This window comes from Struthio camelus, chromosome 2, assembly GCF_040807025.1.
Source record: "Struthio camelus isolate bStrCam1 chromosome 2, bStrCam1.hap1, whole genome shotgun sequence".
NCBI lineage: Eukaryota > Metazoa > Chordata > Aves > Struthioniformes > Struthionidae > Struthio > Struthio camelus.
This window is the reverse complement of record NC_090943.1, coordinates 159,261,505-159,405,683: the sequence shown is the minus strand read 5'-3', so window position 1 is coordinate 159,405,683 and position 144,179 is coordinate 159,261,505. Positions and strand designations below refer to the sequence as shown.

General features: G+C 41.0%; 1 long non-coding RNA gene across 2 annotated transcripts; it reads left to right on the top strand.

Annotated features, from left to right (window-relative positions):
- The first annotated feature begins 61,738 nt into the window (after positions 1-61,738).
- Positions 61,739-141,498, top strand: LOC104149266 (uncharacterized). Of its 2 annotated transcripts, XR_011139310.1 has the most exons (6): positions 61,739-61,980; positions 62,494-62,714; positions 64,809-64,864; positions 127,406-127,546; positions 136,822-136,922; positions 137,940-141,498. It is a non-coding gene; the product is annotated as an uncharacterized lncRNA (long non-coding RNA). The 2 variants fall into 2 exon arrangements; XR_011139309.1 differs by lacking the exons at positions 127,406-127,546; positions 136,822-136,922; positions 137,940-141,498 and adding an exon at positions 65,569-66,199.
- Positions 141,499-144,179: the final 2,681 nt, after the last annotated feature.

Here is a 144,179-nt window from a genome sequence, read left to right as displayed (position 1 = left end):
TGCCTTCCTTTACTCACTTTTTTTTTTTTTTTTAGTATCAATCTTCCCACTTACATCTCTGCCACTGCCTTAAGGAATTAAGAGTTTATCAAATGATTATTCTTCTTTACAAGACTCGGTTATATGAAAATTTTTCAAAGATGAAATGCATTGAAAACAAATAATGATCTTCATTATTTCAAAATTAATTGTATTTTTCATATATTTTGTCCTAGAAAAAATGGCTTATTTTCAAACTGCATAAGAAAAATCTCAAATGTTAAATTTTTTATAGTCTCACCCGCTAAACCACTTATATCCTGTCCTGGCTGCAAACTTGCACACTTTTAACACAGTAACACATTCAAAAGACCATTCACAATGTGTGATTTAGGGCTGGTAAAGGCTGTGGACTACAGATTTAGAGCAAAAGTATTTATTTGCCCTGGTATATTTTACTAAGGAATATGCAAATGAAGAAACTCACTTGGATTGTTATATTTAGGCTGTAGTCATAATAAGTCTGTGTAGTCCAGGTGACTCTACAGTCCAGTCAATCCACCACAGCCATAAAATAATTCCCCTGGAAAAGAAAGGAGAATTAAATGGCATCACCAGTGTCCTGGGTAAGTTTAGTTACAATGAGTAGAAGTTCCTTAGATTTGGACTACCAGTACATGAAAGCACAATAACCCCATCTGCCATCTTGGCCTGGGATGAAGTTCCTTCTAGCCCCAGTTTAGTGGTGGGCTTTACTCTGACCATGTGAAGTAGGCCAAAACATGAGACACTTGAAAGATTTTGGAATACCGTTAGGAACAATCTATCTATTAAGTGCACCTGGACTAATGCACCAATTTTAAACATCTTTCCATCAACAAATGCAGAAAAGCATTAAATACAAGATATTAGAAGCTGTATTCTTAGTTTGCATAAATCAGCCTTCAGTCTTGCTCTGTAGATTCATTCTGATATACACCAATTAAACACATACTTTACAGTGCTGCATGTATTATGGCTTATCTATCTTAGCCACAAAATGTAGGTGCACAGCTCAAAACACAGATTACTGAGTTTTGGATTGCATTCTACACAACATTCAAATCAATTTAAAAGCCTTATAATATTTTTAACATACTTTTTTTTCCCAGTGCACGAAAATGGGCTTGAAACCTGCTTTTTTATTATTATTATTCTAAATGTCTCAATTTTGAGAGTGTTCCCTTCTTTTTGTAGTGTTACTGATGGCAGCAAGTGATTGCAGCTGATGGTATCTGCTAGCCAGAGGATATGAATGTGCTAATCTTACCTCCGTTAGAAACAACAGTTGGGGAAACTTTTTGCAATGTAAATGGTTTGCTGGGTGCATTTTATGACAGAGCTTATGCCTTCACAAGCACTAGTCATTGTTTGCTTTTCTTTAAAATCACGTCAAAGTTCTTCACAACCCTGTTCGGCACCGAAATAAATGAAGTCCTTTTATGTATGGTCTAGGTGCATGTGTGCACGTACATGTGTGCCCTAGCTTAGTTTTTAAAGGGGATGCAGTTTTCAGGAATTCAAAAAACAGCAATTGCATGCCAGGACATATGGGGTTCCGTTAAAATTGAAGAGATTTAAGAATAAAGAACAAATATGGAAGGCCAACAGTTTGCTCTCCAGTTTCTGAGACACAGGCTGACATCATGTTTCTGGGCTTTTTGTTACTCCTCCTTGCTTACTTTTAGCTTCAAAGATGAACTTTTGTTTTCAGGTGAATTTGAGAATGTCAAGCAGCACAAAACAAACCCAAAACATCTCAAGTCAGAAACCTTGGATCTGATTCCTTTTTTTCCCTTTGTTTCTCCATCGTAATTTAAGAAGACATAAAAAACGGCCATTAACTAAAGCGAACTTCATGTTTCCAGTCATTGAACTCATTTACAGATGAAAGGCTCCTCCTGGCCGTTACTCAGCACTTTCCCTTCATGCAAGCCCGTCGCACCACACAGGTTATTAACTTTTACAAGCGCCATTCATATCCTCCCTTTGATGGATGGTACTAACCTTGAATTTAGATTATGGGATTTCCCAGCAAGGCTGTTTTGTTATGGGAGGGGGGAGCAAAGTGTAACACAAGGTGGTTTTTCCTGTCAACCACCCTGTTTTCCTCATAAAAATCTGCATGGGGAACCTTCAAGGAGTTTTGCACCGTATCACCCCGAGGCCTCAGTGCTAGGTCATGAGTGCCCTAAATGCAGGGTGTAGCTCTAGGTTTTGGAGTATGCCTTCACTATCTTTCAAGTACGACTGCAAGCTGAAGGGGGGCCGCCCTCCGACAACATTCAGCCTCCTCCTTCCGGCACCATGAGAAACCAGGTGATGTCCCACGGGAGGGCCATGGGTGAGCAGAGAGGGTAGGAGGAAGCTGGAGGAGACAGAAAGCATCCTCTTCCCTCTCCAAAACCCTCACCCTCTTTTGAACTGGGTAAAAACATAAATAAATAAGAGGGTGGAGAGGAGGGGCTGGAGGGTAAGAAATTTCCCTGCCACATCATTACTCTCCGCTCTGCTCTGCTCTCTGCTTGCTGTAGACTGCCAGTTCCTAACCAGCCCTGCTCCCTCCCTTCTCTCCCCTCTTTACACCTAAATGTCTCATAACTTTCTTCCCAGCTGAAAATGTAAATTAGGACATTTAGGCCAAAAAAAAAAAAAAAAAAGAGTAAGAACATCCCATTCTCATTTATGGATTACGTAGGAATGAAAGGTTTTGGTCTTCACTGTTGCTAACTTCTGTGATTTTTAACTGAATGCTCATGACTCATGAACCCACTTTTCTGGCTAGAAAACTTACTAGCTTAATTTTTTTGCAGTGGAAAAAAGCTGACACCAGATGTTTCTTTAGACCCTTCCCTGTTCTGAGTGAGTAAACACAAGACACAAACAGGCTGTTCTGTCATCTTACTGGAATCCAGAATGCCAAGAGTTTTATCACTTAGTTAAGAAAAAATGAGTTAAAAGTGCTGAAAACCATGATTCCAGTTAAAGATGCATAAGTTCTTGCTCTTAAAATTAAGTAAAAGTGAGGACACATGAATAACACGAATATTTTTGAGTACTGTGGTGTGATGCATTGATACAATAAAGCTCTTGTGCTGCCTGAGCCCTCGGCTTCTAATGAGTGTGTCTCCTGGCCCATGAAGGTTACAGCCCTTTCTAACAGCCGTCTGTCAGTATTTTTAAACCTTCTCTCCTAAAATAACATGTAAATGTTTGCTTATCTGAACTTACAGGAAGGCTGAATGAAAATTTGTGGACACACCACTGTAAACGGATTTTGTCATGGGTTTTATGATGTCATGAAGAACATGAGAATATTTATCATTTCTTGCTGAGAAAGCAAGTGAAAACTGCACTTCTTTTTACAGCTCCCTCTCCTTTAAAATGATTTTTGGAGTCTTTAACACCTCTGAAAGTGGGAGACTGAAATTTTGGAGAGCATACTACTCCTCCTGAAGTGAAAGTGAGTTTGTTCTGCCACAGTCAGCATTCAAGCTTGCAGCGTTTCTTACAAATATATCCTGAAGTGAACCATAAACAAAACGCCACACAGGCAATTTTAATTCCTTCTCTGTCAGTAATGCTGTGAAGCTAGCTGACATTTTACCTTGTACTGCTGGTGAAGATTTAGTCATTTTGTAATAAGACGTTTAAGAGAGATTAGAAAAAGGTACACATCTCTCAGCTCTCAGGACATTTTGTACTGAGACCACTACATCAGCAAGTTACATGTCTTTCAAGCCTCTTTGAATTATGCGCACATAAAATGTTAGATCATTGCATAATTGGTTAGTTAACATTATTACAATATTACCTTTCATGTAGAAAAATGTTGATTCCTTCCATCTTGGTCTCAGTGAACAAACCCTGGGGGTATCAGTTTTCTCATCTTACCTTCATGGTTTAAAATTAGGGCTCCCTCTAGCCTCTTTCTAAAATCGGAGGACAGAATTATAGACCAAATTATATTCTGAGAGCTACTCATCCCATCCAAAAATAGGTGCCTAATGTTACATCAACACTGAAAAGCAGGTATCTTCCATTTCAGCGGGACCCTGGAGTGCCCCAGAGCAACAAATTATCGTGTAGGTGAGTGTTTTTCAGTGTGTGCTGCGAGACATACCGATGCATACATGCCCTTTTCATTATAAAGGGCACACAGTATTTTGCCTCACGATTTCCAGAGCAATGTCTTCATAGCATGACTCCAAGGGTTTGGGTTGCTGGTGCAGGTGCTTGGAGCATGCATGTGTTTGTTTGTAGAGGGGGAAAGAGATTTAAGGGTGCAAATCCTGCTGATATAGGTCTGGGGGACATATGGGAAGGGAAAGGGGTGCTGCTGCATTTATATTGTCAGTAGCTAACAGGCCCTAGAGTGAAGTATCTGCAAAGCTGTAGCTGGGTATGTCTTGGAGAAAATTAGTGAGTTCATTTGGAAAGAGATCCCGCATGTGAACTAATGAGCACGTGCTCCAGATGACGGGGGGACCAGGGCCCAGGAGGGAGCAAGGAACTAAAATAATTGGAAAGTCAGTCTGGAACCTGGATCCTTCTCTGATTAGGTGGTGCCTCGATCATTAACTTGATCTTAAATCTGATTTTTCCTTTGTCCCCACTAGCCTATGCTTTGCAGTTCCATCTCATGGAAACCATGTACCTAAGTATGTTTCCTAGATACCATGTGTTTAAATAACTTTCAGACCTAAGGGGCAGGCATGGGGAGAAGGGGAGCTTCTTGGACAAAGAGATATTTGCAAAACACTGAGATAGAACATGATAGTCTTCAGCGTTGCAGCAGGGCTGGGTCTTCATGGCGGGGTGTCAAAAGCTGTTCCTGGTATTGTTTTGGCTTCCTTCTGAGTGTGCAGAGTCGCTCCACTTCCTTCAGTCCCGCAAGCTATCCAGATGGATCTTGGTGATAAGTGGTGAGAAATTACTTTGCAATTTAGCCACATATGGAAAACATGCTTTGGAAAATGTGTTCATCTTTATTCTTAAAGGTGAATGTAGAGATTTTCTGGTCTGAGGCATATTTGTAAGATTAGCTCAATTGCCCAGTATAGATCTATGGCTTAATTCCTTTAAAGTTAAATTTAAGAATATTTTTGTTTAACAGTTTGGAAGAAGATGCTTTATCCTCACCTGCTTCACATTTCTGAACCATCGATTCCCAGTAGGTATGGTAAGAAGGTGACTTTTTTTTGTCCTCTTTCAATCAGGACAACTGCAGACTGAGAAGTGAAAACTATTTCCCGCTCATTTAGGCAGGATGAGCCGTATCTGTGCCTTAACAGACACATCCAGACAACCTTACTGGAGGCAACACATGTTGAATTAACTATTTCTCTTGCTTTACTGTTGAAGAATCCAGGTTCTAATAGACTGGGACAGTACATGTTCTGAATTACCTTTTTATTTTTGAAGTACTGCAGCATTTAAGTGGATGATCTGTGGCCTAGGGCTCTGATTTTATCATTAGTCCCTATATAAAAAAGTCATTAAACAAAAATTTAACTTCAAATAGAGACATAAGTTCTTTTAACATTGATTTCCTAAAATGAAGACTTAGAAAGAGCATGTTATCATAATCTAATGTTACAATACTGCAAGGAGTGGCAGCATAGTCCATAGCCAAAATGAATAATCATACTCTAAACTAGACCCAAACTTATAAAGCTTTAACCTGCTAAGCCCGCATTTCCAAGGGTGAAATGGCCCTCTCATACAAAGATGCAAATATCTAGTCACAGCTCTAACCAGTGAATACTAAGTTGTCATGGATTTTTATCAGTCTGCTTGTCCTTCTTTACAGCCTGGCAGTACATCTGTTATTAATTTTGTTGCCTAAGCTGTCTGTTATGACATGAAATATTGCTGTCAGATCTGCCAACCTGCAGTCCTCATAGGCCACATCTCCCCAGAAAGCCACTGCAAGGCTTCTTTCACTGCTGTGCATCACTCCATTTTAAATGTTATTGAAAGACACTTCCTCCAAGACTCAGGTCCTCTCCAGTCCTATACAGCACTAGTGTAGAGGGGAGGCTGATGCTATGAACCAAGTCACCAGCTACACCCTCTAAAGCATTGAGAGTCACCACCCACCGTGTCCAGCAAAATGCCCATGCAATGAATAATTTCACAGAATGTGAGCAACCTTCTGCTGCTTTATTCAACTATCATCTAAGAAAAAAAAAACATATTTGTTGGGAAGAAAAGTCAGTCTCTTTATCAGCCCAAACTCTGAGGCTCTGCAGTATCTTTTTCAGGGATGCATTTCAGGATGCTGGAGGAGTATTGGTGCTCTTCAGCTGGTGAGGAAATAGTGAGGATGGAAGTGCTGTCCAAGCATAATCCCCCTGGAAACTCATGCTGTTGCTTCTTCCTTTGTCATTTCAGGACATAATCGTTCTTACGAAGTGGAGAGAGGGAATTTTCTTATTGTTGAAAACTGAGCAGCTAAATGGCAGGTCGCACATTAAGACACAGCATAGTGCTGCACAAAAATAATATACACAATGTCTAGAGCCCTTACTAAATGAAGGGATGAGTTTATCTGGCCATGGGCTGTAGGATCCTTATACCCCCTGTTCTATAGATATGAACCTTCCAGTCTGAGGATAGTCCAAGGCATTTTGTGGGTTCTTTCACAGTGAAATAAAGGATAGTTCATGTGTCTCCCCCAGGAAATGAATACACTGAAGAACTTTCTGAGCAAGTTTACTAGTCCTCAGCATTACCAGTCTTAATGCTGGTAGTTTCTAGAACTGATTTAGTTTAAATGTGCACAATGAAAGACTATAAATTGACTTTGTGACATTTGTATATTTTTCTTGTGAGGCTGATAAAGTCTGTTCATTTCTTTCCTCATCTCTTCCTCTCTCTGTTATCCTTAGTTTTCCAGATGCAGTCTAAACCCTGGTTAATGGCAGTACTTTAGATTCCTGCCAGGAAGGCGCTGCCTCAGAGAGCTTGTAATAGCAGAGTTGACCGTATTTATCTAATTGCAAAGTTTAGGATCTGGGGGGTTATTTGAATTGCAGTCCATACATGCAACGTTTTCCCTCAAGATGTCTTAGGTTACATTCATTTATTAAGCATCTAGGATAAGAAGCATTAATCATTTGTCTCTGCATATCACTGGGATTATTCCAAAACCTCCTTCATTTGCTCTATCAGTATAACTAAAATAAAGAGAGAAAATGAAAGTTTAACGTACGGTCAGAAATGGAGAACACGTCCTTCTCTTCAGCTGCATACTGTCTTCAGAGAATTGCAGAGACAGGACGGCTTGATCAGCAATGCTCTTAGGCCTGTATAGAGTCAAGAATGCGAGTCAGTCACAGGCAAGGTGACTTTAAACCTCTGTAAATGAATTTTAAAGATTATACAATAAGTTTATACTTTATCTGATCTATTCCCCCATCCTATTTTCTGCTATTATATATCCCCTTTGTAGAAATTCCTTTTGCCCCGGTCTCCAGGAAGTGAGGAAGTTGTAGATACAAAAATTCCAAAATCTCCATTCTTGAGCAGAGTCCGGTGACCAAATCCAAAAAGTCCTACCAGGAACCAGGTTGCAACTGAGTGTCTTGTCAAATCAGTCTCCCGAGGCCTCATATTAATGGTGTTGGTGTTATAATGGAATCGGTAACATCACGATGTCCTTGGGGTGCATTGCCTATTCATGTCAGACAGATGAAATTTTCCAGAAGAAATACAGCAAGCCAAAGATGAGATTGGCAGTTCCTAGAAAGCTCGAGCTGAATGCCAGCTCTATGGAGCACTTTTTTGTCTGAAACAAACAGAGTAACATTCTAGTCTCAGCTAGGTCAGAGAAGCCCAGGTTACCGCAGCTAAATCAATAGAGTTGCTCCAGTATGTTACTGGTAGATGTACTTGATTTCCAGGAAAGTGATGGAAGCCTTCCTCTTATCTCAGTCTCATTTCTTCTCTTGATATTCTCAATTTCCAGCAAATTCTTAGTTTACCCTATCAGACCATAGGCAGTAATTCCTACTTAGTCTCAGTTTTTCCATGCTTTAGAGAGTTTACAATACTATCAGATCGTCTTTCTTTCTAATCTAAATGCCACCATCAGCACCAGTTCACTTTGTATTGTGCTGTTCTGAAAAGCTAAGTTATCCGGAAATTATCTTGGTCTCTAGGTCAGAGGTCAAAGTTAGCCATGGGCCAGAAAGATCAGACGTTGTAAGGCCACAGTGAAGATCTGCAATATGCGTAAGCTGTGATAAGTCAGCTCTATAGCTTCCTTCTAGCAAGCAGAATTCATATCAAGTTTTACTATCAGGAATGTGTGGAAAGGAGAATAACAGAGAGGAGATGGGGACAAAAGATCCTCTCAGACTTTCTATGGGACTCTAAGGACTTAGAAGACTAAATATCTCATAATTAATATGAGCAACTGGCTTTGAAGGAGCAGAGAGTCCTATGATCAAAAGGCTGTGTCATACCCAGAGCTGAAGAGCTTTTTTGTTCACACTCTTTTTAAGTTAAGCCATTCAGATTTGCTTTTGTAAATGATGTCCTATGGCCCTGAAGCAGAAAATCAGGCGAGTGAAGACTAACTGTCAGAAATTTTTGCACCCCTGTAGAACTGCGGCACCCATTCCACTAGCAAGAAAGTCAACTGCTGCTCACGCCTGTTAAACAATCATCGGGTCACTTTCCTGATTTCAGCAGTCTGAGATATCCAGTTTACTTTCCCAAGCGGAAAAGAGGGTGATTTTGTTAGTCAAGACCCCAAATCCACGCTGAAGTGATGGCATATCAAACCCTAGGCAGATGCTAACGAATGTATACATAATTTCAGTATTGCTTCAGAAGAATATCATGTAGCTCATTACCTATCTTTCCCCAAAAAGAAACTACATTGAAAAGCAGAAAGCAAAAACATTGTTTTACACGGAGCTACTAATGTTTATGTTACTTATAAATAAAAAAAAGACCCATGATGGCAACAACATGGATTTTTCTTCAGTTGGTTCACAAATCTTTATGAGAAGGAAAGTGTTTATCACCTCCAACAAGAAATATTGAGTGTTCAGCATAAAACAAATCTCTCTTAAATCTTTTCTGCCTAGAGAATTCTTTTCAGGACGAAATACAGAGAAAGGAGAAATTTTAGTTAGCATTGCTTTGGAAAAAAATCCTAATTTTTAGTAAATCATTTTGGAGACGACCTCAGCTTTGCAGAAATCCCTGTCCTGCCTCATCCTATTGTACGGAGTTCCCTTTTTGTGCAGATCCTGGTAGAGTTCAGCTTTTCAATTCCCAGTGACAAGAGTTAGGCAGATAATATGTTTTATGGAATTGCTAAAACACCTGATTCCATGGATTGTACAAGAATATGTTTATTAACCATAAACCATAATTAACCATAACCATATTAACATATGTTAATATGTTTATTAATGTACTTAACCGAAAGACGTGCTTAGAAAATTCCTCAGGTACAACCTATGCATTCAGTCAGTTTTTGGAGGAGAGCAGTCCATTTTGTCTCACTTTCAGGAAGCTCCATGTAAAGGCAGTGCCTAGATGCATGCCTATATACATGCCTAAGTCTCATAGGCCATGTCAACAGACAGAGGTGCTTTAAGGGGGAACAAGGCAGAACTGAGATGCCTACATCTACAAGTACAATCCACAAAACCGTCACCTAGCCCTGTAAGAGTTACAAGAGGCCACAGTTACGGATTTTTTTCCAGTAAAGTTCACTAGTTGCTTCCAGTGCAGACAGCCTGGACAGTGTCACCCCTCCTGTACTGAGTATTTTAGTGCCTCTCTCACACCTGCAGCCCTTTGGGACTTACAGACTGGATGTTTCTCCACTCATGTCCCCTATGGGGTCCAATCTGGTAGATGTATTCTGAAAAGCTAAATATGTGCTGGCAGCACTGATTTCTACATGAAGCACAGTAGGCCCTCAAGTAAAGCCCTGTGACTTGAGGGGAAGCAGTACTGTCACCTTTTATATAATAGCTTAGAGGTTTAAAGCATTTACCCAAAAATCGGGAGTTCAAGGCTTACACCCTCCTCAGCATGAGGCAATTTCAACTCAGATCTGCAACCTCCCATAACAGCACCAGGCAAGACAAGCATGAGGAAGGGATACCCTCCTCTCACTGCATCAAAGTTAGCATGGCCAAGAAAGCGTGGGTTAAGGGAGCTCAAACAGAGTAACCCAGAAGAAGTGTCATATTGTCCTTGTGCCTGGAAAACACAGGTTTCAGCCCCCCTCCTCTGTACTTGCATGCTAAAGATCTCAAAGAATTTTAATATTTCCAAACGAAACCCTAGAACCCCAGTGAGATAGGTAAGCAACAGCATCTGTCTGCTGTCTGCTGTCTGTCTATCTTTTCAACTACTAATCAACGCTATTCATTTCAGATAGAAGGCTCAAGATGAACATTCTACCATTTGCAGTAGTTTTTCTAGAATTTGCGTAAACAGATTAACAACAAATACCTGGAAAGAATTCACTTTTTCATGAGCTCTAGGAAAGAAAAGAAAATTAATGGGGTACATCTTCAGGTCTTTGAACTCAGATATCTATCAATTCTTTTCTTACTTGTTAAAGTAAGGGATGCACTTAAGCATCTTAAAGAGTGAAGTGACTGAAGTCCATCCTTCCAAAATACAGAAATGAATTCTTTTATGTGTAAAAATACAACAGATCTCTATAAACGAAAGCAAAAATGTGCCTCCATAAATTGTTTTTCATCCTAAGTGCTTTAATTTATGGCTCCTACATAACTAATTGTACTTGCAGATCAGGAACACAGACATAGAAGTGACAAATTTACTCCCATTACACAGAGAGAGCAGTTATGAAAATTTGGCTTGTATTAAAAAAAAAAACCTCCAAGGCATTTTCTCAAGTAAATTGAATATACTTTTGATGTTAGACGTAGAGATGGAAGATTGTTCTCAACCTACTCGTTTCTCCAATAGACTGGGAAAGACAAAAGATCGTCAGTATCAGTCACAATGGTAAGGAAGTAGTGACAGAGAGTAGTGAATATTCTGTCAAAAATCAGTTTTCTGATCCACATCTCTCTCTAATCAAGGCAGAATTATGTAACAAACAATCAGACTTTAAAAATGAATCTGAGCCCACCTGTCTGGGGTAGGTAGCATTTCTGGCAACACATCTCAGTTTGAAAGCTAACTGCATGTTGATCTCTTTGCAGTTTTGGAAATGTTTTTCTATTTTCCACATCTACTATTTCAGTTAAATAGTTAACTTGACTAGAAGAAATAAGAGGAAAAGTAGCTCTTTCTATCAAATCTCGTTCTGCAGCCAGAAGCTGTACGAGTTGTGGTTTTCTCATACAAAGATATTTTTACTTCACAGGAAAATGGGCTTGTGCTAATGACCTATATGAGGAAAAGGAATGACTCCAAAATCCCAAAGGACTTGCATTAATTTCTTTTTTTAAATGAGGAAGTTCATAAATCATTCTTCTATATCATATAAATACAGCTATATATGTGGATTTAATCTGCTACTATTTAAAAATTATTTTGAAAAATGAATACTTAGCAAATGGACAATTTGAATTTTCATCTTTGAAGTATTATGTATAAATGGAAATTACAGGTGATCTATGGGGAAAAAAAATGCAATATTCAGAAACTTAGTAAAGTCATAGCAGATCCGATTAAATCAAACTCTTCCTCCAAACTGGAAGATCTGAACTAAGTATTTGATAAAAACTTAAGTCATGTTCTCCAGAAAAGAAAACAGAGGAAAAAGAAGCGTATGGAGGTCAGTCTGGGTGTGATAACCACTACCACATTGATATAAGGCCCATTAGTCATTTGCACAGATATATTTTTTGCGCTTATATTGCTACTTCAAGAGGAGAGGAGAGGAGAGGGAGAGGGAATCGGAAAGACATAAGGACAAAAGTACATCCAGGAACTAAAGAATACTGGCATGTTTATATTGCCTGTCAAATGATATCAGGACTGGGAAACAGGGTCATGAGTGATAGGGCTCCAACTCATCTCAAAACTAGATTATCTTGGCTGCATAAGAACACATTTTGTCTGGGAAGATGGCAGCCTAAAAGAGCAAAATTAATGCAAGGTGGAGGAATAGGTTGCAGCATGCAAACAAACCACTCACAGTTCGTGGGCCCTTAAAGATCCAGGTCCTAACTGGGCAGGTTTGTTGTTACCTTTATGATTGCTCTCAGGGATACCGAGCATACAAAGCACCATTTGGCTATCCTTTCAAATTTATATTTTTATCCTTCCTATTGTGATAACCAAGTGATGCCCTTCCTTTCCTCCCAGCTCTTTCCCATACTCCCCATAGAAATGAACAGCCTGTTCCCAAGCTAGGCAGAAAAAAGGATGACTTCACTGGAAGGGTCTTTAAGTGTCAACAAAGAGAAGGTAACCACCTTGCAGGACAGGTTAAGGAAATTGTTCAAGGGATAAGAACAACAGTGATATGGCACTGGGGGTGCAGTCACTGGAACAGGTGACATTTTGGGGAAGAGGGAACCCATCATAATCATCAGCAATGGTATACAAACTGGAGGGAAAAGAAGCACTTCCAGACAGAAGAGGAGCTTGGGGGAGCCCCAGGAAGCAAGTCCTGCAGTTCCTACTGCTGGGATCACATACCCTAACAGAAGGATAGCAGCCTTGGGCACGTCATACTGGTATAAGCCATCCCAAGAACAACTGGGGCCTCCCTGGGCTCCCCACTTCAGTTTCAAAGGGTAGAGTGCATTCAGTAAATGAAGATCGATCACACTGTTGATCTGAAACAACTCTTTTGGCTTTGACCTTCCACTCTCCTCCATTCACTTCACCATACTGCAGTGTTTCATCATTAAACAGCAAGAGCTCTTTGCATGGGAACATTTTCTTCTTCCTGCATGCTTGTGCAATGTTCAAAAGTTGCAATATTAATGATAATTAATACTGCTATATGGGAAGGGGTTAACAGCTGCCAGCAAGTGACTCTCTGCTTCCAGGACAGCCACATTCTTTAGATCTGGAGGCAGACTGAGCACGTTCTCAGTTTTAATGAAAGAGGCAATTAAGCAGCTTCTGTAGAGAGGAGACTTGGAAACAATGGCCAGTGCTCAAGGCAACCCGGCCAATGTGGCAAGGCTGGAGCAAAACTGGAATAAAATTGGGATTCTCCATAGAAAAACACCAAGACTGAGAGCATAGGTTGGCAGGAATATGCATCATAGAGTCATGAGAAGCAGCCATGCACAGGACCCTGGCGAAACGGATAGGCAAAACTTCCTGATGCTTGTTGGTAACCCCAGGGAAAAGAGGGCCTTGTGCCCCTGTGTTGGAGGTGAGCAAGACGAGTGCAAAGATGGTACCTGGCTCATGGTACCAATGTTTCCTCCTGATGAAAATAGGTCTTGAAGGGTTCTGAATATCAGCCAGCTCTTCATAACATGAGGGAAGAGGGAGAAAAGACTGTGAGGGTGGCTGTAAGGGTTAAATGATCATTTGTAAATGCTTTGAGATCCTGCTGTAATGCTCTGGGGGAACTGCAGAACGCTTGCTCTATGTGTATTTGCAACTCCCTAAATAAAGACCATAGTGCCAGGGCTTGGATTTCACACGTAAATCCACAGGGACCGTCAAGCCAGCCACATGGCTCTGAGGCAGCAAGGAAAATAGTTCATTTCTGTTTTTCAAATCTATTTGATTAACTGGATTTCTACCATATGAGCAACCTTACGACGCAGGAACAGTCACTTTTTTGGAAAGCAGCAACAAACACAGCTTGGATAAAGTATTTCAGAAAAAAAGACACTGCCTTTCTGCTAACACCAAGTGGACCAAATCCATGCTGATTTTGATCCTCTTTCCCACAGTGGAAGAGTGGGAAAGTTATCTTTCCTTGCTCTTGGGATAGAAATGATATTAGATGAATCAGCCTCTTACAAGAGCTTTTTGGATGAAATGCAGGAAAATCTTCATATGATTTAAATTTTTAACTCACAAGTGTTATTATTTTATGTTGTTGGCAAACTTAGCATCATTAATAATAGGATCTGCCAAATGTTGCTACTTTATGGGACTTAGGACAGTTGAATCTATGCATCGATAGCTTACAGTCTCACACCTGTTAGCAGGATTAATTCAGCCAGGCAGCAAGGACCTTGTGCGTGGGTGCAGAGTATCATCAACTTCCATTCAAATCGAGCTAGACCTAGAGAACTCAGCACTTTTCAGGATTGGCTCTCATATTTCTATCCCTTCCAGCAGAACCCTGAGGCAGTAGAAAGAGCCAATAAACAAAACAAAACAAAATAAGCCAACAAGACAGAAAGCCCAGTACTTGCAGAAAATGCTGAGCAACGTCTGCACTAATTCTGTTGATCTGCCTCTGACATTTCCTGCTTGTCCTGTCATGCTCATTTCCTGCTTGTCCTGTCATGCTAATGCCAGAAGACAATGGCCCTATTTCCCAAAATATTGGGGAATATTTTCTTTGGTTTTACCCTGTACGCGTCTGCAGTTATCATTCCCTGCGTTTCAGAGTAAGGTTTGAAAAGGACCTGCCTAGGGCACTTTTAGTGCCCTATGATGTAGTGGCTTCAATTTCAGCTCATGAACTGAAATCATAACATCTTTTCAGGCGCAGCTGAATGCTGCTGGATTCAGTAAGCTGAGCTGTAAAGAGGTCTTCCCAACTGCAGGCCCTCTCCGCACCAGTGTCGTTGGATTAGACGTGTAGACCCTATTCACAGGACATAACACATGTGAAAAGCCTTCCCACTGAGTCCTATCATGTCTTGCCAGCAATTGAGGCCAACTTTCATTGATATTTTGACTCCAGGTGGATTTTAATTTCCTTAGCTGCAGTTCAAATTCAAGGTTTAGCACCAGAAACCTCAGCATCAGAAATCCTCTCTCTTGCTTGCTGCAGGCTTTGTGAAGCAAGGGCTGCTTTTTCATTTTGCATCTGAATAGCTTTTGACACTATGGGGACCTGCTCCCTTTGTGAAGCTCTGAGGTGTTCTGGTAATTAAAACAATTAATAAATGAGTAAGTGGGAAAAGAAACATTATTATTATTATTATTATGTTACATCACTTCTTAAAACACACTAATATTAAAATTTGGTCTCCAAAGAGGAGGCTCAGCAAACACAAAGTTGTTGCAGCAGTTAAGCAGCAAAATCAACCCTTCATCATGCCTTTATATGCTATACAAGCTACTGCTGTCATGAATCTCATTTCATATTTGTCCGTCTTGGCTATCACCAAAAGAACAGAGGTGAGTGCGATACACAGAGCAGAAGAAACTCTGTAACTGCAAGCTCTGGGCAAAGCTGCTTCAGTATGCATTAAAAAACATAAGAAGTGCTGTAGCCAGTCAAATCAAAGGACTGTCTAGCCAAGCATCCTGTCTCTGACAGTGATTATTAGCAGATACTGAAACAAAAGAATGAGAAATAGGGCATATAGAGAGTTCTTTTACTGCTTTCCAGCCTCCAAAAATCAACAGCTCAGAGACTTCCTGAGATGGAAATTACATCCAGAACATAGTATTAAATAGTCACTGTGCACCCATCCTCCATGAAAGTGTTAGTTCCTTTTGGAATTTATTTAATTTATGTGGCCACTGTGTAATTGCAGGCTATATGAAAAAGGTTTTCCTTTTTGTCTATCTGAAACTGTGATTCCTGACAATTTTGTTCAGCTTCCCCTAAGATTTTATGTTCTGAAAGATTGTGAATCGTCATTCCATGTTCACTTTCCCTGCGCCATCCTGATTTTATAGAATTGTGTTATATTCTGCCTTCATTATCTTTTTTCCATGTTGAGAAGTCCTATGCTTTAATCAGCCAAATGCATGGAGACTTTTTAAGACAGAGACACTAAAGAGGTATAAAGATTTGCAGTAGGACCAGTAATGGAAGAAGGAGGAGTCAGGCCTTGCTCCTGACTTCTTCCCACTCCCTCTATTTATCCGCTGAGTCCAACAACAAATACGGCATCCTGGCAGCAAGTGAACATCAAATTCTGGTACCAGAGGAAGAATTATCATGTACCACCCTCAATGTGGGCTTCTGACATTGCTCCCCAGGGCAAACAAAAGTTGGAGGTGGATGACAACTATCTCCTAAGGGTGACAGGAGAACCTGTCTTCCACATGGCTTTGAAAGGCAGATAGATAGAAGAAAAAAGAAGGCGGCACTGTCTTCTCCGATGTAAACATTTGCCCAGAGTTGAGAGTGTGAAGGAAGTCGGGCCAGCTGGGTAGCTGGGAATAAGGGGAAAGAACGTAGGTAATTTCATGGTGGAAGTCTTCATCAGACTAGGAAGATACTTTTTACGATGAAATCAGACAATCATCTTAAGCATAGTATTTGATGCCAATGGGGGATTTTAACTGCTGGGAAGAAAAGGAAGCAGAACACAGGCTGTGTGCAAGTTCTCAGAAGAAGCTATTCTGGGGGGTTTCTTTGAGGCAGAACGCTGAAGAAAGTTAATGGGAGTAAAGTTTTATCTTGGTTTCATTGTAAGGAACAGAGAGAAGCTGAATGAAAATGTGAAGATGGAAGACGAATCTGGTCATGGAAACCATGAAACGACTGAGTTCCAAATCCTTAAAAAAACAAGGATTGAGAAGATCAGATAGATAGAAAATAAGTTTCAAGAAGGAAGACCAATAAACTGTGAATTGGCAGCTGAAAATCTGTGGGATAGCAGGCAGAGGGAAAAGGAGATGAGGAAAAGGAGTAAAGTAGAAACTATCTGCCTGTAAGTTGGCAGTTCCTGCCTGGATGACAGTAACAGCATGAGCACAAAGTGTCCCAAAATAGAGAAAGGATAGGAAAGGCAGCAAGAGATCAGCTTTACTGACCTTTTGCTTTACTGACCTTAGTAGATTTTATCAGTGGTGCAATAGAATTACGACTTTCTATGGAAACCTCCTTATCCCCTCTCAACTCAGGTTAAGAGAAATTCAACTGAGTTTCTCTCAGCTAAGGTCTCGTTCGGAGTCAGTCCCTTTTCCTGAATAGCCGTGCTGAAATATAGAGCTTTGTGGTCATTAAATCCATGTTTAATGGGAGGAGCCACAGATTAAAGGGAGGGGGGCAGAAACAGCGAGAAGCACATTCCCAAAGATATAAGTCTACGGAAGTTCATATAATATTATCATACTTTTCCAAAAAGGAAGGTACAGAACACAAAATGAAAAGGAATAAAAATGTAATGGCTTAAAAACTTTCCTGCAAGATAGAGAAACGGAAATACTCTTTCTCACGTAAGGATAGGACCAACTATACATGTCTGCATGAGAAACCCAAGGAAACTGCTGAGCTGTGTTTTAAGGCAGCCAGTGCCTTAAAAGGTACCCCTGCTGTCTCTTCTCAGAGCTGCACCCGCTGCCAGCAGAGGCAGGGCTGTAGAGCCCCGTTCTGCTGGCTGGGAACAGCCTGTTCTGCTGTTACACTAAAAATAAGGTACAATAAGATAATAGATCACTGCTAATTTTGCAAATTGTATGTGGAAGTGGCTCCCTAGCTCACATATTCAAATAAAAATCATCAGTGTGATCTGGCAGCCAAAACACATGTTTTCGTTAATTAAGATGTTAGTCCTGTAACCACCAAGACCATTGACAGTTAAATAAATCAAGAAACATACTCAGGCCACCCAGGTATAATAAGCTTTACATTATGTAAGACTACTCTTTCCACATTTCTTTGTCAGGTGCTATATATCTAATGTGGCTTCACCAGCAACTGCCTCCCTATGACAGCTTGCATCATTGTTTATTTTTCTTACACAGAAGATATTGGCTTTGCCTAAATTGCCGTTTGCCTTAACTTCGGGATATTGCCTGCTAAGGATCAAGTCCTTACTTTGACAAGCAGGAACAGACGAACCCCCAGCCTGGAAAAGGCAATATATAAAGGAACTTTTCAGCCTCATGATCTCTAACCCTAAGTCTTCTAGGTTTGGGACTTATGTCTCAACAACTAAAGAGGAGTGAGGCCCTTTTCTCACACATAAGTTTTCTCATCAGTTCCCCACCCAGGTCTGTGCCTGTGAGCTCATCTGCATGAACAAAACAATCTGCTTTTGTTCAATGTCATTCTTTGAGTTGAAATAGGAACAGTTTAACTAAAAGTTCAGTCCGGGAAATTCTGTTTCCAAAGCTGTTTCAGGTTCTCCTGCCACGAAGAATCTACCATGAAGAATTAAGAACTGTAAAGAAATGCTAAAAGTTTTGGGGCATACTCTGTAAATAAATAAGGTTAGTGAAATATCTCTTCTCCCGATAAATTTAACTGGTGATCCTTCTTTTTGATTTTATGGAATATGTTTTCCAGCATGTACTTTGCTTTAAGCACATGGTGTCCAAGACCACTGGAGGCTGTGAAACTGTTAGGCATTATTTGCCCAAATTATGGCCCTGTTCCTGTAGACATTTTCTGTGTTAATGTATCAAAATTGCCATCCCTACAATTTCTAAAACAAAATATGTCAAAATGTTTGACTCCACCTTGTTGTAGTAAAGAGAAAGTAGGAGGCCTTGTCTCTATCCATTGCTGCCATCCACTCTTGCCTACAGCTGCTCAGCAAACATCTCCTCTTGGCAGACAAGGCTTTGTCCTGCTCTGCTGCCTCTTTGGGCTGGGCAAGCTTCCTAGGGAGAAGGAAGCAAAAGTTGGATGAGGTCTGCCTGAGCAAATGTAGACTCTGTGCTAGACTCTGGTCCCTATCTTTATTACAGTAACATCTCTAGCCAAGATATCGAAAAGCTTAAAGTATTATACTTGGTGGAAGGACATGATGGCTTGTTTGATTTTAAAATTCTTTAAAGAATCGTTTTCTTTCTATGTTAGAAAGAAATTGAGAGCTGAAAAGCATGAGAACTCAGACAAGATCCCCCAAATAGCTAACAGTGCTGTTGGAAGAGCATTAATCTGTGACTCCTCAGCCCGGATAAGTGATCTAACTCCTTCCTTAAGCAGAAGTCTCCTTCTCACCTAGTACAAGTATTTACAAAGAAGTGGAGCAAATATTCCTGTGGAAAGATGGATGCTGTGGCTCACCTGCTGCAGCCTGCCTAGCCAGAGAGAAACCGAAGTTGAGGCCTGCTTTAGAGAACTTTATATCCTCCATGTGTCCACTGGGCTACTTGTGAGATCACTGCTTGTTCTCCTTTCTCTCATTCATTTTTGCTCACTTTCTCACTCAGCCACAAACATGAACACTTCCTGCAGTTTCCACAAATTCTCATTTCTCAGTTAAGAAATATTCCACCAATGAATCCCGACCAGCACAGTATTATGTTTTCATTTATACGAACTTCTGCAGTCCTGTATGAGAGAACACTATGGAATTTCTTGATTTATGGTAGAAATACACAAACCTGCTCAGATAAAACAAGACTCGCTCAGTGAGGTCTGTGCTATTTTAAGTACAAGGCCTAAATTCACTGCCAGTCTAATACTGCTGGAGTCGATAGAATTGTCTCTAATGAATGAGACCAAAACATCCCAAATCCAATCCCTTTAATCACCAACGAGCAGTCAAGCACATCTTAATTTGCTATGCAACATCATTCCTCTAAGGTTTCCATGAGTTCTCCACAGATCTTCAAAATCAAAGACCGTCTTAGTAGGCTGTCTAACCTAAATTTCACTACTTTTCTGTTCTAAAATGAAGTACTTAAGGGTGAGAGGCAGAAGAACTGGGGCAGCGTATATCGTGACATAGCTTTCCAGAGCAGGACAGACAACTCAATTCTGCCGTGTGTTTACCTGGTGGAGGTGCGCAGTGATTCATGAGCTGCATGGCTCTGGCATCATGGGGTTATGAAGATGGGAGAGGACCGGAAGGATGCTGACGACTCCTGGAGCCGAGGACGGCAGCACCCACTCCAATCATGCTGTGCTGCTGACTTGACCTGACATCCCCAGAGCAGAGCAACAACACCGAGTCATGCCAGTGCAACACTCATCAGCATCCAGAAGGCTTTGTTGACTCCCAGGCTTGGAAATGAGTTAAAAATGAAGTTTAGACAGATTCCTGATTTAAGTTGTTGAGAATTAAATAACGATGGAGTAGTTTCCTGGACTAATCACATTTTTTTTGCCTGCCTTTTTTTTTTCTTCCTCTCCTTGCAGCAAAAAGAGAAGAATAACTAACCTTTTTTATTTGACACATGTTCCTTCTATCTTTCAGTTCCCTGGCTACTAGTAGTGGTCGAGCAATTGTAAAACAAGAAATGGACTGAGCAGGAGATTGTACTTTGTAGTCAATGGGAAATGGGAAACGAATTGATCAGTTTGGACAAGCTAGCACAGTATCCAGTGAAGCACTCAAGCATTTTTCCTCTGTCTGATTTCTCGTGCCCGCTTGTTCGTGAAGATGTTGATTTCTGACTGTAGGCAATGTCTCTCATGAAAGGCAGAATCAAACAAGAAAAACAGACATCATCGCAAGCTATTACCAGAACAAGCTGCAATTTACTCGTGTTCCTTTATCAAATAGTCTCCTTGTTTATTACAGAAGTGTCCGGAGGGGAAAAAAAGATCAGAGACAAACTTTTTCAAAAGTTGAATTAAACGGGTCTTAATAAATGAATGGGACATAAATACTGGGGCCTGCTTGTCCTCTCACTAGGTGTAAGACTATTTTGAAGCATTTAATTAACTGTTAAAAACACATTTAGCAAGCTTCAGTCTCTGTCATTGCTCATACCCTTCAGCTTTTAAATCCTGACTTGACACTGTACAAAAATCCCACTGCAGAAGAGCCAAGACACTTCATCTCACTCAGCCAAGGGAATCTTTGCTTTAACACGCATCTGTAGAGGCAAGCTTTCCTCAGCATAGGGCTAACCCTGCAGAGTTTCCCTCCCGAACCCTAATGCATCTGTCCTCTAAGTTCACTCATCTCACTCCTCTACTAATAATATGATAAGAACAATAAATAGTAAAGTTCAAAAGGCACCTCAGTTTGCTGAGTGTACGCTTTATCATTTAAATTAAAAGCTTAACTTATAGTCACAAATGGCTTAAATATTTAGCTAAAGTAATACTTCAAAAATTACTTCTTTCTTAAACCTATGAGGTAATTCATAAAATATTGTCATTTGGGAACCAGAATAAATATTATGGAAGGCAAAAGATTTCAAATCTTGTAGGCAATGGAATAACCTAAAATTAATTCCAGTAATGAATTTTGATAGAATGATTTCTAACATGTCTCTTTGGAGTGATAAGCAACTTGACTTCAAAATCGACTCAAAATCCAATATTCTATACATTTACGGGTAGCCACAGTAAATGACATTCAGTTTATTTCCGTTCTGGAGCCTGCCTGAGCGTAGCTGTTTGTGGTAAACTTTTCAGTTCTTTCTTAGCTGGATTGCTGGAAAATTGCCAGTTACAGCAATCTCTGGCAGTTGTGAACTGCAGCTGCGGCTATCTGCTTAGGTTTCTATAAAATTAATTTGCATCAGGCAGTCTCCAGCTTACACTGAATGAAACGCACACAGGTACACGTTTTAAAAGTGCAATGGTGAGCTGATCGCAATACTGCTTTCCTGCACCATATTCATCATTTTCAGTCGTATTTTTATTGCCGTGGCAAATACTGCAAACGCAGTAATTGTGCTTTTTAACTGTTTCAGGATGTGCTCTTCTTGACTACAAACTGCGTAACAAAACAGAGAAACAAAGAAAATGACACTGAGCGATTTCATTTTGTGCAGAGTTAAAGTCTGTAAGTCAAAATGGATAACGGGCACGTATCAGCTCTTTTAGTGGTCTGAATCTAACTTTTACCAAATTCACAAATGCAACAATAACCTGTAAAGAAAAAAATCCTTTTCTATGTTAAAAAAATGATGAATGTAGTGCAGTCATTGGGGACTGCAAAAACGTCAGCAACAGAAAAACGTTCTCTTTTTGTCAACTTCCAAATCTTCTGCCAATCTTTAGCTCACAGCGTAAGCACGAAAGTTGTCTATGGAGGAAATTGGCTAGTTTCACCTGTATGTTTACAGTGGCTGATTCTAGTGTCATTTTAAATGTTTCTCTCCGTATTTGACCAGGTCTACACTTTTACCAGCATAGGAAATTGAAAGCTGAACTTTCTTTTATGTCATGCCTATACCAGCAAAAGCACTGATGTAAGCACAGCTATATTAGTGTAAAAGTGTCTTTGCCAGTACCGTCGGCTCCCCACTTTCCAGGTTGATGGGAGGATGGAAAATCAGCCACTGAAATAGCACATTTTAACTATTGGGTGCTAAACTACATGCGTGTACCGATCCTGCATAGGGTCAGCGCCGGCCTGGAAGCAGCATAAGGGTGTTCATGTGGCATTGAAGCTGCGTCAGCAAATCCCTCCAGACTCGAGCGCCCTATGTGCAGGGCTGCTCAGGTGTTTTTGCATCCACGACATGGATCAGACTGGATAATCAGAAATTTTAATTACAAGGAGTTGGTTTATGTTCCCAGGGAACTGTTATAACTTTGTAGCTACACTAGTCAGAGCAGCAGAGAGAAATCAATAGATCATTTAAACTACTGAGTCAGGCCTTTGTTTGTTTTGCCTGTATACGTGCCACTGATGTGATTTTGCCTACACAGTGTTTGATCCATCTTCTCTTCATTTGGTATGACTTTGATTTAATCTATACTGCTTGCTTTGCCTCCAGTCCCTTTATACAAAGTTCCAAAGTGTTTATCATGAGCATACGCTGCTGAACTACAGTTATTAGCAGGAAAGAACAGGCAATGTGAAATGCTTAGGACTTCGCTTTGGCTGCTCCTCTTGCTGCTAGTCATTTGGTCTTTCTGTCCATCTCAGCTATCTCCAGCTATAAATATAGAGCTGTTACTTTATTCCGCAACGATTTTTTCGGGCTTGGTAGATTAACTTAATTCATAACATGTGCCTTATATATAAAGTTGCTCAAAGGAAGAGGAGAGAAGAACATTGGTGCAGGAGAGTTTGCTGAGGTAGTGTTTCTAGCAAGACGTGCTTTACAAATATGACTATTTTATGTTCTAAGGAAATATTTTGATGACCTGTGGCATCACGGAGGGAGCTCAGGGAAACTATTAAAATATTTTTTGAAAAGACAGCAACTTTAAAGGACTTGGATCTGTCCAAACATACATTTTAGTCTATAGAGATGCATTAACATACACTAACACGAACGAACAGAACCTGGAAGTCCCCAGTGAGATACAAGTCCCCTGTGCTTGTTATCCTCTATCAGGGATAACACATGAGCAAAGTGCAAAGTTGGACTCCCTAGGATGTAAGATAACCAGCTCTCCTGCTGTCTTACGCACGTACTCGCTTTATGTTGGTAGGAGCTGAATTCAATTGCCAAGATGCAATTGTCTAATGTAATTTTAGGTGCCACTGGGTATTTTTCCTCGCCTGAAGCTGCTTCTCCAGGAATAAGACGACCTCTGTATGCCTGTGTTGAGTCTGCCATCTTTATTTAGATAACTTGGACACAATAGGACATCTCACATTTCACTAATTACCTAAGTTTAAGTGTATGAATTCATCCTTAGATATTAACCTAGATTCTATAGAAACCCCGAAGTTTAGCATTGAAATGACCAGTCCCTGAGGGCAAAATGAGATTTAAGGATTGCAATACTGAGCATGGCAAAACCCAAAATTTAGGAGAATCTCTGTGAAGATTTGTCCCCCACAACTTCGGGAATGTAACCGAACCGCCTAGGTTAGAAGGCTACTTAGCCCAAGCTCTCCCTGTAATTACTGGAGAGAGGCAAGATACCGACAGAGCATGACTCAGCTCTTACCCGTGCTGAAGTTGTCCGCCTATCCCCATTGAATTGTACAGGCTTTAGTTTCTTAAAGTAAATGCCACTGTTAAAGAACAAAAAATTAGGTGGGCTAGATCTAGGCCCTGGTCATGCACTATAATCCACCACCGTGAACTAGGGATACCAGGTCCCTGCGTGGTTCAGAGGGGAAGATAACCTGAAAAAGCCCGCAAGTGAGTGGAAATCTTTCCGACAAGGCAAGAGGAAGGCAGAGAGTGTTCGTACACTGTTCACAGATCCAGCATTCACAGCCACCTACCCTTCCCCGGAGTGAGGCGTTTGCCTAAAACGTGGGCTTGGTCAAAGGATGTTTCAGCTGTAATTGTCACCTCTCATCTGGCTGCTCTAAACAGCTGGTTATATGCTGAAGTTTGTCACGGCCTTATAGATGAAGCCCTGACTAAGCCAGAAAAAGTTAGTGATTATCCCTGCATAGTCTAGTGGGTCAGCTAAGGATAAGGAGAGAGACACAGCTCCCAGGCCTTGCTTGATCAGAGTAAAATTATTCTGATTTCTTCTGTTAAGACAGGAAAAATTAAGCCCTGTGATATCAAAAAATATAAGCTATTATTTAATTCTGAAACATCCCAAGGAGTCACCCTTAAAAAAAGAAAAGGCATCTCATACCTTTCAAGCGCATGTCAATAGCTTTTCCTTTCAGTGAAAAGCTCACTGGCACTGAAAAGGCTGAAGTATTTTCAACTGAGAAAAATGGACAGGGAGAAAACGTAACTTATTGGCGACACTCGCCACCACTGTGTTAGGTTATCAGTGGCGTACTGAAAGGTCTTCCTCCCCCACCAGCCTGCCACTGCCTTCAGCTGTGAGGACAGGGACAATTACTTGTAGGGGTGTCATCTAACACCTTTCCTGTTCTTAGACCAAGCTCTGTGAATTCAGTAGGTCAGAGAATTTCAGACAACAGCTGTATGCCCTTCTTGCAAATCTGTGTGAAAACCGTGGACCAAGCAGTCTTTTCCAGACCAAAATATTGTTTAATCTAACCACAGGAATAAAACATGTAGAGAAAAAAGGATTTTAAAGAAACCAACATGCATTCTACATGCCTTAATGGTTGTCCCAGTTCTCTCAGACACGCAACTGTATCACCAGAGCGTTGTTCCCATAAACAATTTTACAGCTGCTCTTGCGGGAGGTTCTCTTTTTAAACTACTGCAGTTCTTTTGATCTCTGGTGGGTGTACACTTTCTCCCATATTGGCACTGTCTTTTAACATCCTCGAGCATTCTGCAGAAACACTGTCTGACTTCACTTATTCTGTTTGTCCCCTACATTTTCCCTTGTAGCTGTTATGAGACTAGACAACAAATGAACCTTGAAAGTCCTTCATTAGCCAGGAAGGCCGCCAGCATTCATCTATTATTGTGAAGAAACATTTCCTCTGCCTTTTTAAAGCTAATATGCAAGACCCTTCCCCACAGAATGCCTCTATTTTAGATATTGTATTATCATTGCGGATTTCTGAGTAAGTACGATCGGATGAGACCGTAACCTCACCCTCCACAGGGCACCATCTGACTGTCTTCTGAGAGAGAGGGACAACAGTGGAAGACAAAGAAGGGCACAATGAATAAACACAGCACACGCTGTAGCACTGTAGATAATTGCATTTCAGCACATGATAAAGCGCTAACAAGTGAGCTACTTCATGCTCTTTAAATGAGCATTTCCTTTCCGTTTGGGTTTGAGCCTGTGTGTGTTCTACTCAGGAACATCTAAGCTTCCCAGCCCATTCCAGAGTGAATTAAGATAAATATTATTACTTTTAATTAGCAAAGCGTGGGCATTTAATTTAAACAATCTTAAATTCAGCTACCAGAGAAGAGCTGCTAAAAGAGCTATTGTAAAGATGGTAACACTTACAGCTGAATTCATCTTATTTATGGACTAGTTTTTAGGTATTTATATATTTCTCTCTATTAAATGGGGGGTTCCAGTGAGACAGGTCTGCCCCAATTATATTCGCATTTATTCTCCAAAATTATTCTAATCCTAGTGTATCAGCAAATTCTGAACTCTATGACCACAGTGGTATCAATTACCTACAGGCAGTAAATCATCATTTAGCCCCGATTCATTCAGTTAACAAATAGTATGAACTTATTGCTCCCTCCCTATTAAGGTATGCAAACTGCCTTTGTTTTTTTTTGCTTTTTGGGGTTTTTTTTTGTACACAACATCCCACATAATGTATAAGAAATTAATAGAATATGGATAATACCATATATTTACACAAATCAGAAATCAGTAACAGGTTAGTGTTATGACAACCAACTCCTAACCGTGTGGAGAATATATGCGTGTGCTGATTTTTGCACACAACACTGATAAATCTTTGTTAGATTTTCCTCATGTAATGTTAGTAATACTGCCTTGTAATACTGTGTAAGAAAACAATCCTTCCTTTAACGTTTTTAATAAATTACAATTGCTTTTAGGAATTTAAATTTAAATGAGGTATTTTTGTGGCCTATCTTCACCTCAGATCTTAGGTAACAATTGGCAAATTCTTGTTAGTGGGACAGTCATACCAAAGGTCTGTAGTTGCATTCTTGAAGCCATTTTTGTCACATTTTCATAGGGAAGCACAATGTAGACAATTTTGCCATGCATATGCGGCTTTTTGGGTGTTTGACTGTGATGATTACCTGAGTAATCTTCATAGTATATTTTCCACTTGTCAGCCAATTCAATCGCTTTTGACAACAGTGTAGAGGACTCAAAATTTTTGAGTCCTGACGGATTTCGAACAACAGGTATCTACATATAGGAGAGAGACTATTAATTAGTTTGATACCAGGAAATTTACATAGAAGAGTTGTTACAAATGTCCAGCACCTAGGACATTAGATAGCAGACAAAAAGCAACCACAAGGCACAGATCCAGAGGATATCAAGCTTCGTTAGTTTTACTGATCATGGAACAAGTTGTTGCGTCACCAAGAGGGCACTCGGTTAATTCTGTGAGTTCATCATGCCACATCCCACTGTAGAGGTTGGAACATCCTGATCTTAAAGAATTTTTCCATTTCTCTGATTTCTCTGACTTTAATTGTTCCTGCCAATGCGATTATCTGTGAATGAGTCAGAGTTACCTCTAGAAAAGAGTCTCTGCCGCACCGATCTAGCTGAATTTAATAACGCCACTTTGGATTATTCTACTTTCCCAATAAACCAGACAGGAGAGAAGCAACAATCCATTCTGTATAGTAAAGAAATGTCAAAGCAGGATTTGTCTGCAAATGTCAGATCTTATGAAGGCTGTCTCTGCACCTAAAATAATGAAACTTGTTCATTAACACACAAAATCTATCAGAGATTAATTCCAGTCTACAGACATCTGATTGAGGTCTTGCCATCCTGCCAGCCAGGGGGAATTTTATTTGGATTCAGACTGCGAGACGGAGCTGGACATTCAGATGCTTAATCTGACTGCATTTGACTTGCTTCCAAGTGTATCCCCCTTCCTGGCTCCTACATGCAACTTTTATATTATGCCATAAATATTGTCATCAAACTAATCATGCTCTGCTGCATATAGGTCAGCTGGAAAAAGAAGATCATCACTGTGCATGACATAATGTTCTATGAAGAACTGGAGCAAAGAACGCTCAGTAGGAAATATGGCTGACCATTTACTCAGTAGAATATTCACTTTTTTTAAATCAGGCTCTCGTGAGAAAGAACTTCAACATCAAAGACAAATAAACGGATTTCAGCAGGAATTGGGCAACAACTAGTTTAGCATCCCCGAAGGCACTCAGACTTTCGATAACCAACAAGGCATGACAAAGAGCCACGAACATCCCTTCCATGGACTTGTCTTTTTGTGCCTATGTACTCTCCCCAAGAGAACCCCAATTAGCCTGAGTCCAAATTCAGTCCTTTTTTAATGAGTACCTGAGATCTGGGCAAAGCTCTCAATAGGAGCAGTTCTGCTCAGCAAGACAAAGGTGCCTGAATTGATGTAATCTGCCTGGCAGGGAGAACAATGGCCATGAAAACGTAGCACCCTGAGTGTTATCATATGCTAATAACAGGGTACAAATGCTTTAGAAACACTGGCAATACACTTTACTTAATCGCTTCTTCTAAGGCTTATATGGCGTCATCTTTACTGCTATTGCAGCCTCAGCTTGCGAGCACGGGGACGCCAGACCCTGATAAAATCAAAGCCCGATTTTGCTGTGCAGGCAGACCCTTTGTAATGCATTGCCTGAGAAGAGCTGGGGGTGATGCTCACCCCCAGAAGGAACGTGAATGTACTGTACCATTTGAGTCCCATCTAAACCCTAAAAAGAGCCACCTCTTGTCCCAGAGGTAATTTCATACCCTGTGCTGTTTAACTTACTTCTTCTTCCCATGAAGGGCTGTAAATGGGCCCTTTATTCCACCTACAGACCTTACAAAACTTTTTTATAAGGATACCTCTGACGAAGACACAGTGTTCTTATTGTGGTAAGCACTGAACAGACCATTCTTACAGTGACACTACTATTTCAGAGCCCTAGGCTACCCCCTGGAAGGGGTAGCAGGAATCCCCTAATTTCGTATGTATCCGTATTTTGTTTGTTTGTTTGTTTTGCCAATAGGCTGTGAAGATGCCCTCTCTATGAAGCTGTGGAGATTTGTAGGCAGCAGTCTAGTCCACATAGATTTTACAATGACAGTCATTGTATTCATATATTTCAAAGAGATACTCTGGGACCACTACTGAGCTGAGAATTGCAGAGTATGGGAAAAGCAATTCCCTGGGCTTGCAAGTTCCTTGTTCAGCGTCAGAAAGCCTGAAAGCCGTAATGCCCTGAAGCTAGAGACTGAGGTCCCATATAGTGGTACTAATCCAACCCCACATTTTAAGGAAGTCCAGTCTGTAGATAAGGCTGCACTGGAGCCCCGAACCCTGACAATAAGGCAAGTAAACTATCAAAAAAACAAATAATTTTTTGGTCAGCAGCTGATTTCCTGGCAGGAAGGGTTCCCTCAGAACTCTACACGAATTTTGTCAGTTTTCCAAAACCCGTCTATTTCACAAAATATTTTGATGTCAACAAATCAGTGGTTTTCATAAAAAAATGTTTAAAGACAAAGTTCTCAACTAATTCAAGTGATTTCACTCAGTTTTCCCAAAGCTATAAATCCGACCAATTGTTCTGCTTCAAAACAGGAGTCCTCAGGTGTGTTCGACAGTTTGGAATGGCCTTACATACTGAATCTTGAGATGGCTGGCACTGGATTGTGCAAATGTCCTGATCGAGTATAGCAATATGCCTGGATACAGCCTCCCACTTTCTTATGAAGATCCTCTTATAGTCTCCAGTACAATGTCAACAAACCTGTTTCCCACGAAGATGAGTGGGTACAGCATCACACTTACCACAAAGTCCTTCATTCAAAATAAAAACTGTACTCTCTGGAGCACAGAATCTGTTTGCTGCCTTCCTTTGTCCTGCCATCTCAGAGTGTTAGTTTGAACAGAACAGGTAACAAGCGGTGAAGATATCCAAGCAGGGACTCTGGCAGTCACTAACAACCAGAACGCAGTGTCCCTGTAGGGACACTCATCCAGCGACTCACTTGGGCTACGTCAGTGTCACAGGGACTTCTTTAGACAACAATTCTTATTTAAATCACCAGAAGAGTCACTCACCATAGAGGATTTTTAACCACCTTTGCACAGAATACCTTTTCAGTGATTCCTCCCATTTATTTTCAAATTCAGCTTCTTGGGTTCAGTATGCCTGTTGGATGACTGGCCTTACGCAGCCTAAATGAGACTGCCGCTTTACAAGATATATGCCACAAATAATCATTTAAATCCAGATCTCCAAAAACATTTATTTGGCTATGAGTTAGAGACCGCAGGAATCGCTGTGCAAGATTTATGTCTAAGTGACATTCTCCAGTTGTAATTGCTTTGTGCTAACTGGCATGCTCTACCACCATCCAAATAAACGGTTGCCTTTTTGTTCACTGTGATTTTCCCACTACCGTGTGGTAGGGTTTTCCAGCAAGTGTGAGTTCACCTGGGTGGCTGGCCATCCTCTCCCCTTTTCCATGCATCATGGGATTGTTCCCATAGTGCTCGGGAAGGTATAGAGTAGAAAAGAGCTGAAAGCCACTGCATTTTTGCTTTGAATAGTCATATCAGAGCATCTCTACCAGAACAGCAGAGTAACCTGCTCTTTTGCCTTGTTCCACGATATTCAAAGCTTCGGAAAGCAGGATGGCAGGAAAGGTAGCACATGCCAGCACCTCAGTCATGTCATTTCCAGGACAGACGTGAAAGCCCTGCACGGTGGGAGGAAGGGATGGGCGATGGAGAGGTTTGGGGACTCCATTGGGTGCTGCTACTTTATGTGACCAGACCTGGTGTTCACAGTCAGCAGCTTCCCACTTCCCACTTTTCTACCATCCCAAACATCTCACTGATGTACCTCGGCTGCTAGGCACAGAGGCCCTCCCCAGCTGATGAGGCCTGTGGATCTGGGGAGTGTGGAGCACAGACAAGGGACATCTTGCTGGGCGTCGCTGTTTAAACAGGGAGTAACACACTTAACTAAAGTATCAAATTGGGGAAGGGCACGAAAGCAGGAGAAAGGCAGCCAGGGGACCACTAAAATGCTTAGAAATGAAGATCTGACCTTGTAAATAGTACTGCAGTATAACTCTAAGGCAATTCACTAGTCACATCAAAGTTAGGAGTTGGGCGGACAGGCAACATTTTGTATCAAAATAGCAATGTTGATACAGTTGTAAACTGCCCATCTAGACAGGCATTTAATGTTTCAATGAGAAAAACAGGGATTGCAGTCTCCTAGACTAAGCTAGAGCCTCATATATCAGCAACATGCTTCTATTGCTGCTGGAAGTCTCAAACTTCCTCCAAGCAACAGAATTAGACTTATAATTTCTGCAGAATTCCGGATACTGGGGCTGGTAAAAGTCTAGGGCTTTTATTTGGTACAATTTGACAAGACACTGTAAGGAGACTGGGGAAATCTAGCAGCACTACCTTAGCGTTAACAAATACAGTACATCCCAGATAACCACCCTGAAGCCACAAAGCTGCTTTTTAAGATGACTATTTCTAGTAATGACCAAGTTCCTTGGTTCACATCTTCTCATTCTGTCACAATCAGCGTGGCACTCAGGCTGTGCAAGGCACTGGGACTGTAAACAGGCAGGCTTCACTTTGCATGGCATGAACATGGACCTCTGCAATGAGAAATACCACTAGGTAGCAAAACTGTGAAACAGCAGAGGTAATCTGTCAGCTGATTTAAATACAAACTTCTCACTGTTTTACTAGCCTGCTTTCAGAGCCTGGAAGAACGTGGGGCTGTTTTTTACAGGCAGATTCAGCTTTTCTATAGCCAATGGAACTGCAACTCCAGCTCAGCTGGCAAAACACTCTCGTCCAGAGCCAAAGTGGTCAATATCCCACTCTCAACAGTGAGTCCGTCCCTTAATTCAGTTTGTTAGTTACATGTGTGTGGTCGTTTAAAAAATGTTACATAGGCATCAGCAGAAAAAGTGTATCACATGGGAAAGGTACAGATGCAGGGAGAAGATGAGAGAACTGAAGGCTGAGTACGCACCCAAAGGGTAGCGAGCTTGGCATGGTAGAAATATCTCCTTTGGACGAGTCACCTGAGGAGGACCCAGACATCAGCCCAAGTCCTGAGCATCTGTGCCCTCTAGTGGCTAATAAAAGAGTGGTGACAGAGGAAATCACTCCAGTCCCCACCTTCTTCAGTAGGTATAGTCATGCCCATTGTCTGCAGAAGAGGAAGCACGTGGGTTTGCAACAGATTAACATGGCCAGACAGGCAAGGCAGGGAAAATGCTCTGACTCCTTTTCACGAAAGTGGTGCTATATTGCAGTGCTTTCTCCAATTAACGCATGTTATCATGAGTGCTGCTGAGGCAGGAAAAAAAATCCATGCTTGGAAGACTTGGAGGCCCCTTCTCCACAGTCCTTTCTCTCACTAAAAACATAACACTGAGCTAATGGTGCTGAAACTTTGTTTTGATTTCCTGAGCAGTCTTGAGTTACCTAGTATCTGGCTGGCTTCCCTCAATGACTTTCCAGAAAAGTTATTCTCAAGATCATTCTCAAATAGTTTCTATTAGATGCCAAGTACTAACTATCATGAAAATTCCCATGAAATCTTTGTCAATAAAGGCCTTGATACTGATTTTGCCTTTTTCTTTCTTTTTTTCTTTCTTTTTTTTTTCTTTCTAGCTACACTGATATCTTCTTTAACTTACTTGGACAGGAGATTCACACACACATACATGCATACATCATATATATATGTATATATATGTATGTGCATATACATATAGCATGTGTGTGTATGTCTGTGTGTGTATGCGTGTGCATGTGTGTGCACGTGTGTGTGCATACGCATATACATATAGCCTAGTCTTGTAAAGATAAATCCCTGTCATATTGCTAAATGATCTTTGCTTTCATTCTTTATCTTACTGGTTCTTTATTTAATTGTGTTCTTTATCTTGTTAGTGTTTAAGAATTGTAAGCTGATGAGAAGACTCATACCAAGCAGTTTGCACCTCAAACAATATACAATATACTCATCATTGCACAGTGAGGTGGATTGAGAGCTGGCTGGATGGCCGAGCTCAGAGGGTTGTGGTGAATGGTGCAGAGTCAAATTGGAGGCCTGTAGCTAGCGGTGTCCCCCAGGGGTCAGTCCTGGCTCCAGTCTTGTTCCATGGATTCATCAATGACCTGGAGGAAGGCACAGAGTGCACCCTCAGCAAGTTTGCTGATGATACTAAACTGGGGGGAGCGGCTGACACACCAGAAGGCTGTGCTGCCATTCAGAGGGACCTGGACAGGCTGGAGAGCTGGGCGGAGAGGAACCTCCTGAAGTTCAACAAAGGCAAGTGCAAGGTCCTGCCCCTAGGGAGGAATAATCCCATGCACCAAGACGGGCTGGGGGTTGACGTGCTGGAAAGCAGCTCTGCGGAGAAGGACCTGGGAGTGCTGGTGGACAACAAGTTAAGCATGAGCCAGCAATGTGTCCTTGTGGCCAAGAAGGCCAATAGTATCCTGGGCTGCATTGGGAAGAGTGTTGCCAGCAGGTGGAGGGAGGTGATCCTGCCCCTCTGCTCAGCCCTGGGGAGGCCTCACCTGGAGTCCTGTGTCCAGTTCTGGGCTCCCCAGTACAAGAGAGACATGGCGCTACTGGAGAGAGTCCAGCGGAGGGCCACAAAGATGCTGAGGGGACTGGAGCATGTCTCCTCTGAAGAAAGGCTGCGAGAGCTGGGCCTGTTCAGCCTGGAGAAGAGACGACTGAGAGGCCATCTCATCAATGTGTAGAAGTATCTGAAGGGGGAGTGTCGCGAGGATGAGGCCAGACTCTTCTCCGTGGTGCCCAGCGACAGGACAAGAGGCAACGGGCACAAACTGAAACACAGGTGGTTCCATCTGAACCTGAGGAGAAACTTCTTTGCTGTGAGGGTGACAGAGCATTGGAAGAGGTTGCCCAGAGAGGTAGTGGAGTCTCCTTCGCTGGAGATATTCAAAACCCATCTGGATGCGATCCTGTGCAGTGTGCTCTAGATGACCTTGCTTGAGGAGGGAGGTTGGACTAGATGATCTCCAGAGGTCCCTTCCAACCTCAACCATTCTGTGATTCTGTGATTCTGTGATTCTGTGATTAATTATGCCGTGCCCTACTAACTATGATCCAGCAACAAGCTTGCATTTCTGTTAGGACAAGTGATTAAAAGGAAAACCCTCTGATGTAGTTATTCAGATTGAGATATGAAACTTGAAGAGAAAACATAGTCGTAGGGGCAGTGGCTGTGAGATACTCACAACTCAAAGGTCAACTCTCTGGCACCTATCAGGCAGCAAAGAAAATTCAGATAGAGTTTATAGCTGTGAAAGAAACATGAAGTACCACAAACCACTGCGTCAGTCCTTCTTCCCCTGGATTCCTCCTTAACCTCCTGAAATGGCTGTGGGTATACTCAAGAACCTACGAGACCTTCCATAATTCTGACTTCTATGACAGTGTAAGAGCTCTTGAATGGTTAGTTCACCATCTGACTGCTAGGACTGATTTTTATGGGTCGGACACAGCAGCTCCTAGAGCCCTTCGACAGGCAGAGGAAACAAGAGCAATTCATGCTTAGGCTTGTGTTGTGCCCACTTCACTGTGCATCCAGCCAGTACAAAGACTGAGAGCACTAAGGTAGGAGGTATATCTATAACTTACCATGCCCCCTTGTCCTTTAAATGATTTGCCTCTCCCGGGTACCTAAGAGGGAGGATGCTTGTGCTTAAACATAAAGAGCCAGGGACAACCTCACATTTAATTTTCCTATATTTTGTTGTGCTGACCATACGCATCTTGATAATTATGCACATTATACATTTCAGCATATATCCCTCCAAGTTAGGACTCTCTGCTCACAAGATACCACTTCAGGGTCTTTTCAGCCTGTGCCATGGCCACTGAATTTATTTCAGAAGTCATCAGTAACTTCAGTGATTGCTCTTTCCCTGAAGACCTTGGAGCATCAGCACTATGGGACAGCACAGTTATCAAAAGTACCGCATGTTTCAGTCAAATATAAAACGTGCATTTATGATTCAGATGTGGAGTGAGACACTTCCAGCATACCCAAATTTGTATGAGAGAAGACCGTGTTAGTCAAAGTTTACATGCTCCTTGCAGTCATTGTCCTGCTTCCTCTTTATTTTGGGAGATAATTTTTGTCTGACAAACATAACCAGCATCGTTTCATAAAAACATGTTCTAGATTAGCCATGAGGAAGAAATCCATCTCAAGGCTGCTTTGGTAGCTCATTTTTAGCCTTTATTTGAATGGAGTTTAAAAATCAGCATAGAATTTGGGGGTTTTTTTAGGGAATGTAAGTTTTTCTGTGTATGTGAAAAGGAAACAGGCCATTAATGAAACCTTTGCCTAGCAACACATCTCAAGAGTTTTATCTTTGCAGACTTTTAAAAAATAATTATCTGCTATTCATTTTTCTAGAATAAAGACATGTAAATCACATAGGGGCCTACCTTTAAAGAATCTATTTATGTTGCAAATATGATTAAATCAGGGGATTATATTTTAAACAGTGATGCTCAGATTATAGAATAAACTATTTTGATCTTGTTATTGTAGTGTATTAAAGCCATATTATGTATTTCTATTAGGAGTTCATCTCTGTGTACACAGTGTTGCAACAGTCTCTTAGCGGAAATGTATACTGAGATTTTAATGCAGTAAGAAAAGTTTCATAGCAGTTTTGTTATGATTTAAAGGCATTTGGTTAACTCATGAGCATGGGATAGCTGGAGCACATATAACATATATTTATGAATCTTATACATTTTCATAAATTTTAACATGAATAAGCACTTACTCAAACATTTGTATCACAAAATATTTTGCTGTTTGTTTACTTTCTCTCTTTTCTTCCGCATTCAGAAACCTGCAAGAAGTGGCAGTAGAGCTGCTGTCTGCAGAAGCAATGAGCTTGGTCTGTGGCAGCATACAGCAGAATGCAGCCATAAATGAAATGGCTCTCCAAAAAGAGAGCATGGACAGAAAATGATCAGCTGCCTACGGAAACTGAAAATAATGCCACTTCAAGTCAAGCCATTTATCTAAGAGGCAGATAATACAGGATAAACATCTTTGTAGCAGGATTCATTTAATCTGTCAGGCAATGGAAGCCAGGGGAGTATAAATTCCTCAATATCAATCCATGTAAAGAAATCTTATGTTTTACTGGTGAAATTCTATCAGCAAAAAGACAAGATGTAGGTTTAGATGTAAGACTTCATCCCATACTTCTAAAACATTAGTGACTTAAACCTTTTTCACCCTGTGTTCAGACTAGCATTAACTCGGTGGCCTGCCAGCTTCATATTCAAATAGGACCTTATACTCGGGGCCTGAGGCGTGTCTTCAGGGGCATTTAGATAGCTGAAAATGCAGATAACTGCTGTCTGGGGCACCACCATTTAAAAGCCCTTTGAAAGCTGTTGGCTTTGGGACCTAATTGGTTTTGCTGCTTTGAAAATTCTTCTAGGTGTGTGTCTGAGTCTCCCCCTTGCTCATCTGTCCTTCTTCTGCTCCTGGATCACCAGCAGGGCTGGTCTGCCTGGGTGGCAGAGTGAGAACTGGCAATAATCGATAGCTAAAAGTATTCACATTTACTTCCAGGGGTTGAAGTAATCAAGGAATGAAAGCACTTTTTTTTTTATTTTTTGCATGTTGGGCTTGGTATTAAATTCAGATCTCAAGGCCTGATTTTTATTTCATGCCTTATAATTCAGAAGTAACGTGAGAGGACAAGCTCAGCCACTGAGCTTCAGATGAAAGGTATGTGTAACTGCTACAACTTGCAATTTTAAAAGAAAATATTTTAATTATGATGCAATTCAGTGGAAGTTAAAGAAGCTTACATTACTATTTATTTTACAAGGGGCCCAATCCTTTTTTTTTTTTTAAATTCCAAGGCAACTTTTCCATTGGCTTCATTATGAACACAGTATGATACATTTGAGTTAACATGGGAAAGCACAACAGGTCCATGTGGTGGATATTAAGATACAGCACTTTTTTACAAGGATAAAACCTAATTCTGAGCTCACACACAGAATAAAAGCAGGACTGCTTCCAGTTAGGTCAGGGATACGTCACTGATGCGGTCAGTATAACTCTATGTATTACTTTAAAATGGGCAATGAAAGGGAGTCAAGTAACTATATATTTCTGCACCGGCTAATTTATAAGGCTTGAAGCCTACATCTTAATCATAGTTGCAGGGCCCTGATTAGACTCACTGGCTGTAAAGCACAGACACGCATGCCTAACAGCACTGCTTCCATGCATGCCCTGAGCTGGCATGGCAAAGCCAACTGTGCTCCCAAAGCCTTTGGACATCTTATCTCAAAACAGCACCTGCACTAGCAAACCCTACCTTGCAGCCAACTTAATGCACAAAATCCTGTACTAGGACTTGTACATTTTGTATAAGGTCATGGGATTTCTACATGCTACAACTAGTTGTTCCCTGATGGCTACAATGCAGTTCTCCAGTATGCCCCACAGTGTGCTTACCAGAATCGAAGCCTGTGTTAATCTCACTAACCAGACAACAAAGGACCTGATGTGCTTGTCCGTACCACATTACAATTTTAAAGGCATTCTGCAAAGGAAGACTAACACACATGATAAATTTTTCAGTTAATATGAACATCTGTAAATCAAACACTCTGCAAGTCAGACTCCCTAGCAGATGAGATACAACTTTCAGCAGTGACTAAGTGATTTAGAAGCCAAAGAGCTATTTTCAAAGTGACAGGCACTTAACTCTCATTGAAAGACAATGGGAAATAAGTTCTTAAGTTTGATTTAAAAATAGAATTTTAGTGTCTGTGAAAATATTACTCACTCATCCTTGCAGAAGTATTTTACAGTCAATTTAATGAATCCACCTTCTGGAGTTGGGACTGGACAAATTCGCATATAAACAGAGAAGAAAAAATTATCTCTGTTGTGGGAATTACTGGCTAAAATATTATGTTTTGCAGTATGCAAGTATTCAGAACAGATAATGTAGTGTTTTGTCCTGGCCTGAGGCTATTAATTAGCTCATATGTATCAGGAGGGTTTCACTGACTTCAGTAGAGTGTCACCGATGCAGGGTAGATGAGGCTCTGGCCCTATCACTCTATTAGCATCCATAGAAAGGAAAGTCACATTCCTCCCTCAGACTTCAGTTTGGAGTTTGTGGAAGGAGAAGATTATGAGTTCTGATTGCGTTCCCCTGAAAATCAGAGTACCCGCTCCAGCAACCAAACCACAAAAACTTTCCAAAAAAAGAAAGCTTTGTTGCAGAGCTCTCCCTTTCAGTGGTCTGTGGTTTCTCAAAAAGAAGCGCGTGATGCAGATGGTGCTCGCTTACAGAGGCCGTGTCACTGCCTTTGCTGAATGAGAAGCATGGGGGAATGCCAGCCACGGCTCTGCTGGGTGGAATTAAAACCCTATTTGCTGCGTGTTTGGTCTCTGCTTCACCAGCTCCCACTAAACCCCGTGAAAAGCAGCCAGACATCCAGCTTCTGCTGGATGTGCTGCACAGGGAAGAAATGGAAGTAGGTCACTACCAGGAGGATGGTGCCACAGCAGGTGCCCTGGGAAACAAACGGAGAAGGGATTAAGGCAGCCCCTGTGGCTGTGTTTCTGTTCACTTCCTAGGAGGACAGCACTCTCCCTTAGGGAGGCACTGGGAGGGATGGACAACTCCTTAATTTATCATAGGAACACGATGAACAAAAAAAAAAAATCAGTAACTCCTTGAGCTGCAGAGCTAATGGTGCTTTGTTTCATCCAGATTTGGGTCTCGTTGGTGGATCTTGCAGTATTTAGCAAAGGGTGACCTACTACCTTTCCATTTCCCTCACTGCCACCTGTGCATGCCAGACTATTACTCTGAAGCTTGTCTGCATTTAATATCCTAGAAATCTCACCCTGCTGCCAAACTGAAACTGGCCAGTGGTTTCTAAAGTTTTTTAGTGAGAGGGAAGAGGGGCCTAATACATATACATAAACATAAAGGTTTGTATGAGCTTTACTCCCTCAGAAAAACAGGATAAAATAAGTCCCTAAAAAATAAATATTGAAAGTGTGCCATTTGTCAGAATTTGTATACATCACATATGGTTCAAACTACTTCCCAGATGCTGCAAAGCGAGGTGGCAGGGTGGCACAAATGAGACCTGTTTGGGCACGCTTGGCAGACAGTCTTGTGGGCACTGCGGCTGCTGCAGACATACATCGGCTACCATTAAGCTATCTGTCTTCAAGCATAGCAGTGCTGCCACCTCTGAGAAGGTGGGACCCGTGCAACATGCTCCAGCTGTTGGGTGGCTGAAACATGGAGCTTGTGCTAGCTGCCTTTCCTGCTGTCTGCTCAGCCCCTTGGGTTTTGCATCTCACGCTGTTTTGTGCTGTTACAGCTCTGCAGCTGTCAGCTTCAAGGCAGTCGGAGTAAATCTTAGGCCTTTTTTCTTATTCCTGACTCATAGCACTCATCTCACATACTCACCTCACTGTTGCCCATACGATGTTTGTACGACTAATGCTGCCCTCCAAAGCTACCAGCTACCACCTCCTACTGATAATCGTCATCATCCTTCCTACCTTTTTTAATAAATTGTGAAAGGAATTGCAGTTGTAGTCCAAAGTGGCCAAATAGAGAGGGACAGGGAGAACAGTTGTAAGGCCTGTGCTGCAGACCTCATGACTCATGGCCACCTCAGGGTTTCATGTCCCATTGGAAGAAAGATGTTCTGTTTGGACCATCCCTTGTCCTGACTAGGTAGACAGTTTGGCTGCACCACAAGTCCTACTGGCCTTCTAATTGCGTGCTTTCAAAAAAAAAAAGATGCCTATGTGACTTATTCTCTATGTCTGTACTCTAGAGTTGCGCATTTGCGTGGTTGATGAGCAGTCTTGCTGATGTGGCTGAATTTTACTGGGTGAAAAACATATAATCTAATCCATCCCTGGTCCAGGAAGCTGCACAGAGAGTTAGAGTGGCTGAACCATTGACCATGATCTTGTGCTTCTTCCAGTGCTTGTCCAAAGCCATGGTAGGCTGGTTAGGGATTTAAGAACGCTTATGTTGGGTTATAGCAGTGCTGGGCTGTGGCTACTCACTTGGAGTAATGAAGAATACCTTGCAGACATCACTGAGAGTCACCACAGTAAGTCTCGTTTCATGAGAAAAGGCTACGTGTCAAACATGAGAGGCTGTCCCGCTCTTTGTCCCCTAGCTAGTCAGGCCTTATGTACTAGTTAGTTACCAGTTAGTGGATAGCCTGCTTTTCTTCTCCGGTGATGTGACATCAAGTCCTGTTGAAATATCATTTTGGAACTGCCCAACCACTGCGCCTTCCACTACTGAGATATTTCTTGATGCAGTTGTTGCTGCTATGCAACCAGCTCCATCAAGGTCTAAGGCACCATTTGCATCAATATTCAAAGTTTAAGCAGCCCTGTCCGTCTAGGTCCATCTGTCTTTCTTTGCAATGGCCCTTGTCCAGGGCTGAGGACTCTGCACTACAGGCCATGTACTGCCAAGGACAGGGAATGGCATTGTTCCAGCCACTTTCACTCCTAGAGGTTCTGTGTACGGGCAGCCTTTCCTCAGAAGCCTTTCCTACTTTTCATCTCACTGGGAGGAAACAGTTCCTGTCTTCAGCCCTTATGTTTTTGTTTGGATAGCCCATTGGGGGTCATTCTTCCATTCACATCTAAGCCTCTGCAGAACCCAGGACCCCAAAGAGTTGCCCATTTTCCAAATTTGGGAGTTATCCTCCCTCCATTAAAAAAGATAGTGGAAGTGATGTGACTCTTCATCCGTGTATCTGACGGCCTTCCTTTCTTGGCCTGAAGCTGAGTGCGGCCTTTATCCCTGCCTATTTAGGCAATTTAAGTTTGTTCTAATTATATGTTTACTGCATTCATTTCTGTAACCTGACAACATCAGCATCTGACTGTGGGATTTGGGGAGATTGCTTCAGATGAGTTAATAGTCTTGTAATGCTTGGCATAAAAAATTAAAAACACAAAAATTATTATATTTACTTTTGTTTACATCCTACCTTCACTTGGGCAATAATTTGCCCGACATCAGAAGAAAATTTTGCATTTTTTCCCTTCACTAATAGTAGCCCTAGCCCTTGAAAAGGCATCTGAATTCTCACCACCACTTCAGAATCCAGCGATCCAAATTTCAATGCTTCAGTACCCTGATAACTTGCTCTCAGGCTTCCATCAGCATCTTCATTCAGCCTTTCTTGTGGATGTCAGTCCCTCAAGTTCTTCACACCCTGCTGTCATGTAGCAATGTGATTGACATTCCTGGGATGATCTGCCCACTCCTCCTAAATGCAGTCATGAACTGTCATAGTATAAACATGCAGAAAGGAGGAACACAGACCCTTGAAGAGTGTCAGATGGCCATCTGCCAGCCAAGGCACAATATGGTGGCTCCTGCCAAGCCAGCTGGGTCCTTGCTCTTCCAGCTGGTACAAAAGTTGCCAGGCGGCCGCTATTCCAAGAATTTTCAAACATTTGGGCCTATAAACTATGCCATGTGCTTCTAGGTTTTTACTACACAGTGGAAAATAATTCATTAAGATATGCTAAACTGCATCTTTTATGTTCAACAAACAGTTCACTGTAAAACTAAGTTTTCGCATTAATTAGAAAATGCACTACTTTGCTCCTTGTACATATGATTAAAATGCTCCTGCTTCATTTAGGCTAAATATTGTGACTCATTTGTCTTCTTCTATCACAATCAGCATTAAGCTGCACAGCTCTGTTGCTGTCTACCAGTTAAATGATTATTGCTTAAGCATTTTAGAAATAATTTTTGGATAATTAATTTTTTTCTAGATGGCATCTACACACTATTTTTCTGAAAGAATCTTCCACATTCTTTTGTTTTTGGCCCATATTGAGACGTTGCATCATGCTGATCATTGTCTTTCTAAACAAGGAGGGCTGAAGAGACTTTCTTCCAAGCAACTCATTACCATGCTTTCAGTTCTTGAAAGAGTTGAAAATGGCCCCTTCTTCACAAGTGAGACATTGTCAGCAAAGAAAAATTGGGAATGAGGCCCAGCACATTTAGTCTGAGATCCAAAGATCTTTCCTACTTGAGCTAACTGAGAGTTTTCTATTGCAAGCAATGATATGGGACTTTTAAACTTTCTTTAGTCTGCAGGCAGTCATAGGATGATAACTAGGTAGGCCCATACATATTTTTATTTCTAAGCCTTTCTCTGGAGAACAATACTTATTTCAGTTTGCAAGGATTTTAAAATATATCTTCATAATTTCATTTATCTTCATCATTTCCATTTTTATTTGCTTCTGCATCTTTAAGTTTTACTTTACTTTCCTGTGCCTTTTTAATGTAAACTCAAAAATCAAATATAAATGAGCAAGTGTAGTTGTATTTTCTGTTGTGCACTCCTTTCCAAGGAGTCCTTTACTCCAGTATGTCTACCATATGGTCTACCACCTAAGAATATGCCCTATTTATTTCTGGAAAAGAATGCAATCTTTTTTTTTTGTCCTTTTCCACCATATATGTCACAGAGCAAGTCTGCAGCCATTCCACAACAGAAACAATTCTCTATAATGTTCCCACACTTAACAAATGGACAGCTGTAAGTAAACAGAAAAGCTATTCAATCCTTCTCTACACCCAAGTGGAACATGATTCCCAAACTCTTTTGAGCTAGAAGAAAATCTTTTTATTTTTCCTCTAATTTTATTTTATTTGAAGCTTATCATATTTTTTCAAATGCTTCACTCTTTTTTCATTAGCGGGGATAATTCCAAGCAATGTGTGAAATGTTTCCTTTGAACTGCAAAAGCCTGGAAGCACACTTGTTGTGAATTCATCCTACATTTTCAAATTATCAGTGAATCATTAAACTTTCCATATCTACTGAGTTGTCTAAAGCTTTGTGTTTGTTGTAACTTGGTAGGTATTATGTGGCTATTGTTCTCGGGGCTTTTGTTCTCAGGACATTTCAAGTTAAGATAGTTTGTCACTTAGAGTCACTTGTCCTCTTTTGTGGCTTTCAGATACCTGCCCCTTGTGCTGGAACAGAAATTTCATGCAAATCTTTGTGATTTCACATGAACTTTGACGGTGAAACATTTCCTTATAGATGAAACTGTAAAACTGAGATGGGTGCAATTGCACCTCACAATTGCAAAGCTCCTTCAAAGAGAAAGCAATTTTTGAAACCAGGTTAAAGCTAAGACGACATACCAAACTGTGACCTGAAAAGTGGAGGTACAAGCATACATTTTCCACTGTGAGTAATAGCCCCCAGCAGAGGAACCAGACGGGCAACTGGGAACCATAACATCTTAAACCATCACAGCAAGGCTCACCAGCAAATATTTGCAAAAGAGCTTGCTCCTGCAGTGAGGCTGCAGCAAATCTCAGAAATGGGCAATATGAAAGCTAACTGTGTCTGTGGATGATATCAGATATATCTGTATAGAAGAATACTTGATATTTCTTAGAAAGGCCTGTCAGCCTTCTTTGCAGTGGCAGTCACCATCCTGCAGTAATAACTGGTCTGTCTACTGCGGAAGCTGCTACTCTACAACCTGTAGGGTTCAAGGAATCAGCCTCAGGAGTCCCTGTCACTTTTAGTACCTGTGAATTGCTAGAATTAATCAACCATCCTAGCATTACAACATAGTAAAAAAAAATTCTATTATCACTGTAATGGTTATTATGTTTTACCTTTAAAGCTCTTAACACAGCTGTCTAAACATCTTAGAGATTTGACAAATGGGATCTAGAAAATCTTGCTGTGGAATTTGAAAGTGATACTGCCGTCAGAGTAGGAGTCAGCGCCGGCAATGTCTGGATTGCTAAATCAAAGTGCCTAAGTTCCCATTACTGTCAACAGAGCCTTAGGGCTTGATTCAGTTGCTCACATGCAGGCACCAGGTGCCATCTGAGATACCCTAAGTGTTCCCACCTCACCTGCCACTGCTATACCCAAAGAGCGTGGGTTTGTCATAGGTCCTGCCTTGTATCTGCCAGTTTCTGTGTTATATTTAGATCCATGCTGCTGTCTCAGATATCCTGGGCATCTGAAATGACCCTTGATGCCTCCAGGTGGGCCACTGAATCAGTCCCTGGTCAATACTGCCAGAAGAGCCTGGAAAGCAGTTCAGAAGAAGTAACTGGATTTATCAGCAAGAGCTATGCAGCTAGGCCGTAAACAGGAGACGGGACATATCTCAGCAATCCCCAGCAAGTCTTCTGTCCAGAGCATGAGTCAAATCAGGGAGCTTCATCCCCTTTCTCCACCTCTCCCCCCCTAGTAAATCCAGGAGTGTTATACTTGAGTCAATGCTTCTTAAGTTAGCTTAGCTGGAGCCAGAGAAGCCACAGCTGTGAAATGGCGCTGTAAATAGTGAATGGATTAGCAGCATCCAGCAACCCTACTAACTTGAGCTGTAGCTTACACCTCCCAGTGGGCCTGTTAACTTGCGTGCAAGGATATTTCCACATTCAATGGAAGAGCTTTGCCTGTGAATGAAAATTCAAATTAAGAGCAATACATCGGTTATTTCTGCAGCAAAGACAAGTCATTAATATGTAAGAGTGGTTTCATTTTTAAACTAGGCTTAAAAATGCCTCAGTGAAACTCCTTTCATTAATTCTCCATTTAGACAGAATAATGTAACTAATTTAGTTATCATTCAGTATTCACTTACTCTCCTGAATAGCAGACTCATAGCTGGTCTGATTCAATCAGATTCAATCAGATGTTTAAATAAAACAATCTCAAGCCATTGCAAATGGCCACAGATCAGAAATATCTGAAATATATTTGCTTTAAATGTACTTGTATTTTGCTTTCGCACTGTGCTGTAGCTGAATGCTTGTTCTGGAACTGCTTTACTTCAACATTTGTGCTAGTGCCCTACTGTTAATCAAGGACTTTCCTCAACACAGAGGTATCAAGAAAGTCAGACTGCAATATTACCTCTTGGCTCTGAAGACCTCTTCCCTGTGTAGGTGAGGAGTGCTGGTGAGCATAAAGGTATGCAGTATGTTGCCAAAGTCATTCTTGTACTTTATAGTGAAATCATGGTCCTGATCTGACATTCATGCAGGAAGCTGGAGCATCTGTCCTAACAATCCAGTGATCTGGACTAAGATCTGTTCTAGCAAAACTTACAGAGGTGGTTTTTCTTGAGTCCATTACCCACGAAGACAAGAGAACTACTTTCAGGTTTTACTTTAAGCGTACCTGCAAGTTTCTGCTGCATCAAGGTTGCAGTGATAAAGTGGTCATGCTGTGATTTTTATTAAATGCTAAGATGTGACATTTTAGTTATAGCTCTGTGACCCAATAAAAGAGCCACGAAAACACTAGGCTCCTTGATATACACAGAAGTTGCAGTGCATTTGAGCTGTACAGTTATTAAAAGCATTTCTCTAGACATTCCCATTCCTCTTGAATTGTTCTTGGCATTTCTTGAATATTTATGAATATTTATGAAGGCACTTACTTGTATATTAAATGAATTCTGTGAATAAGTCATCAATTTCCCTAGAAATAGCTTTTTGTGAAAATTTCGTTAGCTATTCAACATAAGCACCCCAGAGGGACTCGTAAGTTTGAGAACAGCGCTGTAGAGTACATCCTATAGAATGCGCATAAGCCTTTAATCGGCGCAACAACTAGAAGGCAGCAGATCGAATAATGGTCCCAAGAAATGCATGGAGCAGAGTGTTTTAGGCTGCTCAGAAAGACTGGTTTTGTAACAGCTTTGCAGACACATCGTCCTCTACCATCCTTATGCTAAATCAGTTGCTGAACAGATTTATATGTCGTTGACTCTTTTCTTGACTGACTGATGGGTTTTTATAAATTCAAGGCTAATCAGAAGAAGTACACTGATTTATTGGTGTAATCCAGCTCACCCTGAAAGCAAAAGGATTTCCACATTTGACTTCAAAGGAAGCAAAACTGGGCCCTAAAGCTATAAACAGTATCATAAATGCTGATAAAATATAATACTTACAAAAGCATCATGAATCCTGCTCCTGAAAAGTATATAGCATTCCCTCCCACATTTAGTTGCTTTTGCACTATTTGTGCAACTTAATACTAATGAAAATGGAATATGTGTGGGCAGTCTGAGGTCACATCTGAATAGCATCAACCAACCAACCAAGAGAAATAATACTGTGAAATACATTTTCATTAGCCATGTATAGAATTAACTTGCATACGAAAAAATAGTAAAACTGTTATATCTCTGCTTATTTACAAATAAAAGAAAAGCAAAATTCACCAGCATGCTTCTCAAGAAAATGGAAAAGTGCACGCGCAATTGTAAGTTTTTAATATTGGTGCACACTGCAAAGCCATCCATAAATTTACAGATAGTGTAAAATTACCATTAACATCAATGGAAGCCAAAAGAGGCCGCGGCTGAAAAATCTGATTTTATGTGTTGCTGCACCGAGTACTTAATAAAGTGCCTATTAACAATAGCTCACTTAGCTCCTCTAAGTAGTTTTATCATACAAAATCGTTTTTCTATTTTTGCCCTAGTATTCTTTATTGTTCATGACTGGTACAGCATCGATCAGTGGGAGTCTGTCACAGTGAAGACTAAATTAAGCGTAAGTTGAAGGTGTCCTGATTTAGCTCTATTGGGGACAAATCACTTTCCTCTTTTTAAGATCATCGGGGGCAGATGTCGCATGTTGGCAAAGCAGTTTTCCAGTGAAGTCTGGGGTATCAACACCACTCTTTTACTGGCTACAAGAAAATTGAGCAAAGGAAAATGATTTTCATTTTCAGCCTCCAGCCAGCTGTACTATCAGACAATGAAGCATGATGCTAAGTGCAGAACAGCAACTTGTCTGATAGACAGCAAGCAATTAACTAGCTTTGGTCCAGAAAAGGTTTTGTATTGTCCTCGGGCTCTAGACAATAAAAATTCTTTCCCTAAGCTGTCTTCTGAGTTCAAAAAAACAAAACAAAACAAAACAAAATTCACCCTATTTGTATTTACTTTGAAAAGATGAGGTTATCACAGTTCAATAGAACAGGGAGCCTACAGGTATAGACCAGATAATGGATATTTCATTTCATTTCCATCTTTTGTGCCTTCATGAACAGAAAGGCAGACATTGCCTTTAGCCATGCTGCTACGGGATGTTGACCGTGAGAGTATACCTCAAATTAGACAAATGTATTTTTCCTGAGTAGTGTTTGAACATAAATAAGGGGGACAAACTTTAGTTTCCGTTCCTTATCAGTAAGATAAAACTGCTCCACCTCAGCAGATTCACAACAAAGATCTTTACAACAAAGATCTTTCTTTACTGAAATAAGTTCTTGAAAATGTAACAATTATTTCTTTCATTGCCATTGTATTATGTGACAATGACAGTAAAGCAAATAACATATAGAAGAGAACACAGCATTTGTGGAAGAATTTGTAGACATAAAAGATATTTCATCTACATGAAGTCAGGGACTAATAAAAAACTCTTTAGGATAAGAACTTCCTGATATTATAGGCTGAATAAATTGAATTGAAACATCTTTATGACTTTCTAATGCATAGTCACTTGAGATACTTGCACAGTCCTATCCCTAGAGAATGTATGTTTTTATCCCTAGAGAAAGGCATTGCTTTTCATGGTTTCCTCATTTTACAGATCCAGAAATGAAGGTCCAGCGTGACCTTCCCAGGTTGCTCTGAAAGTCTAGGACAGTATAAAAAAAAGAACACACATTTCTTAATACCTAAACTCATACTCTAGTCAAAAATTAATCCTGTCTCTAGTCTTCACAGTTGAAAATAGAGTATGAAGGAAAGGTTTATAAGTTATCATTCATGATATTGTACCGGCATGGAAGGAAAAGAAAGCCTCAAGGCTAGAATACTGGTTGAGAGAATATGGAAAGTATTCATGATGGAAAAAACGTGATGGAATGCTAAATTACTCCGCAGGCTTTCATGTGGCATGGCTGTGCTTCTACTCATCATGGATGAAAACAAAATTCAAGCTATGGTCACAGTAAAAAAGATCAAATGTTCGTTCTACTACAATTTGACCAAGAGGTGCAATTAAAACAGTTGAAACATTGCATTCACTGGAACTCAAATGTTGGAACAATTCAGATTATAAATTGTCTTCTTTTGTGTCTTCCACTGCTTTTATATAACGAACATGCTGTTCTCCGGGTAATCCTACAAACGATGTACAATGAATCCTCCCTTACCAGAAAAACCATTATTTGAATCAGGGTCATGTTCAGCTTTAAGTGAGGATTGAATAACAGAGCCATCTGGTTTCCCCACGGCCACACAGCTCAGCGGGACTAAGGTGATTGGGACATATTGGTTTGCCAGGAGTGATTTATTCTTATTTTGGCCAGCTGAACTGCCTGGCCTTGCACAATCTCCAGGAATTTTGATCCTGTTCAAGTCAGTGGCTGTACCATATTTTCAGCTTAATAGCTTCAGAACCGGAGTATGTTACACATAGCTATTGTTATTTATATCTCTATATACTTATGAATATTTATTTACATAGCACCTTATGATCAAAACCGCATCTTAAATGTATATAGCATTGGTTAAGTATAGACAACATTTGATAATCTTAGAGTGAAAGGTTGTTCTCTGCTTCAGTCATGTTATCTTGAACAATATCATAAACCAAAGAAGCAGTTCGTGAGCAGGCTGGATAAAGGCAGAAGGGAGAGAAAGAAGCCACGACTTTTTTTTTTTTTTTAAGCACTGAGTTTTGAGGAGGAATCTGAAAAAGAAAGCAGGAAATGCCTAGGAAGCAGGTACAGAAAACTCTTCTCAGTAGCTGAGAAGCATAACTTAGGTCAAAGGAAAGAAGCAGCAAAACAGAGTAAGAGTTAGCAAGCAGGATAGCAGAAAAAGATATGGGTAACTTCTGTTGGTAAAGAGAAAAGATGATCAAATTGAATACTCATGGAGGAACAATCTACAGGATAGAAATTCAAACATATATGAACACTTTCATTTTCAAAATAACGATATTTTTAACCATTTTTTTATTTAGATTTCACACATACTTAGCCCTGGGAGAGATCTAAGAAATCCTGGAGAAGATCAAGGAGTGAACTGAAGGAAAGGAAGAGCTGAAGATGGAAGTAGATAACATATTCATTACAGGCAATAGCAATAAAGGAGGCAAGGTAGATAGAAACAACTGGTGGGATGTGTGAAGAGAGAGAAATGAGAAATAAAGAAAACTCGGTGAAAATCAGAAGAGAAAAAACTACGTTAGGCTGCAGTAGAGCCCATATTTAACAAAGAGAAAAAGGAGAGAGCTTTTAAAGAGTACAAAGTTAAACATTAAGGAAGTGTTGAATACAGTGATATGTAGGTAAATTACATTTTCCTTTGATCATCATTCATTTCCTGATTAGGAGAGTAAATCAGCTGGAGGAGAGAGACCATACCACTTTGTTCGTATGTCTGATGCTTTTACTATCCAAGCATTTAAACCCAAGGATGAGTAATACCAAGAAATAAAGATGAATCAAGAAATAAACACAAGTACAGTCACAGAGATAGCCAAGATTAAAGAGGTAGTCATAGCTGTGTGAGGGGTCAACAAATGAATCAGAGCAAAGCAAAGGGAAGATGCTATGGATGACTGGGGAGCAGCCAGCGTGAAGGATTGAGGGCTGGGTGGGAAGGGAAGGAGTGAGTGTGGATGGGGAAGGGAGAGGAGCAGTGCAGAGGGCCAAAGAGATAGATTTCAGGTTCAGATCAGGAGAGGAGCACTGTTCAGTGAAAACAAGGTTAAGGGCATGAGTGAGAAGTCATTCCACAGCTGATCAAAAAGGAAGTCAATGAAAATAAGTGAACAGTAGGGAACTGGATTAATCAACGATGTGGAGACTGAGGTGGTAGAAAAGAGAAAAAAGGCAGGTGAAGTCTGGTTCACGGCAAATGAAGAAGTTAAGATGATGCAGACAGGCGACATGGGGAGCCAAATGCTATTACAGACAAGTTTGATCTTGGATACACGTATGAAGACAGCAGCAGACACTAGCTGGACTGTGAAGACTGGAAGCTCTTGCATACATGAAGGAGGCAGAACAAGTCAAGAGCTCATAACCAGCATAAGCTAAATTCCTCTGAGAAAGGTCAAGAAAGTACTAGGGAACTTCAGTTTGGAAAAAGGAATAAGTGAAGGAAACAAACCACAAGTCAGGAATAGAACTCACTCATCTAAAGAGTGTAAGTGTAATCAGAAGAAATGACCACAGACAGTAAAGTCTGCTAAATGATTCTTCCTTTCTTTTTGTTATCTGAATTGCCGATTATCTAAGGATTTTTAGTCTCCCAGAGTTTGGAATCATCAGGACTGTTCTTCACTTACCGTCGCAGTGAAACTTGTTGAATGAAGACTTGAACGTATGAAATGCTTGTTCAGAGTGAGTCATTAATATCACCAAATAAATAAGTGGATAACATTGCTAATTTGATTCAAAGCCTTTGAATATACTTCATCCATAAACTCTGACTTCAGCTAGTATAAACAGCTCTGAGTGAGTGTCCCCAAAGGGCTGATGTTAATTCACAGTCAAAACCAGCTATAAGTCATACATTTGGTAACTGAACGTTTTTCTTCTTCATCCTGACTGTTTATGTGCTAAAACTCAAATGTTAATCCATGAATTATCCATGTCTAAAATGAAAAATATTCTCTCTAAAATTTTAAGTTGCATAAACACCAGCTTCACATTTCTTTTTGTTTATTTCACAATGCCACCCTAGCTAATGGATTTACTCGTGAGAAACATCAAGAAATACAGTGAGCATTAGAAGAATAGTCAAAGTATTCACAAAAGACCAATTTTGATGTTTAAATTGCAAACCTCAGCCAAGAAAACTCAACTACGCCTTATCATCAATGAGCAATATCCCACATAACCTCTATATCCATCCAAAAGACTCGCTGCTTTACACAATATCTGTAGTACTCGGCAATAGTTTTAAAAAACTTTGCTAAATCAGAGACTTAAATTCATCTTGACAAACTGCACTGGAATGTCTCCATGCATTAATATATTTCCTTTATTTATCTTGTCAGGTACCTTTCTACTCAGGTGGACAGTACAGACAGCATATCGGGAGGGGAGATGTGAAAATAGTAGCATGATAGCAGGGAATTGCTTGGGAAAAATGAGAGTGAAAAAGGTAAGGACGGAGAAGGGGGTTTATGGTTTCTCACAGCAAAATGACAGCTGATATGGCATGAGTCTCTACTCGTCCTGACCGCTTTGTGTGCTTTTTCCCCCACCCCACATCTGTTTTTGTATGCTGTATGCTTTCCGGGCAAATCAGTACCTTTCCCTGTGCCTGGAAAGAAATATAACATCTTTTTGGCACAGGAGCAAGCTCCATAATGACAAATGTGATTATAACTAATGAAGGATATGGATTCATCTTTCAGCTTTCCAAATTATTTACTATGATTCAGAGTTAAGGATTGCTTTGGGCATAGTCTTTCTCTCTGAAGCTGCTGCAAGAGTTACCATATATTGTTAATATGACTGAAATTCAGAGTTGAGGAGGAAAATGGGGCCAAGAGTTTGAAGTGCTGAGCAGCTGCCCTACAACCAAACCCTTCAAAATATTACAGGCTGGGCATCTAAAACTGGAGATTTGTCAGTTTTTAGTGTTATTTAACTTTTCTTAATGATAATGACAATAAATGTTGCAATAGTATCTAATATCCATATAATGCTTATCATCTTAAATTTTGTCCAAATGTTATTTCCCAAGTGGGTAATCAGAGTAAGAAAGATTTATGAAGCTGTTAAGTGAGGAACTTCTCAAAAGCAGTTACATTACTTGTAACACTTCAGATGATGGTTCCTATTTGTTTGAGTGTTCTAGCAACTACAGTTGTATCTGCTGATGTTCGTTACTCATAAATGCAAAAATAATGCTACTTTAATATTAAATTAAATAAGCTACAGTAGAATCATAAGGTTAATATGTTTGTAATATTCTGTCTCCTAAACTATGATGGTAAAAACCCCTAATAGCCAATAAAGCATCCAGCCGCAGACCGTATCTTATCCTCAACTTCCCTGAGTCCCCGATGTTTGAAGCCAAAGCTCTCAAGAACAAAGACAGCTATCGTGTCTCAGTAGTGTGCAATACAAGGAGGCACACGACCCAGTGACATCACTGTGGGGTACCTCTTAGTAGTTTCTCCTTCCCTGGAAGTTTCCTATTACTATTGGTGATCCTGTGCAGTTGATATCCTTAACCTTTTTCAGATGCTTGACAGGAGGCAGAGGTTATTAATTCACTGTATTCTATTCAATTCATACCCAAAGCTACTCTTCTATGAGACAGACTCAGGAGTTCATCCTGTATGTGCTGTATGTGCAAACTAGCACAAAAGTACTTGCAGAAACCAGTCCGCTATGTAAGGTGAAAGAAAATACCTATACAGATAGTCTATCTCAGGGTCTGTGAACTGGTAAAATAAAGTTTCCTATTTATTTCATTAAAAAGTAGACTTTATCATTAGACTCTATAGCACAGAAAGTATTTTATTGTCAGGATTTTTCTTGCAGTCTTTAAAGAAATGTTGAAAGATCGCAGTTACAAGGTGCCTGACAATTGTCATCAGAAAACCTATTTTCTCCCCTTATCTTGAAGGTACTGAAAAAAACGTGGCTCCCAAGTGAAATTGAAAAGATAATTTTCTTTTATGCTGTAACAGTTCCAGATGATTGGAATCTAAACTGACTTCCTTCGCCTGAGCATAACAGCCAAGGATTTACACAACACCATGTAAACTGCTGTTGTGACTCCAAGTTTGCCTATATGATTTTGCAAGTCGCACAGAATGGGAACAATGGATTTCTGCTGGAATGAGCTTACCAGCATACAGAAAAGCCTTTCGTATGCTCCTGATTCGGAGTCTCATTCGCATTTTTGCTGTCTTATTCTAGCAGGCTCCCAATCAGTGCCTTGCAGCTTTTCCGTCAGGAAGCACTGAAAGCGATGATAACTGTTATATCCAAAAGTGTGCTCAACAATAGCAAATTTCAATTTCTGGCTAGAAAAAAAACTTCTGTCAATGCAAGCTGTATGTATCTACGCCAACTGTGTTGAAGATTTTCACATAAATAAGATGTACATGGTAAGGTTTGAAGTAAACACCAGATCCCTACAGAATAAAAGGGGACATGTCAGAACATAAATTAATCACTGCTATGCATTATCCAAAAGGGAAGATGAGTCATAGAGGAGGGACCAAGATCAATCAGACAACTAATAAACGATGATTATTCTACCCTCGGACCAACTGTTTCACATTTAGAACTAGAAAAAATTGTTGCTATAGAATATGCTCTTCCTCACTTGAAAACGTTTCTAAAGCGTTTGCTATATAAACTGCAATTTTCAAAGAAGTCTGACAAAGTCTTACACCCTCTTCCCTTTCATACGTGAGCAATATTTCACTTGTGTTACCCTTCACAAGAAGAGAATAAAAGCAGTTGTGAAAAGTAGTGAAAACTCTGGTGGATTTTATTCAACTGCATCTTCATCAAGCATGGGTCTTTCTTTAATATTGTCATCGCAGTAGGTTTGAACTAAGTGCTGACTGATTTATCTGCTCTTCACTTTGTGAGCTGGGTGATGTTAATACCAGTGGAATGTATCATGTGCTACAATAATGTCTGTATATCATTGCCTGTATTATGACCTTTTATTTTTCTTGGTTACGTAAACTGAATTGCAAAAACTACAAATGCATTCAAGTAAAACCATGGATATGCGCCCACCCCCCACACACTCCAGAATTTATCAGATACAAGATTAAAACATTGATTTATCCCCTCCCAGTAAAATATTAGGAGCCCGAAAATAACAGTAAGACGTTAGATGGAAAATAAATTGGGAGATTGTCAGGTTTGTGGCAAGGGCAGATAGACACTCAAGAGAATAGAAAATGTGTACCATGGAGAGGGTAGAGGTGCTGCAATGAGACCCTTCCTTCGTTCCCTACCACCTAATAATTTCCGCTGCCCTAATTCCTCACCACAGTTTTGAAGAAAATGGTTGTCAATACCTTTCCAAAAAAGCTCAAACCTGGCAATAGGCATTACCTGGAGGACTGCAGAAAGGCTGCAGTAGCCAGGACAGCTCTGCCAGGACCCAGTTATTGTGAGGGTTCATTGGAAACATGGATAAACTAAGAAACGCCTCCACCTTTGTATCATCAGCTTTTCTTCTGTCCTGCAGTTATTCCTGCCTTCTCAAGCCATCTGCATTCATCAGCTCATACTTAACGTTTACTTGTGGAGCCCCTTCACTCCGCAGATGAACACTTGTACAGAAGGGACAGAGGGATGCTCTCCACGGAGAGGAGCCCATTTCTCCATTTGCACTGTTCTGTGGGACATGTCACCACCAATAACATTTGTGAAGCTGCCCAGTTTGCTACATAACGTACCAGAAACAGCACAAGGAAGGCTAATAATCCCTTTGATCTATGTCATGGCAACGATCCTGTTTTCTTGGAAGCCGTGAGCCAGCACAATTACAAGTTCATCCCTGATTGAGTGTACCAGGCAGCAAGATGTCAGGGATTTCTGAGGGAGCTTTCCTGTGGAGACCTATTAATCTCAGAGTTGGAGTGGCCACACAGGGGTGGGGTGCGAGCTAGCCTCGGTGGCATGCGTCAGCCCCTCCAGAGCCAAAGCGAGCTCCCACCCCCTGGCTTCGCAAAGCTCTTATTGCTCACTAAGGGCCAAACCTCACTTTCATTACAGTCAGTGGAGCTCTGCCATTGCCTTACTCGAAATAAGGTTTGACACTGGCAGAGCAAACAATGGGACAACGGCAGCCAAACCCTGGGCTGCGGAGCTGATGGCAAATTTCCCATGGACTTCGATGGCACTCAGGGTCAGTATTCTAAAAGAAGAGCTTTCACTGTGCCTGCTCTTCATATACAACGTGCTGCTTCTACACACTGAATTTTATGTGTATATATAATATACACACACACACACACACATACACATATGTGTATATATATATATATCCGCACATATGTATCTTTTTTACTCTTTGCAGCCTACTGCCTAGCTAAAATAAAAATCTATGTGTTAGCTGTGCTAACAGTGCGTTCCATTTTTGTGAAATCTGATGTTTATCCCAAATGTCAATACTTTGATTTAGTGTTTGAAAAGACAAAAAAAAGTTGAAAAAAGAGGAGATAATAAGACAAAAAAGACTAAAAGTGTACAGCTTCCCCAAGTGTTCCCCTAATCTGAGATCTCAGAGTTTTTAAAGGTTTTAAAATAGCTATAATCCACAAGATTTATATAAAACAAACTAAACTAAATTTTCCTGTAAAATAACAATAGCCAGAAAACTGTTCTACAATTCTTGTTACATGTGCTAATCTTCTACTAGGTTTCACAATGTGTTCAATGCAATTGACACAGAGTGTGTATAGACTACATATACATATATATGCATTATCAAAAAATAAAGCTAACTTGCAGTGAAATTAAGACCTTATGGTTCAATTTTGGATTAACACAGGAACTAGAATCACTGAGCACAGTAGAATCACACTTTTAATAATAAGCAATAGGCTAACAGGACTTTGTAGAGAGGACAAAACTGCTAGAGATATTCTTTTATAATGACCTTTTTTTTTTTTTAAAGAAAACTAGCTGAGAAATTTGCTGGAAGCTAGTTCACACTTTGACTAGGAATTCAAATTGAGCTTAGGGAATTATGCACCTACATCTAAAGGTTTTCAACATCATGTTTTGAGCAGTGCCCAAGGCAGGCCTCGCTGTACATTGTGAGCAGAACTCCAGGACGATCCAGCATTACTCTTTGGAGCACCTACAACTCCACGGGCCGGAGTGATACGGCAGCGCAGCATAACGCTAGGTGCTCCTGGGTGAGTAACATGCCAGCTGTCCTTGTTGGCACCACTGTGGAAGCACAGTGAGCAGGCTGTGGGGCCCGCCACCACCCCAGCTGGTCTCCTGCCCCCTGCCACGGTCAGCACAACCAGTGACGTCCGGAGAGCGGGGCAACGTTATTAACTGACTTAAGGTAAATCTGCTTTGCAAATTCTTTACACCTCGGCTGTTTCTGAAAATATGGCTTTACCATTATGAATGTAATGGGAGCCCCCACACCTCTACTCTCTTTGTATATAGTTCTGACAACTTGCTGGCATTACTTCATCCCTTACCCTTTTTGCCTGTATAATTTTATCTATTTATTTAGCAAGCTCTAGCACCTCATTGTTTGCTAGAGCATTTATTATAATTTCATGTCAGGTCTGTGACCGTGCCAGACTTCTTTGCAACAGAGCTGCAGGCTTTGGACCAGAGGTCCCTGAGCTATTTGCACTTCCAACAATTGGTTGCATCAAGCTGTGTTGCAACACTGAAACATGTTATAGCATTTTGTTTCATTCTGCCTTCAATATCTCTCTTCAGTCCTTCTCTACCTCTCCGAAAGAGTAGCAAGTTGTTAGCAAGATTTGAAACGAGCTTTCAGTCTTTAGCTTTCATAATTTACCAAGAAATCCTTCTTTGACACAGAGTCATTTGCAAGAAGGTTATAGCTACTGTGATCCTGAGGTTTGTCTCGGGACTCATCAGTTGATACTCAGCCCTCCTGACCTTACAAGTACAATCTCGTGCTAGGTAACAAAAGGTTTGACCCTCTTTTGTGGGCAGAACAATTGCAGAAGTAACTCATATGCCTTTGGATCCCAAATTTCATCTTTAATTTAGCTGTGCTTATTACCCCTTAGTTCTTCAGTTATTCCAATAAAATTCTAGGAATACAGGCTGATTAAAGGAAGTGAAGAAGAAAGCACAGAATAATAAAAGGAACAGTGAAGGCCTGTTTGCTGTTCTACAGGGTGTTTTCCAGTAGTAATATTTGAGAAGATGGTACTTCTGGGGCATGACATTTCAGTGACGGAAAAGAGAAAGCAAATTCTCCAGAGCTGAATCATCGTACTTGGAAACGCAACATCCAGTTTACATGAACTGCATTCATAAATCTGAATTGCACACTGTATAAAGGGACACTCATCCAGTAGACGCTGGTAGAAATGGATAAATGGAGCAAGGAAGGGATCCAAATGGAAAGCTGCAACCTAGAGGAAAAGAAATGGTGCATTTATTGTTTCTGAGTAGTTTCATTTTTCATTACAGAAATGAACACAAGCCCATTATCTGAAGATGACTAGGTTAGAGAGTACACTGCCTGAGGGGTCGGCTGATCACACAGACCTCTCCCATGCAGAGTTCCCACGGGATACGGTTGCTGTGTTGGATGAAATTCACGCTTTGCTTGCACAAGACACTGTACGTCTCAGGTGATTTTAAATGCATACGTGACTAAAGGTATTTTACTTGTGGAGCACTTAATACAAGCCAGGAGAAGTCAAACTGCTGGGGAGGGCAGGTGTCTTCTCCTATTCCTTTTACAGGCCTCTTACAGGAAATGCAATCATGAATCTAGTCTTTTTGTTTGTTTGTTTTCATCTGCATAAAGCCATAAATCACACATATCCCATTTTTCTATATTGCAGAGTACCATATTGTATATCAATGAACATGACAGGAGATCCATACAGATTTCCTAGCACTTACATGGGTCTCCTTGCTATGGTAATATCTCCCTGGGCTCCTCTCCCAGGAATGTGACAATTTACTACACAAAGAGCAAAGCTGTCCTGAATCGGCGTCCATACCTATCATCAGGGAACAAGAAGTGTACTCCGTAATCCCCCCTAGCCTCCATTTACTAAGCCCTTTTTTTTTAAACCCCTCTAAAATTTCTCAGTACCGATATCAACTCCTGTAGCAAAAGGAGTTGCAAAGAAAGATGGCCTCCACAGGGAGATCACGATAGCTAGTTCTTTATTAATGCTCTGCCATTTAGTTATGCTCAGAGATTATGGTTTGACCCTGCAAGCTAGAACCGCATCAGCACACTGATGGTTTAATTTCTGTGAAGGTTCTTATCATAACCACATCTAACCACGTATTTTGCTTTTCATGAAAGCACTGAGATGTTAAAAGCATGAACAGGAGCTGGAAACCTAAATACTCCACTACAGCACTGAGTAGCATGACTAATATCTGTCCTCAGCAGAAGGCAAGACAGCATACCGCACTTTTCTGAATGGTGGCCTAAAATAGTAGTAGCTCTCTGAGTTTTGTCTACACTGTATTTCCATTGGCAACAACAAGAGGGAAGATCAAAGTCACCAAAGAGCTTCCCAATGCTAAACAGCTATATAGATAAGGATTCCTTAATCTTGGGAAAAAATGACTAAAAAGGGGCATGTCAGAAAACAATAAAATCATAATTAGAATAGAAAAGAGAAATAGGGAATGACTGTTTGTTGCTTCTCCTAGCACAAGATTAAGCAGGGTAAATGATGCTGATAGGTTGTAAGTATGAAATGAACACGAGATACTTTTTTCACACAGTATGTTGCTAAACTGTGGAACCACTCGCCACAGGGCGTGGTGGCTGTCCATAGGTGTGTATACAAGATCAAAACAAATGCCGAGGAGGAATCGCTATCTGCTTTCTCCATCCGGATACTCTTCCGAAAGCATCCACTGTTGACCCTGTTGGAGACAGAGGATTGAGCTAGAGGGACTTTTTTGATGTTTAATGAAGTTTGGCCATTTTTCTGCTGTAACATTATGCACCTCTGAAAATCACGAGAAAAATCAAAGGAAGTTCCCTAACATCAGCATAAGAATAAATTTGGCCTATTGTTTGTCTATCTGTTGTCCATTTTTCTGCTCCTTAAAAGATCTGATAAGCTTTCTTTCAAAACTGTCACCATCATTTATTTCTCCGGCAGGCTTGAGCAGTTTTTCAGTGTTTTAATATCTCTTTGTGGAAAGCATCTGCCCTTTTCTTTATGAATAGGTCATTAATGTTTACAAAAAGTTGGAAAAGGCTGCTTTTCAAGAGCCAAATCTGCCTACTTTTTCATTTCTGAGGTGCAAAGCTATGAGTGGTCTGTTGTGAAAAACAGCTTACAAAAGCTTTGCAAATGCAAATGAAAGAAAATAAATATGTCCCTTATTTGTTAATAGGGAGCGAGGAACAGCACAAATTTGTGATTTTAAAAATTAAAAAGGGGTGTGTAAAATTTGTTATGGCCAGGGCAGTTTCCAGTGGGAAATAGGAGCCAAAGAGGAATTTTCAAACATAATATAACTAAATCAAGGAAACAAAAAAGTTCCTTTTCACTTACACAGAAGCCTTGTTGAAAGAGAAATACTTGTGGGACATGAGGAATGAAAAATGTCAGCATGCAACTGCCTAAGCTTGCCCGATTTGTAGCTCCCACCTCATGGCAATTGCTAAGGGTGTTGTAAAAGAGCCTCTTTGTCTCTGGAGAAAGTATTGCTTTCAAAGACAAGAAAAATCCACAAGCAACCTCTCACTTTGACACACAGGTCATGACATTAAAAGAATAATGTGAAGAATCACAAACCACCGGTTTCAGTTAGGAAAGCAAATGGCTTAGTAGGAGGGGGGGAGTGTTATTTAAGTTATGATCTGCTAACACTCTGTTTACATATATCTAGTTCCTTCCTTAAAAAAAAAGACACCTTTTAAAGTCCTGTAGGACGACCTGAAGAAGACAAAACTCTTCAGCTGAGTCAACAGTTTGCAAAGGTGGGACAACATAATTTTTTAAAAGAGATATTTTTTGTTATCCCCGCTAAGGTTTGTAAAAGCAACGTTTCATTCCAGACGGGAGATGCCAGCATCATAAGTCAGTGCAAAGTGATCCAGACGCTGGAATGAGCACATTTCTTGGCGTGCGCTTTGGTAAGCTGGAGCTTGTGCGGCAAGGCTGCCAAAAGGACTGGGGGGGAGCGGGGAGATTGCACCGTGCCAGCAGGGCTGGCACACAATCCCACCTCTGACGTGGGAAGAGTTGACAGCTTTATAAATTTCGTCATTTTGCCAGACTCAACCTTGGGAACCGTTTTTGTTCGAACCGCTCAGAAAATCCTGGTTCTCGCAAAACAGGACAGTGAGGTATTTCCTCGCTCGGAGATAGAGGTGGCAAAGCCTGGCACTACCCTGACAGGCACGTTTGTGAACAAAATGCTTTGAGCTACATCCTTTCCCTCCACTGACGCCGGAGATGTCCGTGATAACACCAGGAGTGGGCCCTTGGCGCCCAGTTTGCTACACTGCAATTAGAGAAAAGTACTGGAAAGCGATTGAGGTAATTTTTTTCTAAAAGAAGCTGGAGGAAAAAGAGCAAGAGAGGCCCTCAATTCGGCAATGCTCTCTGGGCAAAACAGAAGTGAATTTTTAGGAAAGAGGGAATGTGGGTTTTTTAAGGTGCTTGGAAGTCTGAGCTTCTCAGCTGAACTGGATCTGAGACTTGTACTCATGAGTAAATGCCCAGATGTGGGTCCACAGTTACATATGAGAAATACACCCCCAATTACATTTCTAACTGGGATTCCCCTTTCGGCTCTGCAGTGGCTTTGGTAGCTCCGGCTGCTTCCCTGAGTGACTATAATGTAAAAAGACAAGAAGATATCTTCTGAGTGCTGAACAGCCGGGTATTTCCAGAGCAGAAACCCCACATGCAGCTAGCCTACAAAGTTAAACTCTCAAGTTCTGACAAGAGAAGCAGAACAGATGACGTGGTCTGAAGAACAGCCAAAGGGAACAGCTGAAATGCAGCTCTTCGGAGATATTTTTGGAGCAGCAGTAGCATCCGACATTGACAAAATTAAAGCTGCTACTATTTATTATTTATTATTTATTATTTATTATTTATTAGTTATTAGTTATTAGTTATTAGTTATTAGTTATTAGTTATTAGTTATTATTGTTGTTGTTACTATTACAATTTGTAAGAAAGAAATTCACTTCCTGGAAGGTGGTTTGTAAAAGGTCATGACACCACTTAATGTTGATTTTGAGCCCCTAAGTAATTCCTCTGAATTGTCTCTCTTCGAGAGGCACAGTCAGAGGACTCCAGTCTGCGACCCAGACTCACCATATGCAGCTGGAGCTCCCATAATTAGTTTCAACCCAAGGATATTTCTCGGTTTGAGCAAGTGCTGGGGAATTGAACCACAGGGAAAAGGGAGGTGCCATTGTTCTTGGCACCCACAATAAAATTAAATTAAGAAGCTTATAGTGATAGATGCCTGTTCCAGGCAGCCAATACAAGGTCTTTGGACGCTTCAGATCTCAAGTGACAGGAGATTATTCGATTAATCACTGATTAATTCAGTCCCTAGGTAGTATGGCTATTTTGACTGGAAATTAGATTCTCTGAATCAGATACAGGATACATTTGCAGGTTTGGTTAAGTAGATATAGTTGAATATTTCAGCTCATGGAATCCACATTTAATGCCAAAATAGGTATCTATGCTTTCTTGGAAATATTATAAGAAAGGAACTAAGGAGGAGTCAGGAAGCCACAGATTAGTGAATCTGATCTCTGTGGTAGGCAAGATCTTTCCGAAGTTAATAAGGGATGAGATCACAAAACATCTGGAGAATATGAGAGGTTTTCTGCTTTACTTTGTTTGTATGTGTTTTTTTTTTTTTTAAAGAAGAAGAAGGGGAAAAGAAAAAGGAACTTAGTCACCATGGCTTCAGAAATGGTAATGTTTGAAAAATCTGGCTGGAATTTTTGAGGAAATTACAAAAAAAGGACTTGAAACTGAAACAGTAAAATTTACTAGGCTTCCTAAAAATAATACAAACTTCACAGCACAGAAATCTGGGAGTTTCAGAAGAAAGGTCAGAGTGTATGCAATGACCGCAACAGTGTACTAGTATATGATAAAAAGCATCAGCTTTCTGAGAACAGAAGGGGGTTTCCAACTTTGAATCAGTGAGACCAAACCTCACTCAGGGAAGCTGGTCTCTGTGGAGTATCTCCTCAGCCACTAGACGGGGTCTCCTATGCACAACTTAGGTGTTATGGAAAACACATAACATTAAAATATAAAATACTGCCATAAATTTCCCCTGAGTAAAGCAAAAGAAGAAGCAGTCGCAGTTTTCTTACTAAATCTTCGGTAAACTCAGTTTCTGTCTTACAGTGCCACATTTCTAAGGAAATCCAGATGGTTGTATGCAGTAGATTCCCACCCCTTCTTCATTGTAAATTCTTAAATAGAAGGACAAAGATGATTGCAAAGAATTAAAGAGAGTTCCGGCTGGAAAAGGGCAGTTCTCTTTTAAATGCATCCAGCTAAGAGGTTTTTTTCATTTTTTGTTGTTTTTTTTTTTTTTTTTTTTTAACAAATGGAGCTAGACAGCAGTATGGCCCCGTCAGAGCATCAAGACCTGAGTCCTCATCTGTGACCTGGTCACTGCTCATCTTTATGTCTCCAGGTAATTAACTTCATCTCAACGTTTCCGGTTTTCCACATGCCATTCACTGTTGCTTGTTTCCTTTGTAAAATAGTCTAAAAATTGCTGGTAAAAAACAGTGGTCAAAAGTTAGGGTAGTATAATTATATTGACACTTCTGATTGGCTTAATCAGGCATCCTGAGTAAGGAATACGTTTTTTAAACTTTGGCTTTTATATCCTCCTTTTTGCATGTAATGTAAATCCTATGACTTAAAATGACCTGTTAGACAAAGTAGGATACTACTTCTTGGCATATGCTTCAGCATTGCCGAAGCTGGCAGGAAGGCAGGGCTGATTAATTTAAACCCATAATATGAGATTAGACTGAGGACTGCAAAAGCTCAGTTTATTTCCGTCTGTACTGAGCAGATCCAGATAGGTGCCCTGCAAGAGCTCGACTCTGCCAGAGCAACTTGCTGTGAATAAAGCTCTTGTTCTGCAAAGAGCCCCAGCATTTGAGAGAACTCTGTTATCACCAGGATTTATTTTCAGCTGGAAGGAAGGGAGAATAAAATCACCATCTTGGCCCTGCACAACTTTCCTGAGGAAGGGAGACACAAGAGCAAGGAGGCTCTACCAGCCTGCGTTTCCGAGGCAGCGTAGGGCACATGAAGAAGACAAAAAGGAGTTTTGAGGCGCGTCCAGCGGGTTTCCTCTCCCCCAGCGGTGACTGGAGGCAGGGAATCTTACACACTGGACCCAGCATCTTTCATGTGAGTTTTTCAGATTTATTCCGTTTATAATGATCATTGGAAACTGCAAGCAGCATCCTGCAGAAAAGGCCTTAACGGATACTTTGTTTATTTTTTATTCCTCTTCTTGTGTCAGGAAAGATTCCAGTTTCGTTTTGTTACTGTGGAAGTTCATGTACCTCATCCAATTGTCTCCAGTCTCACTGCTTCTTATTTATTGTTACCTACTGGGAATGTGCCTTGAAGTTAGGGTTGTAGGTGCTTTCAAGGCAAATCTCCCAATTATTCCCATTTTCTGTGCTTTGGTTCATACTGTGGAGTGGTCTGGACGAACTGGACTCCTTCTGGATGAGACTATTCATCCTTTAAATGGGATGCAACTGAACCCTATAAATCAGTGCAAAAGAAAAAAATGCAAGTAGGGGGTTAACACAGCAGGCTGTGAAGGGCAGCAGCTGAGGTGAAGCACACGTTGAACTGCTGCTGCCCTGGCCGAAGGCGCAAAGTGATGGGGCAGTGATTGTGGCTGCTAACATCCAAAGTCACCCCAGCACAATTCCCAGAATTTTCTTGTCAGCACTCTTAATTCCCTTGTTCTTGTAAATCCAAATAAATGATCAACGTCAAAAATAAACAGAATACTGGAATCTTTTAGCTGGCCAAAAAGATTGATCTTTGCTGGGGAGGGGGGGAGGGATTAGCATTATTTATTTCTACTCTTAATATGTTCTTTTTAGAGTTGTTCCGCTATAGTTTTTAGTTTTTTGTGCCACAAAGTCTATTTTCTGAAAACAGAAAACAATGAGAAGAGACTTGCAAGAACACCACCAACTTCCATCTGCAAATGATTTGATACTTGCTTTCGGCAAATTTCTAAGCATTCCAGTTTTAAATAGACTTCACCCCGGTATTCTCACCAGCAATGCTGCAGTGTTGAAATAGTGACAGAATTGGGTAAAAAACATGACAAACATACTTATGCTGATAAGTATTTTTTTACATTTGAATGATTATGCTCATGTTCCTTCTTTCACTCTCCTCCTGCTTTTAAGAACATGGTTGGAAGCATGCCATTGTGTCAAATGAATCAGAAAAAAAAAAGGAAGATGTATTGCTCTGCGTTGGACAGTTGTTAGAAAAACCTTCTCCATGCCATCTTAAGCTATAGGAGGACACATCAGTTGTCCCTAACTGTACCGTGACCGTCTCCAGTGGGTCTGGGTTTGGTCTATCATGATAGAAATAAAAAAAAGGTACTGACTTAATCTGCTGTGTGCTTTCTAATATGCAGTTTAGTAATAATTTTGTATATGACATAAAGGTCTTCTTAATAGGTCAGAGAGGCTAGCGTGCATCATTTTGCTGATTTCAAAGCTTTGTATTTCTTTCTTTCCAACAGCAAAAAAGCACACAATTCCTCCACAACTTTTAATGAAAATCAAAGGTGGTTAGCTACTCTAAATGAACAATATTAGATTACTGGAGGTTAGATAAATGTGTTAGAAACAGCATGCCTTTTGGGCCCTGCACTTCATGTATGCCAAGTTTAAAGGTGTCGATTTCTCTCTCTCTTGTTTCACAGAAAAAAAAAGTTAATTCCAGCATCCAAATAATGAACTATTTCCAGTGTAGATAAGGATCTCATCCGAAGGAAATATAATCAAACAGTAGAACAGTGAAGCAGTAAGTGCTTAAACCAGCTAACAAGACTGTCCCGAGCTACAGCCTGTGCCTGCTACGGTAACTGTCAGAGAAATAGTCTTGCTCCTTTGCAAGAAAAGGAGCGGCCTGGTGTTCACTTTAGTCCCTCACCATCCAAATATATTTAAAGAGCAACATGATTAGGACAAGGATACACGGCAGTATGGGTTAGAAAAGTGCTAAGGCTCCGGAAGCATGCACCGTAAATCAGACATTTAATGGTTTAAATCAAGAACTTAAAGCAGCTGCCTCTGGGAAACATCAGGAGAACAGACCGTGCAAGGAAGCCTGATGAAAATTAATTCTGTGGGCAAACACTGTTATCTCAGGGACTTTATGAGAATCATAAAAATGAGGTGCTGAACTTTATAATGCAGTGTTCTAGCGTTCTTATGCTACGAATGCTTTCTACAGGCTTCCCTGCTGTCATTGGATGAGTGGAGTACAAGCCTTGTTACCTCAGGCAAAAGGTAATCTGGGATACTCTTCTAACTTGAGTTATTAAGGCCTTTCAACCTCTGTTTTGATATCCGTGTAAAAGATACTGACATTTGGAGGTACTATGCATGTTTACAACACCCAGGGTTATTCTGCAGAAATTCAAGCTGGTTTTGGAAGGGAACGCTGCTCTGTCTGGGAAACGGTCTTCTTAAAATGCTCCTCTGACACCACAAAAGCGAGCCAGTGTAAATCTATGCAAGCTGGCACTGCAACGCAGACGGTTATCCCTCTGTTATTGCGCGTCCCAGTGATGCACGTCCGTGTCACAGCACAAACATTGATTAGGCCGCAGTGAAAAGAGATCAGAGGAATGAACCCAGTTGCAAACTCATTTTTTATTTGCCAGTTTGATGTTAACCTAGGTCGGCTCCTTGTAGGGATGGTGCAGGAACAGGAGTGAGACGATGGGGATTAGTAGATAGTTCAGCAGCGTGCCTGAGTTATGTTGACCTAAAATGTTCGTGATACTACAGCCCTGGTCTTCAAAGTGACTTAACAGAAGTATTTAAAACTGATTTTTCAGTTCTATGCATCCACAGCAGTATTATGCGCATGTTACTTCCCCCCCCACACACACACAAACAGTAAGAACTGGAAAAGAATGAGTAAGCATATATTTTCCCACCAAAATCTCAGCAATTTACTGGTAGCGCTGCTTCTCTCATCTCTCCAGGGCATAATTACAAGTCAGTAAGCTCCTGCTGCATGAAGATGCAGAGCTGTTACAAAATACAAGAAGAATTCACTGCAGACGGGTTCATACAGAGCAATGATCTCTTCTACAAGGAGTGGTAGCACGGGATTCAGGCACCAGTTAAACCTCCTTAAATCCCTCTTAAACCCTGCCATACTGAGTAAAAAATAATACATAGGAAAGCAGGTATGTTACGAGTTTCTGTATTTGTCACACATTGGATATTTGAGTTAACCACAAAAGTTTTACTAGGACAGAATTATCTGATAATCCACTTTATTTTACTTGGAGAACTGGGATTTATAAGTAGGTTAATTTAATCCCTAAAAAATAAAACATGATGTTACTATTCCCAGTAGTTTGTGGTTTAACAGCAAGTAAGTTCAGCTTTAGCCTATTTCCAGTGAGTTTGCTTATAATGTAGGTATTCTCCAGCTCACGTTCATCTTTGTGTTCAAAATAGATTCTACTTTAACTCCATTAAAAACAAAGGAGAGGATAATAAAAAGGAGTGTTTGGTTTAAAAGGATACGATTATGCTCATCTGTAACAGCCTGTCTGGAATCTGGAGGGGGGAAAGAGGTTTCGAGAAGGAATAGTTCAACGAGGATGCCGACGAGCTGGTCTGCATGCGTCTGGCTGCAACATAGCTATTTGTATACTGCCTCTATAAAGAAGTTCCTAAATAAAGAGCCTTTGTTGCTTTAGAAATGCACAGGGATGTTTTTACTTTGCACCTGGTGTGTACCCTGCCTACGGTCCCAGATGCAGACAGTAAAGCCTGGGCTCATCCAGCCATGAGCACACGGTGATACTGGGCTGCACTGGTGTCCTCTGGGAGAGGAGACACGAGCCCTACCTGTATGCAGAGCTCAGAGCTGCTTCAACAAATGCTCAGTTCCATGTTAAGAGAAGAAAGAGGCACTGCAGGCACTGTATGAAATTGGATTTAGAAAACTCCCACCTCGACTGAAAGTATTGGGCGTCACTAAACACAAATCTCTTAAGTACAATAAGTAAAAAAGAGGAGGGAGAGGCAACACTTATCTACCTCACAAGATGTCATATGTTACATAGAATAATAGTTCCAAAGTTTTTTTTTAATCCTGCAATGACTATGTTCTCTATAAATGCAAATATACAGATCATGTATGTTCCTTATTAATGGTTCATTTTAAGACTGTTTGAGTCTCAAAGGCATTTGTTCTAAAAGATAAAAGTTTAGCAGTTTCAACCAGATTAACTTGGTACTACCATTAAAATAATGGTGCAGTAGCTCTCCTTGCGGTAAGGTTGTCGTTCATGCCTTTCTTCTATCAACAGTGCATATTAGATATTTTTTTCTCAACTCTAGCACGCACCTGGTTGCAGCGTTTAATATTACTGTCTTCTGTGCTAAGAGGAGTCTTCAGGAATGAAGTGGAAGTGGTAAAAGTTTCAAAGGCAACAGAAAACTAAATCTACAACTTATAAAGTCTTGTTCCAGAGGAGACCTTTTTTCCTCCAGAGCTCTATGGGAAGAATAAAAGTAGTAAAATTCTCATTTAAATCAGTAAAACTGTTACATCTTGCATACTGCTATAGAACAATAACATAAGCTAATTTATGTCAAGCCAAAAACGAATCGTAGAAGTTAAATTACAGTCAGTAAAGGTTCCCTAAATGTCTGCAATGCCAGTAGAAAATATTTTACTGAAGCATGAATCACAAAAGCACGTAGACTACATTTGTATGAGTCGGTGTAATGCTATCAGAGACTCGAGGCCAAGCTAGTAAGAAAAAGTCACAGTCTCTATTTTCTTGTTCATCTAATATCAAATACTTCAAAAATATTTAAAGAAAAAGCAGGAGAGGAAGGGAACTATTCGAGTTCAGAAGAGAGTAGTATACATGTGTTTGCATGGGTGCACACACACATATAGCTACCATATATCAAGCTGAAGTAATACCACTTTGTTAACACTGCCTTGCAGAATCCTGCCTTTTGGTTATCGCCTTGCCAAACTTAAACCATTTTTAACTCAGTTTTCTGTCACAGGGATGAGGCGAAGCCTACATTAGACGGTTTCGTGAAAATTTCAGTCAAAAATTCTGGGCTGTGTCTGAGCTAGAAGCTAAGGAAATAAGTATACAAACAACTGTCTGCAGAGCGGCAGGCTGCTGTGCATCAGCTGCACCTTGGTGGCTGGCTGAAGTTAACGTATTTCACTTCTCTGCTGGGTGGGTTAAGTACGCACACACAGTTAAGTAAAGTACCACGCCTCAGCAGAGGAATGGTAACCCAGTAAATTGTGCTAATTCAGTCAGATCTCTTCCAGAAAAAGAGAAGTCTGCAGGAGCTGCGATACTTTCAAATGCACAAAGATATCTCTGAAAAGGAAGGGATTCTTTCTTCTCCGTGCCCGCTGGCGACAGATGCAAAGTCATGGACTTAAATCAAGTAATAGAAGTTTGGGTTAGACACTAGAAAAATATTTTTAATACTAGTGATAGTAAGATGTGGAATAGGTTCTCCTGGGAAGTTGTGGAATCTCATTTACTGGAGATTTCTGTGAAGAGGTTACACAAACATTCCCCATGAATGATTTAGGACTAGCTGAATCTGCCTGGAGGAGGGTTATGAACTGGAGCATCTCCCAGGGTCCTTTACAGACCTACTTTCTACTGTTCCGAATTAATCTTGGTAGAGGTTTCCACTGAACTCGGTAAAGGTGCCTCTCTCTCCGCTGTGACTGCCTCTGGCCTCATTGTTTCCTTCAGCTGATTTGTGCTCTCTGACACCAGTAGAATATAATGAAATAGATATTATGCATCCTTCTCCCCTGTTGGTTATATTTCAATTATACAAGTTTCTTAAACCTTGAACAGTGAACTCCTGACACAGCTTAAGGGGAAAAAATACTGACCCATAATAATCTTATTAGGAAAGTCATTTAAACCAACCACGTATTTAGCTGTAAGTCAGAAAACTGTTTCACCTGAAAGAGTATGATGTTCCTCAAACATCTTACATCTTCAATTTTCCTTACGGTGATATATTTCCAAGTACTCAGTTTACCAGTACGTTAATTTGGTTCTCCACATGCCGGGTACATTGCTGTTGACTATAGCACTGTGCCTCACAGTGGCATGTCTCAGCTCTGTTTTGCAAACTGATCCAAGGATATAGTTTTTAATCATTTTTCTCAAGAAAGTTAGAATAGGACTGAGAGGATATTGAAGTATGCGCTCTGGCCTCTGAATTTGTTTGATAAGAATTCTTGATTCAAAGGGCAGAACAAGAAGCATCATATTCTCCATAGATATTCTGCTACAAGCATTGAGACAATTGCCTTTTATAGGAAAAAATGAGATTTCGTAAGAGTCGCAGGTCCCAGCCAGCAAGTCTGAGCAACTTATGCACTGGGAACCCGCTCAGGAAAATCAGCTCTAGAGGTAAAATAATACTCCAGATCTTAGGGACTAAGTCTTGTTCACATTACACCCAGCTTACATCAAACCTTTTGCAAAATTTAGGACATTTCAAGAGCTACACAAAGTTTCATAAAAGTTAAAGTATCATCCAATTCCTTGGTCTGCACCTTCCAAGCAGGTAAGGAATTCGGATTCCTTTCATCTCCAAGAATCTCCAAGAATGCAGCTGAAAAGAATGAAAGAATTCACTGTATCATTTCCTCTCTAAGTATCAATATTCTCATTTTCATGTCAGAGACCTAGGAAACAGAAAGACTAGGAGATCATAGTCATAGTTCACACAGTAAATCCATGGGGCACATCAAAGAACAGATTTAGATTGGTGTCAAAATGATGAGATTTTTCTAGGACAAATTTACTTTCTAAACGAGTCTCTCCTCTTTAAACACACAATTCTCCTTGAAATACTACATGTTTCATCTTCAGTTACAACTATTGAATATGATGGCTGGGTGGTTATTAGCAACAGTATTAACATTAGCAGTATTCACTGTCTGAATTTTAGGGGCACCTGAAGGTACAAAGTGAGAGCAGAACCTCATTGTGCGAGACACAGTACATATATGCATATAGGAAGACCTAGTTCCAGCCATAGGAAATTTACTGTCTAATTACACAGAAGATGATAAAGCACAAAAGGATTAAATATCTTATCTACAGGGTCCCACAGTCAGTCTGTGTCAAGGTAAGGCATCCAGTCTGTGCCTGCCCAGTGCTCTCCTCACCAGCCCGTGCGTCATCTCCTGTATACCCCGTACTCAACACGTCTAAGGAAAGGATCACTAAGAATATCAACAATTTTATTTATCTATATTTAGAAACTAGGCACTGCCTGATACTTAACACACCCTTTGCTTGATGTTACAGAGGGCCAGCTTGTTTGGCTCAATCAGCTGCCTACAAAGTCCATACGGCCACCCTAATTTGCTTGCATAGCTCAAAGGCAAATCTACCTCAGTAAAGAGTAACAGCACAGTCATTTATCATCCTCTTTTTTTTAAAAAGGCTATGCTATCAAAGAAGATGAAGGTTGGAGGAAGACATTGCATTTGCTGCGTAGTCTGAAAGCTCCTCTAAAGGCTATGCAAGGTAATGAAAGGAATAAAACCAAGCTGACACACTGAACGCAACAGCCCTGAAGCACAGGATAGGAAAAGTGTTCTGTTTTTTTTTAATGTCACAATACAGATGTCAGCAATACATCATACAGATGTGCTATGTGGATGGATTAAAATAACCTGAGTGAATAACTCTCATAAAATAGTAGGTCACAGAAGACGAAGAGAAAGTGGTAGGCAGGCAAAGGGAAGCAAAGGAAAAGTAACTACAGCCAGAGTGGCGATGACTCATGTTACTACAAGAGCTGTGACTGAGAGCCAAGTTTTTCTTATCCTGCAGATTGTCTATAAGACTTTGGTCCTGCAGCTGCTAAAGACATGAGTTTCCAGTTCTTGAGACCTGGAGTGTATGGCTTATCCTTTAAGAAATCTGGAAAAGAGGAAAGTCAGTGAAACTGCCTTCCCAGATCAAACCAATGCACAACCAAACAGACAACATTCTGCAGAGATTTCTCTGTAGAAAGTGGCAACTGGGTAAGCTATGTCTGTAAAATGTAGAGATTGGAGCTGCTTCTGTTTTCAGCGCTCCCATGCAATCTTTACGAAAGGAGAAAGGAAAAAATATCTCGAGATTTAGTTCCAAAGCTATGGTCATCTCTACTTCAGTCCTTCTTTCCTTTCATTTCTTGGCCTAGATACATTAGTACAGATGTGCTGTGATCCAAGCAGAAATGTTACATTTCTTGAAATATTTAGTGCAGGGCTTTTTTCAATATTTTTATTTAAAAAAATTAAAAATTCACCTTTTTTAAGTTAAACGCAGAATCAAAATTATCCTAAACGCTTTATACAGAAAAGAGATAAGGACTGTAGATCTTTAAAACTCATAATGCTGCCCTTTGCTCCATCACTTCAGAAGAATGCAGTAGTAAGAAGTCAAACTCTGCTCTCGCAGCCCACAGCTCCAGGAAGGGAGCAAGCAACCTCCCCTTAGGGCTCAATCTGACCTGGCGCAGTCAATGCGGGTGCAGCTGCCACTGCTGTGAGCAAGAAGGAAGTCCATACTTCTTGGCTGAGCTGGTTCTTCCAGTGAGGATCTTATTCTCCCTGCTTTCCTGTGCAACCCTTAAAATAATACCGAGAGACATCCAGCTTTATCCAGCCTTTATTCACCATGCGCTATCCATAAAGAAATGATCCAAGCTCCAATTTATGCCAGTTCCCTGGAAATGTCTTTGGCTACAGCTTCACAAGAATTTAGGATGGCTTGACTAACCTTTCTTTTTTTGCCTGCTCCTATCTAGCCTAGCTGCTCACTCTCCTTCCTATTACTCCCTTAGTAAAGCCAGACCAACTGTTTTTCGGTCGCTCAGTGAACCAGGTCAGGGAACTGAGCAGGGTTAAAAAACAAAAAAGCTAAAACCTACTGGCTTGATTTTTGCCCAGATCAATTCCCCAGTTAGTTGACAGTGCAGCACACAAACTTAAGAATACGAGAACATCTGTACTGGATCAGACCACAGGTCCATTTAGTCTAATGTCCTGCCTCCAGCAGCAGAGCACACACAACAGATGTTATCCAAGGAAGGATATGAGGACAGGGCAAGCATGCAGTAATGCTTCCCAAAAATGCTCTCCTGGCCTTCTGTGACTTGTGACTCAGGAATATCTTGAGTCAAAGTTAATGACTTTTTTATTTATGGCAGTCCTCAATGGATTTTTCCTTCAAGAGTTTGCCCTGCTATTTTCTTAAACTCATGGAAATTTTTGCAACCCTAACATCCTATGGGCCATAGCTTAACAATGCGCTATGCAGTCAATGACGTAGTACTTCTAATTTGCTTTGAACTTAGTGCTCACTTGTTTAATTTGATGTGCTTTGGTTTTTCATATTGGAAGAGACAGAGAGTAGTCACTCACCTGATTCAGCTTTTCTGTTTCACCACCCATTTTATACAACGTTGTTGTATCTCTCTCACTCATCTCTTTCCCATCCTGGAGGGGTCTTAAAAGTACCCCTGCGGAAGCTGCTCCACCACAGAGGTACAACAGAGATGGCAGTGAAGGTACATACGTGAGGAGCTGGGAATAATGGTTGCTTGTTTTAGCCCTGCTGAGGAAAGAAACGCTCATGAAATTAAGCCTTTAATTACAGAGAAATTAAACTGTTCGGTCTTGTCTGCTGAACCTGACTTAGACCTTTAATTCTCCATCCTCCCTCCTGTTCCGTATGCCACTGCTTGCCAATGTCAACCAATGTCTTAAGCAGCTCTCCAGTTCTGCAAGTAAAAAAAGAGGTAAAAGGAATGATTTAATATATCTCCTTTCCTTCTCCCATTGCTCAACCCTCAACTGTCTTCTCTTTTCCTTTTTTATATGTGAACTTATTTTCTCTTTCCCCCTTGGTCCAGTGCAAATATTTTTTGAAGATTCTGTTACAGCTCGTTGAAACATTCACTAAAATTCAATGTTCTGGATTTATTTTTTGCTACTCTAAATGCAGCATCTTTTCTACCTTCCTTTGACTTGTTTTTAGTAGGTATCCCAGTGCCCCTCGTTATTCAATTGTTTATATTTCGTAAAAGCCTCAAAGCTACTTTTTACATCACTATCTAACTGGCTTGCCCTTTGTCACTCTTTTCCTCTGCTTACAATAGGATTTAGCCTACAGGCTCCTGCCGGATATGCTCTTTAGAAATATTTCGCCGTTTCCCATCTTAGGAAATCTCAATCAAAATGATGTTACTCATCACATGTTATCTTAAATTCATCTCCCTTAATGTTGAAATGTTTGTGCTTTGTCCAGACCTTCCCCAGTCAAACTCCAAGGATGAAAGGATGGCTGGATGAAGTCGAATTTCTCCTGCATTTCTGGGGATGGAAAAGCCATGCTGTCACCCAGGGAATACACTTCCAGTGGGACTTTTCTGCCTGCACAGCCCCCTTAGAAGGATCAGGACTGACCTGTATAAATTTGAAACTGCTTTACAGGAGGTATTTCCTCCAAAAGACCCTTCTTTCATGCACTCTTTAAGGGATCCTTGTCTTCAGTCTCAAGTTGGAGAATGGAGGATGCAAAGCTCCCCTGTAAATATTTTCTGAACCAATTTATTTCTGTTTTGTGCCATTATATTAGGTTTAAGTAGTACAGACTACTCATGGATCTGCATAGAAATAACATTTAGCCTCATCCAGCCATCCTTTCTCTTAATAGAGCAAAGCAGAGGAGTACAGAGAGAAAAATTTGTAATGGTCAAAAAAAGGAAAATATTTTTACATTAATATATTTTGAAAAATATTCTCCCCCCTGCAAGCTCCATTTCCATTTCTGCAAAGGGGGGGCCTCGATGGGCTGCTGACTCCCAGCGCCACCCTCCTCTCCCCCTGCCCAGCCTGGCAGCTCCTACCTTCTTCCTTTGATGCACTATGAAAAAGAGGACCAGTGCCCTGCTTCTGCATGGAAATAGTGGGATCTAGATGTGTTTTTCCACATGTGCAGAGCTACTTCAAGTAGTGGGGACTCTCATGTCGAATATGCCTTGCCCTGCTTCCTCTGAGGGTCTATGAAAACAGCTCCCGGCCACCTGAGCTGCCCCATACTCCCTTTGCTGCCCTTAACTTCCATTAAACGGCCTTTACTGTGGCAGCCAAAATATTTACACTATTCCTTTCTGCAGACTCATTTGCTACCCTTCCCCTGGCTTTATTGTGTCTGTCCCCATGAACTCGGCGTCCTGGCACGTTAGCGCTCCCGCAAGCCCGCTGCTTGCGCTATTGTGGCTGCAGCAAACCGAGCTTTAAAAGCGGGTGATGCAGATTAGCAAAAGGACAAAATAGGCTCCTGTTGGCTCCTTTAAAAGATGTTTCTCTTTTGTCTAAGAGCTTCCCTCACTTTTCTTCCTTCCCTGTCTTTAAAAGCAAGAATGACAGAAAAGATTAACTTGCTTCTGGCTGCGTTGGATCGCAGTAGATTAACACAGCTGGATTCGGCCCTGGGGAGCCCAGCCTGGAAATGTATGTTAGCACAACCCTGGCAATGTATAAGCAGGAACCGCTTGTGTTGATCTTTTTCAGGATGATGAGCTTGTGATTAACTCTTTTGTGCGGAGCCTCAACCATGTTGGAAGCTACTACGTGCCGGTATTAGGATAGAAAAGCTCCTTCAGAGGCAGCCCTCTTCCTCCTCCTCCTCCTCCTCCTCCTCCTCCTCCTCCTCCTCGTCCCTCTGCTGGGCCGTACACCTGGCCTCGCTCCTCTGAACCAGCAACTCAGGCTCTCCTTGGGGATTTTAATTTCCTCTCTGACTCCTTTGAGACTTTTTTGTTTCTACCTATAACACTCCGCACAAAAGCAAAGCCCCCGGGGTCCCAAATAGAGGAGCTGGGGAAGAAAGAAGAGCTTTTGTACAGCCAAGGTGCCAAAAAATCAGCTTGGCTGAGTCTGGGAGCTAGGTAAAATCATGGGTGTTCACATCCGAGGCGCATGTATTTAATTAAACTCCACAGCAAATGCAAGAGAAACATTACTGAGTCATGGCAGGCTGGTTTCCTGCTTGATCATTTGTCTTCAGGGCTGGAGGTCTGTTTTTTCAGCACGAACTTATTAGTCTAAAACGACTGTGAGAAAAATGTTTCAAACACCTGATAACATACAAATCAGATAAAGTATCTGAAATGGGCAAAATATCAGGTAAAATTATCCATCCACTTTATCAGGGAGCTATAAATTACATTGTGCAAGAAGGCAGAAGTATAAGGCTCTCTAAGAGAGCCTAGAGACAATAAACTGTCATTAGCAAGCAGATTGCAACTTTTTTGTATTTTAATAAAGAAAAATGTAATGAGTGCACTCATTTTCCCTCTGCGGAGCTGGATGGAAGAACAGACAAAACATGGAGGAGGCAGCCAGGTGCCCAAAATCACCTGGAGGGAACCATAGCGAAGGGGTGCGGGCGGAGGAGCTGCTTGGCCAGGCAGGACGGGAGCCCCGGGGGGTTCATCCCATCTGCGTTTCACGCATGCGGTTGCTATTCACGTTTCTGCCGCAGATTTCCTGCTGCTCAGAGGACTGACCTTCTAATCTCTCTGGGCCTCCTCTCCGCCATTAGCTAACTTGAGATAACATTATTGCCGACCTCAAAGAAGTGTGAGGATAAAAGCAGGAGCCCTTGAGGAGGTTCAGCTCTGTACTGCTGAGAGCAGGAAAACGTTTCCTTAACAGTTAAAGTGGGGAAAGCCAGAGCAAGTCTTAGCTGGTTGAATATATCCGCTGGATGAGTTGGAATTAAAAATAACCCCGACATGGATATTGTGAGGTTCATATCTGAATTCCAACCAACACCTTATTAAGGTGGGGTTTTTGGTGAGTTTCTTTTTTCTTCTTTTTATATGGCAGCAGTCCAGGACATTTTTACACGTAACCGTTTTGAAATCTCACACACCCGTAGGCTGCGTGAAGTATTTCTATGCCATAAAATTCTTCAAAGACAGTATATCAGACCATCAGAGATGAGTATCTATAAATTTTAATGACTATGGGGTATCCCTGTCACCTCTACCTCCCTTGTCTAATGACATTTTTTCTCTGTTCCTAGCACATCTCCTTCTGTATCAAGATGAATGAATTAAACAAAACACTGATGACTTAATAAATGAGAAGGAAAGCTTTTAGCCTGGACTAGGGAAAAACATCATTCATTTTACAGGCTCAGTGCCAATAGCGCTACCTTGCAACTTCAGTTATCTGATATTTTAGGGACTACACTCAGATAAACAAGAATAATTGAGGGCATTTTCAACATTTTCACCAGGTAAGCCAAAGGCATGACCTTATCTTAGATAATATGTAAAAGTGATGCAAATAAGCATTATTTTTTAACAGGGAGTGTGATTAACTACTGGAGGAAATTGACAGGGGAAGCAGTAGCTATTCCAAGTCTTCAAGTTTTAAGGTGATATCTGGTGCCTGACTAGGAGACACTTCTTAGCTAAACCCAAATTAGGCGCTCTGTGCAGAAACAACTTGTCTGAATCTCTATGGCCTGCATAATGCATTTTAGGCTAAGTGATCCACTAGGTGATTCAGACCAGGACGCTCTAGAAGTGACAGATCTGTCTATAACTGATTTTGAATTTTGGCTGGCTGGAATATGTTCTGCTCAGTACATCAATGTGAAATAAATCCCCATAAAACCACTGGTAGCAGTGGTTAGCTAGAGCAGAAAAGACTGGTAGCATTGGGCTGTTTGCAGGGGAACTGATGGTGGCTGCCTGAACCTGGGGTGCCCCAGGGTGAACCTCCCACCCTATCATCGGCTGCGCTGGGACAGCCAGGACCTCCTGGAGGTGCCCTCATATCTTCCGATCCTGCCTAGAAGTCTTGGCAATAGGACATTCTCAACAGTCACGTTCCGGCAGCTTGATCGAGCCTTCAGAGTCTAGGAGGCACTCAGAAAAGCTTATGCCTTCCTGGGCCCACAAGACAAGCAGGAGCCTATCTGTGGTGTCCCATACCTGCAAACAGGAGAGTCTCATTTCTGTTCTGCATGGGCACAACGTAGAGATGACCCTTGTGCTACTCAAGTCTTTGGCTGTTGCCATAATAAAAGTACTTATGGAATAAGCTAGACTGAGTTTTAAACCTACCAGCTCTGCCAAACTAGCACCTTGCAGAGACAGCTTTATTTTGGCCATAGCTCACATAAGGAATAGTTATTCCTTTGGGGCTATTCCCGCTAAGTCCATATTGTAATAAAGATAGCCACTAGGATGTAGGACAGATCATAGTTTTTGCTGTGAGAATGCACTCAAGAATAATGAGCAGTCCACAAAAAATAAACTATTTATATTTGCGTTGCACGTTCCCATGCACGCAAAAAAGAATCTCTTTCAGACCTAGTTGATTTCTCTTAGCCTGCAACACCGGCTTGTTATTTTGAGTATGAAGCAGAGCTCATTAGTGGATAAAATAGAACAAATGAACATATATAAAGTATTTCAAAGAGTGCTTGTTAAGATATTTAACAGTTCATTCGCAAGCTTTTGCCCCTGAGATGTTGGTTTTGTTTTCTGGGGCTGGAGAAACAACCTATTAGCTGCTCACATCTGTCCTTTCTCACTTTAAATCAAACCTCCAGCATTTCACTGGCACCATTTGAAAACATTATTGTTTTGGTGGAAATGTCACATACCTAATGGTTCTTTGGGGAGGAGCAATAATTGCTTTAGCTGAAAAAAAAAAATGCATGCAATAAAATTACGAAGGAATAAATGAGGACTCCGAGCCCAAGGAATGCAAAGTTGGGCATATCGTGTTAGAACTGTCTGTGTGGGTAGGAGAGCTCGTCTGTTTATTTCTAGACAATTCACAAATCTGTTCCCACACATGGAAGCCTGCAGAGCCAGCTCAGCTCAGGAGAGTTGGTGGGTGTGCAGACCAGCCTAATGAAAAAGGAAAAAGGGCTAGAGAGGTGAATTTCCTCAACACACAGGGAAACGAAACCAAATGAAGTCATAGTTATCCCCTATGGCAGTTGTGCCATTGTTTATAGATCAAAGAGGATGTGTTCCTGTTGCTGTAACTCGATGACTCCTTTGCCTGGTCCTCGCAGCTTAGTCTTTCCTTCCTGCGGGCTGAAGCTGTTCAAACCAGTGAGTGGGAGATGGGCAGCGAGGAAACAACAGCATCCTTTTCTTGCCAGGTGGCCATAACCTCTTGGAGTGAGAACCACACGTCGCACCACCTTCCTTGACAGAAGGGGAGCTAAGGAATTACATCTAGGAAAATGCTGAAAGGAATAATATTAAAACACTTCAGGACACAGAGAGAGAAAAATCAGCACAGCCTGAACATGTGCAGAAAATACGTGTGAGAGCCGGGCTTTTCTTCTAGGCCTCACTGCAATGCCTGGAGCCCGATTTCCAGCTCTGAGATATTGCATATATTGCTGACGTTTGTGTATATGTATATATTTATATATATATATATATATATATTGCTGATATAACCTAGCATGACAGCCTGCTTTATTTTCTTTTTAGATCCAGATTCACAAATGTCTATTGCAGTAAGCCAGGAGCAGTTCAGGAGTTACTCCCCACTTGCTTTGGTGTGGTCTATACGAGAATCTGGCTCTTAAAACCCCTCATCACTTGGAGCTTACAGTAAAAAAACTATGGTTTACAGCTTTTAAGTGTCAGCCAGCTGTGGCAGCTTTTACATTTCTGCTCATTTCAGTTTATCAACACCTTTCCCACCTCTTCCCTCTGTATCAAGCTGGAGGAGCCGAAACTTGTCATTTTGGACTTGTCCCTGTCACAGCCCTCATTTAAACCTTCTCAAGTTTAGTTGCAGCTGAAGTTGTTTCAGAAAAACAACACAGGCAGTGTAACTGAGAGAAACACTCAGTTTGCAGGCCCCTCCAGACTTTCTTTCTCTGAAACCTCAGGAGGATTCCCTGATTTACCTAATCTAACCTCCCCCTATGGATTCCCCCAAAGAGAACATCACAGATACTCTTTGGCCCAAGTTTCCACATAGATATCAATCTGTAAACCAGCAAGGACAGAGACAAAGATATTTTTCATGGCCAACATACAGTAGCATTCTCACAGAAAGCTAAATTTGTTCATTTTTAGAGCCCTCCTTTTATTAACCACATTTATTTAGAAGCCTGTATTTACTGAGAAGCTTTGAGACCTTATTTAATTTATAGATCTTGCGTAGAACAATAGCAGCTGCCTAGCCTGTGAAATGCCACTTTGTTGCTTTTCCCCACTGCTGCCCAGAATGTGAATGCTTATGATGGTGTCTCTTTGGCTTGAATATGTCAGATGCGGACCAGGCAGGATGCTGAAGAAAGGAGCTGGTGTCCTTCACTGGCAAGGGTTGGCTCATTAAGCAGTCTGTGATGAATTTGCTCTGTTTATAAATTTAGCAGCTCCCGCTTACAGCCATACCTGACTTGAACTTAAGGAGCTGTGAGCAGAGCGCTAAGGACGCTTCCAAGCAGTTGATTTTTTCCATAAAAAAGTAACGCACAGAAAGCTTAGAAACTCGGATTGTGCCTAGTCAGTAAATGGCTCAAGTGCAAACAGCAACCTGCTTGTTAAGCGCTTTTATGCCCTGGAGCCAGCCAAATGAGCTGAAATGTCAGACTAAGGCGGCCACGAAGGAGGATCAGGGGCCAGGCTGCTCAACCAGAACTACAGATCCCTGCACAAGGTAGCGCATTAGCCCAACGCATGGCGGTCTGCAGCTGCTACGATTTGCAGCAGCACACACATGCTGCATGGACCACAGCACAGGTATGCACTTGCTGCTGCAAGAGCAGGTCAAGGCAGAGTAAAACCTCACCTGCTGTCAATGGGATATAGATCCATGCCATAAAGAAAGAGAAGCAGAGATATTCACAGGTAAAACTGGAAATACTTTTGGCAGTATTTTTGGCTTAACACAGGCTGGCACTGAGCCAGGTAGCAGGGTGATGGCTCTGGCAGGCACATTGCAGAAAGAAATGAGAGTCCTCAGAGCTAAAGGCCAGCACGCTATTGCTTGAGCTAGAGATAAGGCATAAGATATTTACATTCATGATATGGGGATTAAGAAAAGAGAGAGACCTAGAAGTCTGGCATCTGGAACAGCCCTGTGCCCTGTGCCCCTAGGCAGCTGGCTGGTCCATGTTCAACCCGAGTGCAACTGGAAAGCCACTTTCATTGTGAAGGTGCTGGGCTAGAGGGAACTTTTGACTTCTTCCCCCATCACAGCCACAGGAAGCACATGTCCTTTGAAAGCCCTGAGGAGACATAACAAGCATTGCTTAGGAAATGTTGGCTGCCGCTCTTTTGTTCCTCATTTCTTCATCAATTGAAAAACTTTAGTTAAATCCTTAGGGCTAGGCAAGCTGTGCTCCTCACCTTTGAACTTCTGGGTCTTAAGCCTGTGGGCCTAGATTCACCTTTAATTAAATAGCGTTATTTCCCTTACCTCATGGTCATGCTTCTGGTATTAGGTTGCAAGGGGAAACGAGCTCCAACTGCATCCTCCCTGCCCCCTGATACTTACTTGCTATGAGGGAAAGGTAGGAATACTTTGAATCATGAGTGCAGGCTCTCTTCCAGCCTTAAATTCCTCATGCAAAGGAATTCCCAGCTTTTTTATGAGGTCAGGTCCTGCAGATCCTGCTGGATCTCCTAAATTAACAAGCATGTTCTCCACTTCTGCTACCTTTCGGCACTTACACCACTCACAGTCGCTTTGCAGAGCTTGGCTAGATAGCATCACGCAGACTAATCTTCAAAAGAATTACTACTTCTACAAAAGAAAGAGTACTTTGGGAGTCCCACAGTTAGAGAATAAAGGATGGGCTGGTCAAGGCTGAAAAGGCAGCCAGACCCTGCCCACTATGTGGATTTCCTCAGGACCCAGGTAGAAGCCAAAAGCAGTTATCACATGCCACATATATTCAGACAGCAGCAGGCCTCCCCTCTGGTGGTCCCTGGTTTTCTGACGTTACAGAGCTCAGCTGAATTCAGTCGTGCTTCCCTTCCACAGAGATGTGTTACACACCACCCATATACATTTGATTTCCCTCCCTTGAACCTCACGAATGAAATGCTTTGCTTGGAGCCGGCTTTGAGGACGTTCTTCTATGTGAATACACATGGAACACCTTGCTTCGCCCTGGGCATAGTGGTGAAATGCAGTTTATATTGTTATATGTTACTTTTCTAGGAATCTTTCAAACAAAAAGTTTAAATAAAATAAATAAAGTAGGCTAGATCTGGGGTCAACCAATTTGCTCCGCTTTTGCTGTGGTATAGCTGAGATTTAGCTGAGATATAGCTGAGACCCTGCTTGAGCAGGGAGGTTGGACTAGATGATCTCCAGAGGTCCCTTCCAACCTCAACCATTCTGTGATTCTGTGACTTTGTGATTCTGTGATTTGAGGCAGCATTTATTATTTCTACAGACATTTAGTGTTGTGTATACTTAACTTGTTACTTAATTGTTTGGCACTAAAGGATATTTTTCCATTGCTTTGTACCATCCTGCAAAAATAGTTTTTTCTAAATACTGCTGACTTGCTGCCTCTAGTCTCTCATACACTGAAGTTGTGATTTGAGTCTACAGTTCACAGATTTCCACAGAATAGTTCATTCACTCCTGAGGACACACATTGCTATCGACTTGTCTGTTTTCCAGCTTGGAGTACAATACAGGTAACGCTGTTTCTGCTACCATTAGTGCTTCAGAGTTCACTCCGCCTCTTGACCTTCGGTTAAAGTGATCCAGTTTTCTGATGTTATGAGCCAGATATCGGTCTCAGGACATATATTCCGATGTGCTGGACCTGCCTAAAAATGTAAGTGTAGGATAAAGACGGCCTGCCCCAGTCCCTGCAGGAATTTCATCCACCGAGGCAACCTGCATGTCACTTTTAGGACTGGAGTCCCTTAGTCTATAATCCTCTCATAATTGCTGCTGGTATGAGGGATAGCTGAACAGCAAGACGTCATGCCATTGCCTTTTTCTTTGCTACCACAGCAGCTTTGCTTCACTGTATTTCACTGTTCCTGCTGAAAACCAGGCGACTGGGGAAACATACTCGCAGTTTCCAGGGAGGCGGTGTCAGTCCATGGGCCAGATTTGCCCCATAGACTGCTAGCGGACAGCGCTTCGGTGATTACAAGGGAGCTCAAGGCATCCTTGTGGCAATGCACTGCTGCATTAACAAGAATTAGCTCTTACATAGTCACTTTTCTTCCCAAACAGCAAAATGACTGCGGTAGATCATCATAACTCCCACCCCCAGTTTACAGATGGCAAAATCAAGGTACAGAGAGCTCAGAGATCAGACCAAAGTCACTCAGTAAATAAGCTACAAAGTCAGAAGCAGAGCCCAGATGCAATGCCCTATGTGCCAAGCTAGAGAGCCCACGGAGCGCCCTGAGCTCACCTTCTCAGCTCCATGAGGGGTGATAGGTTCCTCCCAGAGGAGATGACTCCTAGCAGACAGGAACAGACACCAGTGCAGACAGTCAACATCACCTTGGTCCGTGTCCATGTCTAGGCCTGCCAGAGTCAGCAGAAACACCGAGTACAGTTTGCAAATAAAGCATGAAGAAGGTGAAGCTTGTATAAAATACCTGCAACCTTCTGCAGCCACTGCACTTGGCTGGCAGCATTGGCTCGCATAAAGCACTACCTCTGCTTCCTCACTGGAGGCTACACAGACATCTGAGATTGTGTTCGCTGCATGTGTGCTGTATAATCTGACAGCAGATTTCAGTACTATCAGATTTTCCTGCAACTTTTGCAATTAGGCTTTCTGGGTGACAAAGCCTTACAGACTCTAGTTTTTTGGTGAGGAAGGAAGAGAAGCTGACTGAGCTATCATCACAGAAGATACTGCTAAATAGACTTTAAGAAGTCATCTAGCCCATCCTCCTTCACCAGAGTCACTTCTAATATGCATGTCATTCCTGACATATATGCCTGTTTTCTGATAGTGATTCCCTCTCCTTTTTTTCTAGAGTAGTCCGTTCCAGTTCTTAACTATCCTTTTGACTGGAAAATCACTGATGATGTCAAGCCTACAATTTAACCTCATTGTTTCCTGTCCCCTCACAAACAGATTTGGAGAAAAGATCATTTCTTTTGTAGATACTACATTGTTGCCATATCCAGCTCTGGTACAATAAAATTCAGCAGTCCTTGTTGCTGCATTTTACTGTATAGCAAAGTAACTAGAAGAGCATTTTATATAAGCTGCCTGTGCCATTTTTACTGTTGCTGTAATATAATTAATTGTTGTTGCAATTTAGACTATTGCTGTGATTATTATTTCAGATTCAATAGTGGGGAGTTTTTTAAATCATCACCTTCTCACTAAGAAATGGACCAACCCCACCAGTTTATCACATGGAAATTAATAGAATAAGCAAATAAGAAATTTCAAGGACTGTCTGGAAGACACATACCTAGGAGGAGTATTCCTTTCATTGTACCTTCATTTCTCATAAAGTTCGAACAGCCATCACAGGAAATAAATGTAGAGGCATCTCAGGAAGTCATTTAATCCAGCCACCTGCTCCAGGGCTGAATTTGAACTACTAATTTAAAAGAAATAACGGAAAGCAACCTAGTGTATTAGTTTCTTCCTGAGTCACTCAAATTTCCTTTCTCTGAAGGATTCCAAAGCTTTGGTAAACACAAGCTTATCCTTACAAAAGTCATATCTTTTTTTTCTAGAAATACTAGAATTGTTCTTTTCCTCCTATTGAATGGACTCTTTGACACAGCAGACTTCATTATACAATTAGTTCTGTATTAAGACTGTGAAAACCTAGTGGTCTTGCCTAGCAGAATCTTAAACTGTGACTCACACAGCCAAGTCCTGGAGAAGCCACAAAGCACACTGTTCTAGAGATCGGTGTGAGGGAGCTCCAGGTCAAGTTACAGAGTTGCGGTGCTAACTATTTGTGTCCACAGAGTTGATAGGAATTAACTTTTAGAAGGATCTACATCTTCCCTGCACTGAAGAAACAAAAAGGGCATCTAGGCAGCAATATGATTGTCTTCCAATGAAAGATAATAAAGATATTGACATCCGTATCAAAGCGTAGACCTGCATTGTATCCATGAGAATAAACCTTATTCACTGATTAGAGCACAATGAGGTTAGCTTCTTTTAGAGGACTGGGGATGTGGAAAACAACATTCTGGTATCTTTAAAAATGAACAAACAACCAGAAAAGCTAGGCCTTTCCAAAATGACACCCAAAGCAAATACTTGCAACATAACATATTCAGAAATGGCCACAATGAGCAGGGCAGCAAGCAAGCTTGACAAGAAGGCTGTGTTATTCAATGCAGGCAGGGTGTGGAGAATTTTGGGAGGATCTGAAGAGACTGAAGCTATAATTCAGTTGCCTATACATAGGGGCCTAGTGTCATTTGAGAGATCTGACGAGCTGAGATGCCCACATAGTGCTGGCAGATAAGACACAGGACTCACAGAAGCCTTTCAGGAGCAGATGTAGAGGCAGGGAAGGCCTTCAGCACTGTCACTGGCATAGGTTATCTGTGCGTGGCCAGCTCGGCGGAGCCCTGAGTGATCGAGTGAAGAAGTCAGTGTAGCTGAAAGATTAAGTAATTAACGCAGGGTAAAACAATCCTAACTCCATATGTAAAATGAACTGACCATTATTACTCAGCAGTGGGATGTTAGGTTAGGATAGGCAGATCTGTAAAACTATCTTAGTAGACCTCAGCAGAGGTCAGAAGGCACATTAGAAGTTAGAAATTATCAGAAGGAATAAAAATCTAAGCAAAGAACATTATGCTGCCAGCTGGATCCATGGTTAACCATGAAAACTGCACTGATCTCGGAGGATATAGTAGAATGGAAAAGATGAGAAGTCAAGAAAGATGATGAAAGATCTGAAATGACTCCTATATGAAGAAAGATGACATACAGTGGGAAGCTTGAGCCTATGAGAGAGATGAGGTAGGGTGTCGGCATTGCCCTGCAGTCTCTTCATAGTCATTGCTAGGCATCTTTAGGATTAGACGAGTAATGGTCTACATCCACCGATTATACTGACTGGGTCTCCCATAACTAGGCTGGTGTTGAGGGTTACTGGGTGAAGTAGAGGTGTCTAAACTGTAGTCACAAGAACCTGAATGATGAGGTTCAAAACCAAATTTGTAGCTATACATTTGCAAGAATTACATAAAAGGTGACAATTAACATGTCGTTTGCTGTTTCTCATTCTCCAGCTGCCCTAACAACATATTTCCCACCAGTGGCAGGCCTTGAAACCCTGTTTCACTTGCCAAATGGACACAGCATATATGGAAGCAGCTACCACATGCAGCCTTCTGGCACTTTATGTTTCTATTACCCAGCACACTTGCAACAAAGAAATGTTAAAATTGCTTTTGTTAATTAATATGGAAAATAAACCTGGGAGCCAATGTCTTTCAAACCATGGTCAGAGACAGATGCATGAAATGCCTGAGATTCTAACAAGGAAATCGTCCATGGAAGAGTAGAGGAAAAAACTGTTGCAGTCTTCATGCCAGGATCAAGCACTTGGTGTCCAGGGCCAGAACCATGAGGAGAAGAGAATCAGACTATTATCGATGGAAAATCCTTCATTTGGAGCTCAGAAAAGCAAAGCAACACTTAGCCCCCTCCTGCTGGGGGAAGCCAAGGCTGCTGCAGGTTCCCCACAGTGCCTGCTCTGCTCGGTTATTCCTACCCCTTCTGCCAAACCCCTCTCAAGACGGGGCGGCAGAGAACAGATCAACTCCAGGATGTACATGAGAACCTGTATGGACTTCAATCTGTTAGCCTGTGCATTTCAAGGCTCAGTTTGGGTGTTTTACAGGGAACAAAGAATTTCTATGCTTCCTGAGGAAATGGGACAGAGAATATTAGGGATTTAGCCAGAAAACTTCCCCATTGCTTCCAAGTACACCAGTTAGGCTGGTAAAAGATTGTTTCTCCCCGCAAACCTTGTCTCTCATCATGAACAAATGAACTAACACTATTGCTATGACTGTGACTTATAGCATAGCTTTAGACTTCTTTAATCCATCTGTTACTGCAGGAATTAAAAAGCAAACAAATTGATTATCACCTTGCTGGTACTTATCATCAGGTGGTTGTGACTGTTTAGACTGCTGCCCAAAGCCAGTAAGAAGTACGTTAAATGAGAACAAAAGGTATTGTCTAAAAAAACAAGAGTTGACATTAAGCCCTCATGATACAGATCAGCTAAATCCAGTAATACTTTAGAGATCATGACCTCTGAATCCCCCACTAGGGCCATTACAATTTTATCTTATCGTCACTGTATATCCAAATAAATCAGTGTGTGTCACAAAAACACACCAGTTAGCATTTCCTTTCCAAAAGATGCTTTATTGCTTTTGTTGCTTTAACAGCACATTCCCTAATTGTTTTAGCTGGATGTCCAGGAGCAGTAATTAGATTTTAAAGACTTCTGGGATGAGGTGGGTTCCTGCATATATCAATTTTTCCAGCTGTGTTAACAAACAGAGGTAAAACAGATGGGTGGCAGACACAAGGCTCAAAGCACTGCAGTGCTCGGGTAATCAATTAACACCTTCCAAAGTTATGAATGCCTTAATAACGTGAACCTTCACATCTCGTGAAGAGCAGCAGGAGTTCATTACACTTGTGTCACTCTCACACTGAGCAGTAATTGGGAAAATCTATTCTGCAGGGCACAGGCTCACATCATCCAAGCTTTCTGGTTGTTGCAACATGTTCTGCCTTTGTGGCTGCGAGTCCCCACACTCAAGCATTCATCTTTAATTTGTCAGGTACTGTGTCTAATGGCTGTTCCTTGTCGTTTGTAGTGAGTGGATTTGAGTTGGACTTCTCCAAGCATTAATGACATCCAATGAAAAGGCAAGAAGCGAGACATAGTGTAAACTTTAGAATTGGAGTTGAACTAAGCTAAGGTCAACCAGATTTGTGAAGTCCAACAGGAACACAGAATGATTTTTGTTTATGTCCTCTCCTAGTATTTCAAGGAATTTAGAGAGGTTGTTTATCTTATTTTCTGCATTAGCAGAAACATTTTGATGATAAGATCTTGCAGAGTACACTGGTAATAATCTGATCTTGCTGTACAAAGTATGCACTGCAATATGATATTTAGACGCTAGGCCCACAAAAGCTAAACTCTGAAGAGACCTGGGGAGAGGTAAGCAGCAGCTAATAATAGGTTGACAAGTCCAGCCAATGCAGTTTAACAATGGAGTTCTTCACTCTGCCTCTTTCCTGGAATGAACAACCCATCTCTATGCCAAAAAGGTAGGTTTAAATAAATCAAACAATTTTCACTGAAACAGCTGAGAGATCAGCAAATAATATTTTGCCAGCTTTTCTTTATACAATAACCACTGGCAGAGAGGAGAAAGAGCAGAGGCAGAGAATAATAACATCTTAAACCCCTTCTCTTGAATACATCTTCTGTGCCCTTCAGCATAGAGGCAAGTCAGAAGAGTGAGGTTCAAACATCACCTACAGCAGGAAACACCATGCAAAAAACATGACTGAATCTCCACCCCCTTGAAGAAATCAGGACTGGCACCTGAGCCACGTTGGGAAAGAAGTGCCACAGTCTTCTCCCGGATGTGGGTACCTACAACTGGGTCTGAAAGATCTCGGAAGGACCATGATATGGAAATTTCCAACCTTGGTGGTACCTCCATCTTTTACATGCAGCTATTTGGATAGGGGACCGACCCATGTTGCAGCTTAGGTTGAAGGGACTCAAATCCATAGCCTTGCTTAGAGGAAAATGCCTGACCTAGCCGGCTAGGTAATGGGATTTGTGCCCTGATGCAGAAGAGAAAGCAAATCCTCAGGCAAGAAAACACTCTATTTCATAGTACGTTTGATATAAAATGTTCCACATTCATGCTGACCATTGAGGTCCTTAGTGAGTTTTAGGTATTGCCATGGTTAAGGGACTACCAAAAGGTGAGTTACCTTGCATTCTTGGACTCGGGTTGTTAGGACCTTTCTCAGATCCGATCCTTAGTCTTCTGACTTTGCTGCTTTCTCAAAAACAGTCAAGAATACAGGGATTTTTTACTACAATTAAAATATCCACAAATGTTTATTTTACTTATTTGAACCAAGTCCCTAACGTCTACAATGTGGGCAGAATAGCATTAGGAAGGGGGGTAGACTAAATAAATACGAAAGAGCCTAAATGTTGGGCTTGTTTAGAGAAGCAGCTGGTTAGGAAACCAAATGATCTGAATGACTGGTGTCTGAAAAACTGAGACAGAAATCTAAAGAGAACAGGGATTTCCAGGGGGTTTTGACATCCTGCATTCCCAGTTAGGCAGCTGGCAGCGCAGTGGTTGCTGTTCTCACAGTATTACGGGTTGTCTATTTCCGTCAGATCAGAAAAAACAGAAGAACTCTCAAAACTGGGGAGAGGATCTCGATGCTTTGGGAGACACTTTGGCTCCACTGTTTCAAGGCTGCGCAGAAATTTGGTTCATCCAGCTTATCTGAGTGGATAATTAGTTGACTTTCGTTTTATCAAGGCATTTTGGTCCATCAGTGATCATGTAATGCATTAGTCAGTGGCAGCTTTGCTCTTCTCAGTCCAATAGGTGTGGTATTTCGATCAGAGCTTCAGTGTTCCTCAGAAACGTAAGGTACAGAATGGATGCCCTTCACCTTCATGACTTTCTGGTTTCTGTCTTTTACATGCTTCTCATCCACACAGTGCTTGCTCCCGCCACTAAAAGCAGAAAACAGCCATGTCCAGAGGCTGATGAGCTGCACAGTCTGAATACTCATACCCCAGCCACTTTTCAGCACCAATCTGTTTCCAGGTTTGAAGTAAGGTATCATTTACCTCTGCATGTTGCTGTGCTTGATACTATATGGTCTTTGCTGTTTTCTTGCATGCACCAGAAGACAAAACCTGACATCTGGATGAATGAGGGCAAATTCCTGCTGTGGCCAGGGAAAGAGAGAGGGGAATCATGGGAAGATGTATGGTGACTGAATCGAGTCAGGAGCTGCAATCATAGACTTACTCAGAATAGTCTTTTTTGCTCCCTCTTTAGCACAGTACTTTCTTTAGGTTCCTAGTGAATTCAGGATCTAGATGTATTCACTTAGTGAACAGATGACATGGGTTAAGATATTACTCCATCCTCCCCCACAGCCTGTTCAATCCTGAGAGCTTAGTTTGAGCTTCTGTAGGAGGTAGCTCGAGTTGAGCCGTCAGATCTCCTGCTGCAGTAGTTGAGGAATGTTTGCCGGGTCTGTTCTTCTGACTCTGCCTCGAGGCAGCGGCCTCCGACCAAGGGGCAGAATCAGACAGCAACAGAGCTACAATAGCCTAAACCACTACCACAGTACAGAAGAATTTGTCTCCAAGACTTTTCTTCTAAGAATCTAGTCATTTTTGTCATTTGGAGGTGGGGAAGCCCATACTATTAAAAAACAGTGCCCATAGAAATGCACTTGGTCCTGCTTGGCTGCTTTTGCAGAAGTGCAGTGCCCAGTGTGGATAAGCACAAGTGTAAATGGACAATCACAAATCTGTTTTAGTTTCAACCTAGCTATTTATTTGAACAACATCCCAGAATCCAACCAAAGTCAGTGCAGTTGCACCTGAGTGGAAGTAGTCTGAAAGTAGCCTAGAGCCCTGGGAGAGTATTCACACAAACTGCTGCGTCAATCTGTGGACTAGAGTCTGAACTCGAGTAGTCAGTTTTAACTGAATAACATGAAGAGAAGTATTCACAGTTGCTGTTCATGTACTTAACAGCTGGAAGAAAAGGGCTCCCCTGTAATCTACCAGCATTGCCGAGTTCGGGAATTCCCTTGCCTCACATGAGGGATATGCCTCCAAACTTAAGAGTAGAAACCCTGCGCTGGACGTACTCTTCCTGTGAAATATGAAGGAAGGCTCGCCTCTTGTTTGCAGAGGGGAGGCACTTCCTTCATCTTGCACAACATGTGAGCACAAAGCAGGTTTGATTCTTTCTTCTGGTGCAAAGAGACCAGCATTCATCATGTCTGCAAGTACCACAGTAAGAGTCAGCAAAAGACAGTTCAAAGCCATGCAATGCAGCTTCAGGTTTTAAAGTCCATTATGTTAGAGCTCCTCTTTTACCAAGCAAGGCATGCATTACCAGATATTGGATTGCATATGTGAGCCACCAAGCACTGTTTTATGGTAACTTATTTTTCAGGGCATTGTATAATTTACAGTACTGCTTTTCATTACAGTTTTATAAGTGAGTTCATGCTTGTGATTAGCTTTCCTATAGACATCTTAAGATTGATTTCTAGTCAGAGGTCAAATGCAGCACAAGCATCACCAATTTCCCTCATACCATCACATGTCCTATGAAAAGGAGGTACCACTTAACTGCTGGCCCCTCTGCAGAGGCTGCCGACAAGGAGGCTAATTAGTCCCAAATCTAGCGGCTTCCGGACGCAGGTATGTGACGCTGCATTCAGACCACCAGCTCTCTTCTCACGAGCCACTGAACGTGCATCAGAGAGGAATGGTGTTTGCTCTTAATGTGGAGGTGAAAGGCCCCATATCATATTACAGATCCCTCAGGCCAGCCAGTCTCCTTGTTTACATTTTTGTCAGAAGAAATCAAGGATGTTTTTACATTTGTGAATGGAAAGGCAGTAACAGAAGAGTGTATGAAGTGGTGTTTCTTAGTCCCCCATCTGATTTAGTTTTGGATAATGGCCAAGAAGGAAGGTAATTACCAGCTTTCCAGCTGTGAACAGGGAGCCATGCTGAAACAAGGCTTTCTTTGGTGCCTGATGGAAGCAATGGAGAATCTTTGTGTTCCTGAAGTTGTATTCTGATTACTGGAGATTACTGATTACTACAGACTGGAGACCACGCAGCCCTAAAGGGCACCACACATAGGACTGGCATTTAAGGTTAGTAAGCGTCCATGCCCTGGTGACTCCAGTAGAGAAGATGAGTATCCCTGTGCCAAGCTCTGCAGTCTGTGGTGGTGTGAAGTGCTTCAGGTTCTGGAGAACTTCTTTACCCATCACAAGGTTCCCTCTGGACCCTTTGTGCTTCTTTCTCATGCTCTCTGATTTGGTATCACTGATGTCCCAAACTACGTAAAGATGCCATTTCAGACCTAATTGCCCAGGCCGCTATTGTTACTAAAACTAGACATATTTAAAAGAACCTGGTAATGATCCTTCTCATGTACCAAAGTAAGTCAGTAATAACTTTCCAGTGAAGTTATATACACAGAAAAGTAGCATTAATACTTCTATATGCATAAGTAAAAAAGCAGCAGGCAGCATTTCCAGGCTCAGTGGTTCAATCATCTGCGCTATGCAGCTAGTAGACTAGTTCCTAGCTTGGTTTTGGCCTGGGCAACTAGCTGTTTCCCAGGTGAGTCTCAGGTAGGGTTCAGGACCTAGCATACGCCTGAGAGTATTGTTGACCCAGTCTGAGAGCAAACCAGTGCTTTGGAAGGTAGGGGAGTTTCTGTGTTACTTTTGGAAGCTGGTATGTAAGTTTTGGAAGACAAGAAAGTATGTGTTCAAGCTGTCACATACAAGCTGGCCTCAGTGCTCACAGACAGTCCAAAGCCCATTTCGTTTACTATGATAGGTATAGCTGAAACATCTGATTTCAAAGAGCAGTACAGTGCTGTAGTGCCTGATCATTTGTTGCTGTCACAGGAAGCCACACAGCCTCTTGCAGAGATACACCTCTTCTTTCCTATGATCATACATGCACCTGTTTCACATCCACAATGCAGGTGCTTCTTGTCATACAATAATGACATGCGGACCCCCAACCCCCCTCTCTTCTTACCTGTTATAGGGGAAGCCTACATTTTGGTCACAGGACATGCTTGATCATGCGCCATAGTCTTCAGGGCTCTTAGGAAAGAGGCTGGCAGGAATGGCACCACAGCTGCCCTTTTTGGTTCATCTGCCTCGTGGCCCAACCCCAGTCCAGCTCTGAGGCAGTAGTAAGGAAAAGGTTCCTGCGGAGCAGGCCAGAGGTGGGATGATCTGTTCTCGCAGGCCAGATTTGGGCCTAAACATAGTGAGGTCTTTGATTTTTTTTTTTCCACTTTAAACACCTTAACCCTTTCAGCTCACCCACTATGCCGCAGTTGTTCTGCCACTGTAAGGAATTAATTGTAAACGCGCTCTCTGGTTTGAAAAGCAGCATCCCTTTTTTCAGCTCCATTCTCTGTTACCCACATCCACCTGTTCTCATACTGCTGTCACTTTGCCTCTCCCTTCTCCTTCTCCTCAGCTCTTCTGCCTCCTTCACCCTCGTCACTTCCACTTGTCCTCCTTTACCTCCCAGAAATTGCCTGCTCCTGCCTCCCAGTCTCATTAGCCAAACGGTTTTCCCTGTTCTGTTGTTATAACTGGCTGTAGGCAAGATCCCATACTGCAAACTTGGCTCCGCTGAAACACATGGGACTTTTGCCATTGACTTCAGTGGAGCCAGATTTCCCCTGAAGGGTTTTGATGATTACCCATTAGCTCTTCATGAGCAAAGGAAGATATACATGCAAACCAGTTCCTCATGATTCATCAAAGGCCAGCAGTAGCTGATGAGTGAAATGTAATTAAGATGTGATTATAGAATCAAACTCACAGTTTTGTCTGTTTCCTCTAAATCAGCCTATCTTTCTCAGCTTTCAAGTTGATTTTGTTCGTGTGTAAAGAGGTTGCTGCTATAGAATACAGACTCTCTCAGCCGTTTGAGTTAGTTTGTTTAATGTTACAGGAAAAGCTACTAGAAATGATAGCTGCAATCTGCTACTTTGGCCCAGATAACGTTTGTATTAAGTTCCCTGAGTTTCTGAACTTTACAGCACCATAAATTTGTGCAATTATAAATTCAGAGGCAAGAAGTATGCAGACCCAATGAAAACATTTGAACTATCATGATAAAGTAATTAATAGATTCCCATAGAAACCACTATAGAAATTTCCAGATAGTAATTCCATAAACAGTGACCACCAAAAAAATGCCCCATGTGGCTACAAGTATTATATAATATGTCAGGATTCTTTTGCCTTTTAAATGGAGTCCATTAGGGTAAGACTATGACAACCTCTTAGGAAAACTACGAAACTGGAAGTGATTAATGCAGGAAGTATCCAAAGTGTGCCTGAGGAACGAGGGCAGCCCTGAGGCTCCTTAGAGGAAAGCCTGTAAGGTCCCTTTCTCGATATCAGCACTGGAAGAAGTAGTTAATCAGCTACCTTAAAAAAAAAAAAAACCCTAAGCAATAAAAATATCCTTTTCTTTATAGAAAACATTCAGCTGTCTAGCTTTTTAGCTACTGCTAGGTAAAAAAGTTCATCTGCTCCAGTTTAAGTCGATGTCTATGTTCTGATTGACTGAAACGGGGAAATGATTGGGCCACGAATGCAGGATGGGAGAGAGCTGGTTGGAAATGGCTTCATATTTCTATCAGAGCAAAGGAAAATATCTGCAAACAATTTCATTCTAAGGCCTTTTAGAACCAAAGTAATTAATGGAAAGCAACTGAAAGAAAAGCAACAGCCAACCAGTAGAGCAAAATAAGAACATTTACGCAACCCTCTTTCCAGGACAACTAATGTTTTCCTTATACCTATCTTTAGTTTTTAATGCTATCTATCTAAAAGTAAATACTCTAAACAAATAGCTTTTCTACTTTTTTCATAGCATCATCTTTTCTATCTTCCTTTCTCATGTCAGTAGGGCTACACTATACATAATATGGAGTTCAATGTTTTTCAACTGCTTTGATAATCATTTAATCTTATATCCTTCTGTTGTATCCATTAAAAAATTAAGGCACAATGAGTGTGCAAGCAGAAATAGTAATTGCAAACACATTCTGTTTATCCTGCAATGTGTAAATGAAGTAAAGATAGTGCTTAAAAGGAAAACAGTCTTTTCTTCTGTAAAAATGAGTCCTCTAATGTTCTTATCATCCTCACTCTTATCTCACACAGAGCACTTTCAATCCATCAAGACAGTGCTCTTCTTGTCTAATCGAGCTGCTGGGAGATAAGAGGTTTTAGGGTTTCCTGACCATTGTTTGAACCTTTGTCTTTCTACCTCGGAGAGGAAACTCTTGAAAGTTACTAAAGCTCAGACTGTAACTAATTAGAGAATCTGAGAAATATTCGGTTCAGTGCAGAGGTTAACGAATAGGAAAACTTCAAACCACTACAGAGATGACCTTAATGGGAGCTTCAGAGTTGAATTAAAGCTATAGTAAGCTAGTCATCAGAGAAAAGTAAGAAGAACTTAAGAACAAGAAGAACAAAAGCACACTATTAAGCATTCAAAGAAAACACAAACCCGAAAGGAGTTGCCAGCTTGTGTATATTTTTAGCTGAGTATTGAGCCATTTTAATGGAGATGGACAAATGACTAGGCAATTAACAGAATAATTTAGTTTTTAGCCAAAGCTTGGACCGAAATGGGCAAAGACTCTGAGTGGAAAGGAAAAATTAACAGTGTGTTTTAAACAGCAGCAAATTGCTCTTACAGTTTAAAATTAACTAACTGTCGGTATATAATACAACATTACAAAAACACTTTACTATTGCTGATTTTATTCTTTACTATTACAATATTATCTTATTTTCTCAGAACCATTTTTAACCAAACACAAAAACCATGCAAAAGCAAAGCATGCCTGGTAAAGATCTAGAGGCACTGAACAACATTTTCCAAATAGTTGCCTGTTTTCATTTTATTTTGTTTTTAATTCCTTTGACTATAATAGGCTACCATTTAATTATAGATACTTTTTAAATGATTATATCTCTCTTGATTTAATGGCATATTAAAGAGGGACCATTTATCAGAATTTAGGAAAGCTTCCTGCTTTTAAAAATAAAATTTTAGTTGTTTCACAGAATTTTAAAATATCATCAGGTTTTCATATCTGCTGTTTGTTATGAATCACATAAAGGCCATTAAACATGGCATTCTTCATCATGTCTTGTGTATTTTAGCAAAATCATTAAAAATGTGTTTCAATAAATCACCAGATCAACTACCATGGCAAAGCCAACAGGGTGGATAGTTAAAAAATGACTGTTCTTTCATGGTTTCCCACAGTAATGGGACGGTCTCCAACAAAGAAGGACTACTTATAGTCCTTCTTTAATAGCAGCTACTTAATTGAATTTCTATCTTCATATTTGAGTTGTTTCATGTAGACATAAGAATTAGTCCCAGCCTGATTGTTTGGACGTGGCTCTAATTTCTCCCAGATCGTCCATGCAATTTGTACATTGTAGAACTGTGTAGCTTGATGGGAACATAAGAAAAGATCTAGTCCAATAACCTGCACTGAGGCAGGAACAAGTAGACTAAACCCTCCTCATTAGATGTTCATCCACCTATTGAAAATATTCAGTGAAAGGCTTCTGCACATCACTAGCCAGCCATTTCTAGTGCTTCAGTGCCCTTAAAGAATTAAAGTTGTGTCCTTTTCCAATATTAACCTTTCTAAATAAATAAATTGATTTATCCTAATCTACCCTCTACTGAACACAGAGAACAGTTGATCCTCGTCCTCTCTATAGCAACATTTGACATATAAGAAGCATGCTATGTTCTCTTCAATCTTCTTTTTCTTAGCTAATAAACAAAACCCAATTCCTCTTTCCATGTACGTACTCTAGACCCCTTATTGTTTGGTTACCAGACGCAAGCTTCACCAGCTTACGTACAGCTTAGTACGTGCTGTCCAACCCTTCCCGTAATACTCTAGATGACGACAAGTAACAAATAGAGAGAAATTATTAGAATGAGAGGTATTGTTTCACAAGCCAAGGACATTTACTACTCCTATTTTTGCTCTACCGTAATCTCAAAACTGATTGCGCTTTACTGCTTGCATTGCTAATTAATCTCAGCTCTGCATTTGTGCTTTTGAGCCTCACATCTAAGTGTACCTACCACACTTGTTTTTGTGGAATTCCCACCTGTCACTTTTGAGCCATCTACCTAATTTGAGAGACTTTCAGTTCCCATCCAGTTCCCAGCCTGCTAGGCTGCTGCTCCCCAGACTCTGAGGGGTCTTCTTTAGGGCTGAGTATCTGTGGCTAAAGTGAGCCGGTGCATCAGCCAGGAACCCCAGAAGTGCCACGTATCCCGAGGGTGCTCCCTCATTCATGTGCTCTTCCCTTTCACCTGCCCAGAGGCACCGCGCAGAAGCTGCTTCTTTCCACAGCTGGAGAAAAGCTCCAGGTCCTTCTCTTTGCTGATGCAGTATAAAACATGCAAGTTAATCCTGAACACTCTGAAGATCAGGAAATTGGAGCTTATTCCGTTAAGTATACAAAGCATCTAGAACTTTAGAAAATGTTTAGAGAAACATTCTCGCTACAGGAAACTCATCACAGACACTAGAAGACTTTTTTCTTAACTGGAAAATAAGATTGAGACATGAAAGGACTAAAAGTGCTTTTGCTAAATGCATTTAAGCTGTCATTTTAATAACAAGAAACAGTTGTCTTCAAGATGGGATAACTTTTAAATATAAAAAAAAACCACACCACAGGGAACTGAAAGGAAAAACAAATTTAATTACGTATTCAAGGCCATCCAAACCACCCACCCATATATTAAGTGTTTGCTGGCTACACAGACACTATAGTTGTCATGGTTCAACCAATGGTCTTCATTTAAAAAGTAAATGCCTTGGTTAAAAAATAAAAATATTACATGAAGTGAACAATCAAACTGTTGGGGCAACATCCTGCTCCCTCTGAAATTAGCAGACATCTTTCCAGCAGGGTTTGCACTCAGTCTTTCTAGCTCTGCTCTGGCCTGATTTACAAAGGCATGAGTAGCTGCAGGTAGGATGCAAGGAGCTGTGCTTGAGACACGCCTGGGGTGCACTGTCAAACTAAGCGGCAACCTCTCCTGATCATGGGGGCTAAGCAATGGAGAGCAGAGTTTTGGGCCAAGGGTGGCAGAACTACCAGGGATGGGGTTTGAAGAGCCGCTGTGTCTTGCATAGTAAGTGAAACACAGAGTTTAGCAGTGTAGACGGTCAAGTTCCTGCACCTAGGAACATTCTCTGGCATCACTTAACGTGCTTACATAGATGTAACTTTTAAGAACTGACTGTCATTTTAACAGCCCGCTCAAACAAACCAAAGCAAACTACCTCCAGCAGTGTGGCAGATGCCCATGGCAATGCAATCATAGATCAGCTCCATCTAATGAAAAGCTGATTAATATTCAGTCCACGTGTCTTATATATAAGAGGCTGCTGAGCCTGCTGCTACTTTAAAATTGTAAACACTAAAATGCTGAAAATTTCGGCAGGTATAAGAATGAACCTAAGAGTATCAGGCTTAAAACGCCTTTCCAAATACCACTGACATGAGGTGAATTCCTCACTCTTACAGTCAGCAAAGACCAGAGGTGGAATGAGAGAATTTCTCTAGATGGGGAAGGACAGGTCACTGCGGCAACAGGAATAAAATATTTGCTTTTTATTGGTATATATATGTTCTCTCTATATACACATACGCATAGTGGCATTCCTTTAGTAAATGAAAATAGAATGACTAAGCAGTGGATAGTGGTTTGGTGCTGCACAGCAAGGCTGGTGCCTTTTGGAACAAGCTAACAAAGCAACCAACGCAAAAGCATACTATCCCAGTATCTGCGGCAAATTCTGAGAGGATACTGATATTAATTTGCCATAGAAGTTTATTTCCTGGTAGTTGATACTACCCTCCAGACATGGCAACACGAAAAGTGACAAAAGCAATCTGTGAAATGGTAATCTATGAAGCCACAGTTTGTAAAAGCAGGAAATACAAAAGGGAGATTGTTGAGGCTTTTGGAGCACATGATTTTGGAGGTTTGCTAGGACGCTGCACCAGAGAAAAGGCAGAACTAGCAGCAACAACAACAACAACAAAATCTTGGAAGGCAAGGCGTTCAAAAGACCTCATGCCGAGTGAAAGAGACATCAGGTCCATCTGAAAACTAGCAAAAGTAGCTGGATGCCAGAAAAAATAATTGCTTTGTAGAGACAGAGCCAAACTTGTGGAAACAAACTGACAGACTACTGGAGGGACCATCCATTTTAACTTGCCGTGTCAGAGGATACATGTCGATGCAAGCAAAGAAAGAACGAAAAAAAATCTTTATGAATTTGATTGCTTAAGGAAGACCCAAGGAATGGGAAAGCCTGTATCAGCAGCAACAGCGTCCTTGCAGCCCTGCATTCCTAAGGACAGAGAGGGCAAACTCCAGATAGACACAACATTGCTCTGCTGCCAAGTCTAGCATTTGGCTGAAGTGAAAAAATACATATTAGTTCATGAGGATCCAGGTCACTTCAGTGAGAAAAAATACCTAGAAATATGGAATGAAGTAGAACTAAGGTCAAGTAGTAAATATATATGCCTATCTTAAGTAATCCTTTGAATGGTTGCTTCAGAAAAAATTAGAAGAATTAAGGAGGTTAAAAAGGAAATAAATGAAGACTGATGCAAGTTGCAAGTGTAAGTGTGCTGATGAGACTACATGATGCTGATACTGCACTGACTGCTAAGACAAATTCTGGTGACTGAGTGTGTCTAAGAGGGCCAAATGTCTCCCAGGAGCCTGAACCAAGTCAAACTGGGGCCATGCTTTGCTCCTTACAATTTATCAAACCTGATCCTGCCATCCCACAGGGCTGCAGAGAGAGAAGAGGGTGCCTGGGCAGGTTCTCCTGAAGCTGGGTGGTCTGGTAAAGTCCATTCAGATATGCATCTTTTGCTACTACCAGCCTGGTGTTCCCATGCTGCTGGAGCTCCTGATAAATATAAGGATCTGGAGGGTGAGGAGCGCTTGCAGGGAAGCCTTTTCTGCTTCTAATAGGACTCAAAGGAGGTTTCAGTGGTCTTTTGAGTACGGAGTGGACCCTTGGCTGCAGTAGGTCCGTGTACTTCTACTGACCTCCAGAGAGCTCAGTTCACGGTAGCAAGTGATTTTGTCAAATTCAGGTTTTCATTTGAGAGTATATTTGCTAAAATCTTTCTGAAGTAATTATCTAGCTCCCTTTTTCCAGAAAACTGAGTTTTAATCTATAAGCACATATTTTTAACTGATACCCTAAAAGCAGAGATTTGATTGAGGAAGAGAGGTACATTTCACATGAGGCAGAATAGAAGAGGTCTAAGCAAATATCTAAAGAGTTTGCAGTCATGGTACGTGCATAAACACACAGAGACTCCCTGAGGGGCTAAGGGAACATCAATCTTCCTTTGCTAAATTCAGATCTTTTATTTGTTCAGTATACGCTTATAAGATGAGAGGATCCTGGTCAAAAATGGGTTAAAGTGTTTTAAACCCGTGGGGGGGTGGCTCTCCTGGTATTTAACCAGGAATTTAACCTAATATTTAGCCAGGAGCACAATGCTAGACAAATTAAAACAAATTTTTTTTTATTAATAGCAAATACTGTAATAAGATTTACTAGAAAAAAACAAAAACAAAACCAAAAACCATGCAATAGACTAAAAGAAAGATTCTTAATGCTGTACTGGGACATTAAAGTCAGCTGTTATTCCTACTAATATTAACAGCAATCATGAGCCCTGCATGATCTCCTAAAATTGTCTTGAACCTGTGGAGATGTTGCTATCCTTTGATTTTTTTTCCTTTAAATCATAAGCAGGTCTGCAAGGGAGAAAACAGTGTCTAACAGCACAGCTCTAGAGAACTGGTTAGTTGTTTTAACCCAGAACCTCTTTTGGTAGTAACTTTCCACATGGCTTTTTTTGGCAGTGGGCGGGTGGGGGGCAGGGGAATAGTAGATAACAACTACACGCAGTCCAGACTGGGGAGCCTCAAGCAAGCATTTGGCCAAGCTGCAGGTGTGGCGACGATCAGAACGTGCACTCACGTTCGCGGAGATACGAGAGCACGGAGCCGGATCAGCATGCTGCACATCTAAAATGTGCCCTCGCAAATTAACGCCGAACATGAAGGGTTCAAAGACAACAAAAATAATTAGATCGCACAGTTCATCTCCTTGCCAGTACAAGTTTGTTCCTTCCTGTACGATTGCTTGTGGGTTGCTGGGTTCCCCCCCGCCACTGCTCTTGTTTTGGATACATGCGAAATATTTGATAAGTAGCAAGAATCTCATCGAAACCTGGTACTGTAATACCGGACAGCATCAGAAGCGACGCTGCGGCTTTTCTGACCTTACACTGTAAAGGAACCAGCCGGTCGGTCCTTTCCCTCCTTCTATTCCTCCTCCTTCCCACACCTTAGCCAGAAGATCCACTTTTGGATTAAGCCTTCTCATGCCAAGATTTTTTTGTCTGTGAGCTTTAAAAAGTGCACAGGCAGGCTTTCAACTAAACTAGACCCAAAGAGGGGGGGAACTCCTACAATTAATGCAATTAACAGAAATCCAATAGCGCTCTGACTCAGGGGCTGACTCAGAGCCAAGCTCTCCTGGATGCATTCAGTAAAGGTCACCCCCTGGCTCCAGATGCAGCAGAGCAGTCCACGTGCTCTTGGGCTTTGCCCTGTCACAGAAAGCAGGGCTTGAATTTCGGGGCACTGCATGCGTCATGAGTGGGCGCCTGCTTGGGAAACCAGAGCCCTTGCAGCAATGCTGGTGGCAACACTGGGAATGACCCCACATGTAAAGGGGGAGTTTTCTCTTGCTGGGAAGCAGGAACCAGCAAGGGATTTGCAAGGAGGGGCAGCATATCTCATTAGGAAAGTCATCCAGGAAGTCTCACTTCCAAGAACCAGCTGGTAAACAGTTTAGAGCATCCTGTGCACATCTGTAACGCTTGACGATTAAGGAGACACTACTCGTGTACCTATAAAATAACCAATTAGGTCTCCTTCATTTACATCACTGATTTAGTGCTTCGCCACTGGCTTTAAAGAGGAAAATTAGGCAGAGCTGCAGCCACAAAATTAGGGAGCGCTGGAACCAGAGCCTCACCTAGCTCTCCTGTTTCACAAGCAATGGCCATTGCCTTAATTTAAAGTTAGAGGCAGTTGAGGCAGTCATTACAGGCCATTAGTAGCCTGAAATACATTAATCTGGGAGGATACCCAGGATTATACTGTAATGGTATCTTAGAGCTGCCAAAATGTTTATTAAACACCTTGAGTGTCAGCAACAAATACAGTTTCATACCCTTCCCCACCACTTTCCTCAGCCACAGGCACAGACGTGAGCCCAGCTCCGACCAAAGCACAAGCCCACCCCAGGAAATCCTGCGCCGAGTCCAAAATTAAGTTTGCTTCTTCACGCCTGACCTAGAGAGGCTCTGTGAGGCAGAGACAGGCAGCCCTCGGAGCCGTCCGCATCGGAAGAATACAGCTGCTCTTTTTCAAAAAAAGGGGGAAAAAGGAGGCTTTTATGGCTATCCTCGAAGCGAGGCCTCTCACAATGCACGGCAGTGTCTGAACAGACCTACGTGCCGCGATCCCACTTGGCAGTACCGAGGGGCTGGTGTCGCTCCGGCTTCCCGGACCGCCTCGCAACGGCCGGCTGCGGAGGCACCATCCAGTTGCAGCCGCGCGCTCAGAGGCGTGTGACATTTAAACCGGGGCGAAAATGAAAATTGTCTTTTGCTGTTGTCCTTCTATTTACCCTTTGCTTTGGTGCGTTTCCATAGCAACAGGAAAGGGACCCGCATGCGCACCCGCCGGAGGAGGTTGGGAAGGGGAAGGGTTTCGGGAGCGCGGAGCTGCAATTCGGCACACAACCGCGCCCCTCTGTGGCTTCCCGGTGACCGCCGCAGCCCTCGCTCCCCCTGTCATTTGCTCTCGGCGTGGCGGTGGCCAGGCCGTGCGTTATTAGTCTTCACTTTACAAAGCATAACAATTTAAATGACACGAATTGCTGAAGATATGTATTACTGTAGACTTTGCCCGTGATATTAAAGGAGTCAAAAGATTTCACTTAAAGCGCTGTCATACACGGAGGGTTTTCATATTACACCATAAAACTGTTTTGTGAGACTTCTTTTTAACTGTGTCAACATATTTATTGGAGCGCTCGCTGTTTTCTCGTGGGGAAGACATAAAGCGGTGTAAAATGCAAGCTTCTGAGAGAAACAAGCCTTGTTAGGAGGGTACTTGTTCAAAAAGTATCTCTCAGAGCAAAAAAAAATCTGAAAAAAAAGGTTCAGGATAATACCTACTTTCTCCCTGAACCTGTACCAGCTTTCACGAACACGTGCGCGGAGGTGCAGCCGCACCACAGTGTGATGCTGGGTGAGTTCCATTTCCTCCTCCTGTGGCAAAATCCACTGATTTCAGTGGGGTAGATTAAAAAAAACCTCCTGCCTGAATGTTCGCCATCAGCTTTTTCCCCCGATATTTGATGAATTCTGGGGATTTTTTACCTGCCTGAGCACAAGTGCGACGACCAGCCAAGGCCAACAGAATGTGGCAGCTCTTCTCCCATTCTCCATGTACCGCCCATCAGAAATGTTATTATAAGAGTACAGGGGATAGTACATGTTACCTAAGACTTAGAAGTTAAGAAAGTCCTAGGAGAAGGAAGAAGCCTGAGGTCAGGCAAATAAAGAAAAAGTCTCTCCTCAGAACAGCGTTTACAATATTCAGAATTTTTCAGCAGATTGCAGATTACTTAGTTCAGTTCACTCTACAGCTTTATTAGTATAAATTCACAGAAAAAATTTAGTTGGAAGAAACCTCTGGAGGTTACCTAGTCTCATCTCCTCCTCAGAGCAGATACAACCCCCAAGCCAGGTTGGGTTGCTCAGGACCATATTCAGTTCAGTTTGGCAAACTGCAGGAAGAGGATCTCTGGGCACATATTCCAGTGCTGGATCATGTTTTCCTTCACCCATTTCAAATTTCTTTCTTGTAACTTGTGACTGTTGCCTCTCATCCTTTTACTGTGCCTATCTGAGAAGATGTTGGCTCCATCTTCTTTGCAAATCGCCTTTCTATAGGGAAAGGATTCCCTGGAATGCATTAACAAAAAGCACCCACTATCACAGGCTATCTTCTCACTCTCGCTGTCCATACTTTCAGTGAAGATGTTAGACGAACACAAGAAAGGAGGCTGGCCAATTGCAGGTGCACATCAGACATCTCTTTTCAAAACCTGTTCTTGAACATGCAAAATAATCAGTTTGTACTAAAGAAAAAAGCAACTTATCTTGCTGATCATTACGAAGGAATTCAATACTTTTATAAGCAGGGAGTGGAGTCACAACAAAATTAAAACAATTTTCCTCAAGGTGAAAAGTGATTTAAGGAAGGAATAGGAAAGCAAACTTTCCTGACTCAGGATTGTCTTTTTTCTTAAATATAGAGATATTCACATGATGGACAGCAGCACAGAGTTGCCTCTGCTTGTTCTAAATAATTTGGTACCAGAAGTGACAGATAACACATTTGTTCTCTCTGAATAATTTACTTTGGTTCTTGGGGAAGTAGTTCAGCCCGTAATGACCTCTGCGCAATCAGAACTAGGCTGCTTCTGGTACCCCAACTGCCTTCTGCAAGGCTAATGTGGGCATCTTTATAGTTCATATCTTATCATACCTAATTTACAAAACATCCAGTAAATCAAGTGCACTGGTGGGAAGAGGCAAAAACTGTTTCTAATAAAAAAGTCAGAGGAGCAAAGATTATAACTAATCCACTGTTTGTGATGGATAGAGAATAAAATTCTAGGTTTGGAGGCATGATTAAGACATTTTTGGTTATAGAAGACACCTATTACAAACATAAAAATATTCCTCAAGACCGTTATTCTCTGATACCAGATACATCTCACACAAACATCTTGTCAGCACTTTTTTAGCAAAGGGATGTGACTTACCAAAAAGAGGAACAGGGTACTTTTCTTGCTATTTTCCAAGTGGGGAAATCAGAAGGGTATTTCTGACAGTTGCAAACAGATCTATAAACTTTTATTAGCCAGAAGTCTTGCACAACTTAGAATTGTAAGCTGCTATGTATTCTGTATATATTCAAACAATCAGAAGACATTCAAGTTGCATGAAAAACCTTTGACCTGCTTTTGCAGAAATCTTGCAAACAGCACGGAATTTTGCTTTGGGACATTGTAAATAATGGAATTAAGTTGATTTAAAATTGTGTTTTATTAGTTTATCCAGTATTAAGAGTGCACATGGCACTCGACTCTGTGATTTATACAGCCACATATGAACATAAACTTCCTAGATCCACAAAACAAGTATATATTTAAACCAGAAGCCAAATTCACTTTTTTGCTCATTCCCTTCCGCAGTCTTATCTGATGCCAATGCTAGCAACTCACTTTAAGCTCATTGACTTGTTTCATGTGTCCTGCTAAGAAATTTGCCTGTCCTGCTGAGGACATTACAGAGGTATATTTAGACCTTCAAGTCGACGACTAGGGGAAAACTCTGTGTTTTGCAAAGCTTCATCTCTAACTGCAGAGATTGAATAGAGATCGATGATCAAAGTAGTTATACAGTTTTAGCCAAAATCTGATCCTATATTTTGAACACTGTCTGTAAAGTTTAGGATTGAGGTAGGAATCTCTATTTTTATTGCAGAACAAGAAAAAAGTGACTTCATTTCTACAGCGTGAAAGTTTACATTGGAGAAAAAAAAAAGCTCTATTCAAGCAGACTAAACTAGCCCAGATTTATTTTTAGCTCTGGTATTCAGGAACAAGGAGAACAATCTTATAATTTCTTGCTTCTTTATCAGCCAGGGAATACCTTTCTTGTGGCTGCGGTAACATCCCCATTCAGGTAACAATATCTAGCCATGAGCAGTACTTCCGATCAATAGGAGACTGTCTATACTGCCTGTGATGATACTCCAGGCGACAAAAGCAAATAAGTGGTTTTTGCATGTGCAGTCCATAGAAAGTACGCCTAGCATCAAGCTCCATATGAACACCCCGCCAGACACACAAGCGGATGCACTTTGATAACTCAGACTGTCTGTTCATGTGCATCTGGGCTAGCACACCAGTTTCTGATGAGGACCTCATGCTTTTTTTGACATTTCTTTTCCGCAGGCCTCCCTACGCCTGTCTGAAGCTGAAAGACTCCTCTGCCTTCTCCATATACGAGATGGAAACAGATGAGTCCCAAGAGAGAGGAGAATGACCTTTGCACTTCGGCAGCTTGGCAGAAGTGCAGCAAAGGCCTTCAGATCCTCCTCCAGATCCTTGAGGAACCCTGGGAGGTTGACAAGGTTCAGAGGGGATTCCTTTCCTGTTCTGCTTTCTGCAAAGAGAAAGTGCCGGTGACCAAAGTAGAAAAATTACGATACTCCCTGTTTGCTGGTAACATGTGATAAACAAATTAATAACTTGCTGGTGCTTTTCTCTCTTTTTAATTCCTTTTGCTTACTCCTCAAGCTCCAGCACAATGGTAGGAAAGAAGAGAGATGGAAAAACTGTCTTACTGTTTTTCTTTGCAAATTGCTTGTTAAAAGGCAAGAAGTTTCTTGAAAAATCCCATAGATAATAAAAGTTTGCACCTGGTTAGGAAATTAGAGTGAAATTGTAGTAACTTCACTATACTTGTGTCCCAGGTGGGATTCTTTTTTTCTTCAGTACCAAAAATACATGCACATTCCTGTAAAACTCTGTTTCTTTAACCTCATGTTCATTCCTGCGGGTTGAGAGACATGTTTTTGAAATCTAATACCTAAATTTCTGGATTCTATCAGTACATTTAACAAACGTTACTATAAAAGCTCAGTGTTCACACCTTATCTGTTTTTTCATGAAGTACAATAACTTGAATCTGCTAAGGATCGTGTACTCACTAACACACGGAATAATTTTGGAAAAAATCATGAAAGACTTGATTCAATGGAAATACACATGATTTTAGTGGAGGGTAGGCCATGTTAGCCTCTCCCTTTCCCCCATCATTCCCTCAAATATTCATTGAAAAGACGGAATCAGAAACTTTAGGGTGATTTCATCAAAGTGGTAGTTTCTGGGCTATGAGGGAAGTGGTCTCCCTGGCAGGAGAATTTGAAGAAAAGGCTCAGCAGAGCTGAGGTTCCTTATTAAATGCAAGAAGCCTTGACTGAACCAAGATGCTCGTGTCTAGATCCTCAGTGATTTGTGGAAACTCCAATGGGAGTCAGACATCCAAATAAGAGGATGTGTATAATGATAATGACCTTTGAAGATCTGTGTCCAAAGCTCTCCTGAAACTGATGTTCTTCCTCCATTTCCAATCATCGTTGCAGAAAGCCCTATGCCAAGAAGATCTGAAGCCACACATAAAGCTAAACTTTATGGCCAAACTGCTAAATTTAAAATTAGATCTGTAAGATCTGCAACACATGATGCCTTATCATCAAAATTCTGTTGATTTTAGTAGGACACATTAATGTTTGACCTCTCTGACATCCAGATCATTTATCCTGAGAGCTTGTATATGGATTTAAATGCTTAAGATCAGACCAATATCTGGGAATTCCTAACTGAATCAAAAAAAAAAAAAAAGTAGTGGAAACTAACTATTTCTTAATCCACAAAACAGATTATAAACTGACTGTTTTTAGGAGCTTGAGTTTTTAGGGAGGAAGGTTTTTCTGCATAGCATACTAGCTAACTAGACCATAAACCAAAGTAAGAAATTTCAACAGAAAACTTGAGCCCATACAAAGTTATACGAAAGGAAGACAAGCTCAGATAAATAAAACAAGTGGGTAAAAATGCTAAGCTGTAAGGATAAATGCCTCTGGATATGGATAAATGAATGACAGGGATAAATACAACTATACAGTATATTTGCACAGTCTAATAAAACAGACATTAGTTGCAACTAAGGTATTCCCACACTACCCTAATATAACAATAATAGTACCTAAAAGTGACAGATGATAGCCCCCAAAAAGCACCATCTGCTCAGGCACAACCAGGGCAGTGAGACTGTCCTCTGTACAAAAAACAGGAGTTAAAGTGACGCTCTGGGTCTCCTGCCTTCACAAGAAGCCATACTAGACAATCTCCTTCATAACCTAATTCAGATCCTTCTTAAAAAGAGATACAGTCCGGCACTAATTATCTGGACACCAGCTGGCACAGTCTCACCCAAGAGGACAGGGCTCTATGTCCACCAAGCGATACTTCTCCCAAGGACCTGGCATCAGAATAACTCCTGGAGGTGAGTATGGGAGAAACCCTAAGATAACCAAACTCAGCTTGAGAAGTGACCTATATATATATATCACTTGCATGAATTCAGTGCATACAAAAGGAACAATAAAACTCTAGATCTGTCAGCTTCCCCCAGATTTTTGTTTAATATAGAAAAGTATGCAGGTAAAAAATTTTACACATTTATTCTAGTAAAACGAATTCTCCAAAAAAGGAAAACGATTCTACAAAACTCAAGCTAACCGTGTACTTGATACAAAAGCTCTCTTGTAACCACAAAGTCAAGGTATTTGAGGCATATTTCAGCCACAGAAACCAGAGGAGCACAACATATATTAGCTGGTATTGCGTTTCCTGAATTCACTGTAAGGTGAAAGACTGCTGCTAAGGCCGTGACACTCACCTTGCAAATGAAAAGGTGTGGATGGCTCCACTGACAGCTTCAGCACTGATATGCTTCAAGTTAAGCAACTGTTCAACCTGCTGGATCAGGGCCAAGCTTTTCCTGATAAAAGGAAACATATTGGTCACCTTCTACTATTTCTAGGATAACACATCCACGCTTTGAAAATTAAAATCATAACAATTACTCCCCCGTATTTCAAAGACTTCACATATATCTCATTCCACTTGCAGAGCCTGATACCACTATCCATGAAGCTAATAGTAAAACATTTCAGCCGCAATGGATACATGTGTGTGGTTCGTACAGCTAAAAAACTTAGCTTCCCCATTCACTCCAGGGTTGCATTCCCCTAGTCCTCCATGTTGTATGGCTGATGTCTGTCCCAGGCTCACTTTTGGAGTGAACCAAGCAAGTATCTGATTGGTGTGCATTGCTGTTTTTGTTTAGATAAGAAGTGAACTTCTGAAGTGACTCTCCCTGCTGTGCTTTGGTTCATGCTGTTGAGCAGTCTCCCAGGGCTCTTCTTCTCCCACACTCTTCTTTTGGGGGAAACTGAACTGGAAATGTGCACGGCAGGCACCCCATTTGCAAAAAGACCTTCAGTCCACAGAACCAGGCTAGAGCTAGTCTGAAGTCAAACCCTTGAAACATATACAGTTTAGAGATCAGGTCTTCAGGACCAACTGCTTCACTGTACAAATCCATTCCTATTGACCTGCACTGCCTGCTAATGTAGAAATAGCCTCTGAGACAAACCCTACATGCATTTATGTATTGTACTTCAGGTAAGTGAACGATAGACATGTTGGCCAGAAGCTAGTATGAATATACATATGCCGAGAAGACAGTATAGATGAGACTGCATCAGTTTTGTCTGCCTTCTCTTTATGCAGTCTGCCAGTACTATCCCAGAACACTTAGCACCCTCAAATAGCTCCATATGCTCTTCCTGTCCCACCTCACACCTTGCAACACGTCAGTTTAATGCCATCAGTCACCAGGGCAGATGCGTTTGCTAGGGGAGACGTAACCAACAGGGTCCACAGCAGCATTAGCAGTTCATGAGGAAAAATCTATTGGTGAGAGTTTCCTTATGTTGGGTGGGGGAGGGACCTAGAGTCCAGAAGTATCTTTACTTCCATGCTTTTTAACTTGACAGAATTATAGCCAAGAATCAGACAAGAAGATCTAGCTACCTATAAATAAAAGCAAATAGCTGTCCAAACATGGCTGCTTATTCAGTTTGAGAGCTCAGTAGACAGACCGCATCTACTCCAATACAATTAGCCTTTGGGGGGTTACGCACAACAGACCTTCTACGAACTCTTTGCAAGTGGTGATTATTTCTTTCTTCTTGAGTCCACTTTGTTTACATTAGCAATCCTCAGACAAAGATTTAATTTTTGAACAGATATGCTCAGCAGCTTTCATCTTCCTTGCATTTATCCCATTTGGTTCACAACCTGGGACTGTGTCCAGCAGATGATTAAATGAACAGACTTTCTCTTAGGCCCGCATCTCTCTTATTCCCCGTTGATTTATATCAGATAAAATAACACATGACAAAATACATCCAAAAAAGTCTTTGAGGCTGAGGAGATAAACTGAGGTAAGGAAGAACCGGTTCAATATCTCTCTTACTCCCTTTTAGTTCCCACCACCACTACACAAATTGTTCTTTTAACATGCAGTTCACCAAACTCTGCACTTTTCCAGGACATAGATCTGCTGAAGACTCTGAGTTATTTTACTTTTCAGGTTTTCTTGTCTTCCTGAGCTCATATGCTTTCCACCAGAGAAATCTTGAGGACTCTTTAGTAGACTTTTGAAGTTATATTTGGAGATTAATTTAGGATGAACTATACACCAGAAAACTTTTTGCTCTCTAAAAGCTGCCTTGCAAATCATTTCTAGCACCTCTAGCATTGTCCACCCCAATTAACAGCATTTTCTTATGGATCCATTCACTTCACCCCTTTAATCCTTTCCAATATTTATTTCTACTTGTATCCAAAGACCATGCCATACAGATGCACAGCAAGAAACAACTTTTCCCCTAAACAAAACAGGAAAAAAATAGTCATGGCAAGGCTGTATGATAAGTCAGTTTTTAGCAGTAACACACTAATCTCTTACTCCACCTACATTTTCTTGTTTGAACACTAGCAGCCTTCCAGCTCATGTCTTCAAGGATGCTGACTGGCACAAAGAATACTCAGTGCCTTGCAAAATGAGGCCTTAGAGATATGAGTACCACTTGGATGCAGTTTCACTAAATATGACAAAGTTGGTGAAGCTGATGAGTTTTTGGTCGTACAAGTAACCGTTTTGCAAACATCCACACTGCAGCTCACCAGCCTCTCTGCTATGCATGTACAACAGTGTAGGGCTAACACTATCATCTAACTCCCTCGCACAATCCTAGAACTCTCTTTTGTCCCTCAAGTAGAAAGAGAAGGAAAACAATGTCTTGTTTGTTGTCACCGTCTTCAATTTTATCTAGGTGTAAGATATAGACCCATGTCTATAGTCAGCACCCATGCTGACTGCCCCCTCATTTTCAGTTAGGTTCATTAATTCTACTCACACTCTTAATTTTATCTGCATACATTTATAGCAGGGACATAGTTCGCTGTCCACATAATATGTGGACACATACAAGCTGTATTTCCACTACCAGTATAAAGCCAGAATGATTACTCCCTATGGCAAAATACAGCAGACGGAGAACTAGGTTCCTATTTTACCATGACCTAACTTTAACATAAGATCAGGTTGCTAAGGACCTTGTCTCACAGCCATCTCTTACCTGGAATATAGCCCTTTCTATAGTCCAAAAGGAACAAGCAGAGGAAAAGATGGACTTCTCAATTTTGACTCATGAGGATAGGCAAGATATTGTAGAAGAATCTATGTCTACATTACATATAATAAACTTGCTAGACATCCATTATACTCTGGATGTAACATTTCAGCAGCAACACTGAAGCTCTTGCGCTTGGAGCATTTTGTTTTGAAAGTCTCCCAAGGAATATTTTTCTCCATTCCCCTCTCCCTCTCCCTCAAGATCCCAGCATTGTTAGCCTGTGATACAACTCAGCCTGCAACACAATAAGGCTTTTTAGGCTCAGGTCTTAAACAGAAGCAGAGCTAAGAAGCTCTGAGAGGGCTTACTTATCATTCTCGACTGCATATCTGCCGTTGGGCTGCTTAGCTCCTGTAGACATACTTTCTCCAGGAACATTCTCGTAAGCCCTAGCAGTCAGACACATTTTGTTGTTAGCGTTAGGGAAGCAAACCTCAGACCTTTTCACTCAACAATTCAGATTTCTCTCTTGTTTTCTCGATAGTCTTTTCAGCAACTTCTGAAGCCCAGGGTTTGTCTTCTTCAGCTGGGGATGGGTCTCCCAAACATGAACTAGCTCTCAAGGAGATATCTGGGTAAAACATATATTATAATACTTGCATTTGGGAGACAAACCTACAGAGCTCCATCTTTAACCTCAATGCATCTTCAATACCAGCAGCTCACTGAATGTATTAAACATGCTAACAACTTCTCCTTATCTGCTGAGACACTCCACGGAGGTCTGTGATGGTTCACTCTGGAGCTTTAGTGGTTTGAATGCAGTTATTTCTAACTTTCACTGGAGAGCAAAAGTCTCTCTGATGTGGCAGGCAGATATGAATTGGTCGTTTTTGTGCTCTTAGAATACAATGGTTTGACCTTCTTTCCCCACATCCCCACAGCTGCCTCTTTCTCTCTTCTACAACCTCCACTTTGCATCCTGTTTTTACATTAGTCAGTTCCTCAGTTTTACATAAATCATAGCTTCAAATAAAGAAAAACATCTTCAATTTCCAGGCTGCTCCACACATAGAAATAACTGGTCTGCAAGAGTTCATTCTAAATGTGCTTTGGAAGGCCATAGGGCCCATGAGCACTTAATGGCAGTTATTCCTGAGTAAGGATTACAAAATCCAAGTTTTTAGCTGCAGAAGTAATATGCAAGTAATTAGCACATGTTCAGAGGTGCCTAAAGTAGTAACAAGCTAGAAGTTCAGGACTTGCATTTTTGGCTTTTATTCTTAGCATTGGATGTGACTTTAAAAACAGTTTAGGACTATGCTATAGGAAAAACAGAAAGATATTTCCTTTCCTATCAGTCTGTTTCACCTTCAAAATAGTGTTAGCTACTGACAAACTGCAATCTTGATTGCATCTTAATTACAGTGGGTCCACTTAGGAGTTTCTGTAGCAGGTAATAGATGTTGTTTTGGATCACAGAAAAATACATAGCACTTGGTGCCTTAGTACTGAAGACCAAGACTTAGGACTTGCTGTGTAAGGACTCCACTGAAATTAACAGTCTTATTCCCTAAAATCTGTGGATTAATTGGTGGCAACAGACTAATTTTAGACAACAGAGCAATACAGGCATATATTGCAACACTTCAGAGGCATTACGCTTCCTGAAGTGAGGTGGGTTATTTTCATCACAGATCAAAAAGCTTCAGGAACTCCCAGCAAGAATTACGAATGGTGATGGAGAAAGTGTTCATATTAGTCATAATGTAAGTCAGGGCTATCTCACGGGCTTATAGCTTCTTTCTAACTCCAGTTTGGACCAAAAGAGAAATATTTATGCAGCACAGTGAGGTATGACTATTGCATTATGTAGTAGATGAGCAATTATCCACCCGCTTCAATTTTGCTCCAGTTAGTCTAGTGCACTAGAGGAGCAGGATAAGGAGGCAGGCTCTGCTGTGGTAGAAATGAGCATACGAAAAATCTGTGGTAGACAAACATCCAGAAACACAGGAGTGGATGGCAGAGTATCAAAAGCCGCCGAGAGAATTTATGCCACGGACTAATCACCATCTGAAGCCTCAGTGTGTACTGACTTTATTTGACATCCAGGCCACATAGATACCTCAGTCCTTGGAAAGGTGATGAAACAGCTCATCCTGGAGGTCATCACTAAGAATGTGGAGGACAAGAAGGTGATCAGGAGTAGTCAGCATGGAGTCACCAAAGGGAAATCGTGCTTGACCAATCTGAGAGCCTTCTATAATGGAACAACTGGCTGGGTAGATGAGACGAATACAGTGAATGTTGTCTGCCTGGACTTCAGTAAGGCTTTTGACACTGTCTCCCATCACATCCTCATAGGGAAACTCAGGAAGTGTGGGTTGGATGAGTGGACAGTGAGGTGGATGGAGAACTGGCTGGATGGCCGAGCTCAGAGGGTGAATGTGGTGAATGGCGCAGAGTCAAGTTCGAGGCCTAGCGGTGTAGCTAGCAGTGTCCCCCAGGGGTCAGTCCTGGCTCCAGTCTTGTTCCATGGATTCATCAATGACCTGGAGGAAGGGACAGAGTGCACCCTCAGCAAGTTTGCTGATGATACTAAACTGGGAGGAGTGGCTGGTACCCTAAAGGGCTGTGCTGCCATTGAGAGGGACCTGGACAGGCTGGAGAGCTGGGCAGAAGTTCAACAAAGGCAAGTGCAAGGTCCTTCACCTAGGGAGAAATAACCCCTTGCAGCAGTACAGGAGGAAAGCAGCTCTGCAGAGAAGGATCTGGGAGTGCTGGTGGACAACAAGTTGACCAAGAGCCAGCAATGTGGCTTTGTGGCCAAGAAGGCCAATGGTCTCCTGGGCTGCATTGGGAAGAGTGTTGCCAGCAGGTGGAGGGAGGTGATCCTGCCCCTCTGCTCAGCCCTGGGGAGGCCTCACCTGGAGTCCTGTGTCCAGTTCTGGGCTCCCCAGTACAAGAGAGCCATGGCGCTCCTGGAGTGAGTCCAGTTAAGGGCCACAAAGATTGTTGGGGGACTGGGGCATCTCTCCTAGGAGGAAACGCTGTGAGAGCTGGGCCTGTTCAGCCTGGAGAAGAGAAGCCTGAGAGGGGATCTGATCAATATGTGGAAGTATCTGAAGGGATGGTGTGAAAAGGGGGCCACACTCTTCTCCGTGGTGCCCATTGAAGGGACAAGAGGCAGTGGGCACAAACTGAAACACAGGCAGTTCCATCTGAACATGAGGAGAAACTTCTTCACTGTGAGGGTGACAGAGCACTGGAAGACGTTGCCCAGAGAGGTAGTGGAGTCTCCTTCCCTGGAGATCTGGACAAAAGCCAGCTGGACACAGTTCTCTGCAGTGTGCTCTAGAGGGCGCTGCTTGAGCAGGGAGGTTGGACTAGATGATCTCCAGAGGTTCCTTCTAACCTCCACAAACTTCTAGAAACAGCTATTCCACAGAAAATGTTACGACCTGTATCCTCTGGTAATGGATGCCAACACCTGGGAAAGGTAGGTAAGGGGTAGTGGGAAGGGTAGGGGTGTTATGGGACACAGGGAATTAGAGCAGACTCGCGGGCACCCTCGTGAAGGGAGGGGAAATGATGGCATGTGGAGGGGGCATGAGGGATTTGAGGATCACGTGTAGACAGAGAAGCTGAGGACTTGGAAGCCTGTGGGCTTTGCAGTGCAGAATTGAAGAGACATGAACCCTAGTTTGGATAAACTGAGCACAGTAATAGTTCATGCTACTCACAGTGCTAAAAGGTGCATGACAAATATATGCAAAGTATGCTATGCTGGCACTGCCTCCTATCTGGCATATCTTTATATAAACTATGCAGCTATGACAGAGAGGATCCTCTGCTGAATGACTGAAAAGGTGATAACTACATTGCATGTTATTACAGTAAAATAACGGAAAAGGACTGGTACAACTTAACACTAAACCTTACACTTTCTTACACTAAAGAAGCCTACATAAATTACCACAAAGTGTTGAAAGATTACCTGTCTATTGGCTTCAAAATGAAGAGAACAGCTTGGTTTGACTGAAGCTTGTCAAATACTTCAGCGGTCCTTCTCAGAGAACGTTGAGAATGTTTTCTGGGTTGTTTGTCACTAGTCGGTACATAGTAACGTAGACAAATAAGGAAACATCAATTTTGACCCAGTGGTCCCTGCTGTGAAGGTGATGACTTTGGCCCACATTTGGTAGTGAGTACATGTGCAACATGAATCAGAGAGAAGTTACGAAGGCCAGAGGAAGCCTCAGAGTAGAGGAGAATGAAGCAATACCACAAAAACACTAATAATATTCTGCCTGGAGGACAAATGACTAGCCCACATGAAAAGAATATTTGACTTGTATCTATTGAAAAAAAAAAAAAACTTGTTTCACAAACAGAAAGGAATTTGCAGTGGTTGTATCATAGCCTCTAGTGGAAACTTACATGCATCATGCAACCACCAAATAGTCCAACATCATGCACTCTCTGATTACCCGTGGATAGATCTTTGCTTCTGCAGAATATGAGAGATTCTCAGTGAACTCAGTGAAGTCCACATTTCATCTCACCTAATTCTATATGTTAGTTTTCTAGGTTTCCTCTACAGCCAGTGAAGAGAGATGGAAATGGGATTGACTGATGTAAAAATATGTCACTATATGCATATAGCATTACTTATTTCTCTTGTGATAGATCACGCTCTGGAGGTACTTATTCATTGACTATAGAGCCAAAGAGATTATTTTAGATTAGAAGTCAGCCTTTTAAGTGAATTAAGAAAAGTGAAGTGATTTCTAACCTAAAGAGTCATTCAAACCTATTAGGTGTGAAACGACCCAGAGATATCTTGCAACAAGTATGAGTGGGAATTGCACAACTTTGAACCACAAAAGACTTGAAACCAGTAAAATGGATCTGTTGCACAGAAAATAAAAACAGAAAAATCTGTTGCATGGAAAATTGGTATGGGGAAATCCCCCACAATAGTATTGCATAAAATGTTCCCTCCCCATGGTTATGCTTTTCATGGCTGCGTGCACACATCTCGCATGATCTCGGTGCAGAGACCAGTATAGCTGCTCCCGTATAGGAAGAAGGATGTATATTTGGCATACTGAGATAGTTTGAATTTGAGTCCAGTATCCCAAAGGAACAAGACTTATGTGATTACAGTCTGTGTATGTGTGTCCATCTCTACTGCTAACAATTGAATCACTGGTCAATTTAAAAAAATGGCAGAGGAGTAAACGTTTTAGTTTAGAGAAAATAGGCAGATAGGTAGAGGAATTCCAGTGGGAGACAGGCTTCAGCAACAGTTTACTCCTCGTTAGTTATCAGAGGACCCAGACAGAGAACACACATTATAAAGGACACACATAAACAGGTCAACTTTTAAAAAAATTCTGTTAAATATTTCCACTTTACTGGCTAGCAGAGAATCCAGCCATGAAACCAGCTCACTGTCTCTGTAAGTTGCATGTGTGTGTGAACTGATTGGAAAGGAATCAAATATAGGACTCTGCATGAAAATGTTCGTGCCTTTAGGTTTAAACATATACCTCTTCAACAATTATTGCTTGGAATACAGAAGACAAGGCTGTCGTAGACAGACTGGAGAAGAGGAAGCTATTGCTGCTGATAGCTGCCAAACGTCATCTAATCATGCAGAGCCTGCAGCACAATCTGGTGCATGCGTGAGAGCACATATTTATTTCTCAAAAGTCTACTGCAGAACCAACAAGGGAATATTACGAGCAGTGATTTGACATGAAGCACTTCTACCACCCAGCCTGCAAATTCAGCTGAGAATTGAAAGTCAGGCTGTACAGTCATGTATTTTTTCCTTCCTGCCCATGGGCCATTTCCAGCAGTTAAATAAAACAGAAAGCTGGAGGCAAACTGTAACTTCTGCAAGTCTCGCTCTGCCTTCTTGCCTTTCGACCAGATCCAAAGAATTCTTCCATCCTCACAGAGGTACAGTTCAGAGTAAAACTGGGGCCTGCAGCTGCAACTCAGTTAACAATTCCTTGAACAATGAAAGAGCCAAAACTTAACTTCTTTTTCCATAGTGTTGTAAGGACAGCTCTGAGAAGCTCTTTCACTGGGGCAGAGCTGAGCAAATGCGCACATAAGCACTCATGCACATGCAGAGAAATTTGTGTTTTGCACGGGAGTGCCATATTCCCAATCACATTTCCCTCTAAAGCCTCACTTAGCGAGCTCGTGTCTTCGTGTATGTTATAATTAACTTTTTAGCACCAGTAAGGGACTTGTGCTGCTGACTGCAAAACCTGCTGCCCCTGGAAGGAAGGAAGGATTGGAGAAGGAGCCAAGAGCAAGTACCAGTGCTGTCAGCCTTACCTAACTGTATTGAGAAAATGGCACTTCAGAGGAAGATCCAAAAAAGATGCTCTAGTTTGAGGAAGACATTCTCATAGCCTTCATTAAGCATGCAGAGAATGTCAGGAAGCTATGGAAAACAAGGCAGAAAAGAAAAAAGACACGTCCAGATCCAAAAGAAGACGACGACAAAATTGACTTGGCCCTTATTTTGCAGTTAATATCTAACATTATACTGACCACCTTGGTCAACACATGGAAAACCATAAGTTATTCAAGAATGGATTATCTGCTATAAACCCATCAGTAATGTAGAGGCGACCTATCGCTTGCTTATGTCTGATCCTTTTAATTTCAGAAGTAACAAAAAAATTACTGCTGTACATTCAAGGTTTGATCTGGTCTCTCTTCTCCCATAATGTGCCCTCTGAGACATCTTTGGCGTTTTAAGGCAAGTGTGCAGGAGAGTGTGGAGGAGAAAGGGAAAGAGGTACATCAAGTTTTGCTGCTTTAAGGAAATATAGCTTATTTGTACCCAGTTTGGTTCATGCCATAGGGACAGATCCAGCCTAAGGAGTGTTCAAGTAAGGCCCCACATTTAAGAAACTCCTTTCCTATAATTTCCATTTGTAGATGCAAAGCTTCAGCTTTCCAATAGTGTTTTCCATTTTTTCAAAGAGGGAGGGAACTGCCTGTTGCTCTTATTTTCTGTTTTCCAAGCTGATGCCGTAAAGATGAAGGCTGTTTTCATTTCTCTAGACCCCCAATCTGTGCCGGTTCACAGGCAATAACAGTACCAGACCTGGCAAAATCAGAAACAGAGGAAGATTGACACTGTCTTCTCCCAGTGAGGGCTGTAGCACATGTCTGCAGTGCAGCAGGCTCTCTCCCACTTCATCCCCTCATACGCTCGGCAAAGCTGGCTCAAGCGGTTTGTGATCTCTTGACCACCAATGTTACGTTTATGGGAGCCTGCAGAGCTGGGCTTGCCGCCTTATCCGGCTCTTGCTCAGTGCTGCCCTCTCCTGCCCCAGCGTACCTCCGTGTCCTCTCACAGCATCTGCCTTAGCACCACTACCTGAAACCATCTCAAGCATTAAAAAGGGCATTTGAAAGGTCTGGGTTGAGCAGATGAAGTGCTGCAGATGGACCTCACCTAACTCTCCCTGTCAACCTTGGTTTAGCTTTTCTGCTTCTTGGTGAATAAGTGATGTCAAGAAGGTCTTAGAGGAAACAAATTGCTAGTATGACATAGGCTAGGGACTGAGGCTTTATACAAAAGCTAGGCTAATTTTCTGGTTTTAGCTTCTCCAAGTGAAGGATTTTGCAGTATCTTGAATCTTCCTCTATCTTCTTCCACTTCATGGTGTATCATATTTACAGAAACAAAACATTAGATACAAAAGCTGCCTATGAAAACACATCCAGTCTTCATCACTTAGTGTAACTCTTTTGATCTTCTTTTAATTTGAGGTCTTAATCTGGAAAATCAGTGTATCTTCATTCAACCCCGCCCTCAAATTAGTTCTGGTATTTCACCATTGTAAAATATGTATAGTACTGTTTTTTCACAGGCAACCAAGACTTTCTTTTGCAGTACCGTTATTTTAATTTTTAGACAGGTGTTCTTGGTTGCTCCAGTTTTTTTATGAGGTCAGGTAAATAGTCTCAAAATTCAATTTTCTAGTATTTTAAAATTTTGCTTCTTATTAGTCTGACAACCACAAAACAAAAGCAGAAGCAGAAAAATGGCATACATTTTTACCAATATAATCACAAAGAACCTTTTCTAACACTGTACATCTAGCTCTATGCCCACTTCATAGTACCTGTCCCCCCTACCTACAGTTCTTTTTCTGATATGGAAAATAATTTTAAAATTAAATACACATTGTTTCACAATACAGAAACGATTTAAGACATAAAATACTTGTCAATACTGTAGAAATTTTTATTCAAAATAATTTTAAAAAATGACACAAAACTTTGAATGGTTTCCTTCACTATACTTGTTGACATTCAGTAAGTGACATATGTGAAAAAAGAATAGCAACTTTTATTTTTGTTAGAATATTTTCTGGTAGGTATACTAATTTTCCTTTGCAAATAAACAGGGAAGTTCTGCAATATGTTTCTAAATCTTCAAAGTGTTTGGTGAGACTTGTGACAACAGGTGTGTTTCGTAAAGCACCGTCTTCCCAAAACGAGAGATCGAATTGGAATTCTAGCCTTCCTTTACAAAACTAACATATCAGATTTACATTCTAGACATTGCAGTCACAGAGGAAAGCTAAAAATCTTACATAAAGAGGCCAGAAGTCAGGCAAAGAAGCAAAACAATCTCCTAACTAATTTTTTCGTTTGGTAATGTGTTGGAGGACAAGGATGTCTTCAGCTATTTACAACCAAATTTTGACTTAAAAACACTGATAAAGTGATCAAAAGGCCAGGGCCAAGAGAGAAATATCTTGTGGCTCTGACAAAGGCATGTGATGGCCAAGCAATGCTTCCTTCCTAGGCCGTCTAAGAGACTCCCCAGTCTGCATGTGACCCTTGATTTCTCGCTTTTTGGGACTGCAATTTACACATTAGTCTTTCCTTCTTTGGGCTCTGCCAGCACTGATCCATCTAATATTAGCCAACAAGTCTCTGTAAACTTCACAGTCACAGGCAAAACACAGCATTCTCCAAAGGAGGAGAATAGGATGCAGGTGGGGCCTTGCTCTGAAGACCCTTCCCACCCTCCCTCCCAAGGATGCGGACACCGCTCACTGGCTCAAGCCACTGCCTGCAGTGGAGGGACATTACTTTTCACAGTATTCCCCAAAAATAGCTGAGTTTTGCAGGTTTAGTTAAGTATTAGAAAAGAAAGAGAGGAATAACAAGGAGAAATGATTTAAGAATACAAACTGTCAAGTTAGTCTTATTTGCACCTAATCTATACTTTGTTATGGGATGCAGTTCACTCTTCAGTAAAGGAACAGAACCAGCTTGCAGTATTTAGGGCCAGCTCTGGTCCTCTGAGTGTCTGCCCATCTCTGATCAGCCTCTCCCACTGGCATCTGCCCCAAACTGACCAGTTTCAGGGCTCCCTCCTCGCTCCACGCTGGAGTCACTAGCTGGTACTTGCTCTGACACCACCTCTTGAGGAGCCTTCTGCTTCTGCAGAGTGTCGATCGCTCTTCTTTGGGGGATGTTTGCCTGCAGGTTTGAAATCAATCATTTCCCTAATACACTGTAAAAGTCAAATACATAAACCACAGGTAAGTAATAACGCTTCCCAAAGACTCCTGCCCCCCAAAGAGTAAAAGCTCGCAAAAGAGAGGGAGAACAAGCCAACGCAAAGGCACAAGCTCATCAGTCCAAAGATCCAGATCTCCAGCATACACCAGTGGGGAAGGTGGCCCTGGGAGCTATTCCTAAGACTGCCATACTCCCTCTGGAGTGGGCAGCAAATTTCTTCAACTTGGTAAGCTTTATTTTCCACATTTAAAATGAAGATTGTGATAATTGTTTAGCTTTTTAGAGCTCCCTCCTTGAAAGGCAGATGCTAAACACTTCCATAAACAAAAATGAGTAACAGTGAAGTCACAACTGAGAGGGTATGGCTGAAAGCAAGGCAAAAGAGTTACAAATGAGGATAGTGCAGTAGGGAAGTCTACTGCTAGCAGGGGCGGGGGGGGGGTGGTGTGTGAAGAGAAGATAGCTTTTATGTGAAACACATTTGTGCCGGTTAATCGGGGCTGGAACCTGGAATCGGGTGAGAATCTGCAATTGAGAGAAAGTGCCAGACACAAGAAAATTATTTTTTATTTCAAACAGGTGTATTAGAAATGGCCTTACGCTGATGAAACTCAATAAAGGAGAGATTTAAAGAGGGGTATACTGCGATGAGAATTTGTAGCTGGGAGGCAGAATGGAAAATGATCACTTGCAATAGGCATATGTAATCGCTGGGTGCCCTCGGTGCAGAGACAAAGGTGGGACGTTAACTGGGAGAACAAGTGGAAAGAAGAGCCCCGGCCACTACTGCGGCAGAAAATGGGAAGAAGGAATAGGCTTGTCCAGCAGGAACGGAGGGAGAAGTATGTGGTAGAGGATATAGGTATTTATTTTAATTTCTGCATTCAAACAAAACTGAAATTGCTCCTTTAATATACAAGGCTATAAGAAGCATTCTGGTCAACCCTGCAAGTGCTTCATCTCTCACTGTAGGATGCTTGTCCTCTCTTAACGTTTATAGCAGGATGTCTGAATAAGATTTTTGTGTTTTCGTCAAAAATTTCATAATCTCTGTCATTCAACATGAAGATAGAGTCTCACTTCCTCTTCACGGTTTTTTTTTTTCCCTTCCCTTTTTTTTTTTTTAAATAACGTGTTAGACAGCTATGTTCCTAATTTGGTTTAGGGTGAGAGTCGTTATCAGCTTTGCCTCCCTGAGGAGTCTGCAACCACAAACCGCAAGAGCTTTTATTTACAAACATAGACACATATTTCTATGACTAAATGAAAAACAAATTCAGTATGGACAAGACCTGACCAATTTACATATAACAACAGAGGAAAATTGGTGAAATCTCTAATGGTATGGATAACAATTTCAAAAGCAAATAAGTATTTAGATCCAATCTGAATTTTGCATTGAAGAACACCAGCAACCAAAGCAAAAGGGAAAAAAACCTTCCCAAAGTTCAGTGGCAACCCAGAGGTAGCTATCTGGATGCGTGCTTGGTGTCCAGGCTTCCATCACTGTCAATGAAGATCTCATCAACATTGTCACCAAACACCAGGATGGGATGCATTTGACTGTTTACAGATCTTTATGTTAGGATAAGATGAATCCCCTAGTTGACCATCCTGATTAACTGCGTGTGCTTTATAAAAAGGGACTAGAGTGGCTTGCTCAGATGGATGTACCTGCTTGCATTGGAGAAGCCCTCTTTGAACCAAGAGAATCTGAAGTGTTTCGTTGTTTGCACAACAACAGGTTTTTGTAAGAGGTAAGGACACACAACATTTTAATATGCATTATTAGGCACCCAAGGACTCAAATACAGAATCAAGTTACAGTAACAAAGAGCACATGCTCAGTTATCTTGGCTCTACCAATATGCAACGACTACACAAAGTCCTGGGACATTCATTGCATCTCCAAATCTGTCATAAAAATGGCTGAATTTTCAAAACCTTTCAGATAGCCCTTAGCCTTGGAATTTTCGATTTAGCTGCCTGAACCATAACTTAAGCAGCATTTAATTAAAACTTTGACCCAATAAAGGCTGTCTTGCTCTCATACATGGGTGAAAAGTGCTAAGCATTTGTATTACCTGTGACTTGTCATTAACCCAATAAAAAGAAGCAATTGGCGTGTGTGAATCTGGGCTGCACTGGAAAAGGAAATAGCTATTCTGAACCTCTGGGTGCAAACTCCCACCTTTTGGAGGTCTATCTCCAGGAAATGAAGCAAAGATCCTCCATCACAGCCACAGTTCAGCCTTGCCGAGCAGAAAACAAACCAGCACCCACCAAAGTCTCTGCTGTTCATACTCCACCGTAACAAACCTCTGCAGAAATTTCTTTAGGAGAGAAATTTTCTTTACTTCCGCTTTGGCTATCACAGAGAAAGTACAGTTGGTGCAAAGAACTAGAATATATATTAGTATTTAGGGCACTTTTCTGATTTTTTTTTTTCGGCTCTGTCTTTTTAAACAGCATTGCCAGTTTGCAGCAAAAGGCAAAGTAGAAATCCATGGGAAAGAAAACTGAACTGACATTTTGAGAAAAGCTGTTTGCTATCAGCTTCTGCTGGTTTCAATCCACTGTATGACTAGAACAAGGCCATTTTATGCTCTAGGTTTTCCTTTCAAAATCCAGACACAAGGGAAGTGCCTGTCAAAAATTATTAGCATCTTAAACAGGGCTTACTATAGACGAAGACATTAAGATACATTTGAAAACGCCTATGTACATTATAAAATTGGGAGAAATATGCTTTTTCCAACACTTTTTTAGGATAGGAAGGAGAAATGTGTATCATGTATTTCTTTTGGGACAGATTCACTAGCAGTGATTTAACTAGAAAGAAGCCTCCTTCACTTCTCTAGCGTACGATGAAAGAAAACTGAGCTGTAATTTAAAGATGAAGATGAAACCTTGACCCCAGAGAAATTAATGGGAATTCTGCCATTGATTTCAAAGGGGCCAGGGTCTCAATCAACATATAAACTTTATTTCATTCTGCCTTAATCTGAGACTTACTCTGGAATAGTGCTATGCATGAAAAGGGTGGTTTTTCTTTTTTTGGTTCTCTGTCCAAAGTAGGGGGGAAGGAAAATTATCTCCAGTCAACCAAAATCCATTGTTTGTTTTGATAAAGCAACAAAAATTCACAATCCATTTTTTGTCAGCAGAGGTATTTCTTTTGTCACAGTGCATCGTTTAGGAGTCTCTAATCTCTCAGGCTTCTGTCTTCGTTTATTAATGAAAACAGTTTTCAAGCAAAAACAATTAAATGTTTTGTTTTAAGATGTCTAAACAAATTGTTTAGAGTTTTCTAAGTCTTCTGTCACCCAGTGCTTTAGTCCAATAGCTCTCACCAAACTCAGAAGGGATTCATTTGAATTATTCAGAAACTCCTCATTTTGGGAAAGAAATTATTTTCTGGAAAAAAAAATAACAAAGCTTTTCAGGATTTCAATCCGTCTGGGACTGCAGAGACAAGTTAAATTAGCTTTGAAAGAAACAACCATTAGATTAAAAGTAATTTATCTGGTAGTAGATTGTATTTCAGAGCATATCTTCAACATAAATAGCATTTATTTTTTGTTTAAGCAAGTCACAAGTAGAAGAGTGTGGCCCACATTTAGTTGCAAATGATAGAATCAAATATATTCAAGATCCTGATGTTTCTAGCTCTGAAAACACAGTTACCTCTTATCGCTTCAAAAACATCTCTAAAAACCCCTCTCACCTCTTTCAGTTAAAGATTTGAAGGAAAAATGTCCTATTTGCACAGGGACAGGTATAGGGTCATAGACACGATCACAGTCTAATGCAGTCACAGAGGTGTGAATTGTTAGAGTTTGGAGGGGGGGTTGGAACTGATCAGAGATATTTGGGGGATTTTTTATGTGTCAGTGTAATATAGGTTTGAGCAGTTCAGACTTTACAGAGCTCGAGTAGAAATGGAAAGTCCTAACCACAGATTAAATCATCTGTATTGTATTATGAATAGTCGGCTCTGTTGAGAAAGGACATTTGACTTTGCAATGTGGTAGATATTAGCAAACACTTAAGAGAAACCACAAAACCTCGTGTATTTGCCTGGAGTAAGCCTGCAACATCTGCTCGAACCCTTCTGGGTCTACACTGTTAAGAACATAAGTCAACTTGTTGGTCATTCCTCTGAACTTGAAGCCAGATGAGCAAATCCAAGCCATTTCATGGTACAATCACGCTAATCATTTCAGCATGGTTACTAGTTTTGGTTTTTTTTTGTTTTTTTGTTTTTTTTTGCAGAGGACATGAGCTTCAGAAAAGAATTAGGCAGTATTTGCAACACTTTCCTCCCTTACAACGATATTAAGTTGTGTGAGTTGCAGAGCTCTGAAAAAAGTGTTCTTATCTATCTGGCCGTTTTGTTATTCATTTATTAGGCTACTTTCCCAGGCCTTGTAGTTCAGTTTCATGTGCTTAGTACTACTGTCTGTTTTCTTTATGACCTGAAATTGCCCATTTTGTATTGTTACTCAAAGGAATGACTCCTATCTATACATATGAAGCAGAGTTTATAAGGATACTTGTTTTTTAATATGTAATATATTAATAACTCTTAGGGGTGTAAAAATAGATCTATTAGGTGGAATTGGATTTGTTCACTTGACACTGTAAGTCCTGACAGGTGAACGTACAGAGATTATTCTCCTCAGGTGTTACTATCATTACAGATTTTTAAAGTCATCCAGCATATCCAGGTATTCTTGGTATACCACAGCAGAAAAAAAGGTGTGAAAGCATAAGCAGACACAAATGCATTGCCATGATTGTACAGAACCACGGACATCAATGGCAGCCTGCAAAATGCTAAGAAAAAAAGGTCTCAGTCCTAGGTACCTCACAATCCAAAAAAGAGACAAAGTGGTAACTGACGACAGTAGGCCACAATGTTTGACAGGAATGAAAAAGAGAAACATTACGGGAGACAAAGAACCGGTTTCTTCTGTGTGGTTACAGATGTCTTGTTAGTTATGGTTCTCCATCACCACTTTTATCCTTCTAATTTGTTTTGGTTTGCTCATCACGTGGACATGATTTAATGATAATGGGAACAAAATTTGTTGCCCATTTAGGACAAAAAGAAGTTCTTCAAGTACAGAATGATAAGTTTTTCCTGTTCTGTATCATCTGGAAATAATATTTTCCACGTGTCTGCAAACAACTTTCTGTTTTGAAATGAGGTGGACAAAGTGAGTGTTTCTTGAAGACTAAGTGTTGAAGGGTTAAAACCTATATTCTTGGGAATTTTTAAATCTGATCCAAGCACTTCATATGGGAACCCAGTCAAGGCTTCCACAGGGAATGAAGCCAAATTAGAATTTTATCCGTAAAAAAATAAAAAAGAAGAATTGAAAATCCCTGTCCCTAGCTCTCCTCTACTGCAGTAAAATTGAAAACAAAATAAAAATATCACTACTTCTTTCCAAAAGGAAAAATTGGAAGAGGAGAAAAGAAAAAAAAACAGTAAGATGCAAGTTTTTTTAAAGCATTCACTAGTAACCAAAATAAATAAATTAAAATGTAAGTATGTTCCGCAAATGCATTTCCTTACAATTGACACTTTTGGAGCTGACCAAACAGGTAGGTATCTCATATAGTACATAAACAGTAACAATAGCTGGACTTGAAATGAAGTTGAATAAAGATTATCTTTTCAAAGTTTGTGAAAATCCAAAGGAGTCCACACAAAAAGCTGGATACCTTTTAGAAAAGTGTGAAAACTTATCCATTTTGAGTATCTTTTTCAAAAGGAGGCAGCTGGGACCATTTCTTTCAGTACTTTCCAGAACAAATTAGTGTTGGGCCAAGTTTAAGCAAAAGGATTTGTACCTAAAAGGAATTTAGAGAAGCTGTGGGTAACCAGCTGTAAATACGAGCTAGAACAAAGGAGATCTGGCTTTCGATTATCTCATTCTACCAGAGCAATTACTGATGGAAGTCCTGAATCTCAACAAGTATAAAATGATGATTGATATGAACAAAAGCAAAGGACCAGAAAGACAGGATAGATCCAAATACATATGGTGTCCATGTATGGCCCATAAGGAAGTAACAGCAGAATCACTTGCTGGAACCATGACACTGAGTCAACCAGTGGCACTCTGCCAAGCAGAAACTTTCAGGGGATTTTGGCCCTTGATAGCGATAAAAATAGAGTGCATTGGTGGCTTCTGGGCAGCAGCTGCTGTGGGGAGCCCCTCAGGGCATTTCAGTAGAAAAGCCATCAGAGGGTGAGGTGAGGCTATCCTTCACCATCAGCATTGACAGGGGAATTCCAGCCAAGACAATACATGAGTGTGCCAGAGAGGTGGCTAGGGTAGTTGACCTCCTCCCTCAGATATTCATGAAATGTCAAGAACTGAGAGAATATTGATTTAAACTATCAGCTACCATGGATTTTGCAAGAATCTTGCATGATTTTTTCCAAAGGAACCTCTGAAGAACAGAACACAAATATGTACATCCTGGTCAGTTTTGATTTCGGTAAGATCTGTCTCCTCTTGCTTTCACTTCCTGTGCCTTTATTTCTGTTGACCAAGGGAAGATATTTCAGATATCATAATCACCCTTTGGCCCTTGACACTTGGCAGAGAGGGAAGCCATTTCATCCCCACTTTGCTCCCTGCAGAAGGGGACTTCACCTAATGCTCATGGAAAGGTGTCTTCCATATTTTCTTCGTAGTCTATAGCAGACCTACCCCGGTAACTTAGATTTTATGTGCTGGAAAAGGATACAAAAAGATGACTGTAGCAAAGCAAACAAACATCTGCTTGCGCTCCCGTTCTAAAGGCACGGCCCAGTCCTTTGCTCATTGTTTCTGTATCAATTTTTATCTGTTGTTATCACCTCCTCACTGCCATGAGGGAATCACTGCAGTCAGCTTCCACAGTCCATACTTTCCATATTTCTTTCACAGTCTCGGCTAATAATTTACACAGAAACCCAATACTTTTCCCTCCAGTGAAATGATCCTTAAATGAAGCTATCAGAGCAGGAGGTCTAAAACTAAAAGTAAAGAAAACTCCCCCCAGGAGTCAAGTAAAGGTTATACTGCTGCTGACATAATGCTCTGTTAAAAAAAAATGGTGTGGATGAGCAGTCTCAGAATGGTATGATCCTCTGGCTGCAGATATTCACGATATATCCCGGTATTTTGCATGTGTGACTAGTCCACAATGCAGTATGTTGTTACAGTTGAATATTGTATGCATCTGTTGCATTCTGCAAAAATAAGTTACAGGTCATGTAGGCATCCTGAAATTGCTCCAGAATTAATGGGCCTCCTGGCCTCCTCAGGGCACCCCTCGCTTTGGTTTCCAGCCATCACCTCACTCAAGAGCAGGAAGCTCGGTTAGCTTCCCTGCAGGAGGGTTTTTAAGGGTACAGTCCCCTTCCAGTTCAATGTGATTATCTCAGCAGGTCTGAGTTTAATTCAGTAGATCTGCTCTGTTTCAAAGATAATGAGAAAGTTTTGGAAAGTTAACCACTGACCAACCGTTTCTCACAGAGCAGACTATTTACTAATGACAAACCCATTACAGAAAAAGCCTGTAAAACACAGAGTTCACATGCATGGTATCTGGTATCTCCTTCAACATAGGGCTCTCTCATATACAGGACATAAGTTTTTAAGTACTCAGACTCGACATAAGCCCTTGCAGAAGAAGGCATGTTAATCTGTTTCTTTTTTTCTTTTTTTGCCTCTCTCCACAAAATTAATGTTTGTTCTTCTTCCTCTCTTTCAGGCTGAAATTTCCATAGCCTTGTAACTGGTGACATGAAGCTTCCTACCTATGAGGTCAGGAATGTAGCGCTATATTTAATGTTTATACCATTGACACGTTAGTCTTTGAACGTCCTCTCGTACAGCTGGCTTTGCCTCTGAGGTAAGAAATGGATTTGGGCAGAACATGTTTTTCTCTATACATATTTCTATACATGTACCTTTGTTTGAAGACCAAAAAATAATTGGAGAAAACACCTTTGACAAAAACATCAGCTTCCATTTAAGCATTGTTGCAAGCTACCTGATTCTCAGAAGAGTTCAGTAACTTAAGCTTTAAAAAAATGAAAATCTGGTCTGAGGTACAGTGGGAAATTTTAAGCACTGAAAGCTTCTGAAATTTCATCCGTAAGTTACGTGTCTTAAAGAAAAGAATAAGCATCGTCTAAAAGTCCAGTCCCATGAATAACGTATGATAAGAAACCTGCCTGAGCCCAAACCACAGTTCTTAACACACCCCAACTTTGGCTGGTTTTGCATCCAACATGCAACTGATCTCAAGATCTGTTTTTGTCCTAATTCCAATGAAATAAATTCAAACTTCCTTTTCTAAAAGGTTCCAGGTTAAATTCTGAGGTTTAGACTGCCTTTTGCTTCTCATGGCCATGCCAGAGTGAAAAATACCGGAGCATAAATCAGATTTCTTTAGGGGCAAACAGGATGTAACCAAATGTTTAAAGGAATTGATACCTCAGCCAGCAACATATGTTTCACTTAGCCATCCTTTTTTGCTTCTAAATATAAAAGAAATTCAGAGTGCGAACTGAAGTGAGACTGAAGTGTCTAAAACAGGAGTTAGGTAAACTTCATATACCATAAACCAAAATTGCAGTTAAAAATCCCTTCTTAATTAGTGCTGAGCTTTAGCTGTTACCTCAGTTCGATCTGAAAGCGTGTCAGGCCATGCTGCTTGGCACCACGTGTGTCCCCAGAGCTCTCTCAAACTTGTAGCTTGGCAGAGCTCCCTCGTCTAGAGCAGCTGGAGGAACAACATCTAAAAATGGGTTCCTCCATGCTAGTCATCATACTGCTTTAGTCCATCTCCAGGTGAAGACTGTAAAGAGGTTGAAAAAGCAAATAGTATGTGCCTCTGAAATTCAGACAAATCTCTAGATTTTCCAATGGTGAAGATGAGAATATTCTCATCTGCAGTGCAGTGCACTTAGCAGGCAAAGTGCTTCAAATCCTTTGCTAATGAGTTCATTAAAAGTACTAAGCATCAAGTTCTGGTTGTCATCGGTGCTGGCACTCTGCTTTTGAGACACTATTCATCTTCCAAATATGAAAGTTTCCAGCTATTATTATTAATAAGTCCTGCGCTGAGCAATTAAACTGAAGACACCTGTATACATTGAGAGCCGCAGACCAAGGGCAGCCAAGCCAGTTTCTTTGTACCTAGAAAGATTTTCATTAGAAATTGGACAATACTTAAACGCATTTACTTGCTTTGACTAATGGACATATTGTGTAACTCTCCTTTCAACTTCCTTTAATCTATAGACAACTGCAGCTTCCACGCACAGCCCCTTATCAAAGAGGTACTGATGCAATATATGTTGTCATAGATTCAAAGGAAGAGTCACTGGTGCCTGTGCACAAAAAAGTAAGCAAACTATTAGATAAGGTGGTTGGGCTATCAAGTAACAGCAAATATTTAAGAAGTATTTCTCTTTACCTAGTCACTTGTAAAGATCATAAGGATCCTCTTAGATGAGTCTAACTATTTTTGATAGCTTCTTTCAGGAAGGAAATAGGTTATATGTATGAACCCTAGGAAGTTGGCAAATACTAGGCATGCATTCATTTAGTAAACTTCTATATTTGCCTTAGAAGAACTAGGAAAGTACTCACATATAAGCTTTCTTGTACTCTTCCTTGTGAGGGATTCGTTTTTTCTTCCAGGCTCCACTGAACTAATGAAAAACTACAAAAATTCTTATAATCTTTTTTAGTATAAGAGAGGTTACTTGGTGAGATCTAGGCAAAGACAAAACGCTTACATGACTGACCTTAGTACCTGCAGGTTTGGTAGCCATGATAATTATTATGAAGACTTACCAAATCTTCTGCTTTAGGGCATAATTCAAGTGGTTCGATAAAACCATCACTTAATTCATTGAAAATATTTTCAGCGACTTCCAGTGGTGCTTTTTAAAGTTTCAGTCTGGTTAAAGACTCCTCCTCAAACTATATTAACATTGGCCTGGCTAGGAACTTAACTGAAAGATGACATTCCTTCATTTGTAACTATCAGTACTGATTATCTGATATTTTTCATTGTCGAAGATAGGCTTTGGAGCTTGAGGAAACAATGGTTTTATTCAATGGTTTTTTTTCTAAATAAGAATGAAGTGATTTTGGCTAAGGTAAGCTAGAAAAAAAGCATCATTAACTAACACTATTTTCTACTATTTGCTTTAGCTCTGTTTATAAAATATTTTTTCCTCATATATAAAGAAGTAATACTGAGTAATCAAGATATAGCAATGAATTTTTGGTTGTGCTCAATCTCCAGCATAATTTGGTAACATTAACCTTATGCAAAAAATCAACCACTCTATTTCACAGTAGTTGGACACTGTCAAAGGAATAGCAGCAAGTAATACCTTTACAGTGATCAAACAAGATCCAGTCAGCTCATTAGTACACTCCATGTTACACCAAATGAACTCTGCTAATGGAGATGGACCGTGTTGTTAGGTCTCATATACTGCACAAAGACGTCAGATGTGATTTTTTTTATAGGAACCCCTGGAGAAGATGCAGATGGGACATTGTGAGATTACAAAATAAATGGAAGTTCTTCAACAGAGAGATTTCCAGGAAGCAAGCTTAGTGCTTAGCAGGCTTATCTCTGTTCCATAATAATTTCAAATTTCTGTAATTGTAGCATATGTTAACAATCCAAACATTTGCAAATGCGTTTCCTGCCAAAGTAGAGACTTGCTGCTTCTGTGCTTCATGTTAGAAGCTCAGACTTCACTAGAGCTTGGAAAGCCAGGATCCAAGCTATCAACCTCAGGCGTGTACTGTTTATTATCAAATTCTGCTTAGCTGTCTTATACCAAAACTAGGCAGTATAGGAGGAGGCTAACAGGAGAAGTTTGCCTGTTTTTGACTCTGTATTCAAGGTAACAGATTGTCATTTGTCTTTGTCATATTAGGATCCGTGTTTTTGATCAGCTTGAAGAGACATTTAATTCCATATAGGCCTAAAATATATTTGCTTTAAAAAATCACCAAAAAACAATAAATGGTAGTTATAGATAAATTATTTCACTTTAATTAACATTCACATTAAACTTTCCAGTAAAAATGAGTTAATTGTCATTTTACTGCCTCCACAGAATGACAGCATATGCTGCTGGAGGATACAGTGAACTGTCATCACGACATCTTTCTGTCCTAAGCGGATAGGTATCATCTAAAGCTCTCCTGACAGAATGGTTTTGGCCACTGAAGGCTGACCAATTATTTTTTCTTGAGTCTGTTAAATAAAATGCAAAAATTAAATGAGTAGCATAAATTATGAGAAGTAAATTATATTTTTAAAAAAGTTTTCTTCATAACTTAAGTCATAAGAGCAATAGGAATTAAAGCTTTGTTATGGCAGGATTCACGGACGCCTTGGAAATCAGAATGATCCCTCTGGGTGAATCAGTGGAATTAGATTATTGATAAGCCAGAGTGTCTTCTGAAATTACAGTTTATATAATCATATAGCTTCTACCACAACACTATGTGAGCACCTCCTAATTTAGTTTTACAGAAGAAGAGGTGGAAAAATATAATTTTCATTCTACAATAGGGGAACTCCGGGACAAAGAGAAAGAGATGCCTTCTCAGAGTGTCACAAGTGGATATCCCCTTTTCAAAAGTAGACAGTTTTAGATTCACAACTCAGGTTTGCACCTGAGCTCTTAAAAAAGGTACCGTAAGTGACCTTACCCAAGTCAGCTGGAAACCATACCAGTATGACACATATATTTTCATTCCTGAGCCACCTTCTTGGTGAGAAATCATCTTTGCGGGATGATCAGAGGTCTGAAATACACTATATTAGCAATTCTTGACTGCCTGTTCCACTGAGTTGTTGTTTCAGCAAGACTTTTCAAATGATAAAATTAACTATCATGTAATTATCATCTTAGATTATTATATTTCTGGCCAAAACAAGTAGGAATTCTCTCATCATTTATGCTTTTAGAGGTTCATGCCTAAACATGCTGCTATTACAAATAATCACCATAATTACAGTTTCATCTACCACCAGCACTCCAGTCTTCTCTCTCCAGTCAAGTAACATGCATATAGCAGTTTTCCTAGAACTAGTGAAAATACAGCTTTTCATGTCATTCTTATACAGTCCTGGAATACTGTATTAAAGGGCAACAGTAGCCTATGGATCTCATTTTTAATACTAGTCACAGAATTCAGCTTTATTTTCACCCCTGAGTCTGAAAGCACTCTTTTATCGTAAAGCTGTGAAGAGTGATTGGAGTATTGTTAACTGGAAGTTAAAGGTCTAGGTTTGTTTTGGCTTCTTAAGCCATCAGCTATCTGTGTTTCAGGTTTTCCCCCTGAAAATAGAGAAAGGAGGCGTAACAGCTGTAGTATACCCAGCATGGCAAGTGCTTATAAAAGTTGGTCCTCTGGGTCCAGTAAAGGTGATGTGGAGTGAAAAACACTTTTCAAAATCTAGCCTTGAAAGTGAGCATGTTTTGTCTGAAAATCTAGCCTGTGTTCTTCTTCTTCGGCAATCCAGTGGGCTACTCGCTAGATAGAGATTGTTTCAGTGTAACCCAAAACGGATATTTATGATTAAAAACTCTTTCTGGTACCCTAAACCCAGTATATTTCGTGAGAAACACATTGATATCTAAACTGGGATTCTGGTAAATGTATTATTTTAACATAGCTGATGCACTGGAGATGTTTGCCTCTGGATTTCTGTGCCCTGGCTAGTTTGAGGTAAAACCTGTCCAAAGGGCCATGTGCGACATGAACATCTTCCAACGCCTGACAGAGAATCATGGTGCTCCACTGGCCTCAAACCAAGACCAGAGCCAGAGAGACGCTCCTGCTTACAGAGAGTCTAAATTTGGTCCCAATACTCCCTTGAGCTTGCCCAAAAAAGTCTCTACAGCAAAATCTCTACAGTGTTTTATAAAAACACAGTCAACTGAAGAAAAAAAACTCCTATGACTCATCAAATAAGATAGAAGGTTAAGTACAAGAATTACTTTCAGATTTCAACAGAATGTAGGCAGACAGCAATCCAGACCTTTCAGCCTAAAGGCAAGGGGTTCCTTATCTTCTGCATTTTAATGACAATTTTAGAGAAGAACTAAGGAAATTTTTGTTTTTCAACCCTACTTCATTAGTATTTTGCAAAGTTATTTTCAGGTTGAAACGCTCTTAATAAAAGAAAGCATGCCACACTCACAATAATAGCCAATTTAACAGGCCCACAGATAACCTGATTTCTACCAGTTAACAATCTGGAAAAATAGTTGCTTACTATTAACTAGAAAACACCCTGGAATCTTTGCAGGGCCCAGATACAAACCCCCTGGTAGTCCATGCTCTCTAGTATCTGACTTTGTGGTCAGATGAGACAGAGGCAGGAAAGCCCTGCACGTCCTTGTTCTCACACAGGCAGCAGAACGCTTATAGAGCCTGTTTGGGGTTTTTTTTTCCTTACTGATCCTCATCTGTGAGGTCCACTCAGCTAGAATCGAAGGAGATATTTTCATGAAAGGAAATGGTTCACCTGGTAAGACTTTGAAGAGAAATCTTTTGTGTTTTTCTGTTTCTGTTGCATTCTTTTGAGTTAAAAGTTGAATCTAGTTTCAATTTTATACAGTCAAGTCCACCCTAACCAGTCTTCTGCAACTACAGAAATTCCTGTGATGTTTTGCTTTTGCAGAGTTAATGGTGTATGCTGAAGACAGCCTGTGCAAGAAAGTTATGCGTCCTAAAGGACCAGTACTCAGCAGCGGCAAACATATCCAAAGCTAAAAACTACTATAATCTCCACGTGGTTCAATCATATAAAGTGCATATGTTTTAAAGATCCCTCCTCTGATCCTCGTCAGAGAGGAACCCTTTATATATATATGTTTTGTTTCAGTTTCCAGGCAGTGGCCTTGCAATCTGTGGGTGGGACAGTGGGGTCCATCAGCCTACAAGGACAAGACTAGTTAGCAAAATGCCTGACATATTACTATAATATTGTGCTACTACAGACTTTACATGTCCCAGTTAACCTTTTCCCTCCTCATTCCAGGTTGCCTATCGTAACTCCATGCTTTGAAATAATTTAAGTGTGATTTTATCCTTCTTAATCACTTGTAAAAAGCAGGATGTCTTCTTAACTGCTGTAGGTACTAAGAAGACCAGGGGACACCACTTTAAACAAATGGAGACAAGGTTTGCGGGCACAGCACAGCGCAGGGCCACTCAGATACACCAGATGCAAGTATTAAAACCTGTCTTAGCTTTAGTTGCCTTAGAACAATATTTTTTGCGGCAGTCCTAGCCAGGTTTTCAGCAGGGCTACTGCGTCCAAGTTCACTCAGCACTAGCTCGGGTGTCTCTACACATACAAATTGCATTGCATTGTGTAGAGAATGTCACTGAAGGTCTAGAGCTGGATGTTGAACCAGGACCAAAGAAAAATTAAGACTCAATTTCATGATTCAGTGTAAACTTTCATGATTCACTGTAAACTTCCTGCATGCATTTGGGCAAAACAGATGCTGGAGATGAGGTAATTCACCTTGCTTAACTTTAAGCACCGGTAGGCTCTTCTCTAAGCCCTGGACGTCGCTCTTCTCAGCTGCAGTTGTAACTGATGAAGACTTTACAATCCCCAACACATTTTCATCTTAGAGAGCGCTCAGGCAAGCAGTACGCTTGCAGCTCTTGCAAGTGCAGGACTGTCCAGGGCAGGATGGCGATGAGCCGCTGAAGTCAACAACCACTGACTGCAGAAGAGGATATCTGTCCAGGGCCTTGTGATATGTCCAGACTTGCACTGCATGATCAACTGTGCAGTCCAGGGAAACCATCTCCATTCCTTAGTTCTTAGCACTACTATAATACCACCACTATGTGCTTTGTCTTTCAAGTAAGCAGGTCTTTTCTCTCTGCTCTGATTTCCCAAGTTTTTATAATCTCTCTCACCTCTCTCACCCCTGCAATCTCTTTTTCCACAGGCCAGCATGAAGTGAACTTTGCTAGACATAAAGCTTTTCAGTTTGCCTCCTGCAGATCAGCCCAAGTGTTTTGCACTCTCCTTTGGTCCTCTGTTCATAGAAGAAGCAATTGTCTTATTTTTCAGCCGTATTTTGAAAAAAAAAAAAAAGATGCTTTGAAAAACAGTGTAACCTGTGGAAATACAGAGTAATTAGTTGCTTTTTGCAGCAATTGGCTAGTGGACAGAATAGTATACTAGCACATGACAGGACAAATCTTATTTCATTTCCACAAGTATTTGTATTTAAGAGCTAAGAGTATCTGCAGAAAAAGCTCTGAGCATCCTGAATTGGCTAAACTTGCAGAAACCACTTATTACTACCCAGTAAACCCAGTAAGCCATAACATTCAATGTGGGAAGGCATGCCTTATCTTAACTAGCTAGCAAGGCACAATAGCAGAAAAGCTCCTTTCTCGCCCCAGAGCATAATCTCGGCTTTCCCCTAAAACTGTACTGAAGTCAGGGAAATACATATAAGAAAACCTCTCCACTTGCCCGCAGTCATTTTACTGTGATCTATTCAACCCATGATCTATCTGACATACCTCTCAGCTACCCTGTTATGTAGAAGCCACGGGCTTTTAAAAGAGTATGTACGACAGGCAAGAGTTACAGTCACCAAAACATTAAGTTCACATGAATTCTCCATTTCATTATGGAAAAGTTTAGTATCTGAACACTCTCCAAACCATGTGGCAATTCTGGACTCGGGTGTGAACATTCAGGCTCAAACTTACCTGTCTTTACTGATAACATTTACATTGACACAAACCACATACGTTATGTACCTGCCTCCTTTTCCCCTCCTAAATTGGCTTCCCTGTTTAGTGGAGCAAAGATACAAGAGCAAATTCATCTGCTGCACAAAAATGTCCTTGGTGGCGTTTAAGTCGTTTCCCACATAGTACTCTTAGTAGATATGAGGATAAGCCAAACGCACATTGCAACATACACCTTTGGAAGGACAAATTGGAGAGAAAGGAAACATTCATTTCTTTTTACCTTATTTTCTGAAAATAAATATTTTCAGCTCTATTCCTGAGGTGTAGGACATTGTTCACAGTATTACCATTTATATTCATGGTTCTGAAATTGGTGGTAATATCTGTTTTTACCAGGAACTGACGATACTGAATACTCTTAGAAAAAAAATACTTCCCTAATTCTTACCTTCCATGGGTTAGCTGGGTTGATATGACCGTATTCATCCCATACTTGTTAGGCTTTGAAACTTTTACGCTTTGGCTCAAAGCCTATTTTGGCCAGCTATTCAAATCCAGAATAAAATTATCCAAACCCGTGGCAAAAGACCATGAAAAAGAAGTGCCTCTTTTTATCTGAGGTATTGTGAAATTGAAATCCAAAATAATTATTTATATGAACTAAAGTGTTAGGCAAAGATGATTAATGAGATCGGCAATACACTGTAAACCTCTTTTGAGGATGGATTCAGGGTAGCAATAGAAACACTGATTCTGTTCCATTTACCTGTGATCATAATGACCTGATATTCAAGAGTTTCAAGAAGTGTTTAGATGATTCTTTGCTTAGAGCGAATATGAAGTTAAACACTGGAACATGTGTATACAATGTATAATCCCTAGTTTGAGCAATTTTCAAAGGATTTGCTAAAATGTCTCCAGGCAAACACTCTAAAATGGTTAGAGACTGTTGAATTTCAGATAGAAGTGGTTGCAGAAATCTTATAAATATGTGGAATCACTGACTAGCCCAAAACAACTTTGCATATTTATGGACACATAAATCCTCAATGACAAGGAAGAAGTGCTTTTTCTGAAGTTTCTGAAGTAATAATTTATTTGGAGACAGTTTTCCCGTGACAGTCTACAATTACTTTGTTGCTAACTATTCTTTCAGCTTTATGAAAAGTGAAGGATGAAATGGAATAGTAATACCAGAAAAGCAACTCATATGTGATGAAACATGTGTTCTGAAATTTGCCATTTGTGCGGCAAGGCCCAGAACTCCTACCTTTGGCAAGGGAAGTGCTGAAAACAGCATATAACATTTCTTCAACAATCGTGTAGCTAAGGAGATTCCAGGGAGTGCTTTGATATATTTATTATACAAAGGATGAAGTTCATTCCACTCTGCAGGAAGTGCTGAGCAGTTGCAGGAAGAGTCTCCAGCCCTTGTCCGTCATGAGTGGATCTAGCGTCTATGGAAACCTTCTGGTGAGATCACAGGAGTGGTTCAGGTAAACCATAACTCCGGGAAGTCTCTCACAGGTTTGCTTCTGTGACTGCCGTGCAGTGAAGACTACAAGCCTTGTCTAAATGTCATAGCTCTTTTTTATCAAGGGGCGGCAGTTCAAAGATATTCTTAAGTCAAGCCATGCCACATTGGCCAAAAATGACAGCCGTGGCACTTGCTAACAAATTATCTGCCATGTGTTCAATTAAAAAATACAAAATATAACAAGAGAGCATAAAATATATAGGAATTAGTTCCAAAGCTTAGATGTAACAGCGACGTGATAATGACTGCATTCAAAAGGAACATCGTAAGGACGTAAAACAGGCAGATATAGACACATTTGTAGTGTGGATGACATCAGAGGTGCAGAGGCCTCCAGCACATGGACATATAACTAAGTGATGTGACTTATTTTGACTTGGCCTGTCTTCTAGATTTTGCCTATTTTTATATTTATTACTCAACGCATTGCAGATAATTTGTTAACATCAGCTATTCTCCCCACCCCCACCCCACCCCCCACCCTTAGGAGCCCTTGTGGAATTAATATATGGAATTAATATTAAGTAACCACCTTTGGATAGAGAAAAAAGTTTATTTCTCATAAGGAACAAAATGTTTTTTCACCTTCCAAGTATTCTGTTGTCTGCTTTCCAAATTGGCAGAAATGACGTTGAAATCACGTCTAGATGGGTGATGTGAGAAGCATAGGGGGCTATTTATTTTATTAGAGGGGGAAAAAGACAGAAAAAAATCAAGAAGTTTCTCAAATGTCTGCCAATATTTGCAAGAGTGGTTATATAATGGGTTAAAAACCAAAATATCCACAAAATTCAGGCAAGGAGAGATGTTACACTTAGCTTTTTCTTTAATCACAGTTTTCAAGTAGGGACAAGCGCTAGTTACCTTTACGATGAAAAAACAGGTCTATATGAAAATTAATGCAGAGACTAGCCCTTGAAAAAATAACTTCACAGCACAGCTAAATTTCTTAAAACTTTTTACTGTTTTACACTAGGCACTAAGTTACATTGGTTAAGTCACTAGCCAGATGTAGTGCAGAAGACTCCAGGAGTGACCGAACAATTCAGTTTCCAGCTGCTGTTCATAGAAGTCTCCACTCCTTGCAATGACAAGCCATTTCTGCTGGGCAGAAAAAGGAGTGAGAAAGGAGCTGTGGACATTTACTGATTTTGTAAATATGAAATCTTATGTCAATGGATAGCAGATATAACACTGCTTCATGATTGCAGGTGCCTGTACCTGCTGAAGAAAGAGATGAGAAGATTTGGCAAGTCAGAGACAAAGCAGCTCTCCAGATCAATTTCCATCCTCGTCTAGCACAGGGAATGCAGCTACAAGAACATCTAAGATTAAGAAAGCAACAAGTGATTCAGGCATTCTGGAGCCAGAGCTGCCAAAGCCTGGTTTGCTACACAGATAAGAGAAGAAAATATTATAACACCTTATTGACACGCTCTATGCAGTTCCCCTAGCCCAAAAGAGGCACCTACTAGACTAGGTGCAACCCAGTTGCCCCAAGGAGCTGTCTAGGACACCTGTTCACACTGTGGGAGGCTCGGTAAACATCAAAGCTCTTACCCCATCTCATCAAAACACAGGACCTGGCCTACTGCAAGGCATGCACTTTCCCAGGACTGTGGAGGAAATGGTGGCAGGAATAGGCTGCCAAATATGTACCTGACCTCTCTGCCTTGCTTGGCACCACAGGTGCCAAATTCCTTGAAATCAGGCAAGTGGCCACAACCCTGCTCTGCTCACAGCCTCCACGGCGTCATCCACAACTCCCTCCAAACCTTTCAGGCGTGCAAATACAGGGACTGCCTGCCATGGCACAGGGAAAGCTCTCTCTCCTTCCTCATCTGCCTCCTCCAGGACATTGACCAGAGCATACCCTGGAAAAGGAAGAGAGAGGGAGATAATTGGCACATTAACACTCCATAGACGTTCTCCTCAGGAGCCACATGCACATACAGACACGTAAGCATGAGATGTATTGTCAAGCACCAGGTACATACGACCAACTATCGTATTGAATCACCTGAATAACAGCAGAAAAATACAATAATGAGGGAATTCAAAATCATAAATGGCTTCACATAGACAGCATGAGGACCATCCCTGGTGGCGGGCACTTTCCGACCCGTGGCAGAGAACAGCAGAAGCTGCGGGGGAGCGCCCTCACTGGAGATCTGCCAGCCTATAAGGTAATGGAAATCTCCATGCTACCATATAGCAGAAATGAGCCACCTCACTGCAAGTGGTGGGATGTCCTATTCACCTTGTCTTCTCAAGAAGACTCGACTCTGGAGAAGGACCAGAACCAGGGAGGAAAGGCCAGAGCAGTGAGTACTATTGAGGGGACCTCTAAAGCATGGCAGCTAGGATGTTGGAGTTGCATATAGGGCAGTCCCATAGGATGGAGGAGATGGCTTAGCACCCGGGGACTGCCACCAGTCTAGAGGCCTGCAGGCTGTACATAGTCAACAGGCCAGAGGCCTTCTGCTGCCAGGGAGCTGAGCTGAGCAGAGTTGAACTAAGCTGAGCTGAGCTGAGTAACCATGGGGCAAAGAATAGAGTCAGCATTTTCTGTGCATTTTTCCGCCTGCTATCACCATGCATTTCATCTGCAGCGCAAACATGTGCCTGTACTAGTTTGGCCACATGGCTTAGTTACCTGAACACTTTTATGCAGTTCGAAAGAATCTATGATTTTACTCAGATCATCCAATGCCTCCCCTACAACTTAGTCTCATCGTTAACAGGGGCACAGATCCATTCCCCCATTTTTTCAGCTGAAGCTCCTGGGGTGTGATCCCAGAACAGAAGCTCGGGGTCAAAGACACGCACAGCAAACTCTCCACAGAGGAAAGCATCTGCTCAAGGAAAGACCATAGGGTGACTACTTCAGTTTCTCACTCTCCCTCTGCTAGGACAACATTTGCTACAATGTTACAGATACGCCTATACAGAATCAAAAAATTCTCCCAAAAATTGCAGCTCTATTTGAAGCTAACCTAATATTCCTTCAAAAAGCCTGTTCTTGCGCTCTCTCTCAGTTCATGCTGATGCTAGATTGAGAATCAACATGAGAGCAAGAGGAGAATTAGCGCTTTGTACATGTATTGAAGATTTGTTATCATTTTAGGGATGCAGAGATATGATAGAAATGGTCTTGATATCACTGAAAATAACGAGCTCATTTCAGCAAATAAGTAACTATGTCGTCTGTAAGAAGATTAATATGCTTATATTGTCATTGCTAAGAATTAGGCCCTTCAGCAAAGCAGGCAAAATATTCTCTTTGACATTTACTATCTTTTGCATGTACAGACAAAACTCATAAAGTGTGTATTTATAGACACTGAATAGATGAGTACATTTCCATGCTATGCAACTTTGCCATCACTGCAGGGAATTATTTGCAAAATAAAGGTAATCAAAAAAGCAAAAATGTCTGAGACCACCACTCTAGGATATAGTTCCTCTTTTATGACAGTCATCTAATGACTGTGCCATACGCATAGATTATTAGAATGAAAGACTAGTTTGGTTTTATTTCATCTGGTTCTGCTAGCTTTTATTACTTGTTCTCTTCCTAGTACTTGACAGTAGTGAGGTAACCACAGGTTGTTTTCAGGTTGTTTGCCTTTTGTTTTCATCTATATGAGTAGAAATGAATAAACACAGAAATTTTTTGCATTTGTTTTTCCAGCTATCTTTTCCCTCCCACTCTTTGAAGTCCAATGTCGAAGTTTATCCCATTTCTGAGGATATCCTTGAAAACTCATCAGTATTAGTAACAGTGATCAACTGTTTCCTAAGCTATCAAAAGACACTGTATTTTCACAGGTGGAAATGAAGTCAAGAGTGTTATGTGTATAATAATAATGTTGTCAGTAGTAATGAAGGTCAGTACAGTCATATTGAAAAGACAAGGGAGGTAGAAGTCCGAAGTATTTTAGAAATGGTATCAAGCCAAAGTTTCTTTATGTATTAGAAAGAAACATGTGGAGAAGCAAACCTTAGATGAGGGTTAAAATTAATATCTACTGATGGGGCAGCGAAGAATAGTCTCCATGTTTGCTTGAAACCTAGATAAGAAAAGGGTGGTCACTCAGCATTAGAGGTGGGATTTGTCTGATCAAAAATTGATGACTCCATCTGAGCTACTCTGTCAAATTCCTTTCAGTCAATAGCAAGAACTTCATCTCACTCTAAAGTAAACACTGAGAATAGGTCAGATGCAATGACTGCACTGACTGCACAGGTTCCTCAGGAGACAAGTCAGGTGTGGAAAGCTACTTTGTAGGCATCCAAAATGAGGGCGAGACGAATCCCATCCTGTATGTCTGTACTATTGGAAGTAAAACAGGGCTTCACAATTCCACATTTACCCTAGTGATACTGTCGAGTTAAAAGTTTGGACAAGTGTTGTACCTTCTGGAAGATCCTGGTCTGTCTTCTTAAGAAATTCAGAGAATATTACTATACACTCTTTAATATGTCAAGTACTTTATATAACTACTTTTTTCTATAAACAACACAATGACCACTTAATCTCTTGCCCACAAAAAAAATTGTGATTTCAATCGAAAACAATTATTAAAAGATCAAAAAACCTTTTCTGTCTTTTTTTTTTTTTTTTCAAATAGAAAAAACAGTTCTACTCCAGCTTTGTCAAACATTGCCACATCTCTGTCCAAGGTCTCTTCAGGAAGCTATCCAAAGGCTGACTCCCCAAATGTGGCAGCATGGCCATTAACTGTTCCCGAACAATGTTGATATACATGAAACGACAGCATGGCGACGGTCTAACACGTTGTTAAAGGACAGCACATAGGACAGACAACAGAAACAACACTATGTGGATAATTTTTACGTTGTAAAATAACAAAAAAGCTGTTATACTTAGGAAAAGATAAAGCCTTACCGTTTACAGTTCTGCCCCAAGCACAGTACAGCAATTGCACCCTCTCCTTCGGCAGAGTGAGGCCAAAGGCCGTGGGTAGCCATTCACAAGCTTAGGAATGAAAAAGACCTTCCAAAACTACTTTCCCCATCAGCCATTGCTTGTGCATTGCAGTGAACAGAACTTGGCTCTCAGTACTGAAATATTCACCCCAGTGTAGGCAAAATCAAATCGTGCTGTCTCAAGAAAGGATGTTCAGGGCCGGCTGCTCCTACCTTAGGAAAGGGAGAGCAGGACTGGGAATCCTAAGGGGTACAGTGTGCTTTTCGTTCTGGAGAGGAGTGAAAACAGTAAGGGGCGCTCCTCCTCCTTGGCAACTGCCCTCATACCGCAGCCCTGGTCCCTTCTCCCTGGCAGCAGCAGAGGGTCCAGACGTACACCTCAACCTCCCGGTCCCCTCCTAAATCTAGCTCTTTGTTTCTACATTGCCTTTGATTATGTAAAGCACATCTACCTTCCACTTAAAAATGCCATAAATCAAAATGAAGCAATTGACTGCTTCAAACCAAAGTGGTGAAAGGGGAGTTTTACAAAAATCAGTTTTTTTAATAGATCCTAGTCAGTTTTTTCAAAACTACCACAGAGCAAAGGAGTAAATTCTTCCCTCTCCACTCCTTTTTGTCCCCACTTCTTTGCCAATATTGCCTCTTGTGTGCCCTGGATTGCTCATTAGTCAGGAGGAGAGTGAGCCTGGAGTAGTGGATAGGCCAAAGGGCTAGCAGTCTCCCTGGCTCTAGTCTTGTCTAGATCCCTGAAGATCTCTGTGCTAGTGTCATCACCTATGAAATGGTATTTTTGCAAGCCTACTGAACTGGGATTAGATAGTATGGATTTATATGTGTTAACCCCTTCACCTGAAAACTGGATATTATCTTGGAATAGAGATAGTCTGAAAAGGAATTTCTTTAACTTCACATGGAATTGAGATACAACCTCCTTTCTCTCTTGAGAAATAACAGAAACATCTGCCACATTTCCTTAGTTTTGTGTATCAACACTGCTATGAGAAGAGAAAGAGAATACCATAGCAGATTTAAAACAAAATGGCCTAGAATAACAGCAAATTAATGGAACTACACAGATGTGTTTGGAGGCAGGCAGGGGCACCGTCTTTGTGACTGCTGTGCGGTTATGTCATGTCCCACTGTACTTGCCAGCTCACGTTTCTTCAATTAAAGCACTTCACACTTATTGTACATAGTGCCTTTCATCCAAGAATCTTTGCAAACACTAATTATGCCTTTCAGCATTCCACGAAGAGTATTGATGGTCCAAAGTCATAAAATTTTTCAGTAGCAGAAAGAAATGTTGTCTTGGTTCCCAGTCTCATGCATTAGATACTAGTCAGGATCATCATTTTGTGTATTCATCGTACAGACATTAAGGAGGCAACAGGAAAACAGATTTTTAAAACTGGCAAAGACCAAACAATGTTATCACTGGAGAAGAGTGAAAAAAATTAAAGTAGAACAAATGTGGCTTTTTGAAAATCTAAACAATATCATATTACCAGTCTTAAATACAGAAAAATAAAACAAAAATGTACCTTTGTTTATTTTATTTCTGCAGTTGTATATTCTGTAAATGTGAGAATCTGAAAGAAAACAATAGGATTTAGATAACCAAAACATTGACTGGCATTTCTACATGCATACCACGTCAAAGAGCAGCAATAACAATACAGTCGGAGCAATATAGATCTCAATTTATACTAAATATCTGCCCTGTTTCTTACAGCAAAAGCTATATTGAAATTAGTTGCCTTTCAAAGCACCTGTGGACTAGCTCAAGATCTGCATTGTAAGAAGAACTATGAACATGCCTACTTGATGTGAATCACGGGATTTCTATTTTTCTAGGATAAAACATGTTAAAGATTGCTTCTAGTTTGTGTCATGTTTATTCCTTACAGAGAATTAGAGGTAAATGGGTCAGATTTGCAAACATGAAGACTTCCCTTTAAACACCAGCAACCTTTGCCTCCCTAAACCCTAGCTTTGCAAACCTATTGAGTATACCATATTCCATCTCCCTTAATTTTAACTTCCCACACTCACAGTGCAGCCATTCCCCACCAATCTACCGTAAAACAACATGCTTTCACTATCAGACCTGCTCCTTGTGAAAAGCAGAATGGAGTCACTCATAAAACTATAGCAGAATTTTGCTCCCCTTCATATTAAAATATAACTTCCTTACTGCATTGCTTCCTAAAATGTGTTAACTGCTTAGTTTCCCATTAAACCCAATTTGGAAATCAGAAAA